General features: G+C 51.1%; 1 protein-coding gene across 1 annotated transcript; it reads right to left on the reverse strand.

Annotated features, from left to right (window-relative positions):
- Positions 1-4,253: 4,253 nt before the first annotated feature.
- NKD1 (NKD inhibitor of WNT signaling pathway 1) lies at positions 4,254-90,428 on the reverse strand. Its single transcript, XM_029213552.1, has 10 exons — positions 90,170-90,428; positions 90,015-90,047; positions 89,200-89,333; positions 33,785-33,851; positions 18,940-19,046; positions 15,069-15,164; positions 8,896-9,043; positions 8,297-8,381; positions 6,838-6,965; positions 4,254-5,810 (listed from the first exon to the last, which is right to left on the reverse strand). The coding sequence occupies exons 1-10, from the start codon at positions 90,192-90,194 to the stop codon at positions 5,218-5,220; spliced, it is 1,416 nt and encodes a 471-aa protein (XP_029069385.1). The 5' UTR covers positions 90,195-90,428; the 3' UTR covers positions 4,254-5,217.
- Positions 90,429-143,656: the final 53,228 nt, after the last annotated feature.

Below are 143,656 nucleotides of genomic sequence, written 5' to 3' on the forward strand. Positions count from 1 at the left end.
GGGGGCAGGGGTGTGCTCGGTGGGAGACGGGGAGTCTAGGCCAGCCTCCGCTACTTCCTCCCCTTCTGAGGTCACCTTCTGCTACTAGGAGATGGACCTCACTCCCATCCCCCCTTCTCATGCTAAAGGAAGATGCTGGGTGCAGAAAACCCTTGGCAGGGACATGCATTAACCAGTAAAGTTATTCAAGGGTGTGAGCCCCCGAGAAGAGGGGTCAGGTTCAGAGGTCTGCTGGTTTGGGAGAGGGTGACAAGGCCAAGAGCCAGATCAGAGCCCCCAAATAAGAGGCGTGACTGTAGGAAGTGATGCAGCCTTAATGACTGGAGAGGGTGCCCTTGTACAGCATTTAGGAGTCAATACACAGCTTTTAGGGGCTATAAGGCATTTGGCTGAACCGCCTGTATTGGTTCTGCAAAACACATAGGGAGCAGGGCTGAGGCTGGGGCTACACTCACGGGCCTTGGGGAGCAAAGGCAGGGGCTGGGAGGGAGGATTCTGGGGCTGGCTGGACCAGGGGCGAGGCCGCCTTGGGGTCTTTGGGGCCTGCAGTCTCCTGTACGTGCTGGTGAAGCCCTACCTTCAGTGAGGAGGTGAGGACGGTGGTGGTGGGATGCCACAGCCCACCGGCACCGAGCACAGCTCCGGGGCACCCTTCCATTCCCAGGAGCGCTGACAGGTCTCACAGAAGCCGGGTTATTAGGGCAGGCAGGCTTCCCCTCCTCCTGTCACCTGCAAGGCTGCCTTCCTTCTGGCCCAGTAATGATCTGACATCTAAACCCTGAGAATAAAGTGGGGCGGGGTGGGGGAGAGTAAAAGAAACTGCTCCCAGCTGTTTCCTTTGCCAAAAAGTGTAATTGGCATGGCTGGGTGTGAAGCGCACAGGCCCCCGGGGCTCCCCGATCCCCAGCGCGCCCTGGGTGATGAGAGCCTCGGCCCAGCTGGCTGCCTTAACCAGACGTCCACAGTGCCAGTGACAGATCGGCGGAACTGGGCATCCTAGCGACCAGCCAGTGCTTTGTGCAAGCGTGCGTGTGGCTGGCAGAGCCGCAAGTGAGGGAGCCCCGGTGCTCAGAGCTCAGGTCCTGGGGAAGCAGGGGCAGCTCCTGCGCAGTGGGTGTCAGATGTGCACACAAGACAAAACTCACCCCCACCAGCCTGCAGGAAAATGTGCTCAAAACCTCACCAAGAAGCATGGTTGACCGTTCATTCGTTCCATCCTCCCTCCCTCCCTCCCTTCCTTCCCTCCCTCCCTCCTTCCCTCTTTCCCCCCCTCTCTCCTTCCTTCTCTTCCTTTTCTCTCTTTTTCCTTCAACTTCCAATTACTCGGTACAACTTCTTTTAGAGCAGCTCATTTACAACCGATCAACATTGAAATCACACATGCTCTTGAACTCAGCTGTTCCGCATTGGCAGTCTGTTGTCAGTGCTCCGGCTTGTGGGCACTGAGACAACCCGGGCACAAGGATGTGCCATGGCCTAGGATGAGACCCACCTGCCTGCAGGAGGGGATGGGCAAGCCCGCGACAGCGCCTTGGACCAAGAGGGGGTTGAGCAGTTGTTAGAGAGGAGGGGGCAGAGCTCTGTGATGGATGCGGGGAGCTCTTCAAATACATTAGGTCACAGAGAAAAAGGGCCTAAGTATGAATACTATGCTACTCCTTGGGTAAAAATAAAAGGGTGTGTTGGGAAGAGGATTAAGCAGTAACTGCAGTGTTTTCTTTCTTAAAAATAGATCTGAAATAAATACTGCAAAATGTCAGCATTTGTAAAATCTGGGTGGTGAGTTTCACGGTTACACTGTTTTCTGTTTCAAACTTTGAAATATTTTTTGAAATAAAACTAGGGGTGGGGGAGAGGTGAATAAGCAGAACATGGAGCATTTTTAGGGCAGTGAAAATACTCTGTGCGATACTATAGCTATGGATACACATCATTATACATTTGTCCAAACCCATTGAACGTATGACAGCAAGTGTGAGCCCCAAGGTAAACTGTGGACTTTGGGTGATTATGACGTGTTGATATAGGTCCTTCCTTGGTAAAAAATGTACTATCTGTTGAGTGATGTTGACGATGGGGTAGGCAATGCATGCAGAGGTCAGAGGGTACATGGGAAATCTCAGCACCTTCCTCTCAATTCTGCTGTAAATCTAAACCTGCTCTGAAAAAAAAAAGTCTTTAAAAAAAAAATGAACAGAATTTAAATAGGGAGATATCTCATTTAAATGTATTTATTCTTATTTAAAAAATGGCAGTGACACTTCCATAGTGCTCCTGTGGGCCAGGCACCCTTTTAACTCACTGAATTCTCACAACAACCCTGTGGGGTAGGTCTCTTCTGACCCCCCGGGCCCCCCGCCCCCCCCCCGCTTATAAAGGGGAAGCTGAGGCGTGAGAAGTACACAGGGCTACTAAGGGAAGGAGTCAGGATTTGCACTGGGCAGCTAGACACCGACATCTGTGCTCACACCACCACGCCACATCCAAAGGGCCCCGGGAAGCTGGGGTCAGGGAGGTCAGAGGGCTGTGTACTTCCTCCTGTACACCTCTGTGTACTAATTGAATATTCTACATGTGCACGTTACTACTTTTTAAAGTTAGGTAAATTCCAGGTACCAAGAAATAACAGAACCCTGACAGGTGTGGGGCTGGGAGAGATGACAGGGACCTCCTCTCAGAGGCTCCGGAAACGCTCTCAGCCCACCAGGCCACAGAGAGGCTCCCTGCGTGGACCCAATGCCTGGCTTGTCTCCATGGTTGCAGCAGTTCTCCTGGGGTGCCATCTGCTCTGGTCTGCTCAGCACCCCTCCTCTTCCTTCTTCTGGCACAGGCCCCTCCCCCACTCCACAGGCTGGACGTGTGACTCCAGAGGAGCCACAGTGATTGGTCCAGGGATGGGTACCAGATCCAAGCCCAGCCAATTAGAATCCTTCCTTGGGCTTGCCCTAGTGGAAAATCCTTTTCCATCTGGTTGTGCGGGCCAAAGTGCCAGCAGTCCCCACACCACGGCAAAGCATGCCGGGGCAGAAGTAGAAATCCAGAAAGGGAGCCATAAGAACCAGCGAGCCTCAGCTTCATTCACATCCTGTCCTCTCAAAGCCAGCTTCCTCCCTGCCTTCCCTGGGTTGGTTACAGTCCCGTCAGTTTGAGTTGGTTCCTGACTTACAGAAGCCCATAGCCCTAAACAAGGGAAGCCCAAATCCACTGGTTCAGGGATCCTGGGAAAGACTAGAATCCCACTTCTGCCACCTGCTGTGTGGTCTCAAGAGAGTTACTCAACCTCCCTGAGCCTGCTGTGCTCCCTGAGCTTCCACCGGCTGCCTCAGGGTTGTCATAAGGATTAACTGCACTAATCCAGTCCCAGGCACACCAGTAACTAATAAAATTAATACAGTGACAACAACTCAGCACACTATCTTCAAAAAAAACCTCCTTACCAACCATGGTAAACCAACACCAGAGGCTCTGGAAAAGGGGGTGCCAGCTGGGAGACCAAGTAGCAGAAAGGCAGACAGCTGGAGCCACTTTTTCTTCCTGTGTCCCTCCAGATTCACCCTCCACTCTCCTCTTCCCCGGCAGAGTGCCTGTGTGACCCCCATGAATAGCTCCCTCACTTGCCGGCTCCTGGTGGCTTCAGCCAACGGTGCCTCGGCAGGATACAGGCGGGCAGGAGAGTGAGGTCAGGAAGTCATTTCCCTGTAGGGTCCTCACATGCTGGCTGCATCCTTCCAGTGAAGGTCACGGCTCCTTCAGGTGTCCCCACCCCTCTGTGTCTGCTGAGGGTGACTCTCTCCCACGCCCTCCACTCCAGGGGCAGGAGGGGCACCACAGTGCCAGCGCAGGATCTTTTAGGAGGCTTTGCCCACACTATGTAAATATTCCCTTTATTAAGCTCACCCCATTACCCAATTAGAGTGTGTCTGTCATCAGTTTTTCCCGGGGTCCCTGACTAGTTGACAGGTGTCCTTTTCCTGGCCTCCCCGGGTCTCAATCAAACAAAATTCTGCTCTACAGAGGACACTGCTCCAGGGTCCCAGCTCTGGCCACTGTCCCCGTTTCCCCCCACGCTTCTGTACTCCAACAGTCCTCTCCAAAACCAGCCAGATCCCGAACCTCGAGGAAGGATCCCTGATGAGAGGCAGGTGGCCACTGGCATCTAATGAACAGCGCCCCAACAGGAGGCACACAGGGTCACGTCTGGGCTCTCTCTGGATGTGTCTTGAGAAGCAAAGCATGGACTTCTGCACACCAGAAAAGGTACCTGAGAGTGTATATTTATAGAAAGATACATAGAAATGGACAGATGGCATCTATCTACAGATACAGAAAGCTCTTTCAGAGAACCACGTAGGTATGTATATATTTGCCAATGGTAGGACACCAGGTTTCCACATCTTCGGTCACAACCAACAACACACAATTGCCCGATCTGGGAAAACCACACTTGTCTGTGTGGTTGGTTCCCTCTCCGGAGGTTTCCAAAATGAGAAGGCTGGTTTCAGGGGCAGTCTTTAAATATGGGTGTGTATCTTTCTAAAGAAGAGAGGAGGAGGAGAGAAAAAAGAGAAATGTATTTTCATGTTGCGCACGACAGAAAAGATGGGACTGGTTTGGGGCAGAGGCGTGATCCCACTGGAAAGGTGTGAAAGATAACTCCAGCAAGGACAGCTAAGCTTTCTAGGTTGGGACATAAAAACACAACAGCTGGGAAGGTCGCGCAGTCCGCTGAAATCCCTTGTAGCACATTACAATCAGTTAAGGGCAAAATAAAATCAGATACTAAGAGGTAGCAGCTGTTCATCTTCTCGGAGATTTCAAGGGTCTCTGGAAGCCGGGCCAGGGAAGGGTGTTCTCCTGGAAGAGACTGGGATGGGGCAGAGCTCTGGCCGAGGGCTTGCCCGGGGCTGGGAAGCGTGTGGAATGGCCTGCGTGGACACCGCAGCTCCGGAGCCCCAGGGAGCCTCTGCCACTACAGGCCACTTCCAAACCCAGAGTCATTTCTTGGGTAAGTTATGCAGCCCCCACGACATATAAATAAAAGTTTAGTTCTGTGTTTCCATATATCTTCTACATGGAGGCTAGCTGAATATTAGTGGAGTAACAATAATTATTAATAAACAATAATCGTCATAATAACAATAATTAATAGAATAATAATGCCTTGGGGGCAGGGGGAGGGGGTCCTTCATATGGTGGGGCAAGGGCGGGGGCGGGGCTCTAGGTCTGGTAGAAGTGGTGGTAATGGTGGTGGTGTTCGTGGTGGTGGTGATGCTCGTGTCTCTGGACCGCCTGGCCGGCCTGGCTCTCGCACACCACCACCGCGGGCAGCTCCCTGACGTGGCCCCGCCCCACGACGGTGCCGCCCACGGCTAGGGGCGCCTGCAGGCCCCGGCACCCCTGATGGCTCTCCTTGGCACGGTGCTTGTGCTTCTTGTGCCCGAGGGGCGCCAGAGTGGGGAGGAGGGCCGGGCTGGCGGCCAGGTGGGCGGATGGGGACACCGCGGGGACAGCAGGTCCCATGGGGGGTTTGCTTCTTGCCCCTCTGGCCACGTGGCCCACACCCACGCTCTTGCCCTGGGCCTTGGGGGACCTCACAAAGTGCTTGCTCCCGTCCTGGGTACCACCCCGGAGCCGCTGCTGGACCTCCGAGACCTTGGCGAATGGGGCGTCAAGAAAGTGGAAGAAGCCAGGGTCTACGCCTGGGGACTTTCGGTGTGGGACGTGGATGGCTTCTGGCTCGTGGGAGCGAGATCGAGCGGGGTTGGAGGTGCGGGGTGGCAGTTCTGACTTCTGAGCCACTGACGGGGAGCCTAGGAACCAATTCAACAAATGTTTAATGAGCACCTACTGTGTGCTGGTGTCACACGGTGCCCTGGAAACCACTCCGCCCCCAGTTCTCCCAGGCTGATAGAGGCAGCTGCTCCTTATCAAAGCTAACCCATGCCCCGACACCCCGCCCACTGCTCCTCCCTCTGCCTTGGAGGAAACTTTTCTGGAATGGAACTTTGCCGTCTGCTAAGTGGGAAAAACTATTTCTGTGTTAGGTCTTTAAAAATAATTAATTCTCCTTCTGAGAGCTTGGAAAGAGAGGAGACAGGGACATTGTTAAAACTGTCTAAGGTCACTGGAGCACAAAGGAAATCTACAAGCATGTTCCTTAACTTATAGAGGTAACTCAGAGAGGAATTAAACACGGGGCGGGGGCGGGGGGAAGGGGAGAAGGGCGTTGTGGGGAGTGAAATTAAGTGGACTGTGTCTTCATCTATCTTAGCAAGAGCAGAGATGTCAAGGGCTGATAAAGACAGAGCCCTGGGCTTCCCTGGTGGTGCAGTGGTTGAGAGTCCGCCTGCCGATGCAGGGGACAGGGGTTCGTGCCCGGTCCGGGAAGATCCCACATGCCGCGGAGCGGCTGGGTCCGTGAGCCATGGCCACTGAGCCTGCGCGTCCAGAGCCTGTGCTCTGCAACTGGAGAGGCCACGACAGTGAGAGGCCCGCGTACCGCAAAAAAAAAAAAAAAAGACAGAGCACTGTTTTGCTTAACGAAGCCCAGGGTCCTCACTGGAAGAGAGGGGGTGGGTCGGGGTGCAGCACCGAACTGTTGTTTTCATTGAATTATAAACCCTCGGATACTACTTGATTTTGTTCAACTTTGTGCACGTTTTACTTTAATGTTTTAAATGTTTTGAATGCCATCTCCTCCAAGAAGACTCTATACTCTGTCCAGTAAAAGCTAGGCCTTCCCCCAGCCCAAGCGAACACACATTCCCCCACCAGCCCACCTGCCCGCCCCGCCACGCCCTGCCCTGGCCGCCCTTACTGGTGAAGGAGCTCCCTTACCAGGCCCGAACTGGGACGTGTAGTTTTCTATCCCAGCGAGATCTAAGTAGTGGTTTCTCCTCTCAATGTTCTCATCCACGCAATGGTGGTAGCAGCCGGACTGCTCCAGACGGCTGTCACCCTGGAACCTATCAGGGAAGGCAAGCGAGAGGGTGGGCCCTGGCCTCGCAGTGGGAGTGGTCCCACGAGCTCCTGGGAAGCCACCAGGACAAACCCTTCTGGACCCTCTGTTAATTTCTGTCTGGGTCTTGGGAGCAGGGGCGGGAGGGAGTGAGCACGTCGGCACTCTGTCCCTCCTCTTCCTCCCCTGCCTGGCCTCCCTGGGCCTTCCGGGAGGACGGGTTAGGGACCATGCTTTGAACAGGCCCAAAGCAAAGGAGAAGGTAACTGGTCAAAACTTAAGGATGCTCCAGAGCCAGGCTTCAAACCATGTGCTCCTAACATCCACCTGGCTCCCCACGGGGTGGGGAGAACAGAAGCCCCCAAGCCACTGGAGTTGAGGCTGGAACACTCCATAACCTGCCCAAAGCTCAGAATGGGCCTTCCCGGTGTGGTGTGAGGTGCAGGGAGGGGCGGGCGGGGGAGAGAGGTGACCTTTCTCCCACTGCGGGATTCTGGGCTCCCTGCCTCTCCCCTTCAAGGGCCTCTGTGATCTGCCCACACTAGCTTGCCTGCTCCCCCAGGGCAGCCTCCCACATCTGTAGCCAGCCTGGGCACCCCCAATTCCTAGCCCTCTCCCCACGCCATGCTGTGTCCCTGCCTGGACCACCTTCTCTCTTTCCCCTATTTGCTTCTCAAATCCCAGTCATTACCTCTCCATGTTCACAGTAGATACTGTCCCACATTACTGTTACTTTATATTACTGTTTACTCAGCACTTTTCTTTACCCAGTCTCTCTCCTTTCTTCCCTTCCTCTCCTCACTTCCTTCCTTGCAGTTAAATAACAACAGGTGAAAGATGAATTGCAGCTTTACAACCCCTTATCCACAATTCTGAAATCCAAAACACGTGAAAACAAAGATTTTCCATAACCCATTTGGCAGCCAAGCTTGCTCTAAACAGATGTGAAGGTAGCTATAGTCTTTCTCTCACTTAGCATGAATATTTATATGTGTCCCTGCAGAAATATCTATGTGCTAAATCCTGGGGTGCTGTGCAGATCCCAGATAGAAATACACTGGGAGCACCTTTCTAAAACTCAACGAATGCCAAATTCCAAAACAAATCTGGCCCAAAGCATTTTGGATGAAGCAACGTGGACCTCCATTTAGCTCTTTGAACAACTGAGTTTGATTTGCGAACCTGACCTCTGAAATCACTGCCCACCCCCCTACGCCCTGCCCCCGAGGAGAATGTAGACTGTAGCCTCCTGCCTGGAATCCCTTAGAGGCAGGTCCACAGCTGGGGCTCAGTCCGTGCTCAGAGGCACTGGGTCGGCTCTGCCCGCGCTCGCCCTACCTGAGAAGGGCCCGCTGCTTCTTCTCCCAGCTTCGCAGCTCCTCGGCGGGCTTGGTCTCTGCTCTGGGCCTGGTGCTCTGCAGGTCTGAGTCCAACCAGAGAAACAGCCCGGTGAGCAGCCTGTTCCTGCACCCGTGGGCCTCCTGGCCCCACCCAGGCTGCCTAGCACACAGCCCTTGAAACTGGCCCACAGCAGCTTCGCAATGGTTCTGCGGAGAGGGTTCTCCCAGCCAGGACTAAATAGAGGGGTCTCGCAGCTTCCTGCCCTGCCTGATGCCTCCCCCGGACTCACCTCCTCCCCAGACTCCTTAGCTGCCTTCGAGGCTCCGCCCACCTACACTCCCCATCACAGAAGCCTTTACTGCAGCTGCTGGCCACGCCCAGGCCCACCTCCAGCGCTTTACTTATGCAGGGCCTTCCATCTGGAATTCCTTCCCTATCCAACCTTCAAGGACCCACTCAAATCCCACCTGTCCACAGAGCAGCTCGCAGGAAAGGCCCCAGGACTCCCTCCCACTCCTCCCAGGTGGGGCTCTGACCCTCCCTGAGAGCTGGGAGTGGACCGACTCCCGTGGCCAGCGTGGCCCTCCAGCCCTCACCGGGATGATTGAGAAGGACGCTCTTCTTGCTCTGGCTCCCATCGGGGGCCACGGTGAGCTTCACCCGCAGCGTCTTGCTCGACGTCGGGGAGTGGTTGACGGAGGAATCGACCACCTCGTAGATGGTGTGCAGCAGGCTGGTGATGTCCTGAATGGCAAGGGAAGCAGAGACCCACGTGCATTTAAAACAAAGGAATCGGAGGGCCTCCGGAATCTGAAAGGCCGAAACCTCCCTGGTTCCCCCAAAGCCCAGCCTCAGGCAAACACTAGGATGTCAGGGGTTCACAGGAAGGGGAAGCAAGAGTGAGGGAGAGGGAGAGTGAATGACCTGAGTGCACAGGAAGGGCCGTGGGCAGCGGGGTTCAGGGACACCGGGGACCTTGGAGGGACTGTGGAAGCTGCTTCAGAATACTCTCATCCCAGAGGGGAGCCTCCTGCCCTGCTGGCGGGAATGTGAATTGACGCAGCCACTACGGAGAACAGTATGGAGGTGCCTTAAAATAGAGCTACCATATGACCCAGCAATCCCACTACTGGGCATGTACCCTGAGAAAACCATAATCCAAAAAGAGTCATGTACCACAATGTTCACTGCAGCTCTATTTACAATAGCCAGGACACGGAAGCCACCTAAGTGTCCATTGAGAGATGAGTGGCTAAAGAAGATGTGGCACATATACACAATGGAATATTACTCAGCCATAAAGGGAAATGAAATTGAGTTATTTGCAGTGAGGTGGATGAACCTAGAGTCTGTCATACAGAGTGAAGTAAGTCAGAAAGAGAAAAACAAATACCGTATGCTAACACATATATATGGAATCTAAAAAAAAAAAGGGCATGAAGAACCTAGGGGTAGGACAGGAATAAAGACACAGGTGTAGAGAATGGACTTGAGGACACAGGGAGGGGGAAGGGTAAGCTGGAACAAAGTGAGAGAGTTGCACTGACGTATATACAGTACGAAATATAAAATAGCTAGTGGGAAGCAGCTGCATAGCACAGGGAGATCAGCTCGGTGCTTTGCGACCACCTAAGAAAGGTGGGATAAGGAGGGTGGGAGGGAGACGCAAGAGGGAGGGGATATGGGGATATATGTATGCATATAGCTGATTCACTTTGTTATACAGCAGAAACTAACACGACACTGTAAAGCAATTATACTCCAATAAAGATGTCAAAAAAAAATACCATCATCCCTCAGGGGTAGAGAATTGCCCCAGGGATGCTATGGGTGGAGAGTTGCACCAGGGACGCTACATCCCCCAGACTTCCAGGCTGTACTGAAAAGCCTAAGCCATCTCCCAGGCACCAGAGAAAGCTCGTATGCTGGGCACTAACAGGTAAACTTGGAGGAGGGCCTCAGATGCTGTGGGTGTGGGCGTCAACAGCATCTACTTCTGGTCTGATGAGCACCTCCTGCATGAAAAATGGAAAAGTGGATGCGTCCACAAAGATAAACTATTCTGTGAGAACTTGACCAAATCTCATCTTCTCTCTGGGCCTCAGTTACCCCTTAACCAGAACAGCGCTCTCCAATCCTGATTGGGTGACGGAGGGGGAAGCAGGTTCCCCTCACTAGGTCTCCCTTTGTACCGGGCATCTGCTAAGGTCCTTGGTCTGAGGGGAGGCCTCCTGCTTTGAATGATGTTGGAAAACTCTGGAAAAGGTATTTGCCCTCTATAGGTCAGGCTCACAGATGGTCGATTATCTGCCCAGAGACTCTTCATGAACACAGACAGACTCAGCCCCCTTTTGCCCCCTCACCCATAAGCCCTTGGGCAGAGGTGACACCAAGCACTGCCATGGCCATGCAGGTAGGTGGATGGATGACCAGGAATGCTGGGGCCAACTGGGGTACTGTTCCCACCCACAGGAGGTGGCAGCCACCCAGCTCAACTGATTTGTAATGTGGCAGTGCAGGCTGAGGGTCATTCCAGAGAAGCCAGAAACCCAGAATCTCTTGTTAAATCTTCAAAATCTTTGATACTGGCAACTAGGTAATTTTTTTCAACTCATTCCCCTCTGCCCCCAGCCACAGGCAGCCCCCATTTTATTTCTGTCTCTATGAATTTGACTACCTCTAGGAACCTCATAGATAACCTCTAGGAATCATACAGCATTTGTCTTTTTGTAACTGGCTTCTTTCACGTAGCGTAATGCCCTCAAGGTTCATCCATGTTGTAGCGTGTGTCAGAATTTCCTTCCTTTTTAAGGCTAAATAATATTCCATTGTATGGATATGTCACATTTTGCCTATCCATTCACCCATCCGTGGACACTTGGGTTGCTTCCACCTTTTGGCTGTTGTGAATAATGCTGCTATGAACGTGGCTGTATAAGTATCTCTTAAGGAATCTGCCTTCACTTCCTTGGGGTATACTCCCAGAAGTGGAATTTCTGGGTCAGATGGTAATTCTATATTTAATTTTTTGAGGAACCTCCGTACTATTTTCCATAGTGGTTGAACAAATTTATAATCCCATCAACAGTGCACAAGGGTTCTGTTTTCTCCACATCCTCACCAGCACTCGTTATTTTTTTGTCCTTTTGATAACGGCTATTCTGACAGTGTGAGGTACTATCTCACTGTGGTTTTGATCTGCATTTCCCTGATAATTAGTGATGTTGAGCATCTTTTCATGTGCTTATTGCCTATCTGTGTGTCTTCTTTGGAGAAATATCTAGTTAGTCTTTGCCCATTTTTTAATCGAGTTGTTTGTTTTGTTGTTGAGTTGTAGGAGCTCTTTATATATTCTAGACATTAATCCCTTCTCAGACACATGATTTGCAGATATTCTCTCCTATTCCATAGGTTGCCTTTCACTCTGCTGATTGTGTCCTTTGATGCAGAAGTCTTTAATTTTGATGTAGTCCAATTCATCTATTTTTGCTTTTGTTGCCTGTGCTGGGCCAGAACATCTGAGGGCTAGCCTGGGACGGTGGGGCTGCCAGTCTGAGACTTGGGCTCCAGCTACTCACTTGCTGGCTCCCTGGGGATCCCAGCTCTTCTGGCAAGGCCCACGGAGGACCCCTCTTCCCCCTTCTCTTTCCCTTGAGCTGCTCTGCACCACCATGACTGCCCACTCTTTCTCATCATCTTAGGAAGCCTGTGAAGGAGGTGTCATTATTTTACAGGTGAGGAAAGTGAGGTCCACCAACGTCATCACCTAAGCATCATATACCAGGCTTGGGGCCCTGGTGTGTGATCCCCGAGGGTTCCAGCTGATTCGGGGTCTAGGAACATGTGTGCTTTGTCTATCCCAGCTGGAAAATCAGCCCTGTTGACCGCACAGGGTCCGGAATGGAGAGGAGTAGGTGCCTGTAAATACTGTACAAGTGAACACCTGAAGGATGAACAGGTTCTTTCTTCCGAGTTGGGAAGCTGTAGGCTGTGGTTGCAGGGAGGTGGGAGCGCGTCTGCCCCAGCACAGAGGAACATGCATGCTGATGGCCAGAGGGTGTGGAGGGGAACCGTATTTATAGCCAGATTTGAGGAGTGGCTTTGGGGCTAAAAATAGACCCAAAGAAACGCCAGGCTGGGTCTTCCCTGGACTGGAAGCCAACCTCCTTGCTGCTGGGCAGGAGAAAGAAACCAGTGAAGGCTCACCCCAGGGGCCGAGCTGGGGCACCCTCCTTGGAAAGCCTCACTTCCTTTCTATTCATCTTGTTAGCAAGGGGTAAAGGAAAGCAGAATGCAGTGTCTGCCTGCAAGGTTTCTGTAAGGTCTCCGAGGTGGGGGGCAAACCCTTTTACAGTCAGCTCCTGAGGCTCCCTCGGCCTCTTCTGAGCTGGAAAGGAAGAGGATGGCTACCAGAGGCCGAGTCGTCTGGGTCACCTCACGTGTTAGAAGAGGGGAGAGGCCACCACACCTCTGAGAAGCCCAGCCTGGCTGCCCCCTATTGCCACCCCAATTCAGTTCTGTTACGCAGGCTTCAAGCCTGTAATGTGTTTCCCTGTGAAGATAATGACTCCATTCCGTAACAGGTGGGGGCAGGGGGGGTGGGAAACAGGGGCTCCTCGCTATGGAAAAACAATAACCCCCAACAAAAAGCATCACAGCTGGAGGGCACTTGGGGGTCTCACCTAAACCATCCCTCATCTCCCCAGGGTCCCAAACCAGGAAGGGTCTCCACTGCTTCCCAAACACCCAGGTCCCTCTGGGGGCTTTGCCTCCCTAGAATCCATTCTCTCTTCCCCTAATAACAGCACCTTGATTTTATTTTGTAAGCCAAATCCACCCCGCCCCATTTTCAGTCTATGTGACTCACGGGTCAAATAACTTTCCCCTAACTCCAGAATGAGCACATCGACCCAGAGTTGGCCATTAAAAGCATCACAAACTTATGGCAAAAATGACTGGTTCGGGAGCAGACACGTGACTCAATCAAAGCCAGTCAGATTCGGCCCTGGAGCTCCAGTTGACATGCTGAGTTTGGGAGGGCTGCAAAGAGCATGGGACAGGCTGAAACTATCAGCTATTACCTTGCTGCTGCCGGTGGGGGGGGCCTGATAATAAAGGAGCACAGAGGAAAGAGCACCGTGAAGAGCAGCTAGTCCTGAAGACCCTGAGCCTCTGGATCCAGCCAGGCCTGAAGCCAGTGCCCGTGGACTGAAGTTCCAGTTACATGAGCCAATATAGTCCTCTTTTTTTTTTTTTCTTACTGTAGTTTGTGCTGGGATTCTGTCACTGATGCCCCAAAGAGTCCTGAATGATTAAAATTCACTCACAGCTTCTTCCTCCCACCTGTTCTAACAACCCCTAAACCACAGCCTGAGGAAGAGGTGGGCTTTTTTCACCCACGTCTCCCCTCTGGCAGCTTTTCCTGCACTGTCTACAGAGAAGAAAATACTGAGCCCTGAACTGGGACAGGGAGATAAGAGAGCAAAGCTTCAATTCTCCCTGGGAACACCCTGAGGCCCTCACGTGCTGGGCGAGAGGTGGGCGTGGAGCCAGCCATGCTCATCTCAGACCTCTCTCTATGCAGATCTGTTACAGGTAGCGCACCTGAACACCAGGGCCTCCTGGGGAGGGAGAGGATGTCAGAGAGAAACAGGACAGAAGAGGCAATAAGGAGGCAGAAGGGATGATACCAAGACCCAGGCCTAAGAGAGGCAGCAACAGTCAGCAATAATTCAGATCAGATCACCACCAGCTTAAACCAGCCCTCCCCTGGCTTCCCTTAACACCTGGAATCAAAGTCAGGATGCTGGCTGGAGCCTGAGAAGCCCTGCGTGAGCTGTCCTGCCGGCTCCCGGCTGCAGCCCTGTCTCTCTGGATAAGCAGCCACCGCACCAGTCTCCCCTGGTTCCTTAAATGCCCTGAGCGCTCTCACTCTCCCCGGCCCAGGGCTCTGCCCAGCTCAGCGCCCACGTCACCTCCTCCAAGAGGCTTCCCTGGACACTCCTGCCCATCTCGCTCATACCACTCTGTTTATTTCCGTCACTGAACACGTCACAGCTTACGATGACCCTGTGACTGTTCGGGCTCTGCTTCCCTCAGCGGACTGTTGGAGCTACACGGCTAGAAACTGCGTCTGTGCTGTTGCCCACTGTGCAGCCAGTACATAGGAGATGCACACAGCAGGTGCGCCATGCGCAGACTCAGGTATGTAGAGAGGGCGCGAGGAACCGAGGGAGGAAAGAGATGTGGGGAGATTTGAGATTTGAGGGAGAGAGAGACACAGGCATGTAGGCGGAGGGGAGGGGGAGGAGGAACGGGCCTGTGAACTGAGCCGCTGGCCGGGCCCTTGGGGCTGCTCGTTCCTGCATCAGTGGGGGTAGGCACTGCCTGGCCTCTGTCTGTCCAGCCCACCCCAGCTCCTGGGCAGACTGGCCGAGGTGGGAAGTGGCCTGGGGTGATCTCAGAGCTCCAGGACCAGAGAGAGAAGGAGGCAGGACAGGACTCTGTTGGGGCCCAGGGTCCTCCTCTAGGGAGGCCTGGGCTCAGAGCCTGCCTCTTGCCCCTTCTGCAGCAGGAATGGTGCCTCGGCCAAGAGCAGCCTGGCAGCCCTTCCCCTCCCCATTCACAGGCCTCCGTGAAGCTCCCAGCAGCCTCGCTCCTGCCCTCCCCACCCACCCTTAGGAGAAGGGGAAGGGACAGCAGTGGCGGGCTCATCATGGGCCTGCGCCCGAGGGCGTGGCCTGGCGGGAGGCCAGGCGGGTGCACTCACCTCACGGGTGACCTTGCCATTGTTGTCAAAGTCGTACAGAGTGAAGGTCCACTCCTGCCGGCTGTCCTCCTCCACAGACACGTCACACTGCAGCTCCTGGACACAAACAGACAACAGACGAAAGTGGTTGATCACGCGGAGGCTGGAACACCCATAGGCCACGTCATGGGGCTGCCACCTCCCCCTGTCCTCCCCAGACTCTGTGTGAAGAAGAGCGTGATGACTACTGAGCCCACACGCCACAACTACCGAAGCCCGCGAGCCACAACTACTGAAGCCCGCACGCCATAACTACTGAAGCCCACGCGCCTAGAGCCTGTGCTCCGCAACAAGAGAAGCCACCGCAATGAGAAGCCCACGCACCACAACGAAGAGTAGCCCCCGCTTGCCGCAACCAGAGAAAAGCCCGTGCACAGCAACGAAGACCCAATTCAGCCAGAAAAATTTTTTTAAATAATAAATGTATTAAATAAATAAATACATTTATTAAAAAAAAATAATAAGAGCGTGATGACCAAGACGTGACGGGCCCGGGAGAGAGGCCAAGCTGGGCAGGGGAGCGTGGGTCTGGGGAGAGGTGCCTGCCAGGTGCAGACAGTCTCTGGGTCTTCAAAGGCCAAGGACACACAAGGGGGGCTCTGGGAGGAGGCTCTGTGGCCTCTAGAAGAATGCACTTGGACCCAGGGCTAGACGCTACTGGAAGATGCAGGGGTGACTCAGGGAGCCGTGACGGGACTCCCAGGGTGGCCACCTGACCTGGAAGATAGGACAGGAGGGGCATTAAGAGTTAAAGAGTCTGCCCCAGGTGCCAGCCCAGGCTTGGCCCTCCACAGCTGCGTGACCTTGGACACGGCCCTGCTCTTCTCTGTGCCTCAGTTTCCCCTCACATAAATTATGGAAAATGATGGTATCGACCTCAGAAGGTTGTTGGGAGCATTAACTGCTCTGTCCCACGTCCCCTCGGCCCCCTCCACATTCCCCTGTAGCTGCGGTGGGCAGTCCCCGACCTCCCACCTCAGGCGCCCGGCTTCCCTGTCCGAAGGCAGCCCCAAGGAGTCAACCTGAACAAGGGAAGGGCCAGGCCGGGGGACACACCTGAGCGCATTCGGAGTGGCTCTCCGAGGGGCCCCAGCGGACAGAGCCGAGCTGCCCGTGACCCGCCCATCAACTCCCCGTCAAGGGCACCCCTGCTTCCCTGCTACCCCCTGGGATCACCTCCCAAGTCCTGTCTCAGGGTCGGCTTTAGGAGGACTGGAAACCAGTGCGTATGCCTCTTGGCACAGAGAAAAGCCTAATTAATGGTAGTAGCTGCGATTGTGTTTGCTGGAATGGTTAATATAGTGATGATGTCATCGTCACTCCCACAACCCGAGGTGTCCAACCACAGGGACTTGGAGCTGGGAAGCGGGGGCTCCGTCACTGGCGGCACATACGCGGGGGCCGGCAGAACCCCAGACAAAGAGATCCAGAAAGGATGGCCGTTTGGGGGAAGAGAATCCAAAAACGGCCTTTGAGAGCCACAGTTCTATGAAAACAAGCAACGACACCCCCAGACCACCCTGTTCCACGTCTTGCCTCGGCCCACCTCTCCTTCTGCATGAGAACAGTCTCAGCCCCCAGAGAGCGGAGGTGCCCGGCCTCCCAAGGCTGGTGGGAGTGAGCCCCAGCACGGCATCCCTGCCCCTGGCTTCCACAGCTCAAGCCGGCTCCCTCCAGCAGTTCTTGGGCAGCCCACGCTGAGTTCAAAGTCGGCCTTCCCTCAGTTGTGACATGCCTGTCTGATACCTGCCAAGTGCCCACTCTGCTCTCCGAGGCACCGCGTCGTGCAGTACAGCAATCGGCCCACACACATGCCTGGACACGGGTGCGTGCTTGCGAGCACACACACACGGACACATATACGTATGCATATACACTCGCACGCATACATACACATACTCACACATACATACATATACACGTGCATACACACACATTCATACGCACATGCACGCACATACACACACCTACGCGCGCGCGCACTCACACACACACACACACACACACACACACACACACACACGGTGTTTACCTGCTTCCCTCTCCCAGCCCCTCCACTTGGCTCCAAAGACAGCTCGGGTTAGAAGTTCAGAAACACGGGTTAAGTAACTACCCCCACCTCCCGTGACCTCTGTCACGTGCACCTTCCTGTCCCCCCAGCCCCGGACCTCTCAGGTGAGTCTTCCTCTGGGACCATGGATGAGTCACAGGCAACAGCCGGCCCCACTCCGGAAGTGGACCCACTTGGGCTTCCTGGGAAGACGTCTGGGTCTGGGCCTTCCCTCTGCCTCTGGGCTTGGCATTGGCTTTGCCGAGCACCCCCAGAAGACCTGCAGGGACCCGGGGTCGGGGAGCTCAGGAAGAAGCTTAGCACCCACAGCTCCTCAACTAGATGCCACCTGACCCCTCAGCTCCCGCATCCAGGGCCCTCAGCGACCTGTCTTACCCACACTCCTGCATCATCCCCCCGACTCCCTGCGCGATGCAGCTTGCTGTCCCGCACAGCCCGCCGGCCCTGCCAAGCCTCCAGGACTCTGCCGTGCTCTTCCCTCCACCAGAAGTGTCCTCCTGAGCCCAAAGGCTACCCCAGTGCATCACCTCTCCCAACCCGTGCTCCTATGCCCAGAGGCTCAGCACAGGCACTCGCCCCCTCCAACCTCTGCCTGCAGCCATGGCTCCCTCCTCCGGGCACTGCATCGAGTGTCTGGACTGCCAAAATGCCCATCACCCCGCAGCCTTCCGGCCTCACTTAGGTGACCTCCCTGTCCCCCTCCATGCTCCCAGATCCCCATCACGTCACCAACTGTGCAGTTACTGGGCCCAGGTCACTCATCTGTCCCCCTTGCCATGCTGTGCTCCATGAGAGCAGGAACCATGTCCAGTTCACTGCCGGGTTCCCTGGTACCCGCAGTTGTCAATCAACACTGGTTGGAAAGAGGAAAGAAAGTACTCATTCTGAATTGAACACCCTTTTAAGCACTTGAGATGCCTTAACTCAGCATGCTTCCGACATCCCAATAAGATAGATATCGCCATTTCACGGGGTGGGGGGCGCAAGTGAGGCAGCGGCAGAGCTGGGAACTGTCTCCCACCTGCTGGCCCCAGAGCTATGCCCTCGTGATCTCATGAAGGAAACAGAGGAGGAAGGAGGTGAGGGTAAAAGGAGGGCGGGGAGGAGCCGGTAAGCTCCCTGAGGGCAGGTCTAGGTCTTGCTCTCAGCACCCGGCCCTGTGCTTGGTACACAGAAGGAGCTTCATATTCCATTCGCGGAGGCAGGACAGACAGACTGTGGGCTCTGGGTGCGCATGTCCCCTTTGGTGTTGACCACCTGAGTCCCAGACAGAGTCAGGGACCTGCCCCAGGTCTCCTGGTCGTCCACACCCCACCTGAGAGTCCCCACATGCTCCCCAGAACAGCCTTGGGAGCTAGAAGCAAAGATTTCTTTCACCAATGAGGAAACCGAGGCCCAGAGAAGAGGGTGGTCACCCAGGCAGTAACAGCAGCACCGGGGCCAGGGTGCCATCTCCCCTGTTCACTCTCCTGTCCTTCCCCCAGGCCACCAGGCCACAGCCCAGGGGCATCCTCTGGCCACCACTCCATGTTGAGAGGGGCCCCAAGCTGAGAAGGGAGGGCAGAGGTGAGTCCCCAGGGCCTGAGCTGAGCTGGGGCGGCCCCAGAGGTAGCAGTAGAAACCTCTCCCAGAGGGCGGCTATTCACCCAGGAGGGGAGGGGCCTTCAAATCTGGATGGGCCTCGGCTTCCCTCCTCGAAAAGCAGCACCGAGAAGAGAAAACACCTCCATCCAGGGCCCAGCACCAGGAAAGGAAACTTACTTCGAATTTCAGCTGCTTCTTGGAGCCCGGGCAGGATTCACCTGTCTTGTCCATCCTCTTCTCATCTCCACTGGCCAGCCCGTCCGTCTTCTCGGGAGGCAGGGCCACTGCAGGGAGAGGCGAGGGAGAAAGCGTGAGGAGGTGGGTCCCAAGCCTCCCAAGCCCAGGTGCCGGGCTGCGGGGCCACCAGCTCCCTGTGGCTTTGTCCCGAGGATGTCCTCACCATGGCGTGGGGCCCATTCTGCCCTGCCGGTTTGCTGGAGTCCAACTGCTCTGTCCTCTGGCCCCGTTAATGCCCAGGGCTGCCCCAGGGGAGACCCTCTTCCCAGGGTGCCTCTCTGCCCGCTGCTCAGGTCACCCCAGTGGGCCTCTCAGGCCTTGTTCTCTGCAGCCCAGGTAAGCATCCTGAGGCCACCCAGGGCAGTGCTGGGCCAAAGGGCAAGTGAATGAAGGCAGACAGGTGCTTTTGGAGCCCCCAGGGGGAGCTCTGGACCACAGCCACTTTCTGCAGTCTCTGCCTTCCAGGAGGACATTGTGGTGTCCTCGAAGATGCCACCTGCCTGGGCACACTGGTGGGTGGTCAGGAAGAGGGATAGAAATGGGGAGTGATAGAAATGGAGTTCACTGGGGTAGGTGAAGGGCATATACACGAGCACACACGCACACACAGACACGCAGGCAGGCACACCATGGTATCTTCAGGAGCCGGCTCGCCCCGGGCCTTTCATTCTGCCTCTGCTCACCAAGAGGGTCCTCCCTCTGCCAAAGGTATTGAGCAGAGGGTTCTATGGTCCTTGTGCGTCCTCCCAGGAGCAGTGGGAAGGTGGGCATGAAAGCCCGGGGCCTGTGGACACCATTTTCCCTTGAATACCCCTAACAGGTGCCAGAACAGTGCAGGGGAGCGGCCATCATGTCTGAGCTAGGACCCAGCCCACGAGGTTCCCTCAGATCTTGAAAGTCCCGCAAGACCCCTTCAGCCCCTTCTGTCTCTGCCTGATAAAGGGGACTCAGGTTTGCTCAAAAATGTGCTTTCCAAAACAGCCTCACAGCTCCTCTCTTTAGATTCCCTCAGCTGCCCTGGGGCAGCGATTCTGTTGTCCTGTTTTACAGGGGAGCAAATGGAGCCTGGCTCCCACCTGAGGAACTGTCCCCTTATGCCTGACTCAGGGTGGCCCAGGAGGGCCATGTAAGGAGCTGAGATGACTGGGCAGTGGCCCCAACCATGCGTGGACTTTCTTGGGAAGTCAGGAGCCTGGAGAAATGCAGCCACCAGGCCAGGAAACTAGGTGGGGGGCTTTGCCTCCCCCCCCACCCCTGTCCTTACACTGCACTCACACACCCTTGCATACCAGGACCCAGCTCTCCCGCTCCACTTCCGCCCTGTGGGCCCAGCAGTCATCCAAAGCACTTCCCGTGGGGCCCCGCACAGCTTGGTGGCCTCCCTGCATGAAGATGAGGCCGTGACCTCACACAGAGCTGACTACACCGTTCAGCGGCTCCCTCGGTCCTCACAGCAGCCCTGTGAGGCAGCTACAGAGATCAGCTCCACTTTCCAGATGGGGAAACTGAGGCACAGAGACGTTAAGTGCTTTGCTACTAATTGACGGGGCTGGGATTTGAACCCAAGCGACCTGGCTCATGCCCTCGACCACTCCATGCCATTCCTGGCTTGGTTCAGGAGACTTGGTGCCAGCCCAGGGACAGGTTAGTCTCTGCTTGGGTTCTGACCCTCCCGACACTGTGTGTGGCCCTGGGCAGGTCACATAACTTCTCTAGACGTCTCAGTTTCCTCAACTGTAGAATGGGGATGATAACAGTCCCCTCCCCAGAGGATTCCTGTGTGGATTCAAGGAGCTATGACTGAAAGGGCTAAGATCCAGCCAGGGCCAGCACACAGGGTCCAGCCATTAGTAGTCATAGTCTGGGGAATGATGTCCCGACACATTTAATCTTTTAGGAATCATGAAGTGGGCAGCTAAGTTTTTTTTAAACTGAGGCTTTGGGATACAAACAGACACAAAGCGTCATATCAGCCTGGGTGGGGAGCAGGGCAGGGAGGAAGGAGATAAAGATAAGGATGCTCCAGTCACAGGCCAGACAGGCGGGGACAGGAAGGCTATGGCAGCCAGTGACTGACCCGGCTCCATCACAGCTCCCCTCGTGGCTGGGCCTGGGGGCTGAGGCAGCCACTGCCGGGTGTCCCTGTCCTTCTCTTCACACCCAGCGGGATGCAGGGAGCCCCCGGCTCTGCATTTCCCCGCGGCAAGGCAACAACTCCCTAGAGCTGTCAGGGGCTCTGGCTAGAGATACCATCTCAGTCACAGACCCTGGCTCCTCCCTGGTCGTTTCACAGAATGAGGCCAATGAGAATAAACCTAAAAGATCTGGCTCCTCCGGGGTGGGGGCACTTGGCATCCTCATCACTGGGGTGGTTGCAAGGGGAAGGTCACTGGTGCTGACCGCTCCTGGGGTAGTGGATGAAACCAAGTCCAGCCCTCCCTGCTCCTCCAAAGCAAACACCTCCAGGGCCAGGAGGTGTCCCGCTCTGGTGTGACGCCGAGCCCCAGGGAAGTCAGGTGGGAGACTGGCCAGTAACCCAAGGACAGCCAAGCATACGGCCTGCGCCACCCTGATCCCTCCATCTCAAATCTATCAGTGCACTGCTGGGCCAGAGCTGCCACCATCATGGGAAGAAGAAAAAGAAAAAGAAGAAAGAAAAACAAAGGCCAGCTCCATCTTCAAAGCTGCTGCCTCCCTCTGCCGAAGTCCTGGCTGGAGATGCAAGCCAGCCAGGCTTATCGAAACCAAACTTCAAGTTCAAAGGGAAGTTATCAGAAAACCACCTTCAGGTTCAATGTTGCTTTTCAAGTTCCACTTGATAAAACGCAAAGAAAAGAAACCTCTGTCCCTGCTCTCTCCTTCTCCGGACCACCCCTCCCCTTGACACCCAAACAGCCCGGTCCTTCCTCAGGTCCTCCCCTCCTGCCTTCCTTTCTCCTCTCCCAGGTAGGAGAGGGACATCCCCCTCCATCCCTTATCCTCATCGTATGTCCTCTCCAAAGACCAGGGCTTTGTCATTTCTTCACCAGGGGGGTCTGATCCCTCATCCCACCCTAGCTCAGAAAACCACCTGGACACCCAGCCGGGGCCGATTCTCAGCACGGGGACAGGTACAGCCGGGTAGTAGGACTGCAAGCCATCTGCCCTGGGGCCTGGGGGCCAGGAACAGTCAGCGCCCCTTTGTCCCCACCAAAGAAAGTCTTTCTCTCTTTCACTCTCCCCTGCCCAGCGGCCAGAAGAGGTGGCAGATAACCAGTCAGCAAGCCATGCAGACCCCAATGCCAGAGGCCTGGGCTGGGACTCAGGGACCCTGCTTCTCCATCCACATAACCCACTGAAACCAAACAACGAAAACCCGTCACCTGCCCCAGCCACCACTGTGCAGAACAAATCGCCCTCCCTCCGTGCATCTGTCCTCGGGCACATGGGCAGGTGGGAGAAGGGTGAGTGGGGCTCGCCACAGGCTGCCTGGGTCCAATCAACTGGAGATATTTTTGTCAAGATGGGTCTTAGCACCAGAGTCCAAGCGCATTCCCTGTCTCCTATTCCTGTTCAGCCCAGCAGGTTTCCCACGCCCCGCCCCCAGAGGTGATCTTTTGCGGGGCATAGTTTCAGGGGGACTCTGATCACTCTTCAGTTGCAACAGTAACAACGCTGCTAATCTGAAAGGAAAGCCGTGCAAGGGGTAGGAGAAAAAGGAAGGGAAGGGACAGAGAGAGGAGGAACCAAAGCCTTTCACTTGCCTATGAAGAACCCTTGGTGACCTAGAGCAGGGGTTGGCAAACTACAGCCCGAGAGGCAAGCCAACCCACCGCCTGTTTTTGTAAATAAAGTTTTACTGGGACACAGAGACACTCACATCCATTGTCTATGGTGAAGCAGAGTTGAGTAGCTGCAACATAGACTCTAATGCCCACAAAGCCTAAAACATGTACTTTCCCAGCCCTTTACAGTAAAGCACGTGGACTGTGCCTTAGGTTAAGTGCAGCTCTGCACACCTACGAGGATACATCCTTGATAGGCAGGGTGCAGGCTTCACCTGCTGCTCACCTGCTTGACTGGAAATCCTTGTGCAGTCCACAACCTGCCCAACCATACACAGTAGCCATGGAAGAAAGAAAACGTCAACTCTGCTTTCTTAAAACCAGGTCTCAGCTCAAACAAGTCTGGGGCAGCGTGTGGAGCTCCTTCTCTTTGGAAGCTGTTCCCTATCCCTCCTCTCACCACGGCCACAGCCACGAGGAGCCAGCCGGCCGTCTGTGTTTACCAGATGATGGCTCTGTCCCACATTAGCTCCCAGCCTGGCATCTCTCCACCCCTAGCAACTGCCAGATTAAATGCATTACTTGACCATCTTCACCCGGCTCCCTTTGATGTTCCCTTCTCAAGCTTCAAAATACCTTTTGGAGGGAGATCAGACAGCATTAAACAGAATTACTAATTAATTAAGCAAAGTTAAATTTTAAACACTGTTTGTTGTGTTAGCCAAAAGCCTGAACAGAACAGACTTTTTTCCTCCGCTGAGATCAAAGACAGTCTCTTCCCTCTCCCCTCCCCCAGTTTAAAAAAAGGGGGTGGGGGTGGGGCGGAAGAGAGAGAGAAACAGGAGAGTGCTTGAGCACCGCGGAGAGTAGGAAATGCCGGAATGGGCGCAACTCTGATCGTGGGTCCCTGACACCCACCCAGGGACCTAATGGGAGGCATCTGAGTCTTATTTGGGACTTCACGCTGGGAGAGCCACGGCCACTTTCTCGGGACTGTTTAGCAGTGACCCAGGGAGCAGGATGGCATAGCCCACCCAGCCTGAGCTGTTGACAGCTGGCGCCGCCCAAGCATGAGAAGAAGAAGGGCTGTGAAATGAAACAGATCCAGCCTCCTGAGGCCCCACCCTCCTGAGCAGGACGAGCGCCCCAGGGTTCTTCCCCCCCTGGCCTTGGGGTCAGGGTCATTTGGGGTCATTGGGAGACCGGCTCTAAGAAGCCGGCTGTGCACGGTACAACTCTAGGGGGCGCTGTTCACATGCCGGACATCCTAGATCTGTGTATTGCTTGTGACCGTTTTCGGACAGATGGCAGAAAGATGTCTGGAGGAGGGGCCCCTTTTTCCAATTTGTACAAATGCATTTGTTGCTAGCAGAGGGCTGTCTAAACCCATTCAGTCTGCAGTCCTATCTGGGATCTCCTGATGGCTTCATGGGAGCCGGTCACATCCACGCAGGCAGAATGCAAGTTTCTCGAGAGAGCTGGCTCTGCTAGCTGCTGCCTCCTGGACTGCCCACAGTGCCTAGCACGTACCGTACGTGCACAGAGCAGATATTCCATCCCAGCGAGGTCCACTGCAGCAAACCCCACCCACAGGTGGACGGAAGGCAGGCTGCATAACAAACACCATGAATTCTGGTGTGATTGAGACTGCGAACCGGCATGGGAAAGGGGGTGGTTTAAAAGGGGTAGGTCTGTTCCTGAATCCCAGACGTCGGCTAAAACCCAAACCCTGGATGATATCAGCCAATGCCAGCTTATTTTAACACAACCCAGAAAGGCCTGGTTGATATTAAACTTTGGAAGAAGAGACAAATTTGAAACATGTATGATTAAATCAACCCCACCAAAGACCAGAAATTACTAACGCTGAAATGCCAGGTGCACACCTCTCTTAGCCTGGTTACCTGGCAAGTTCTTCTCGGTTCATACAATGTAAGTAAGATTTAACACAAGCCAGAGCTTCTGGCGGGAGTTTGGACCCTGGCCTTAATGTAGCCACAGGCCTTTCTCAATTGTCCACATGCAGATTATCTGCCACAAATATTTTAGGCTCAGGGTGGCTTGCCAGGATGTTTCTGACTCCCCAACCCTCTGAAAGCAGCTGTTAGAGGGAATGCAGATGAATTTTAATATTAGCCTATGCCAAATATAATTAGGAGGGTAAATCTACTGCCAGTAAAAAGAGAAAGATATCATATGTGCATTCCAGGCCAAATGGTTTCTTGCATTATCTGCATGAGGCTCTCCTCGGGGAACGAGGGTCTAGAGATACACAAATCTATCTGTCCCTGCACACAGCAGCGGGCTGTACGTGGAAGCTGGTAAAGTTAGTGGGTGCACACGTTATTCCACTAAGTCCTCTTAATAGCACCATGCGGGGTGTGTTACCGTTTGCATTTTACAAGAGGGAACGAAGTGTAAAAAGCAAACTTGATTGAGCCACTTCCCCGCTGCTGTCTCTCAGCCCCATCTCTCCACCGAGCTGCTTTTCCCCCACCAAGAGCACACTCTTTCTGTCTCTCCAACTCCCGTCCACCTTTCAGGTCTTCACTGTAAACGTCCCTACCTCTGAGAAGAAATGCCCTCATGCCCTCAGGGGCTAGGTTAGATTTCGCTGCTCAGTGATCCCCGATTATACTGTTATGATCATTATTCATTTGACTGAATGCTCCTGCTGCAGCTCCAACATACATTACAGTGCCTGTCACCCTACGTAGAAGTGTCTCACCATCATCATCACCAAAATGAAACAACAGGAAGCAGCACAATCAGGATGTGAAGGCAGACAGTGTAGGAACAGAAAACTAAAATCCCAGTTTCCTGCCTCCCCAGCCACTGTTCTCTCCACTCTGTCATACAACGATAGTTAACACCTGTTCCTGCCTGTCCCACAACCATTCTCCCCTTCTGATGATAGCATCTGGGTTTTCTCTAGGGGGCCACCCCTCCCCCATCTCAATCCATCTGGTTTACCGGGGGCTGATCCCACTCCGAGCTTCCGGGGTGCGCCCAGCACCCAGACCCGACCAGCTTATTTCATCCTGATGGCCCTGTGACTTAGCTCAGTGGCAAAGGACAGTTCATCGTGGAGCTAACGAAGCTAGAGCTTCTGGGCCTCTCGCTTGCACGGGCCTCTTCCAAGTTGGAATGTGTTGACCTTGGTTGTTTGGTTGTTTTTGTGGCACTTTCAAAATTAGATATTTTATCCTCAATCGTTTAAGAACGCTGTCTCTTCCCATTCTGACTTCCCACACGTCCCCTTGTGCCACATGGTATTGGAGTGAACACGAGCATTTCTGGAATCACGCTAAGGGGAGGGTGAGTTGGGGATATATCTATTTAGGTTTAGTGGGAAAGATATTGTAAACAGTAATATATAAATACATATATTTGTATATAACTGGTTCATAGTTATGAAAGAGAAGCATGTCTAAGAAGACCCCACCAAACTGGATAAGCTTGGGTCCCACAAAATCTATACCTACTTTGTCCAGTAAAGTAAGAATCAAACTTCTGCAAGAAATAATGGACTTGGGAGCTCTCTTTCACCTGCGATAGCTCAGCTTGTAGGATGTGAGCACCCAGATCAGGGTAGTCATCTTGGCTACCTTAGTGGGAGAGACTAACAGAGGGCAGAGGGAGAGATGATGGAGGGAGAGAGGATGAACTATGTGTGTGTATGTGTGTGTGTTTCGATGACGTGGTTTGAGCTCCTGGATCCAACCAGCCCTTCTTAGGCAAGATCTACCCCAGAGTTTTTCAATTTCATGAGCCAGATCTTAAGCGAGTTTGGGTTGCATATCCAAAAGAACCCAAAGAATCCTGACTTAACTATCCATCACTTGGAGCCCTTGCTTTTCAGGAAAAACAAAACCAACAACAACATATAATTGACCCAGTGCAATACTCTCGAAGCTGGTTTCTGGCACCACCAGCAGGTGTCTACCCCTTCCTGGGTTTTTTTCTCCTCACTCCTGCTTCCCCAGGTTACATTTTTCTGTAAGTAGATTTTATTTAAGGGCCAGTTGTGACTGAGGGGAAAGAAGAAAGGAGAAAAAAAAAAAAAACCCTTCCCAACAAATAGCATTCTGGCCTTTTTTTCTCATCAGAGCATAAGGTTGATGGCCACTCTGCTTTGAGGTTTGAATAGGATTGAGACGAAACATCTGTTGGGGGAAGGAGGGGGAAACGCCGGGAGAGGGAGAGGGAAAGGGAAAAAAGCCTTCTTTGGGCTAAAAATATCATGTCCCTTCCACTCTCCCCCATCCCCGCCCAAGTTAAAACATGTGATGAAATTCAACTTTTAAAATCTAACCCCGAGCTACTTGAAACTATGAAAGCCTCCTCGGTATCTGACACCAGTCAGAATTTCCACTGTTCAAGCTGAGCTTTTATGAAGAACAGACTTGAGAGAAACTGCTGTCACGGCTGAAGCCCGGGCTTCTGGGGGGACTGCACTGGAGTGGAGTCTGGGCGACTGACACTCACCGGCAGGACAGGCTCTGAACTGAGGGAGAGAAGCCAGCGGGGTGTGGCCTGCCTGCCCCCTCTGTCTGGGGGTCCCTGCTGCTCTGCAGTGAACTCCCCTTCCTCCCAGACTTATGGGAACCACCGGCCAGCCCCACCAATTGACAAGCCTCACCCAGGACTCCCATGGAGCTATCTGTGGCCACTTCCTGAGAAGTCCTCACTCTCTCCCTCTCTCTCTCTGTCTCTCTGTCTCTCTCTCTCTTTTCCCCAAATGATCCCTGAACCCTAGACTCGGTGTCCAACTGTCTACTCAGCATCCCTACCTGCATGTCAAACAGGCATCTTGAAACTGACATATCCAGAAACAAAAGCCTTGACTGTCACCTGCCAATACCTCCACCGCAGAAGTGCCAGCAACATTTCCTTAGTTCCTTAAGCCAAAACTCTAAGGTGTGCCCGGGATCCCTTTCTTTCCCTCCCCCCCGACCATCCACCTCCTGTCTCCCAGGCCTCCCCCCTCTCCCCCAGACCCATCCACTTCTCTCCAGCCCCTCAGCCCCAGGCTAGGCCAAGGCCATCACCTCTCCCCTGCACTATCGCAATCACCTCCTGTTTTCATTGCTTCCTTCCTTCCTCGGAATGACCCAACCTTCCCAGGAGCCACAATTAACTGGTGAATGTGGAAGTCAGAATCTGGCACTCTCCTGCCTCCAACTTTCCCACAGTTTCTCTCCAAAAGCAGCGTGAAACCCAAGCCCGTGGCCCCATGCTCATCCCCCAGGTCTCCTGCTGCCACATGGGCCTCCCCTCTGTGCTCCCCTAAACCCCACGTTCCTCCCATCTGGGGTTCGGCTCACCCTTCACATCCTCCCGTGGCGGCTCGTTCCTGGTACCTGCATGTCTGCTGAAATGTCACCTCCTCAGAGAGGCCTGTCACACTCCACCCTTCCCTGGGTGTCACCTCTTCACAGAGCGCCACTCCCAGAGCCTTGTGTGCTCGCTCACTCCCTGGCTTATTTATCCACTACCCTGCCTCCTCCATGTCGACACCCTGACAGCAAGGTCTGCCGACCTCGTGGGTGGCTCGAACCCAGAGCCCAGCAAGGCCCCACACCTGCAGCAGGTACTCAGTAAATACTTGCTGAGTGAGGAAGAGACTGTCCTCAGTCTGCTGTGTGACCTTGGACAGGTCACATCCCCTCTCTGGGCCTCAGATTTCTTACCGCAAAGGAAGGGGACTAACGGCCTCCCAAGGGCTCCTCTGCTCTGTGAATGGTTGACATCTCATACCTGGGAGCCTGGATGGACTGGAGTGGGGGCACATGGGGCCTGCCTGGGGGCCTGACTCCAGTGACTTCATGGTGTTGGCTTCATTCTTCTTGTGAGCACAGTCATGACGTCCTCCACTGACAATTTTTCAACTTTACAATGGTGCAAAAATGATACACAATCAGTAGAAACTTACTCCGAATTTCAAAGCTGGATCTTTTCCCGCGCCGGCAATACACGCAGTACAACCCCTCTTGTGATGCTGGGCAGCAGCAGTGGGTCCCAGGTCCCAGTCAGCCACACGATCACGAGGGTCAGTAATCCATACACTTACAACCATTCTGTACCCAGACAGCCATTCTGTCTTTCACTTCCAGTACAGCATTCAATAAAGGACAGGAGCTATTCAAGACTTGATTATAAATAGGTCTTGCGTTAGATGATTTTGCCCAAGTGTAGGCTAATGTAAAGTGGGCAAGGCTAAGCTATGACGTTCGGTAGGTTAGCTGTACGCAATGCACTTTCGACTAACGATATTTTCAACTTACAATGGGTTTATTGGGGCGTAACCCCATCATAAGTCAAGGAAGGTCTGTATTTATTGAGCACTTATGGCATGCCAGGCTATGTTGCGCACTGAGAGTGATAGGAGACACTCAGAGAGTCTAATAGGATTAAAGAAGCTTTGAAAATAGGCCTTCTTTGATCTGGACTAGTAAATAATTACAAACACCAGTTGGCTCCCCCTCAAGAAAGAGGAACCCACGAGACAAGAGTCAGGACAGCTCACAGACACGGGCATACTCTGAACCAGGGCTGTTCTCGGGGCTTATATAACCTCGCCATCTGCACAGGAACTCTGAGGAAGGAATACTATGACTGCCCCCAACAAGAAACTGAAGCACAGAGAAGTTAAGTGACTCTCCCAAGGTCACACAGTGAGTGGTGGTAAAGCCAGGCTGGATCTGGGGTCTGACTTCAGAATAAAGGGAGAAGGGTGCCTCTCATGCACTCCGATGGGGTTGCAGGAAGACAAAGTTCGAGCCATGCAGACTGGGACAGGCGCTGGACTCACAGTGGGGCTGCTCAGCCGTCCGGGTCTCAGTCCCAACACCACTGCTCTGCTCGGCAGGACCACGGCCAGGGAAGCAGAGACCCCCACGGACTCTGCCAGGAGAAAGCCGGCTTGGGCCAAATGGAGGCCTGCCTGGCAGCAGCCCTGGGAGCCTGGAGGGACGGCCTGGTCCCCGTGGGAAGGGCCGCCTGACTCAGCGGCTTTTGGTCCTTAATGAAGGCAGGACTGGGTTCTGTGGAGTCAACTTTCTATGGAAGATGCCAAGCTGGTTGCACTCTGCCCGCTGTCCCCTCCAAGCAAAGAGGTCAACAGACAAGAAACAGCCACGATACTGAGACTCAGAGGGCAGAGGCTGAGGGTGAGAGGTGGGAGAGAGCTAAGACGCTGGAGAGAAGGGGCCTGCGACCATTTACAGGTCTCTCCCTCCTGACGGGAACAGTACTTCAGCCTTTGCTGGGTCGGGAGGACACCCCCAGACACAGTGCTTCCCGGAGGCCTGATACCAATGTCCACCTCGGGCCACAAGCCACAGGCTGCCACCACCTGTCATCCTGCCCAACTGGGGAGGTGGGGACATCGGTGGGCACTGGAGTGAAGTGTGGGATGACCCTCCCCAGTCCTCAGCGCCCTGCTGGATCAGCAGAAGAAGGTCCTCTGGCCACCCCGCCCCCCCCCCCCCAGCCCCCAAGCCGCGGGTCCCGCCCTCCACACCCGGCCAGCTCTGGAGTGCGGGACTTTTCATGCTTACTTTGTTCTCTGCACAGTTCAAAAGGAGCTCACAGCCCCAGCCCTAGCTCCAAGCCCAGCCTTAATCTCCCATCCCGTGAGCTCCCAGCTGGCCAGTTAAGGCAGTTAAGACGCTGGATTAGGGCCGGCTTTACATAACAACGCAGGAGCTAAAGCCATCCTCTCCTGGGATGGCTAAAAGACTTCTTTTTATCTTCACGCCTCAGATGGCCTTTCTTTCCCTTAACAGCCCTCCAGCCAGCCAAGAGGCAATGAACTTGGTCGACAGGAAGACAAAGAAGAGATTCAGGATTCAGCTTGCTCTCCCTTGGCCCGAGGCACAGAGGGATGCCCGCAGCCCCAGCTCCAGGCCAGGTGGACACTTCTCCGTGGCCAGACTCGGCAGAGCTACTCTCACCAGGCCTAGCCATGGGGTGGCCTGCCGTCCACAGCCATGTCCTTCATCCTGGGGCAGGAGGGGGCGCCTCGGACCTGGCGCCAACGGTGGCCGGAGAACCACAGACGGTCACTGGGGCCAGCATCACCTCCAAGGAGTCTCAGGGGCCACACAGGCAGGCCCAGAGCAGTCCCACCCTACTGCTATATTTACACTATTTTCACTTTTTAATTCTGTTATTAGTCTTTCATTTCAAAGGAATATATGATCACATTCTTCTTGTAAAACGTAAAACGTGAATTACAGTTAATACTACAATCCTCTGACCACGCTTTCCAATTTTAGTCTCTTCCTCCCCGTCCAGAAGGAACTACTGTTTCTGTCCGTCTAGACCTCTAGCTACACAATAGTATACATACATATGTGGTGTACATTCATATATACAAGGAAATACAGAGTACTGCCTGGTACCCTTTTTTACGTAAAAGATAACATACTGAATATAACACACCACATCTCTCGGCAACCTGGTCTGTCTTACCTTTTGTGCTTCTGTGTAAGCTTTTGTTTGAAGAAAAGGGCTGGAAACTTGACCACCAGCAACCTGATCTAACCCCTCAGTTGGGAAACTGAGTCAGGCTAGTGGCTCCCAACCCCTCCCCTCGTCAGTGGCGGCACTGATGTGCCTGGACACCATGAGTGATTGGCAAGGTGCCCAGGCTGCCCTCAAAGCTCGACCTGCAGCTGGTGGGCCGTAGGGACAGACCAAGTGCCACCAATCTCCACACTTTTCCCCGACAGGAGCTGGGACCCTCGGGCACCTCCTATTTATCCCCCATCCATCAACCAATGTTTGTAAGTACCACCCCACAGCAGTTCATCCTCCCTACAAGGCACCCACGTCCTCTGAGCAGCCACAGAGTCCACATCCCCACGCATCATGTCACAGAGGGCGAAGGGGCCCCAAGAGGGAGGGGCCTGGCCAAGAGCCACAGCAAGTCACTGCAGGAGCTGGCAGGGGAGCCAGGTCTATGGGTTCCTAGGCCAAGTGCTCTTCCTACTTCATTACAACAGGGCTCATGCTCTGCCGAGAGAGATCAAACAAAGCAGAGAGAGGCGGATTCTGTGGGCAGGCCATTTCATGTCTGCAGGGAAAGATGCCTCATGTGAAATCAATTACATGATTTCAGACTGAGCCTCAATGGCCAGAGAAGTGCCTCATTTGGGGTAGTGACCAGGGACCCAATAAATGATGAAGAGATAGACAGATGGTGAGATAGATGGATGGTAACTGGAGGATGGTTAAATGGGTTAAGGAATGAGTGATGGATGATGAAGAGATGGGCAGAGGATGGATTATGGGTGGCTAGGTGATAGATAAAGGCAGGCCAGCTGATGGATGGGTGTAGATGAATGAATAGGCAGTGATGGCTGGGTGATAGGGGGAGCAACAAACGGATGGATGAGTGCTGGATGGGGTAGGTCATGGATTATTGGGTGGGTGGTGAGTGAGTGATGGGTAGATGAATGGATAGACAGATGAGTGGACAGGTGGGTGCTTGGATGGATAGTGAATAAATGGTGGACGGAATAGATGCAAGGATGAATGAACAAGAGGATGAACTTGCTAAGTTACCAGGTGAATGAGCAAATGAATAGAAAATGGAATGAGTGCTGAAGCCCATGTAATCAATGTCTGGGGTCACCTCAGCCTCCAGACCCTACATCCTGCAGACCTTTACCTGACTCCCCAGATCTACTCTAGGTACCAAGCCCCAGCGTCTTTCCATGGAGCTGAGGATAATAGCTGAGGCTCCGGGGAGCCCAGGGCACAACGAGAATCAAAGCCACTGAATCCCTGAGTGTAGCCACCAGATCCACAGGCAAACATGCTCAAGGGAAACACCCCAGAGCCTGGACAGAGCTGTCTGTTCCCCTTCTACTCAGGACCTGCTCGAATTTAAGCAAAGTCTGAGAGATATCTGGGTCTCCAGCCAGCCTCCAGCTCCCGGGCTACTGAATGAATCTCTCAAAATAGCGCTTCTCAAAGTACAATGAGCATACAAGTTATCTGGGGAGCCTATTGCAGGGCAGACTGGATTCAGTAGCCTGGGTGGAGCCAGGGATTCTACATTTATCACAGCTCTCAGGCCCCACGTGGCCACAGTCCTCGGGTCTGGCCCAGGCTCCGCTCCAGAACCTCCCGGCACAGTCTCCTCTCCTGTCAAGGCCCTACAAGCCCTCCAAGGCCTAGATTCCCCCCCAGAGACCCCTGGGCACCCAGCTATCCTAACAGCTGCCTGTCCTGGTCCCAGCAGAGAGGGCTTTACTGTCATAAGGCTGCCCCAGTTCAGTGATGCTCTCCTCTGATTCAGAGTAAAAAAGGGAAACGCTATCCCTTTCAGCAAATGCTTTCCGATCCCATCCGGTCCTTTCACCAGCTCAGGGAATCAGGCAGGAAAAGGCCCTCGTTCCCATTCTACAAACATGGAAGCTTGGGCTCCAAAAGGGTACATGGCTTCCCAAAGTCAAATCAGCATGCCAGTGGCTGGCCGGCCCTCTGCTCGAGTGTCCTAATTCTTTCTACAATGCAGTGCTTCTCCTTGAAGAAAGAAAGGAGTGAGAGCTACAGAGGACAGCGGGGAGGGGCTGGGGGTGTTCGTGCGTGTGCGCATACCCGTGCTCCAGGTGAGTGACACAAGCAGAGAAACACAAGGGCTACTTCATGCAGTGCTCACTACATACCTAACTCTGCTTGAGGGGCCTATGAGTGGTCACTATGCTCACTCCCAACGGGGAAGCTGAGGTCAAACAACCTGTTCAAGACCCCACGGCTAACACGGAGCAGGGCCAGGATGTGAGCCTGGGTGGTCTGAATCCACTCCCGGAGTGGACCTACGAGATGCCACACTTCCCTCTTGCTTCTCACCCCACCTACTCCCAGCCCACCCCCACCGAGAGTCAGAGTCCTGTCCTCCTCCACCTGGTCTGCCAGTTTTCTGGAGGGTACTTGGGGCATGAGGTAGACCAGATGGCCCTTCCCCACCTCACTGCCTTTGGGAAGAAAGCAATGGATTCCAATACCTTCTAACCGAAAGTCTTCCTCTTCCTCCTCGCTGAGCGTTTCTCTGAAAACTTCGCCCACGAGCTCCTATAGGAAGAAAAAGCAGGGATATTAAAGGAGTATTGGGGTCAGGTAGGGACCTGGCATCATTATGGTCAAGGTGGCATTGCGAACGTGTGTGTGGCTGGTTGCAAAGAAGCAGCGACCCTGTTCTGATTGGAATTTAGGTCAACTATGTAGATCCTATCACACTTGAAAAGTTAATTACTGCACTACTTTTTAGGAACTAAGTTATTCTCAGCTTATAGCCCGCCACAAAACATTACACAGGACCACACTTCTCCCCCGGAAAGGGAGCTCCACCCTCCACCCTGGAAAAAGACAAAGATGAGATCAGAAAATGTCCCTCCTCTATCCCTCTGAGCCAACTTGATGGACTCGGGACCACAGTCACCCCTGTGGGTCCCAAGAAGAGACCTCAGTTTGGATCCTTCCTCTACCAGAGGGTCCCAGGTGGGCTGTCTTGGTGGGTTTATAAAGAGGACCTGGTGTGCTATAGAGCGGGCTCCCTAACACAAACCCAAACTCTTCAGCACAATATCTAGAAAGCTATAGGCTCCGCCTTCAACTGACCTTCAATCACGCCTCCCGCATCTCCCCCAACACACACACCTTCCAGCTACTGGCCTGCACACGCCTTGCCTTGGTCCCCAAGCATGAGTTAAAAATGTCCGGTATCTCATCCCACGTAGCAGAGCTGCTCCCAATCAGTGGTGAGGCTGCCACTCAGGTGTTGTCAGGCTGGCAAGGGAAGTTTGTTTGGTCCACAGGCTGGGAGGCTGGGAAATTTCTGGGATGGCAATAAAGGTCCCATCTATCTGACCCCACCCCAGTAGGACAACTCTAGGTACAGAGGAGAACAGGCTAGCGCTTGTCAAACCGTCTTCTGTATTTATTGGTATTCTGCCAGGAGGAGTAAAGTGATCAAAAAAGACTCTCTTAAACAAAGGTAAACGGGACCCCTTAGTGCAGGACTTACTATGGTAACGGATGCTGCGGGTATCTAAGCAGTAGCTTATGCTGCACCCCTCAAGCCTATTGAGACCATGAAGTTTTGTTTTTCAAAAGCATCACACGGGATTTGTGTTCTGAGGAACCCGCGTTGGGAAATGCTCCTCTTTGGGGGAGGAGAGATGAGGTTGTGGGGGGGCGGGGTGTCACACTGCTTTATCTTTTTTAATGCCCACAGGATGCTATGGCAGTGCTACTTGACCCACAAAAAGGCAAGCAATAAAAAAGCCCAAACTCAGCAGCTCTCACCAACTTCTCCTTTTGAAAAAGAAAGAAAAAAAGTATAAAGAAAAAGAAAAAACACCCTCTTCTTGAAAAATCAGAAGAAAAAAAAATCCTGCACTGGAGATGCTTGAAAGAAAAACCAGAGCTCGCCTTGATTAACAAAAGAAAAACAATGCTTTGTATAGCTGATCTTATCAATTGGACACAGCTGGAGATAAGTCTCTTGCATGTATGTTTTTTAAAGATGAACAGCTAACGTTTTATGGATTAGAGATGGTTTTCTCTGTTCTCTTTCTTCTTTCAAATCGTTCTGGGGCATTACACACTCTTCCTTAGAGGTTGTTCAAATGTGGTCATTCAGACTCCTGGTGTCCCATGGACTTCAAAACCAGGCTGCTTTATTCCTCGAGTCAGGATGTCTTCTCTCTCCTCCTCTGCCAATTATTATAATCACCGAACACTTCCTGGGCTTGTAAACTGGCTGTTTGTGTTAACAGAGCTGGAGTTGACAGGGGAACTGGGAGACGGTGACAGGAAAGGGCCGCACTCGGTTGGCATCATTAGATGGCTGGGATGCCCCAGCAGCCAATTAGAGTCGATCTTTCATGCCAGAGGAAGACGGGTGCCGCTTCCCTGGAAAGGCTGGCAGGCAGCGCTTCCTCACAGGAGCGGGCGACCATCTTCAAGGGAAACGACACACCTGATTGTGCTGGGGCCTTGTGGAGGCTGGGAGCCGGCGCTGACCTCTGTGCCACCCTGACCACTCCTGGCAAGGCCGACAGGACCCGTGAGGTGGAAACTTTCGGGCACCTGCATCTTTTTACTGGCACACTCAGAGGAGTTTAAAGACTCCAAATGTCACCAGCAGCAAAGCAGCCGTCTGGAAGCCCTGTAACGATGCCTCGCGGTGTGTATAACACACCCACAGTCATCACTCTGATGACGGCTTCAATGCTCTCTGAGAAGAACTGTCAGCTGAGAGGACCCAGCTCTCTGACATATTAAAGATATGTCTCTGCATATTAAAGCAGAGTTCTGGCAAGTTCTGGGGTCGGTCTCTTCCCGGTAAACCTTACCCTGCTCTGTATAACAGATCGAAGGCTCCTCAGCACCGTGGTCTGCTGACACACAATGCAGTGCAGGTGCCCAACTCTGGCAAAAATTCATTTCCTCCACTGACCCAGACAGCCCGGGGCCTGAGGAGTGCCGTGTCTGTGGTCCTCAAGCTTTGAATCACTGCGCCAGAGGCAACGTAAAATGTTGAGCCAGACACAGGATCGCATCCTGGTTCCATGGCCGCCCTCGCCCTGGACGTGGCGCCAGCCACTGCCTTCTGCGAACCTCAATCTACTTACCTGTAAAATGGGCATGGTGATAAACCACAACAATAAGAAGAGAGCTGACACTTATTGTGCCTTTCCTATGTGCCGAGCACTTTATATTGTCTCCCTTTATCATCATAGCAGCCCTGCTCTTTCCATCTCTCAAGGAACAGATGCTCAAAAAACTGATTTGCAACTTGTAAAGTGAGAGGTATAATTGCTATTGTGTTTTTTTTACAAAGAAAGTGCCCCAACCCTCAAGGAATGAGACAGGAATATGATGCCAATGACAGTCACTTACATCACCAAGCACTCATGATGTATGAGGCACCGACCAACTGGAATCTTCACCAGAACCTCTGGAGGACAGGGTTCCCAATAGCCCTGGCTTTAAACAAGGAGGAGCCTGCAAGAGACCAGGCGACTGGCTCTGGATCATCAGCAGAGCCAAGACTTGAGCCACCTCCTTCCGGTGCCTGGCCTGAGCTTGTACAGTGGAATCGGGGCTCCTGTGGGCATGGGGACAGAGGTGGCCAAGAGTCCTGGCACTTGCCAGGGACCAAGAATCATGCTTAAAGAAGTGCAAGAAAACAGCCCAGCCAGCAGCTCCAGTGGGTCAGGGGCCAAGTACTCCCATCTGTCCTGCAGGACTCAAAAGCCCCACGGCTCCTCCCCAGTAGATTTGGCACAGGGCCAAGAGTCAGCCGGGAGCCCTGCATGCAGGGTTTGGGGCCAGGCCCTCAGGACCATCCTGCAGGAAGGCACTTGTACCCCTCGACAGCCACGAGCCCTAGTGGGAACCCTAGCATGGAGGGTGCAGGGCATGGAACTGGCGTTGCTCAGACCTTGGTTCAAATTCCAGCTCTGCATCACACAAGCCGGTCATCTGGGGGAAGGAGCTTTATCTCCAGTGTGCCTCAGTCTCCCCAGCTGTGCACAGGGATGAGAGCAGTCACACTGTCTCAGGGTGGGTGTGAAGACCGAGCAAGCCATTGCACGAAAAGTACTTAGCATTACAGCTGATACCACGATGGGGGCTCGACAGGCAGTATTTACTGTTTATTACTCCGACTCTTATTGTCAAATGGCTACCAGAACGTTGCTGGGCAAAGCTCACCAGACCCAAAGTGCCCCTGCAGACACCGAGAAACACGCTCTTCTCCTGCCTGGTGCACATTTCTAGCGCTTTGCATTTAATCCCCAGGGCAGTCCTTTGAGGTAGAACCACTATTATCCCCACTTTACAGATGATGAAACTGAGGCACATAGAGGTTAAGTGACTTGCCCAAGGTCACACAGCTAGTAAGTGTCAGAGCCAAGATTGAAGGCAGGCTGCCTGGCTCCAAAACCCTTACCCTTCACCACTGCCCTATAGGAAGCCCACACTCGGGGCATGGTATGCAGTGAGCTCCCTTTGTCCACTCAACCATCACTCTGGCCCCCTGGTGCCAGGCCCCCTCTGCTCTGGCCTCCAGGACAGTCAGACTCAGCCTCTGCTCCAAATTCTCATCAAAGACTTTCCTGGATCCCCAGACCTTCTGCCCCACCCAGCCTGGTGCCAGGCTGCCTCCTGCCTAGTGGCCGGGCTTGGTGGCCTCTCAGGCCACAGGATCCGGACCTGCCTCCCTCCCAAGTCCCAGCACTGCCCTCCTCTGCCCCATGCTGGGCCCCAGGAAGAGAGGGCAGCTCCCCCGGGTGCCGAGACTGCAGCCGGCACCAGCCCAGAGCCCAGAACTGCAGGCACAAAGCCTTATAAGGCCTCCGGAGACGGGAACCCACATCAAAACAGGGCCTTGGGGAGCGGGCTGGAGTTCGGTTGGGGTTTTTCCTCTTTGTCTTTGAGACTTCATAACCCTGAGCTTAATATCTCTCCCCATTGCCTGCCCCAGCAGTTCTTTGTCAATCTTTCTGTTCTCTAAGAGCTAACAGATGTTAGTGCCACGGGGTTTCAAAGGAAACTCCTGGTGCCCACAGAACACGGCACAACTTATAGATTCCAAGAATGCACAGGGCTGGGACATGCCGGGGGAAGAGAAGAGTGGGAGGCAGGACCCAGCCACCCTGTAACCCTTAGATCCAAGCAGTCTGCCCTGGACCTGATCCAGGAAATTCCTGGCGAGCTCCCTCTTCTCAGCACACTGCACAGAGGCAGCGTTCCTGGGGAACTGCCGCTGCTGTGGGCAGGGCCCTTGGAGAGCAAGCTCTGGCCGGTCAGGGCAGGGATGCTCCGTTCCCAGAACCCAGCCGGACCTGGGAGGCAGGCGCCTGCCTGCCCGCCCTTGGGAGCTGAGTGATAGCAGACGCTTTACTTAACCCCTCTGGGCCCCATTTTACTCTTCTGTAAAACGGGGATTTCGATGTCAAAGAGAACTCCGTAAGAAAGCGCAGACAAAATACCTAGGACGGTGTCTGATGCAAAGGTGGGAACACAAGCATGAACTTTTCTCCTCCTTCTGTAGCACCCTACTCCTGCCACGTGCTCAGAAGAGCCTAACCCTAATACCCAGTGATTCAATGCCTCAGTGTCTACCCTGGGACAACACTCACGCGTGGGCACCAGGGAGGCATGTTCAAGTTCAGTGATGTTGAGGGCAACGTTGTTCCTATCAACCCACAGTCAGAAACACGCTGAACACCCATCAAAGGAAAGTATGCTAGATCTACACAGTGGAAAACCACATAGTGGCTCCAAAGAGTCAGGCAGACCTGTACACACTGACACACAGAGCCCACGCCACACGGAAGACACGCAGGGTATGATGCTATGTGCATACCCAAGAAAACACCAAACACACACATGTACCATGAGATCACCCACATCCCAATATCCCGTGGTACCCAACATCCATGGCTACCCCCAAGGAGGGGAAGGAGACGAGATGGAGGGAAATAGGAGTCACAAACTTCAACTTCATCAGAATTGTTCTAATTTTTAAGATAAGTATATTCATGTGTCACCTGGGTCATTAAAACCTGCTTTAACAAAACCACACACAATAACCCACTTGACCAAAAAGGGGACTGAGGATCAGCCAGGAGATTAAGTGGCTGGTCCAAGGTCACTTAAGGAGAGAAAAGTGGCAGGGCTGGGCTAGGGTCCCCAGGCCCCAGGCTCCTTGTCTTGAGAATGGGGCAGCAGGCCACGACGATTCTCGTGGTCCCCTCAAGCACAGACCTTCTGGGGCTCCAGCCCCCTCCCCCAGCAGGGGGCCGGCTCCTTCTCTTGGGCTACACTCAGGAATCAAGAGTGAGAGGAAAACCAGGGCCGTCCACTTTCTGGGCTTCAATGTCCCCAGCTCCAACATATGCCTCTAACTTGTGGACCTTTTATACTTCTGCCCCTGAGAGCCTTCTCTGGCCTCCCAAGTCTGCTCTACCCACAAGGGCGGGAGGAAGGGATAGAGGGTGCTGGCAGCAGCACTGGGGGGGCTTCTGGGGGCCCTGGCTCCAGGGCTGGGGATTCCCTCCTCCCCAGGGATGGAAGGGAAACAGACTCACTCTTCCGGGACCTGATTTCAGCAGAACCCAGATCTCAAGGGGCAGCTTCCAAAGAGAAATGGCACCTCCTCTCAAATGAGCAAAATGGGGCAGAGCCCTCAGCCACTCCCCTGAGGACACCGCAGCCTCCCGTGGTCGCAGGTCACCCGTGGGCACTACAGGCCCGGCACCTGTCCCCCAGCATCCGCTAAGCCAAGTGAAGTCATCCCCGGGATCTTTCTCACGGGAGCTGGTGGGAAAGACGTCTTCTCTGGTGCCAAGGCTGCATCTCCTCTCCTCTCCAGCTGTTGGAGAAGGCCCACCCCAGGAGAGAGCTCCCACAGGGACAGAGAGAGGCCAAGGCTGGGAGAGGGCGCTCGCTCACGCCTCAGGCCCAGCCTTCTGTAACAAGTAGGCTCCCCAAGGGCAGGGATCCGGGTCTGTTTTGCTCTGGGACAGTGGCTGATACATAGCAGACAGTAAGTATCTTTTGGATGAAACCTGAGTCAGGCCCACCCTCACCGGCCTTTCCTGGGGAAGGACAGTTACAGAAGCCACTAAATTGCCCTCCTTGTTTACACCAATTCAGGTTACTTACAGCCGGAAGCTCCAACCCCCAAAACCCCCAGCACGAAGCCACAGTCTCCTAAAACCCGAGCCCAAGGTTCCCAGCCAAGCTTGGAAGCCAGAGGGAGGAAGCTGCCACCACCTGCTTTGCTGCAGCACCTCCACGAGTGTCCCCAAGCCCAGCCCCACTGCGGGAGCCCAGGGAGCTGGGTGGAGGAGGGGAAGGCAGGCCCGCAGAGTTGGCCGGCGTGTTTGGCCCGCGAGGACCAGGTCTGCAGGACTCCAGGGATGTGCGGCAGTAATTAAAATTCCTCAGATTTCTCCCTGGCTGCTTTTAATCTGCTCGAGGTGTAATCCCTGGGCCCACATCCCAGGGACTCCAGCCTGAGCTTCCTTCCTGGACTTGAAGGATTGCTTCTCAGGAAGGTGGACCGTGGGCAGGGAGTGGGATGGCGGGGAGGGCTTCTGACCCTTGGTGCCAGACTCTGGAGCCACCACATCCCCTTCCTCTGAGGCCCAGGTCCTAGACCCTACAGGGTACAAATAATCCCCAGAGATGGGTTTGTCCCGTCCTGGAGACACAGCCGGCCCCAGGCAGCAAAGAGCCAGCAAAGTCCACTCCCTGGGCTATCACCCCAGCAAGCTGTCAGCATCCATAAGCCATCGTCCCAACTTCCCCCGGAACTGGGTCCCACATGGGCTACCACGAGTACTGCATACGTTTCTTTAAATTGGCTCTCTCTCTCTTTTTTTTAAAAACTAGTCTTGCCGTAAGCAAGAAGATCATTAAAATCTTGGGTGTGATGTCCTAGTTAGAGTTGGGGTTTTAAAAAATATCATGCAGGGGCTTCCCTGGTGGCACAGCCGTTGCAGGGGACACAGGTTCGTGCCCCAGTCTGGGAAGATCTCACTGGGCCCATGAGCCATGGCCACTGAGCCTGCGCATCCGGAGCCTGTGCTCCGCAACGGGAGAGGCCACAGCAGTGAGAGGCCCGTGTACCGCACAAAAAAAAAAAAAAAATCATGCATATGAAACAAATACAGGACCATTGAAATACAAGATGTCCACCACTGACCTCAAGGGCCATCCCCCCAGCAGAATGTGGAACGTGCTCCGGGAACCACAAGGTTTAAGGAGCCCAAAGCTGAAGTGTGTGCCCACCTCCACTCTGAGCCATCAGTCTCTTTCTGACAGGTGGGAAGAGGGGAGGCACCGGGCGGGTGAGGCAAGCAGCTGGTGAGGTTGGATGAAAGAAGGTTCTCACGGCCCAACAGATGCTCCTCCCCCCGCCCCCCCAACCACAGGCCCTCCTTCTAGAGCTCATGCTTTTGGAATGTGATTTCTGGACATGGAGAAAATGGCTGATGCCAGCAGAAAATGGCAAAGTTTAGCATGACCCAGAAGGCGCCCTAGCCTCCAGTCCCCGGGATTTCAGCGCTCTTCGGAGGAGATGACCCAATGCAAGGCAGATTGTCCAGGCTGGGCGGAGAACAGGGCTTGCGGCTGCGTGAGTGGAATTTTCCTACAAGTCAGTGTTCAAAGGAGTTTCTACATTGGAAATCAGGATCCAACGGGCTTGTCGGGGCGTGGGAGTAACTGAGGTCACGAATATAAAGGACTCAGTGATAATCATAACCAGCGTTTCTTTGGTTAGGGCCCAGCACGTGCCAGCGCTCCGCTCAGCACGTTACGTGCGCTGCTAAATGCTCCAGACAGCCCTACGAGCTGGGTGCCACTGTCGCCCGGCTTCAGCCACCAGGAAACTGAGGCTTAGAGAGGTTAAGTGGCTCACTGGACGGTCTGATTTTGACCCTGGCTCCTCTGCTGTGTACTGAGTGACTCTGTACAAATGATTTCACCTGTCTGTGCCTCGGTTTCCCCATCTGAACATGGAAACGACGCCCCCCCCCGGGCGGGGCAGCTGCAGAGGGGAAATGGGAGCACTGATGGAAGCGTGCAGTACACACCAGGCAGTCAGCATGTCGTCAGCACAGCTGTTCCTTCTCTCTCTGGGCCCCGTTTCATTCTCTGCCCCCCCATCCTCTTCCACCCCCGCTGTCTTCGGGACGCCGTACAGCTGATCAAAGCCGGACCCGGCAGGGCCTCAGTCACCCTACGAGGCCTCAAGCAGCATCCCCGGCAGGCTGCCTGCACTCAGCACCTCTCAGAGTCTCTGCCTCCTGCCTGGCCACTGGCCAGCCGTGCCACCGCCAGCTGACCCTGCCACGCGACCGGTCTGCCGTGCCACTGGTCATCACACCACTGGCCTGCCACGCCGCCAGCCTGCCGTGCCCCACAGCCGAGTGCTGATAACGGGAGAGGCCAAAGGGGCTGGGGTGCGCCTCTGATGGAGCAGCTGGGCCTGCCTCTGCCAGCAGCTCCTGGCCTTGGGACAGGCCCCAGGTCTGCTGCCAGGGTCCAGCGCGTGTGCCCTGCCGAGCAGGGTGGCCGTGAGCCAGGCTGCTTATGACAGACGGCGCTGTCGTCTGTTGAGCAGAAAACGGGGCCTCCCCAGACCACAGGCCACTCGTTGTGGGGAAAGGTTGTGTGCCCTTCCCCGGGGCCAAGGCCAGCCCAGCTGGGGGCCCCGTGCGGCCAGGGTACCCAGGGAAGTGTGGTATTTGTCTCAGCCTCGAGAGTGAGACGCTTAGGCTCTTGCTTCTGCTAATTTAAATGAATAGATGAATAAGATCCTCTTGTTTCGAATATCCCGAGTCCTCGTCATTTTCATGAGAGAACCAGAGAACAATGGTGTGGGCCAGACTCTGGGACCGTCCTGCTACACACACACAGACTCTCTCTCTCTCTCTCTCTCTCTCTCACACACACACACACACACACACAGAGCCCACCCCATCTGGCCCTGAAGTTCTTGCAGGAGTCATCTTCCTGCCCCTCTGACCCTAGCTGACACCAGGCATGCCTTCCTCTCTCCTGGTCCCTCACCTCACCCCCATACCCCAGCTTTGACGACCTCTCACCATCACTCGCACCGGCTGGACCGCCTGCCTCAGGGCCTCCAAACCTTGCCTATGCTCTTTCCTCTGCAGGAAGAGCCCTCTCTCCTTGACTGCCGGGTGAAGTCTTACCCCTGCCCCTGCTCTGGCGTGACTGCTTCTTCCCAACATCCCCACTCCACCGAACTGGGGCAGAATCAAGGGTCACCCCTCTGGACTCCCAGAGGACTCAGTTCATTCAGGATCTTAGTTGATGATGTGTCGCCCAATCTGTGCCTCAGTGTCCACATCTGTAAAATGGGCCTGTGACCCAGGAGTGCCCTGAGGGTCACACAAGAGGTCGCCATGAAAGAACAGAAGAGTTAAAGACACTGGGAGTGAGGGGTCCCAGGGTCCATACTGCTGTCAGGTGGGTGGGCAGGTGAGGAACAGCCTAGAGTCTGATCCCACTGTCTTTATAAAGAAAAGAGGCATATTCTCCGGAATGTTTCTGGAAGGACACTCAATAGTAGTGGCTACTCTTGGGGAGCTGAGGAGCTGTCCCTCCAGCAGTCCAGCTTTCTAGACTGTTTGGATTTTGTATTGTCTCTCTTCTTTCTCTTTCTTAAACCGAGAACAGGCAATGGTTTTTTGCTGTTGCTTTTGTTTTGGGGTTTTTTCCCTTTTTTTGGCCACGCTACACAGCTTGCGGGATCTTAGTTCCCTGACGAGGGATCAAACCCGTGCCCCCTACAGAGGAAGCGCAGAGTCCTAACCACTGAACTGCCAGGGAATTCCCTACATGCGACGTTTTTCTATTAGAAAGAAATTACATTTTTACATTAAACTTGATCCATGAAGAAGAATGACGCGGCTCCCCTGCCTACCTGACAGCTCCATCAAGCTGCTGGGCCGGCATCTCAGACCTCACGTGTCCCAGCCCTGCTCCCGATTTCTTCCCTGTGTCCAACTGGGGCAGCTTCCTCCTTCCTGTTGCTCAGGCCAGAAACCCGGGAGTCATCCTGCCACGTCTATTCCAACCCTTCTGTTCAATCCACCACACATCCTGTTGGCTCTGCCTTTAAAAGGTACCCTGGGGCTTCCCTGGTGGTGCAGTGGTTGAGAGTCTGCCTGCCGATGCAGGGGACAGGGGTTTGTGCCCCGGTCCGGGAAGATCCCACATGCCACGTAGCGGCTAGGCCCGTGAGCCATGGCCACTGGGCCTGCGCGTCCGGAGCCTGTGCTCCGCAACGGGAGAGGCCACAGCAGTGAGAGGCCCGCGTACCGCGAGAAAAAAAAAAAAGGTACCCTGACACCAGGTCCTCACCTCCTCCACATCCACCCTGTGTTCCAGGCCATGCAGAGAGGCCATCCTCCCTCGCCAGGATGATGACAATCATTTTCTATTCTCTGCACCCACCTCCCACCCCATTCTCCAAGTCCTCCTAACGCCCCGCAAAGCCCCACCTAATCTGTTGCATCACCTCCCTACCCTCATCTGTTACTTCTGTCACTCTTCCCCAGCCACCCAGGCCCCCTTGCTGTTGCTCAAACATGCTTGGCACTACCTCAGGGCCTTTGTACTTGCTGTTCCCTCTGCCTGGAATTCTTTTGCCAAATATCCCCTCCTCCCACCCCTCCTTCACGTTTTCGTCACCATCACCTCATCACCTGGGTGAGGGCTTCCAAATCCCCCATTTGTTTATTTATTTATTTGTTTGTTTGTTTGTTTGTTTTTGGCTGCATTGGGTCTTTGTTGCTGCGCGTGGGCTTTCTCTAATTGTGGCGAGCAGGGGCTACTCTTCATTGCAGTATGCAGGCTTCCCATTGCCGTGGCTTCTCTTTGTTGCAGAGCACTGGCTCTAGGCACACGGGCTTCAGTAGTTGTGGCACGCAGGCTCAGTCGCTGTGGCACATGGGCTTAGTTGCTCCGCGGCATGAGGGATCTTCCTGGACCAGGGCTCGAACCCGTGTCCCCTGCATTGGCAGGCAGATTCTTAATCGCTGCGCCACCAGGGAAGTCCCAAACCCCCCTATTTAAAATTGCAGCGTCCCCTCCACCCCCTCACCCTCTTCCCTGCCTCGGTTTTCTCTGGGGCACTTACCGCCATGTGACACACACATCAGTGCCTGACAGAGGAGGCATGCAACGAATACATGTTGACGACTAAACGCGGCTCTGTGTTTACTGACTCAGAAAGACATTCCCCGCATTTTCTTGAAAGAGAAAAGCAGTTGCCAAAGAGTAGAGAGAATCCGACTGCATCTGCTCAAATTATCTGCATGTGTTTCCATGCAATGTGGTCAGAGAGACCCATCTGGAGAGACCGGCACCAGAACGTTCCCAGAGGTTTGTTCCTGGGCGCCGGATTCAAGGTCGTCAGTTGTTTGCCATCAACGTGCATGAGGACTTCTACGATCAGAAGTAATAGCAAGGCATTTGGAAGAAAGCACATGAAAGCAAGCAAAAATGGGCCCACGAGCCAGTTCTAGAAGGACTGGCACACGGAAGTGTGCCAGCGGCGTCCTGGCCCCAGCAGATGGTGAGGTTTGCAACTCTCCAGTGAACTGGGTGGTTTCCTGGTCCTAGCTGGGAGAGAAGGTGGAGGCGCTGGGCTTCTCTGCACCCCAGACCCCACTGCTCCCTCCCCCAGCCACGCCATGCTCACCGACCATGAAGAGACCATTGCCAGAAAGCCGCCACTTCCCAGTGCCTTAGGCTGCACACGCATAGGAAGCCGAGGGGCTGGCAAGACCCCTCTTTGTGGTCATGTAATGCAGACAAGGCCTTGATTCCAGAAATGGCATGAGGCCAGCTGAGCATGTCAAACTGGGCTGTCACCGGGAGTGGGGGAGGGTGGCAGCTCCCTCCTCCCAACTCAACCATTGCACACCAAATTTTGCGTTTCCATTCTCAGGCAAGGAAGGGAAGGAGGGAGGGAAGGAGGGAAAAATGTAGGTTTGGGGGATGAGGAAGGCAGCCCCTGCTGGTCTGGTCAGCAACCCACGTCTAGGACTTCTGTCGCTACAGAGTGGTCCTCTGGGAAGTCCATGGAGGTCTGGAAGATGCTGTGTGGCCAGCATCCAAGGTCTGAGGATGCTTTTGGGTCTGGGGGCAAGAAGGCATCCATGGCAGTGACTTCATCCATCACACCTGTACCTCGTTCCTCTGCAGCCTTTGGGTCATCCGACTCACCCAACAACCCTGGGAGGTCAGTAAGGGAGCTATCGCCCCCTTTTACAGATGAGGAGACCGAGGCTCTGAGAGAGGAGGTGAGAATGTGAGCAGCTGGGAGGTACAGGACCTCCTGGGGGGAAGGCTCTCGGGACAGGACACCTGGTGTGTGCCTGTGTGTAGCGGGAGAGAAGCCTGCAACACACGCACACACACAGCCTCCTGGACCACAGGTGTTGGAGCCAGACTGGAACCCTCATTCAGAAAGGTCCAAACCCCTCTAAGAATGTCCCCCCAGAAAAACTCCATACAGATAAAATTGCACATTGAACCTTTTTGCGAACTTTAGGTTAAGGACTCTCAAGAATACAGATGGAGAAACTGAGGCCTCAAAAAGTGACAGCATTTGCCCAGAGTCACAAAGCTGAAGAGTGGCAGATCCATGATCAGATCCAGAGCATCCAAAACCAGCAGCAAAAGATCAGCCCCCACAGGGGCCGGAAATAAAGACCAGAGTCCCTCAACTCCACCGGAGGCCGGGGAGTGAGCATTTCTGTGAGCCGGGTTCCATGGTCCATGTAGTTTGGGGAAGATCCTGGGATCTGCTGGGGAACTTCTCAAGCCTTTATAGACTATTTGCATTAGGAAACCCCTCAAGGTGTCCACCACATGCGGGATTTCCCCGACTCCTCTAGATCCTTTGATGTAGGCTCACCTCTCAGTCTCTTTTACCCCCCCAACCCTCTCCTCCAGTGTGCAGTCCCCGCCATCAGCCCACATCTGGGAGGTTTCTTCAGAGAACAGCCCTAGGGCTTTGTCTGTGGGGTCAAAGAACCCCAAACCCCACAGCCCGCCCCCACCAGGTAGCCCTGTGCCAGTGACCGCCTGGAGCAGAATGAAAGCCCAGCTTCCACACCTCCAGTGGGGATTGACTCTGCGCCACAGTTTATAGTCCAGAGCTCCCCACAGGGTCAGGCTAAAACCAAGACTTTGCCTGCAATTGCACCTTGCTTGCCTTCTTCCCCTTCTCTGTCCTGTCTCCTCCCCTCCCATACTGGCCTGTCCTGGGAGAGACGGAGAACAGACCTCCATGAATCGCTGGCACACAATCCTCGTCTCAGGCTCTGCCTCCATGGTACCTGTGGACCTAAGCCATCTCTCCACTGAACTACCTGGGTAGTTGGAGGAATCCTGACACATTTAGTGAATTCCTCAGAGCAGACAGGCCCATTAGTCTCGGACAAAGGCATCACCCCATGGCCAGGCCAGCAAGGTCAAGTACCAGGGGCCGTAATGTCAGGGTTCAGGCTTGAGTGGCAGGCAGGTGAGGACAGACATTTTTTCCCACACACCACCCACCCCACCCCCACTTCAAGAAAGCCTCCCCTTCTTTGAGGCCTAATTCAAGTACAGGAAGCCCTCTCTGAACACCTCACCCCCCCCCCAGGACTTCTCTTGCTGACTACCCACAGCTCTCAGGGCGGCCTTCACAGATGGTGCCTTCAGGGGGAGTCCAAGGCTGAAGGAAAGCTCTTCGTCCCTTTCAACACCTCTGCACTGGGCACCTGTGACTTGAACCACCTCCCCCCACTCCCCTCAGCATCCACTCCTCTTTCTTCTGGCAACACTCTGATTTTCCTTGGAGAGGCACACCTCCATAGGCTCACCAGATTTCACAAATAAAAACACATGACACTCAGTGAAACTCGAATCTCAGATTCAATAATTGTTTTGTATAAGTATGTACCATGCAGTATTTGGGATATATTTATATTTTTTAAAATGTGTTATTTATCTGAAATTCAAATTGAACTGGGCACCCCGTATGTTATCTGGAAACCCTAGCCCTCCACCATTTGCATCCAAGAAGTGTGGACAGGGCTGATTTTTCCCCCTAACCCAACAAGGATGGACATATGTCCCAGGCCTGACCAATGAGAACTCTGCACATCCCGGGCCACAGGGATTGGCCAAGGCTGGGCACATGACCCAAGAAGGCCAGAGAGATGTTCTGTGATTGCCCAGAACATCTGCTCTCTTTCTGGTGACATTAATGAGATGTGAGGTTAGGGATCTGACACTGAGGAAAACATTTTACCTCCTCACAGGGAGAGTCTGTCTAAGAAAAAAGCCATCACAGAGGAAAAGAGAACCAGGAGGTGAAACAAAAGAAAACGTGTCCTGACAATGTTGTCTGAGCACCTGGATCAAACTATGCCTGAAGCTAGTGCTTCCCCTAGTCTTTCAGTTACATGAGCCACTAAATGTCCCCTTTTTGCTTAAGCCAGTTTGAGCTTGTTTTCTGTCATGAATGAGTCATGCTCAATTCAGCCTCCTCTCACCCTACCCACCCCTGGCACAACGCTGGGCACAGAGCCCATGATCAGAGAGTATTTCAGTTGCATATGTCTGTAACGTTACACCTTACTGTGCAAGGTCGTGTGGGATTATGGGAAAGCCTGGGCTTTCAAGTCAGGCAGGCTCACTTCCCATCCCAGCTCTGTCCCATCCTCATTCCAGGACCTTGCACAAATAACTCAAGTCTCGTGAACCTCAGTTTCCTCATCTGTAAAGCAAAGATACTAGTACATATACCTGCCATGCCCATATAATTTCACTGCCCAAACCAGGACACTTTTGAGAGTGAAAAGGGGGCAATTTTAAGAACCAGGCCAGGACAATAGGAGTGGTTGGAACTGTCTTGGGTAAACAGGCTAGTGGTAGCCTGACCTACAGCTGACCTTACCCACCTCCACCTAACCCACGGTCAATGCCTTCCATCCTGTCCACCCTCCCCTCTGCCCAGGACACTCCCCCCACTCTCTCCTTCTAGCTACTTCTGCCTCATCTTTAATGTCCCCTCTTGGAGAAGCCACCCTGAGGCCTCCAGACTCAGTATGGTCCCCCACTCTGTGTCCCCCGGCCGCCTGTGACACCCTCGTTGCCCTTAGTGGTCTGTATGACTACTACTTGTGGATGGCCAGTCTCCCCTCGTGGCTAAACCCATCAAGGACAGGGACTGTACATTTCCTCCTCATTACTGAAGGCCCTACAGACCTGGCACAGTGCCTGGAACGCATAAAACGACAGCCAGAAAAGTAAACAGCTAACCCTCCTTTTTCTCCTCTCTGCAGATCCTGTATTTTCTCCGCGTTGATAAAACCATCCTGGGTGAGATGTCAAGCAGGGCCCAATGGGACTAGGATGACGGAGTAGGGAGGGTGTGGGGCAGGGGCACGGCCTGCCCCCAACCGGCCAGGACATGCTAATAATGATCTCAGAGCCAGTGACTCTGGGGACAGCAGTCCCAGAAGGCCCCACCCAGCTCGGCAGCCCCTAGGCGGTGGCGGCGGCAGCTCACTGGCCCTGCGACAGCTTTCACTGATCTGGGGCCAGCGTGGACTGGACCTAGGCCGGTTGCCTATTCCAGAAATCCAGCCCTGGCTCCTGTTCAAAACACAGGCCCGGCGTCTCCCCGCAGCCCCAGCCAGCTCTGTCCTCAGCAGCGGCAGCCAAGTCACTGCCCAGAATGCAAACTGGGCAGGTGCAAAGGGCCTCTCCAACCGGAGACCAAGGCCGTGACATCCCACACACAGCCCGCCCTGTTCCACTCATGAGCAGACAGCGTCCCCTTGGGTTGCTCAGCCCCTTCCCACGCAGCAATCCTGACCTACCTCGGGGCAGCCTCCTCACTTGATTTCTTGGTCCAGCCAGGCTCCCAGCCTGAGGTCAGCTACCTGGAGAACACTGCCACACTAGCTCCTTGACTCACAGCCCGTTCAGATGGCACACCACTGCTTTAGTTTCACAGGCTCCCTCTCCCCGCTCTACAGCCCTCAACGTCTCCCTATTCCTGACCAACTCAAATCCTGCTGTAGTCTTGCCCTACCTCCTCAGTCCTGCTCACTGGGAGACAAGTGGTTATGGGCGTGGGGGGATACTAGCCTGGGAGCTGCACATTCTGCCTCAGTTTCCCCATTTGTACACAGGGGGCTCCAACAGTCCATGATTCCATGGGCTCACGATAGGGCCCATCCAGCCAGGCCCTGACCTCCGTCCTTCCTCTGCTCTTCAGGCCACCATGAAGGGCTACTGTCCACTTGCAAAGCCACTGGTCAGCTCTCAGGACCGCCTCTCTCAGGAGCGAAAGTGCCTTGAGGAGAAGGAAGGAGATCTGTGGGATCTGAATGCTTCCCTCCATCAGATTCTGGATCAGCCCAGCATGTAGCTCCCCCAGCCCCACATATCCTGCCCCGGGAGTGAGAAACGGACAGCTCACAGACTGAGAAACAGCAAACACATGAAACACCCAAGGCAGGACCCCAGCAGCTCAGCCTACGTGCACCTCAAAAAATAATACTTATCAAGGTTAATCTCACAATAGGTTGAGTCCTAACGGCCATGAGCTCGGACGGTGCCACAGGTACCAGCAGCATCGCCGAGTGGGCTGGGGCCCAGATTCTGGCCCAGTCTTCCCCAGGTTTGGGTCTTGGCTCTGTCACCTACCAGCTGTGTGATGCTGGGCAACTTGTTACCTTCTCTGTGCCTAAGTTACCACTTTTGAATTACAGGGAAATAATAATACCTACCTCATGCAGTCATTGTGGTGATTAAATTCAGTAATATTTGTAAAGTACTTAAAACCGTGCCTGGCTCATCGGAAGCTCTTATATAAAGGTTTGTTCAATAAATAAAACCAAAGATTACAATAAAATACATAAAGAGGTACTCGTCATAGAAAAGAAGGATGATTCCCCTCCCCACCAAAAAGGACGACTGTTTGTGAATATCTTTAGCATTGGTCGGCTTTGACGTATAGGAAGGTATAAATGTCCGTGGATAATTTTGCTTCTTCCGTTGGGTGTATGCCAGTCTTACATGAGGTACTGATATGTTCTTGTATTATCTGTACGAGCACAAGAGGATCGATATGGGGAGATGAGGTTGGGCCCAACAGTCCTGGAAAAGGTTGGGCCTCTTCCAGAAACAGGAAGGCTAGACTGGCAGGAGAGGTTACTTATAATGCCAGGGTCAAAAGAGGGATCCCACGTGAGCCACCTGCGCAATCCCTTTACAGGGGAGCAGGAATGGCCCAGACTGTAGCCACCACCTCCCAGATGAACCCTCAAGGTAGCTCCACTAATTACAGGATGGTGCTAGCAAGGCAGAGCCCTGCCTTCATAGCGCCCCTGACTAGGGGAGGGGCCCGCAAGCCCCGGTCACAAGGGGCTTCTGCCACACAGCACTACTGGGCACACTGGACTGCAGAAACGCAAAATCAAACAAAACCCCAGGAGTTTTTTGTAGACAGTACATAGTTTTTGTTTGTTTGTTTGTTTGTTTTTTTAATCCATTCAGCTACTCTGTGTCTTTCAACTGAGGAGTTTAATCCATTTACATTTAAAGTAACTATCAAAAGGGAAGGATTCAGTATTGCCATTTTGTTCCCTGTTTTCTGTTAGTCTTACAGTTCTTTTGCCCATCTTTTCCCCTCTTGCTGTCCTCTTTCCCGTTTTGGTGAATTTTGGTGTGAAGTTTTGTATTGTTATGCTTGTACTCCTTTGTCTTTTTCTTTTGTGTAGCTCCTCTGGGTATTTTCTTCATGGTTACCAGAGGGCTTACACAGAATATCTCAGTTATAACAGTCTATTTTAAGCTGCTGAAAACTTAAGCATACAAAAACTCAACACTTCCCCCCCCCCACCACCCTTAACACTGTGGTTGTCACAATTTACATCTATTTATATTGTGTATCTATTCATATGTTTTCTAGTGATAGGTATTTTTAATATTTTGTCTTATAACTTCTGTACTGGAATTTAAAGTGACTTACCCACTGTCATTACAGTATTCTGTATTTGGCTATGTATTTATCTTTCCCAACGACTTTTATACTTTCTTATGCTATGGTGTTGAAGGACTCCTTTTAGCATTTCTTATAAGGTAAGTCTACTGGCCTCCCTCAGCTACTGTTTGTCTGGGAAGGACTTTATCTCTCCATCATTTCTGATGAACAGTTTGGCTGGATATAGCATTCTTGGTTGACATGTTTTTTTTTCCTTCAGCACTTTAAAAATATCAAGATCTCAAAGATATATTAGCAAACCCATGTTCATTGCAGGACTATTCACAGTAGTCAAGATGCAGAAACAACCTAAATTTCCTTCAGTAGATGACTGGATAAAGAAAGTGTAGTATATACACATACAACCGAATATCATTCAACCTTTAAAAAGAAGGAAATTCTGCAATATGCAACAACACAGATGAGCCGCACATATGAACATTATGCTAAGTGAAATGTCAGTCACAGAGGGACAAATACTGCATGCTTCCACTTATATGAGGTACTTAAAATAGGCAAATTCATAGAATCAAAGAGTGGAATGGTATTGCCAGCGGCTGGGGCAGGGGGAAAGGGGGAGCTGCTAATCGACGGCCATAAGGTTTCGGTAAAGCAAGATGAATAAGCTCTAGAGATCTGCTGTACAACACTGTACCTACAGTCAACAGAAATGTATGATTGGACACTTGAAGGTGTGTTAAGAGGGTAGATCTCATGTTGTGTTCTTACCACAATAAAATAAAAATTTAAAAGTTTGTCTAAGGTGTAAATAAATAAGAAAACCTCTTAAAAAGCCCTATTAAGCCACAGGTAAAGTTTAATATTTAAAAAGGAAGTCAATAAAGTTAACTGTTTGGTATACCTGGGTGACTGGTTCAAGGAGACTCATTTCCATATTCTCTCTACTTTGTGTATTGAAATCTTCTGTAGTGAATACTTTTTTTTTTTTTTTTTTGCAGTATGCGGGCCTCTCACTGTTGTGACCTCTCCCGTTGCGGAGCACAGGCTCCGGACGCGCAGGCTCAGCGGCCATGGCTCACGGGCCCAGCCGCTCCGCAGCATGTGGGATCTTCCCGGACCAGGGCACAAACCCGCGTCTCCTGCATCGGCAGGCGGACTCTCAACCACTGCGCCACCAGGGAAGCCCATGAATACTTTTTGAGAGGTTGGGAGGAAGGGCAGCTTAGCCTGAAGACTAAGAGCATGACTTTGAATCCTCTTGGGAGAAGAAGCCAGGCCCAAGGCTCACCAGGCAACAGTGAGTCAACAACCAAGGTCCTGTGATGCTGGGTTCCGAGAAGATGCTAGATTTCTTTTAGGCACAGTGAGATCACAGCAAAACAGGAGGGGCTAGATGCTGTGTGGCACTGACTGTGAGCCAGCCACCATCCTAAGAGCTTCACACTGACTAACTCATTTAACCATCACAACAACCGTGAGGTAGACATTGCTACTTCCCCCTTTCTACTGGTGAGGAAACTGAGGCCTGAAGTGGTTAAGAAACTTGAGCAAGTGGCTAAGAAGTGTCAGCCCAGGCCACGTGGTGCACGAGGCTGTGCTCTAACCACCATACTGAACTGCTGTTCCATGCCAGCCCAGAGCAGATCGTGGTCCAGCAAGGTCAGATATAGAAACAACAATGGGTTAAAGCTGTAGTGTCACCATAGCTTTGGAACGGATTTCGTTTTAAGTGCAGAGAAAATTTGGTAACTATGATATCCACTATTAGGGTATCTGATCTGTCATTCTACTGTCTACTCTCAGCCCCACTTGTTTATGGCAATTCAACTTGAAATTAGCATTTAAATCTTTAAGAAAACTTGGCTCTTCGCTTAGACATGTAAGTTGAATGAACTGAGCAGTAAAAGTATGAATGGGCGTAGGTGCCGCCCCTCCATGCACGCAAGTCATGGGGACATTAGGGAATCCCGTCAGCACCAGGGTGCTGCCCCGTCACCCACACCGGGCCTGCTTCACTCACTACCCGCCTGAGTTGGCCACCCCTGCCCTGAGGAAATCTGCTCTATTGGACCCTCTGGGACTCCCTCTACTGATTTAGCTTTGGGCTTAGTCACATGACACATCCCAGGAGCAGAAGGATGTCCAGAAGCAAGTCATGTCTCTCAGAGATCCTCAGGTTCTTTCAGATCCATCAAGATACATGCAAACTGCAGGACAATTTTTCTATAAATCACTAGTTCAGGTTCAGAAGCCAGAGGACTAAAGCTATCTTGATATTCAAGATAATGCTTTTTCCCCCCTACATAATACAATGTTAGGTTGCATTAATAGAAGTATTACCTCTGGATCATTGGAGGTGATTATTCTACTGTCACTAGAATAGGATAGGCCCTGCCTGGAAAATGAAATTTCATATGTGAAGAAATGGGTACACTAGCCTTGCTGGTCAAAGGGTGGCCTGAGGACCAGCAGTCTCCACATAGTTTGGGAAGTTGTTAGACATGCAGAGTCTCAGGCCCCACCTCACCTACTAAATCAGAATCTGCATTTTTTTCATGATCCTTATGCAATTCATATGCACCTTCAAGTTCAGGAAGCCCTAGTCTAATGATAACCAGAAAGATGACTGCATAGTTAGAGCTGATATTTATTTACTTAGCAGGTACCAAGCCCTGTTTTAAGTATTTTACAATATTAACTCAAGTAATCCTCACAAGCAACTGACGTAGGAACTATCGCAATCCCCATTTTATAGATAAAGAAACTAAGATTCAGAGAGGCTAAGTAACCTACTCCAGAGCACACAGCTTCAGAGTGATAGAGCTGACAGCACAATGGTGAAGAGGTGGAAACTCAAGCTGACCTGCAGGAGAGGGTGGGAGAGTCTGGCTTCCTCCCTTCGGTAGAGGGAGAAGGTCAATTCTGGGTGCCTCTTAAAGGCAGAGCAGAACTCATGGCAGAAAGGACTCAAACATTCTATCCCTCTAGGAGCTGGAGCCATCCAACAAAGAAAGAGGCCACTTGAGGTGGTGAGCTCCCCATCACAGGGGGGCATTCAAGCAGAGGCTGGGTGGCCTTCTGTCCAAAGTGTACTGGAGAGGATTCCTACTTCATGAAGAAATCAAGTTTGTTGGCTTGGACTTTCCTCTTTAATCCCAAGGCCAGGAAGATGTTTCCTAAATTTGCTGGAGGACTGGAAGGTGAGAATGCCCTCCTTCCCCACTAACAGCTGGCTGTGGATAATGATCCATGGGAACCTAGGAAGTCTCTGTGGCCTTAGGAGTCCAAACAGATGATGGGACCTATTGTTACCCCTCTGGCCCAAGCACCTTCCTCATCCTGGATCCCAGACATGTGGCAATGGTTGTCCTCAGAGAGCAGGTAGAGCTAACCGACCCCTGGCTGGGGATGGCAGGGGGCGTGGGGATACACCCTACCCCTACTCTGAAGCAAGGCGATACCTCTGTGGCTCAGTGATTCGAGCTTTCACCCTGGGAAAGAAGACCCCATTCCCTCACCCATGAGCCAAGGCCATAGGTAAGCAGACCCCACTCGCTGGCGTCTTCAAGTAACTGCAATTTGGACTTGGCTCACAGAACATGGTGAAAATGTTAAACCCTGAGGGGAACTTATCTCCTAAAAATGTCAGACCATGGAAATCTTTCAGAGGAACACAGCCCTGGTCTGGAGGCAGCACGGCCGAGGCTCAGAGCCTGACTGCTGGAGCTGAAGTCACAGCTCCCCGCGTGAATGGACCACTCTGGGCCTCAGATTCTTGTCTGGGACATGAGGACAGTAACAGCATCTATCACATGAAACACACTTAGAACTGTGCCAGGCACACAGTAAGCACTGCGCTGAAACACAAACACAGAAAAGTAGACCAAGGCTTCCCTGGTGGCGCAGTGGTTGAGAGTCCGCCTGCCGATGCAGGGGACACAGGTTCGTGGCCCGGCCTGGGAGGATCCCACATGCCGCGGAGCGGCTGGGCCCATGAGCCATGGCCGCTGAGCCTGCGCGTCCGGAGCCTGTGCTCCGCAACGGGAGAGGCCACAGCAGTTGAGAGGCCCGCGTACCGCAAAAAAAAAAAAAAAAAAGAAAGTGGACCAAAACATCCTTGTAATGCAAAGGAAGGGTGAGCTTTACTGGGTATGTTCATGAAATAGCGTACTCAGTGAAATAACGAACAAAAACACTTGGCATGTCAGGGCATAGAGAAGTCTCTGCGTAAACGGTGGCTGTTATCACCGTAGATCCTGCTGCTGTCATTTTTATTACTATTACCAGATTCGAAGGACAGAAGAGAAAAAAATCGACACAGATCGCAGTGTCCAGCCCAGGGGGCTGGGTTACAGAGAGGAAGGATGGGAGGCCCTGACAGCTGAGGAGGGCAGCACAGGGAGGAGGGGAAGGCCCTGCCTGGGTAAGAGCTGAGCGGTTGCATCTTGGAGGCAGTGAGGCCTCCACAGAGCCAGCTCCCCAGGCCTTAGAAGTCAGGCCAGCTTTCAGTTCCCGGCACTCCGGCCCTAAGTCCCCAGTCAGGCCCACTGCCCAGGGCGCTCAGATTCTTCCAGGGCCCGGGATGTGCTTCCAAAGCAGCCTCATCTCAGACTTAGGCCCAGAATTCTTTGGCCGGCAGGGACCTCGTCTCCACGAGGCTGACATAGCCCAGCTGCTAGGGCGCCTTCTCCTGCACTCCCACCAAGGTCCCGCCAGCTGCTGAGTGGACGAACTGGAACCGCCAGTGTCCCCAGGCCCTGCTTCAGCCACATGTTTGGTACAAGTGCCAGCGAGGGGCTTTGGCCACCCCTCCTGAGCCCTCAGTGCCTTTACAGTGGCAGACACCATGTGGTCAAAATCAGTATCTAAAGACAGGTATCCCCACCCTGGAACAAAATCCCATGAAAGGCCAAGTTTTAAGGAAAAAGAAACGAAAAAGAACCCTCTCTGTTATCCAGAGCAGGAGCCTGAATCTACCACTGTCCGTGATTCTTCAAGGGAGCCAAAGAAACTGCCGCCACCTGGTCCCACCGCAGGTCCATTCATCAGGAGGCTGTGTGCAGCCAGCCCGTGTGCACCCAGGCCCATGTCTGGGGGCTCAGTCTGGGTGTCTGGGACTTGTTACCATCTACAGATGACAATCCAGAGCCCTCAGGGATACAGGTGCTGCAGGATGGGGGCTAGGGTGTCACAAGTTCCCTGCCATCCACAGTCAGGGACAGATGGGCTCAGCGGGGGCCACCCTAGGTGGAACAGACCACTCGTTCATTCATGGAGGTCAAAGATGAGAAACCAACCAGCCCCAGTCGCTACCAATTACAATGTGCCTGTGACCTAGGGTTACTTCTAAGTTGCCCGATAATTATAATTGCTGACACTCGCTAAGTGCTTACTCTGCGTGCCAGGCATTGTGCTACATGCTTTCTACTTACCTTCTTTTTAAACCCTTGCAACATCCCTTCTGTTATTATGCCCATTTTATAGATGAAAAAACTGAGACACAGGCTGAATGATGACGAAAGTTACACATACATTTAGAAAGTGGCAACTCCGGGGCCTGTAGGCAGGGAAAAGACGCCTCAGCCCAGCTGTGGCAGGCTGATTGCATTAATGGCCCGATTTGTTCACAGCCCCCTGCATGCACCCCCTCTGGCAGTATCCTCCACACTGACTCTAAGTTTAGCCATGTGACTTGCTCTGGCCAAGCGGACTGTGGCAAACATGATGTAAGCAAAGACTTGATCAGGCCCTTGGGGTTTCCACTTCCTTTCTTAGATGCCAGTCACTATAATGAGAAATGTCTGGGCTTGCCCGCTGGAGGAATGTGACATGCACCTGAAGGGGAGTCAACTTGTCCCATACAGTTCTTTTCTAGACCAGGCAGCTGCCAGTTAACCGGCCAACTGCCCTCAGAAGCACAAGTAAGCCCAATCCAGATCAGCCCAGCCCAGCCCAGATCAATAAAACTGCTCCAACCAATCCATAGATGCGTCAGGAATAACTAATGGTTGTGTTAAGTCACGAAGCCTTAGGGTGATTTGTTACACAGCAATAGCTCACTGTATATATATATATATATATATATATATATATATACGCACACATACATATTCTCTCTTACTGCCTATTCTCTTTGACAAAGGGAAAAAGCCTCCTGAGATTAACAAAGTGAACAGTGATGCTCCTGTGAATGAGAAACCCATTTAAATCAAGGGGTTGATGCTAAATGAGGGACTGTCAATGAGTTTCTGTTTTTAGATGAGTCTAGAACTCTGGACAACACCCATGAAGGGATCAGGCCACATCTGCAGCCGTGACCCTCGTCACTCCATCACACCTGTGCACCGCGTCCCCTAGGTGGAACCGTTTACTGCCCCACCCCCGCTCTCTTCCACACTCATGAGGCAGTGCTCTAGCACGTGCTGGGGGACACATCGGCTTTCTCCCATGCAAGCTGATGTTAAGCTACAGCTCTGCTTTGGTTCTCTGTTGTGTAACAAACTGCAGAAAACGTAGTAGCTTAAAACTGCCGGTTCCTTATCTCTCATGATGCTGTAGGTTGACAGCCCTCAGCCAGGCGGCTCTGCTGATCGTATCTACGTCTCTCACGTGGCTCCTGGCAGATGGAGGCTGCGGCTGCCGTCACTGGGAGATCCACTGGGCTGGAGCACGTAAAAGGGTTCAGTCCGTGAGTCCGTGTCTGGCCCCTTGGCAGGCATGGCTGCAGGGCCAGGCTCAGCTGAGACACTGGCAGAGCCGGCCTTCTCTCTCGCTCCATTCTGCCTCCGAGCCTCACTCTCTCTGTGTGACCTCTGCACGTGCTTTCTCCAGCCAGGCTGCTGGACGTCTCACAGGGCAGCCTGGAGCTCTCTAAAGCACGATAGCAGAAGCTGCCAGGCCTTCTTAGGTGTTCCTTCCAGTGCTTTCTACAGAGTAAAGCAGTTACAGGGCCTGTGCAGATTCAGGGTAGGAGAATAAACTGTCGGGGCGCGGGGGGCAGGTGACAAAGAAGTTGCAGCCACTTTCATCCATCACAACCTCCTACACGCGGCCCACTCAACCCAACACCCAGGTCAGCAGCAGTCCACATCCTGAAGTGCAGCGGCCACACATCTTATACCTTCATCCACACTAGGCAGCAGGCCTGGGATGGGTCTGCAGCATATACACTGAATACGCAAATGGGCATTCCCACCAGAACCACAGGCAGGTCTGGAAAGAACACCAAGGTGAAGGCAGCGGGCTTTGGACCCCAGAACCCCTGCTGCGTCACCGGAGGCCCCTGAGGTCCTGTCAAGAATGAATGAGTGAGATGACCCGTGAACAGGGCTGTTCCCATCCCTGCATACACACAGGGACATCTGGAAGGTATGAGGCCACCACGTTCTTCGCAAAGACCTCAGTCTGGAAATGGGTACCTGCAAGACCTAGCCTCCCTCGAGCCCTGGGACAGAAAAGAATCTCATCTTGGCAAGAGCTCTAGGCAGAGGCCTGAGGGACTGCTGTAGGGAGGGCCGCCCCGGGAGAGTCCTTAATCGTTTAACTAAAATCACATTTGAGGCATAATTAGCAGACAGCTCCAAATTCATGATCTGAGGCGCATCGGCGCAAATGGACTAATTAGCTGAGACATCCTTGGGCGGGCAACGCACTCTGGCCTTCTCGGAAACATCCCAGGGAACTCAGCAGATCAAGGCTGGCATCTGGTCCACGAGCTGCCTTACTATGGCTGGGCAAAGAGACAAATGCATTACTGGGTAAGAAATACACCTTACAGCATGCATAGCTCAGGGAGGTCAACCAGGCAATCTCCCTACCCCCACGATTCCACCCTCCCCAGAATGCACTCCTCCAGCCCTGTAGGCTCACAGAGACAGAGAGCTGTTGCAAAATTGCCCAACATCATCGTGGATCAGAAAAACAAGTCACCAGCTCTGTGGAAGCCCACAAAGTACACAGAGCCACAGACCCACCACAGAGAGTGGGCCCTGGCTGTTCAGCCAGCTTTGCTCAATCCAAGTTGCTTCTGAGCAAGTGGCTGGGGACGCACATAGAAAGGAGGACTCGAAATCTCAGCGGGGAGCTTGGGAAACTGGTCCCCAAATTGAAGGAACACTGAGTTATACTAAAACCCCATATTCCAGATTCACAATGCACCTTAGCACAACAAAGGCTCTGAAAAGTCCCGCAGTAAAGAAACTTGTTTAATTGGTTGTTGTATCGATTGTTTCCCAAACCTATTTTAGCACAGGATCTTTTTACCCCCAGAAACCCTAGTGGGATACTGGATTTGGGAAATACTGTCCTACAGGAAACATAGGGCATCAGCATAGGGCAGATGTCTTAGCCACAATCCTAAAGGAATTCAGTTATCCAAATAAGTGAAGTGCACCATGTTTAATATTTGCCTGGGAGACATATAGAAACTTTCATCTCCATGAAAAGGTGAAATATGTTCTCGCTCATTTTTCTTAAAACAAAGAACCATCTTTTCCTCCCATCTCCGATAGAAATGTGTTTTCTATGAGAGAAATAGAAATATTTATTGAAAAGAAATATATCTCTACAGGAAAACATATGCAAGAGCAGCGACAAAGGGCAAGAGAGAGAGAAACAGGATTGGTGGGCACTACTGGTCTCTGGCGTGCGGCCCCCAGAGCCCCGGCCACTCTCGGCTCCAGCCGAATGTTGCCAGGCTAAGAAGTTGATGCTAGTGTCACCACATCACAATGTTGTACACCTGTAACTCACGTAATACTGTCCATCAACTATACTTCAATTTTTAAAAAGTGAAAAAAATAACAAGAAGTCAGAAATCTGGACTTCTAAGTGAAATCCCCCATTTTTAGATGTTGGTTCTATTTTTTCCTTCTTTAGTTGAGTGGGTCAAATACAACATTCCTGGAGGCTACATTTGGGCCACCAATTTGCAATCTCTGCCAAAAGGAAGAGAGCAAAATGTTCACTAACCTGGTGCTATCACCTGTTTCCCAAGCTTCTCTGGCTAAGGCACCCTTGGGAAGCAGAGCTGTAGGGTTTGAGTGTCCTTGCCATCTTGGGTGCTGTCCCTTGCGTTTACGCAGCACGTGTACTGCATTCCCTATGTGTACCTGCTCTTATGCCAGATGCAATGAAGGCCTCCCAAAGATGTGGGCTTTGCCTTTGTGAAGGCTCCACCCCAAGCCCCGGGCCCTCTCCTCTGCCTGGGCTCACCCTGACATATGCGGCAAGGGTGAGCTATGAGCCCAGCACACAGTGGGAGCCCAGAGTGGCTGGGCCATCAAGAGGACCCTTCATGGGATCCATTCTCAAACCAAAAATAAAAACAAAAAGCCCACCTGGAAATACTTAACAAAGGAAGGCTTAGCTCAGGGGACAGACAGAAAACCTGGGTGTAGCAGGTCAGACTACAGGAGTACGTGCACAGCCACGAGCTTGCTGGATCCTCAGAACGGCCCATGCGATAACACAGCCAGGGCTTTCTTTGAATGCTTATTTACTTATTTTCACAGATGAGGCCCGTGGATGCAAAATGACTTTTCCCTAGGGACATGGCAACTCTTGCGTTCCCAACGGGTGGAGGCGTCACGAAAGCAGTGACCAGACACAGCCTGTGCTGCAATCAGGCTGGTTCTCCAAGTTGCCCAGGAGGACCCAGGCCTGCAGGAGGCCTCCTGGGCATTTTCTGAGCCATGAGGGAAGGTATATTCATCTCATACATTTCTCAGAATCAGACAGACAACCACAGCAGTGCAAGAAATGCATACAGAGTGGGCATCCAATTGGAACCTGAGTATGAGTCTCTCTGCAAAGCGCTAGCAGCCCCCCAGGGGCAACACCACTCCACATGGGAAAAGAGGCAGAAAATTCTGGAGCACAGAGCTAGACACAGCCAGGTGAGGAAATCGGCAGAAAAGGAGGCCCAGGCACCAACAGCCCCAGCAAAGGGCACAGGACTCAAGCTGGGGTGGTGGCAGAGATGGACACCTGTGCCCAAAGAGTCATGCTCCCCCTTCCACAGTGTGGGGTTGTCAGTGGGAGGTGGCTGCCCAGACAGGACTACATTTCCCAGCACCCCTTGCATCATGGGACCACGTGATGACACGCCATCTTAGAGCCAGGGATCTTAAGTAGTGCGTACAGTTTTCCACTTTCTCATTCCCTGTCACTAGCTGGAAGCAGAGGACCAGAGAAGCAGATGAATGAGCCACAAGATGGAAGGCGCCTGGGACACTGAATCACCACATGGATGACAGTCAACTTCTAATTAAGATACGTGTTTTTGACTGGTACATGAGTGTTAAATAAAATTCTTATGTGTTAAGCCACTGTAATATCAAGGTTTACATTTTTGCTACAACAACTTAGGTTACCCCATCTAAACCAGGAGGAAGAAAGAAAGGAAAATGCCATGGATTGAGAAAAGAGATCCTCGCCAGGGTGAGCAGCTCAAGGCCAAAGCAATACAGAAAAAACTCACCTTGCTAAGTCAGATCAGCCACCTCCTCCTACATGCAGCCCTCCTGAAAGCCCCCAAATAGAGGTCAACTTTAAAACCCCTGGGTGCTTAATTACACCTACTACCTTGATCAAAATGCCTTATGAAAACTTATTTTGGAAAAAAACAATAGCTATTTTCCGAGTATATTCAGCCCACCCACCCAGTGACCTGCTGGAAGGGTATTCCCACCATCTCCATCGACAAGTGAGGACCATGGGGTCAAGAGATGCAATGATAGGTCCAAGGTCAAGCAGCTGGGAGAGGTAGAGCTGGGCTTTGACCTAAGCCACTGTTCCTTCCATCAAGCCCTCCTGTATTTCACACCTTTTCCCACAAACCACTTTGTGCACCTCCCACCACACTTGGTACCTCCTAAAGGGGATGCTGAGGCCGTGCCTCATGCAGCCTCACTGTGCTCAGGGGGGCCCTCAACAGTCACTGCTGGGAGTCATGTGTCAACCCACAGTCTCTCGGGCCAAATTCTGGTGTCTCCTGAGCCTACCTGGGAGGCTCACATCCAAATCTAGCTCTCTAACCCAGCTCTGCCGACAATCTTATTAGTCACTAGTTGTCAATATTTAAGCCAGGCATTATTATCACTGGGGTGGGGGGTCTGCATCTTCTCTGCAGCCTGGGGGAGGGGAGGAGGGGTGAGTGGCCAGCTGTCTTCAAGTGAGCTGACGTGGGGGCTAGGGAAAGCTGCTTCTCCCACCAGCTCTGGGGCATGTTTTAGCAGTACACACATCTGCCAGCCACCAAGCAGCCATTTATCTAGGGCCGGAGCAGGGCCCTGGGCGGGAGTGAGGGCAAATTACCACATAGTTCCAACTCTGAACAAAAGGCAGGAATAAGCCCACAAGCTAGTGACCAATCTCAGGAACTCAGAATTGTCTAGAAGCCAGAGGTGGGTTTGGTGGGAACTCTGCAGCCAAGTGGAGCCCACATGCCCCCTACAGCACGATGGCACTATGGAGGCTAGATCATTCTTTGCTGTGGGACCGTCCTGCACACCGTAGGAGGTCTAGCAGTACCCCTGGCCTCTACGTACCAGATGCCAGTAGCAACACCCACCCAAGCTGTGACAATCAAGAACGCCTCCACACATTGCCAAATGTCCGCGATCCCATTGAGAAACGCTGCTCTAAATTAGGCTGTGACCAGTGGTGGCCAGGCCAAAATTTAAGCCTCGTGCTTTCAGATCTTCCATCTTCTCATACCTGGATTCGTACGTGAAATGTCCCAGTGTTTAAATTTTGGCAACTAACTAATTAAAAAGAATCTGCTTATGCTGTGAGAGCCAAAAAACGTGTGTGCAGGTCACCGGTCGAGCCTCTGCTAAATCTAGAAGGACAGCGAGAAAGGACATAACCCACTTCCCAACACTGGAGGCCCTGAGTTCCCGACAAGCCAAGCTCAGACCCCACAGCCTGGAAGAGCCCTCTCCTCCTCCAAAGGCGGAGACGGACAAGGAATCGAGTTATTTCCGGGGGAATAATGTCACCACCTCACCCGCTTTGCAAACACCCTCTCCCAGGAACACAGACTGACAAACCATCCCCAGAAGAACAGTTTCCCTTTGCAGAAAAACTGAGAGAATTTCCTCACTCACGTCCCTACCCCGACTTAGCCCCCTCTCCCCAAAACACAATCACCCTCCTGCCGATGTTTCTAGAGCCCAGGCCCTGTGTGGTTCTGGTCTATGAAGCAGATACTTGTGAAACACCCACCTATAACAACAACCAGCCTCTGGGCACTGGTGAATCTTTTAGTGCCAACATTCCCCCAGAGGACTGGGCTCTGTAGCCCCTAGTTAAAGAACTTGTTCTAAGCAAGTTTCCTTTACTTCGAGTGAAAATCTGGGTTACTAGGGGGAGGGACATGGAGAATCTAATAAATCTTAGAATATACTTTTTGGCTAAAAGAAAAAAAAAAAAACCCTACTTACTGGTGTCATGAAACAACTTTCCAGCGCTCTCTGAAGAGAGCGGGTTCAGAAGTTACTATTGTATTCAAGCTGTATTAAATCAAGCTGTGAGCAGCACAGGGGTTATGCTTTTAAAGAATGCCCTGAGCCAATTCTGATGTTTAAAGGGAAAAGGAAAAGTTTCCAAGGCTTCCAAGGCTTCCATAAATTCCGACGAGAGGAAGTTTCAAACTTGGGTGTTCACAGTCTGTGGCCCCCACGTGGAAACAGCTTGGTTTCATGTATTTGGTTTTCCTGTTCAAACTTGAGGGTCTTTTAACTTTTTATTTTTACAGGGCTCCAAAGAAAAGGGAGAGGGAGCCACTAGCTCCCTGAGTGCCAAAGAAAACCCCGGAGCCTCCCTCAGAGGGCCTCTGCCTGAGGCGGCTGCGAGGCAGGGGTGTGGGGAGGGGACCCCCTGGTCCTGGCACACCCCTGCCGCCTCCTCCTGCCCACTGGAGGCCAGGCCTGCGGGGCCAGCTGCTAATTAACTCCAACGAGATCAATGCAGGCCAGAGCGTGTGAGTGGAGACCAGGCAGGACAGTCATTTGGCCATGGCTGGGCTTCGGCCGCCGGCAGCAGAAGGAACAAAATGGAGTCTTTCCAAAAACAAGAGGAGACCCAGCCAAGAGCCGAGGAATCCTAATTTTAGTCCCTGGAGGGAGACGGCTCTGTCTGCTCAGCCAGAGCACCAGTGAGGCCCAGCATCCCTCAGAAATGTCAACCAAACCAAACAGGCCCTCCCTGGACACCTCAGCCCCAAGCCCTGACTTCAAGAGGCTCACCCTCAGCCGGGAGGGCTGACTCACACACGCCAGTTTCCAATCCCCAGCCCCACTCTCCAAGCGCTGCCTGCCCAGGAGGTGGTCAAGGTCAGTGTAGGATACCCATTTGACAGGCAGGAACACTGAGTCCCAAGAGGGGCCGTGGTGAGGCAGAATGAACATGGGCAGTCCTGAGGCTGGATCCAATACAGAGTCCCAGCACGCTGTACCCATGTGACCTGGAAGAAGGCACCTTGTCACTCAGAGCCTCAGTTTTACCATCTGTAAAATGGGAGTGAGAATGCTTCCCTCAAAAAGTTGTGATAAGGCACAAATAAAATGTGGAGAGGTATATGTATATACATACACATTTATGTGCGTATGTGTTAAAAAGTGACTCCTGGGCCGCACCCCAGATATAGAGGATGTCTATATAGATATAGAAGACAGCTGTCCTTCCCATGGCCAGATACCGCTCCCCCATCTGGGGTAACAGCACCCTGACATGCCTTGGGCTGCTGCCTCCTCTCTCTCAATCCCTGTGGCTATGGGCCTGACCCGTTTCCAGAAGGGTTCTCAGACACCTACTGAATCAGGATTGCCAGGGGTTGAACCCAGAAGTGACTTATTTGTTTCATTTCCCCAGGTGCACAAGAGGCAGTCTTAGGAACAGCTGCCAGAAAAACTCAAGACGGCCCAGAGGCTGTGCTCATAGAGGGTGTTAATCCCCCCAGGAAGCCGCACATCTGCAAAGGGTCTCAGATTCCAAAGGGCTGTCAGGATGGGACCCTCTCCCAGACCTGAGCCAAGATGAGAGTCCCCGAGGGGAGCTCCGGCGGGGCAGAGACCAGGCAGAGTTCTGATCTGACCCAAGAAAGTACTCGCTGGCTCTTCCCCCCATGATCCGCCTTCACCCTGCAGAACAGATCAAGGGGAGGATGGATGTCCAGAGTCTCCAAACTGAGCCTTCCCTTGTCCCCTTAACCTTTGACCATAGCCCCTAGGCCTGAGAGGGGAAACTGGGGACATCCACCCTGGCACAGGGCAATTTCAGCATAAGGAGGTCTCCATAGCAACCCTCCAGCTGGAGAAACTGAGTTACCTGGTGACCAGACAGGGTGCAGGGGGACAGCGGCGGGACAGGGATAGGGTGGTACTGAAGGATAGGGCTGGGGCTTTTCCAGAAAGGAGGGAAATAACAAACATTTGTCCAGAGGGGAAAAAAACTTCCAGAAAGACTTTTCCTTCTTCTATCTCCTTCTCCCTCATAAGAAATCTTGAAGGGAATAGTTAGTAGTTGTAATAAGAGCAGCTTTACTGAGCACCATCTATGCCAGACCACGGGGGTTCACGACCTTGCTGAATTCACACACCAACCACAAGAGGGAGGGTGAACTGGTAGTCCCATTTTACAGGTGGGGAAACTGAAGATTAGGAAAGCTGCCTAAGGTCACACAACTAGTAGGTAACAGGTCCCAGATTCAAACTCATGCAATTCCAGAGCCCACTCTCCTACCCTCTTCTGCATGGGCACGTCAGCACCCCTTCTAACCTCCACAACCTCTGGGCTCAGCAGAGACTGGCTTTGGATCCAGCTCTGCCTGACTCAGAGGCACACTTGGGCCCCAACACCATGCTGCCGCTAAGCTGGTTAAGAGGAACTGGGGTTGGGGGGCGGGGCTGAGCACCCATTTTTAGGGATGGGCTAGCTGTGCACAGAGGATTTCTTTGTTTCCACGGTCCCACTGCAGACTCCCTGAGCCCCTGCCCTGCTAGAGCACTAAGGAAAGGGGTGGGGCACATGACCCTGCAACACCCAACCTCCAGCCCCCAAATAACATGTAGGGTGGAAGAAAAAGCACTGGTTAATTGACAAAAGTTGTCCACCTGTTGGCTATTCAGTTGAGGGAGGGGGGGAAGAGTTGGGAATGACCTCCAGGTTCTGACCTGAACAACAGGTGAACAGAGGGCCAGTGACTGGGCCAAGGAGGTCCCTAGGAACCTTCACAGGTTCCCTAGGAAAATGAAGAGGGTAGTTTCAGACAGCTTATGTCTGGAGGCGTGAGTGACATTGAGAGGAGGTACCAAGCAGTGGTACCCAGGTCTCAGTCCACCTGAATCTCCCAAGGCCCCCGTGCAACCCCCAAAGCCTCCATGTACATACAGCCTGGGTCCACCCAGCCGTGCAGCCGGCTGGTCATCCTCATCCTAGCTGCCTTGCTGACCGGCCTCTCTCCATCACCTCCTCCCACAGAAGGCAGAGCCTCAGCAGCTGTGTCTCTCAAAATCATGATCTCAGAAGAGGGAACTTGGTTTAGTTATTGGAAGGCTGCCATCTGCAGTCCCCAAGCCAGGGCCCGTGTCACTGACAATTTCCAAGGCCTTGAAAGGGAACTTTAATCCAATTGTCTGTGTCAGGCAGTCAATGGGCAGCCCCTCCTTCCCCCTCCACCTTCCTTCCAGCTCTCCCTTTGAAGGCAGCCCCAGGGAGGAGCTGCCCAGCATAGCCGTGGCCCAGCCCTGACAGCTGCACACCCGCACGGCCAGAAGGGTCTGCCGGGAGCCCGGAGAAGACCACCGGTGACCAGCCCTCGGTGTGAAATCCCTCAGTGCCTGGCACGGTGCTGGTACGGTTGGGAGTAGGGGGAACACATCATTCAAATACTCCGCAGCCATGTTCCTCGCTCAGCATGAAGTGCTGCACAGATGTTACAGTCCCCCCAGCAGCGACACGTTTTCCAGATGGAAAAACCGAGGCTAACAAACATTACGGTCACTACAAATTCTGGAAGTGGAAGTCCTACTGCGTTCTGCCTCCAGAGGGCTCGCTTACTACATATCAATATGAACCACGGTAATAATGCCCTGTTGATTGCCTGCTCTGTGTGTGTCAGGTCCTAAGTGTTTCACGGGCATTCTCAATCTACACAACAGCCCTGTGGGGTACGTATCATTTCTCCTCCCATTTTACGGATGAGGAAACAGAGGCACAGAGAGGTTAAGGAACTTGCTCAAGGTCACACAGCTAGTAAGTGGTAAAGCCAGCAACTGCATCAGGTCTGGCCATCTCTGGAACACTTCTCATTCTTTATTATCTGCCTCTACCCCACACTGAGCCTATTTACACTTTTTTTTCCTAATCACCCCAACATGAAATTTGGGTATACCATAGATATACTGTTTGTCCATTTGTGTGTATGTATGTGTGTGTGCATACACACACACACACACACACACACACACACACACACACACATATTGGGGGCAATATCATCACCATTGAGAATGGGCTAGAATCTAGACCAGCGCAGCCCAGTAGGAATAGCATGCAAGCCATATGTGTAATTTTAAATTTCCTAGTAGCCCCATTAAAAAAAAGAGAGAAACAGGTGAAATTAATTTTAATAATGTTATTTAAGCCAAAATATCAAAAATCTTGCCATTTCAAAATATCATCATTCTTTGTTACCAATGTAAAAATGATTAAGGGGAAATTTATGTTCTCTGATTTAACACGAAGCCTTTGAAATCTGCTGGGTATTTACAACCCAGCCCGGCCCTATTTCAAATGCTCAACAGCCATGTGAGGCTAGTGGCCACATAGTGGACAGTGACCCCCATGCCCTAACCCCTCAGCTAAAGCAATATTGTTCATCTTCCCCAAAGCCTTGAAAATGTTGCTCTGAGAGACTTTCTCAACCAAGGAACCCTTTGGAGAGTCACCACCACTCCTAACCAGTGGGTCCTACTTACTGTGTTCTTAGGCCTACTATGAACAAGACACCAGGCTAAGATGCTCTCAAGGAGATATGAAGATGACTAAGAACTGGCATTTGCCCTCGAGCAGCTTATAATTTAAGACGGGGAGCGAAATAGTTACCAAACCCTACTGCACACCAGGCCCTGAGTCTTCCCACTCATTATCTTTTCATCCTTCCACTCTTCCAGGGCAACGGGGGAATCGATATTACCATCCCATTTTATTGATGAGGAAACAGATTGAAAGAACATGGATCTTGTCCAGAGCCATCCTATCTGACTTTGCCAACCCAGGGCAGAACACAGGAGGTATCAGCAAAGCAATGGAAAGGCTTTTAGCAACAAGGAGGGCAGCCTTGAGGGAAGGCTTTGGGGGGGTTATGATGAACGATGGCTACATGAGAAGGAAGAAGGACGCCAGGTTCTGAGGATAAAGAAGGGGCATGTGCATTTGCAAGGAATGAAGAAGCAATGCATGGATTCCTGGCGGAAGGCACAGCACAAGAGAACCCCTAAGAGGCAGGAATTCTGGGCGCTGAGATGCCTTAGCAAGTAGCCCCAAGTAGCCCATGTGCAGGGCTTTGTATGAGAAGAGGTCAAGTTCGATCTTCGAGTCATGGAAAAGCACACATTGCCCAACTCACGGGCTATAATGCCAGAGGAATCCCACTTCCCAAAATATTTACCAGAAGGCTCTGGGCACCAGACTCCATTCTATAAACTTGGGTACCATTCCAAAGCTGAAACGATAGATCTCCTGGAAAACAAGATAAACTCTCCCTCACATTCTAAATAACGACAGGGAGGTGAGGAAGAGAACAAAATAAATCAACCCTCTCCAACTGCCCAACTTAAAAGGGATTATGCTCAGAAGCAAAAAGAGGGCAAGGATGCCGTCTCCTTATCAGACACATGGCTGCTCCAGACACAAACAAAACTCTTGGCAGGCATCCTTCTTCCACATCATGGGGGGAGGGGGGAACAAAGTCTTAATCCGCAAAGGTCAAACCCATCCTCCTTGAATACAATCAAGCCCATATTGTTTCCCCCTAATTTCCAGGAGAAAACAGTCCCTTCCTCGAGCTGAAGTACACACTAGAGCTCAAGGAATGAGGCTCATAGATCTCCAGTTTGCTGGAGGGACCCAGATCTCCAATCCCCACCACAGTATCCAACCGGAAGTCACATTTGGGACCGGGAAATATGCCCACTGCACTCCAAGGCACCAGCAAAGGATGAGTTGCAGGACGAGTTGGTTCCGGAATGTGGAGGAGGAAGGTCCATCTCCCTCCCTCTGACCAGTCACCACTGGATATCACAGATTGAGTAAATGAGAAAGTGCTTGACATAGATGACCTCATTTAACACTCACACAAGCCCATGTGGTGGATAACTTCGTTATCCCCAATTTACATGTGGAAATGGAGGCTCAGAGGGGTGAAGACCCAGAGTCACACAGCCGGTAAATGGCAGAGCCAGCTGACCCCAGGCTTGCTCTCCAGCTGGGGGGCTCCCACACTGGCGTACAACCCTGTTTCTTCCGTTCTCTGCCATGCACTCCCAGGTGAAAGCCCAGGTCTGATCACCTCCCTTCCCTGCTCTATAGCTTAGGCTCCCTTATGCCCATATAACGAGCCCCAAATCCCCAGGGAGGCACACCCAGCAGCCCCCCCAGGCACCCACACCATCTCATGTCACCCACTCCCAACTCCAGAAATGCAGCCCGGCCTCTCAAACAGCCCGTCCAAGAAGCGGGCTTCCTAGCATAATATTTTCCTCCCACAGAACGTGAGAATAAAGGGCTCTTTGCTTGTCTCCTGAAATAGCTGGCTCTCACCAGAAAGCAATCTTCTGCCCAGTAAAAATATTTCTGTAAAACTTGGTAACTCTATCTGTGGTTCCTTTTCTGAAAGTCAAAAATCTTGGAGAGTGAAACATGGCAGGGACAGACTTTATGACAAGCTCATGAAGTCACGTCTACCCAGACATTCCCTCCTTAACGCTGTGATTAATTTGCTGTTAACCACAGGGACTGTGTGTCTTAATACTCTCAAAGCACCAGTTTGCATTTCTACAGAACAATACCCACCACCCGAGACCTGGTGTCCAGCCAGGCGGGCAGAGGAGCCACTGGCTGGGGCTCAGGGGCCGGAAAGGACGCTGCTGAGATCAGGGAACTCCTGCAGGCAGACATCATGCACAGGTGAGCTGTCACCTGTGGCCTGTCCATGGCCATGCAGGAGGCACTGTTTATAAAATCAGTGAGGGGTGTCCTAAGACCAGGATGTAAAAGTGCTCACAACTAACCCAAACTAACCCCAAGATGCCTGGATAAGTCACTGAAACCTCCTTGGCCTTAGTTTGCCCACCTGGAAATGGCAAACAATCACTCCAGGGAACTCTTGAGTGAACAAAGATGTTCTCTCTGAACCTCTTCATCCATCAAACAGCAACCAAGCCCCTTCCAGAGACTGTCATGGGCCCCAGAGAGATGGCGTGGGTTCACTGGGAATCTTCCAGAACATATCAGCAGCTCCAGAGGCCTTATCGGACTACTGAGTATGTTTACTGAGTGATTACTGCATGCTAAGCCTTAAATCACAACATAAGTTATTTCACTTAATCCTTGAAATGACTCCAAGAGATGGATACTTTTTTCCTTCATTTTACAGGTAAAATAATTAAAGCCCACAGTGAATACAGTTCAGTACAAACCCAGATCTGAAGACCAGGTCCAAAGCTCTGTGCCCCCTGGAGTAGATAAGACCCATACAGGAAAAAAAAAAAAAGTTAAATAATGAGGTTTTTAAAATATCCTTACAAACTGAGGCAGAGGTTCTTAACCTGGGGGCCCTGAAATTCGAGGTAAAGGTGTAAGAGCACTTATTTGAGGAGACAGACACCATCCAATACAGCAGATTCCCAAAAGGGTCTTATTACCTACCCCCTAAGGGTTAAGAATCACCTATGATCATAATGGAGAGGCTAGGAGCTTGAAAGGAAAGCTGTGACCCATGTGGGCTGCACGGAGGAGGCAGCAAATCACCCAGGCTCTTCCAAGATCCAACGGCAAGGAGTGGTTCTCCCCGGACAGTCAGCTAATTGTCAGACTGCCTTGTTCCCACCCACGCTTGCCAGCTGCTGACTGGAGCTGCGGTCGGTGAGTCTTATACAACGCACAGATGTTGGTTCTGTCCACCCAGTGTGCATTCTGCAGCCTTTCGTTCACAGGTGGTTTTTCTTTAGGGAACCACCCCCTCACTCCCAGCCCTTGAGGTTTGGGGGAGCTGATCCCAGCCCCCACTCGAGGGTAGCCACATGACCCAGAACCGGCAGAGGCAGAGGGTTTGGTTCTGGGATGGACATGTGACTCAAGTCAAAACAATGGGAGCCAGACTGAGCTTTGACTGAAACTCTCTCTTCTAGTTGGAGATGGAAGCCCAGACCGCTGGGAGCCGAACTGCCACTACCTGGGGAGAGTCTGCCCAAGAATGAAGCCGACCCAAAAGAAACCAGAGCTGAGGGCAGAGTTGGAGCTGGGACCCAGATGTCCCTGAATTCAATTCACCCTCCCAACTTCCCCATTACACAGGCCAATAATGTGCTTCTGTACGAAACAGCTGAGATGGGCTTAAAAACCAAAGGATTCTGACTCATCCACACAGAGAAAGGTCGCACTTACTTAACCACAGACCCCCCTGAAGCTGCTGCCCTCCTGGATTTTGAAGACCCTGGCTTGCGGGAGAAACTCTGGCTTTGCCAGAAAAGAAGTAGAACAATGCCTGGAGCTCACATCAGGTGTGCAGTGTGTGTGCAGAAGCACAGCTACAGAAATGCACCACATTGATCTAACAGTCTACTTTAGACTATAGGCACAAGCCCATAAACAACCTAGATGCCCAACAACAGGGAATCAGTGCAATGAAGGATGGTCCATCCCTACAATGGAAGGCCTTAAGAGCCATGAAGAGCAATAAGATTGAAGGGCAATTAGATTATATGCACTGATATGGAATGATTTCCAAGATACACTGTTAAGTTAAAAAGGCAAAGTGCAGAACGAGATTATAACATGCAACTTAGGTTAAAAGAAAATAAAGTCTCTATCACTTTTTTATGCATCCCCACCTTAAATGAATTTTTCAATTAACCTACAAATACCAATGCTTCCCAGTCTTATTGGCCAAGAGGACTGCTTACTGTCTGTGCAGCGATAAGGGCCCATACTCACAGAGCACGGCTAGAAGCACCTCCAGGGACCAGAAAAAGCAGATGCCTTGGGGGAGGGGTGCTAGGAGGCCAATGGTATTGGCAGAGGTGGGAAGAAGGCTTCCTTTTTATTACATACCCTTTAGTACTGTTTTGAATTTTTTTCCTTTTGTTTTTCACCGTGTGCATGATTTCATTTACCGAAAGAAAACTGGCGAGGCCCCTTTCTGAAAGGCAGGGGAGATGCAAGTGGAGGCTCTCATCAAAGGCCCAAAGGAGGTGGAATTTGGAGGGACAGGACCTCCAGAGGCTATGTGCCCTCTGGCCAAGCTGCTAGGCCTCTCTGAGCCACATCCACCAGGCAAATGTTCCTTGAGCACCCACCACGTGCCAAGCAGTGCAAAAGGCCCTGAGGACGCAGCAGTGAGACACACAGAGGCTGCCCCATGGACTCTGCAGTCTGGTCTCAGTTTCCCCATAGTATTAATACTGACCCTAGCCAGGTTTCTGCAAATAGTAAATGCCTGACAAATCACTGCGAGTAAGTCTTTGCCAACCATAAAGCTCGAGATGAATGCTGCCTCTGACTCCTGGGGAAAAGCTGGTCCCACTCAGTGCTGAGCTCCAGCCCCACGAACGGGTTCTGCCTTCCAGCTCCTCAGACCAGAGCCAAGGGGACAAGTCCTCACCCACGAACCCCAGAAGCAGATGCCAAGCAGGCCCTCCAAGGTTGAGAAGGCTAAGAAGGCCCCAATTTATGACACCAGGAGAAGGTGTACCAATCCACCTACCTGGGAGACCCACCATCCTTCCCATCACTGACCACAGCAGTGGCCAGCCTGGGCCTCCTCCCTCCAAGCTCAAGGGAAGCTGTGCCTCCCAGGAGCAGGGTCTGGAGAGGCCCCAGGGAGGGTTTCACCAGTGCCTCCTGCGGGTAGAGCTCACCTTCCACTATCACCTGCTGCAAATAGCCCCTCCCACCCGCCTCGGGATGGGGGTTAGCCTGATACACCGCAGTGCTGCATCTCCTCCACTGGTCCAGAGCTGTGCTATCCAGGCAGAAGCCACTAGCCCCACGTGGCTATTTAAATTTACATTTAAATTAACTCAAATACAATATACTTAAAATTCAACTCCTCAGTCCCAGTAGCTACATTCAAAGCACTCAGTAGCCACAGGTGGTTAATGGTTCCCATACCGGACAGTGCAGACATAGAGCATTTCCATCATCACAGAAAGTTCTATCACTAGGCTACATATCCCTTTAACATCTCCCTCCTTCCAGTTATAAAAGGAGGGGCCTGGCCGGTCTTGAAAAAGAGGCCAGCTATCAATAACCGTCAGCGAAGTTCTAAATCCACTTATAGGGGGTAAGGATCCACAGCCATAGGGAACTGCACAGGAGACAGAATCACTGACTGAGAGCGTGTCATGAGTCAGGAACTGTGCCGGCTTCTCCTCTGGGCCGCACACTCGATCCCCACCCTTCTACAGATGGGGAACACCATCCCTCCCTCCGCCCTAACCCCTCCAGCTCCCTCCCATCATCACCTTTCCTACAGGGTCCAGTCGCCCAACACAGAGAGGCTCTGATTCAGAGGGCTTGCGGTGGGAGGGGCCCCTAGGTCTCAGCATTTTAAATAGCACTCGGAACTTCAAATGTAGGTGGTCCTCGGGCCATACCCTGAGTCCATCGCAGCCCCACGTCCCCTTCCAGCTACCGGCTTCTCTCTCCACCCCTTCCAGAAAAGCTTGTCCCGAGAAGGATAGCTGATACACTTTGTTACACAGCAGCAACTAATACAACAATGTAAAGCAATTACACTCCAGTAAAGATGTTAAAAAATAAAAATAAAATGTATTGGCTCTTTGAAAAATACAAAAGTAGTACATGCTCATTGAGAAAAAAAACAGTCAAACAATGTAGAAATATATAATGTGAAAAGTGAAATTCCTTCTCTCCTCACCACCTCCCACCACTTCACTCCTCAGGGAAACAGACTTTGACAGTGTATTATTCCAGATCTTTCCATGTGCACCTGCAAATATATAGAGACACAGGCCTGAACAGACCTTTGTATAGTGCAGAAAACGGGGCCACATTATAGTGATGTTTTGCTCTTGCTTTGCTCATTCAACAGCATCTCAGGGCCTCCTTCCTATCAGCCTGTGGCCCTCACTCAACCTGGTTCTACCAGTTGCAGAGAGATCCATGGAATGGCTACACCACTGTTTATTAGCCTGTCTCCTGGTGATGAATATTTGAGTTGTTACAAATTTTCCTTCTTCCAAATAATGTAGCCGTGGATGTTCTTACAAGTATGTGCATCCGCTCCCGTGTAAGTGCTCCCCTGTCCCTTCAGGACCCATGCCAGTCTCACCTCGGCTGCCATTCCACCACGACAGCTCCTGTCAAACCGGACAGTGACCACCAGGACCCTAAATCCAATGGACACCTTTCAGTCCTTTTCCTTACTCAGTCTCTCAGCCGTTTCTCTCCGGAAGACCACATCCTCTCTGGTACACTACTTTGATGGCCCCCAATCAATCACACCTCCCAGTATGTATGCCCCTGTGTAATCCCTTCCCCTAAACCTGGGCTGGACCTGTGACTTGCTTTAACAAAGAGAATGTGGCACTGCCAATTCCAGGCCTAAACCTAAAGAACCTGGCAGTTTTCACTTTTGCACTCTTGGGAAGCCAGCCACAGTGTAAGAAGTCTGATTACCCTGAGATCGCCATACTACGAGGAAGCCCAAGCTAACCAGTGGTGAGGACACCTGGAAGAGAACTGAGGCCCCAGACATATAAGCCAAGTGGATCTGTGGCAGGTGGCCCCTCGCTGTTTGAGCCAACCCAACTATGCACATGGAGCTGGAGATACGTTGCCCCTGCCAAGCCCTGCTCAAATTGCATGATCTTAAGCAGATCATAAAATATCAAGTCAGTGAGTTTTGGAATAATTTGTCACACAGCAAAAGATAACCTAGACAGCCACCTTTTCTTTACTACATTCTGAGAGGAGGAAGCAAAGGCCAGGAGAGATCACAATAGATACCTAATAGCTAAGCTGCAGCCACCCCCAGGCTCAGGATTCCCAAAACAATGTTCTGTCCAGAAAGATTTAGTTGCCAGGATGCAACTGCTGCTTGTCATGTTCAGAGGCTGGTTTCTAAGGTGAGAGGACATCAAGGTCCCCAAGAGCCCTCTTCATGCCCTAAGCAAATGGAGTTGATGAACAAGACAGCAACCATGGCAATCCTGGGACAATCTGTTCTGGCCAAAAAGTCAACAAACCAAAAGGCTCTGAAGCTAAGAAAGAAAACTTTGGCACAGAGAGGTTAGGGAACTTACCCAAGGTCACACAGCTAGTGAGAAGCAGAGCTAGATCCTGAAACCAGGTGTTCAGACTCAGAGTCTAGACCAGTGACCAAACACCAGTGTTTTCTAACACTTTGATAGTGACCCACAATAAGAATTATGTTTTATAATGGGCCTCTGTATATATGGGTTTGGGTATAGATGTGCGTTTAGATATACACATATCTATCTATAAATAGATAGATCTATTTATCAGTATGGATACCCATGTCTACATGTCCATATCTATCTATCGATCATCTATAGACATGGCTATCCACACCTATAAACTAAACAGAAAGTTACACAAAGCAATATTTACTATTACTATATAGGATATTCTCTTATATTTTTATTTTTGTCTATTTCATTTTTTTTTAATGCTGGTCACTACATGGATTTCATGAGCCATTGAATGGGGTTATAACATACAGTTTAAGGAAAAAAAAAAACTCACCTATAATGATTTAAGATAGCTCTAAAATCAGACTGATCTGAATTTGAATCTTCCTAGAGCAAGATTCCACTTCCAAGTCAAGTGACTTTGGGCAAGACGGTAGATTTCTTTAAAGCCTCAGTTTCCGGGACTTCCCTGGTGGCACAGTGGTTAAGAATCCGTCTGCCAATGCAGGGGACATGGGTTCGATCCCTGGTCTGGGAAGATCCCACATGCTGCAGAGCAACTAAGCCCATGTGCCACAACTACTGAGCCTGCGCTCTAGAGCCCACAAGCCATAACTACTGAGCCCGCGAGCCACAACTACTGAAGTCCACGCGCCTAGAGCCCACGCTCTGCAACGAGGAGCCACCGCAACGAAAAGCCCAGGCACCTCAATGAAGAGTAGCCCCTGCTCACCACAACTAGAGAAAGCCCGTGCACCACAATGAAGACCCAACGCAGCCAAAAATAAATAAATAATTTTTTAAAGCCTCAGTTTCCCCAGCAGTAAAATGGGGATAATAATAGTACCTGCCTCATAATGGTGTTGTGAGAACTGAGTGGTAGGGACAGCTCTTGGCCCAGGGCCTGACATATAGCAGATACTCAATGCTGCACCTATGGTTCAGCACAGGGCTCAGCATACACAGGCACTTAACAGTCACACTGAGGCTGCCACCAGAGAACACTGAGAAAGGAGGCACACACCCAAGACTGACCGGGGCAGTGGGCTCCTTGGGATTTCCAGGGCAGGGGAGCAAGATAAGTGCTCCCACCATGCACTGAAAAGGCAACCTCATTCCTGGTTTGTAGCAGTTTTCTGACATCATCTTTTTGTTTTTGAAGTCTATCTAGATCCGTAGGGGAAAGAAGGGTAAAACAAAGTCGAGGTCAAAAACTGCCCTGTAACAAGGTTACCTCTGGAAGCCAGGCCTGGAGTGGCCTCAGTACCCCAAGGTAGCACCCCCAAACCTACACAGTGGAGCCGCCGTCAGCCAAAGCCTCTGTGAGAGGGGCCCACCAGCCTGCGCAGACTTCTGCAGTTAGAGATACACCCTGGGCCTGAGCCCATTTGGGAGGTTCCGGTCTTCCCCAGCCTCACCTGTAGCCTGACGGTGGCCAGGCCCATCCTGCTGACAGGGACTTTTATGCTCTGCCCTATCCTCTCCAGGGCCCCAGCTCTGTACTCAAGCTCAAGGCCAGGGGCTTGGGCAGCACGTGGCAGACCAGCCAATCAGCTCCTGGCTGACACTACTTCATGGGACCAGGAGGTTCTCCCCAACCTCCCACCCAGCCAGAAAGGAGAGAAGCTGGAGTGATCGGACATCGATAAAAATAAAACTGTGGAAGAAGATTTGCAGCAGGTGGACGAAGAACCAAAACAGGTTGCAACATAGAGCATCGCGTCCCGCAACCCCCAAGAGCTACCCACCCCCGGTGCCGGACCGCGTATGTCTGCCTGAACATCTCAGAGACTGGATTCTGTCCTAAGCCAGACACCCAGAAGTGGGTTGAAGACTCTCTATTGCCAGTCGTGCCTCCTAGCCTTTGCACTTCCCAAACCCTTTGAGATGTTTTTACTAAACCTTTCATCACCTGGCTATTTATCCTTTGGGTCTCAACACCTTAACTCCCCAGTGCAAAGTAGAACCCTCCTCATTCTCTCTCACCACGCCCTGCTCTTCCCCTTCATCACATTTAGCGCACATCTGGGTGATCGTTAGCTAACCACATGAGAAAGCTGCAAGATGAGGGGTGACGTCTGCTTTATCCTCCCTGATTTGCCAGTGAACTCACTTCAATCCTTGAACAACTACATCAGGTAGCCACCATGACTACCCATTCCACCAGCTGTGAAAGTTGAGGATCAGCAATGAGCCGTCACGTGGCCCAAGGCCACTTGGCTGGGGAGAGGTGCGGCTGGAACGTGGACCCAGGAAGTCTGATTCTGAAAGCTCTAAACACACTCCTGACACCTACTACATGCACACGCTGGGCCTCAGTATAAAGTGGCCCAAACCACATCTATACTGTACTTACCCCACCTGCCCTCCCATCCTGTTCCCCGGAAACTGAAACATACTATCCACGACTCCCCAGCGCCCAGCCTTGGCTTGGTCTGTACCCTCTGCCTCGGAGGCAGCCTGAATCCGCTCTCCCTTGGCTGGGCTCAGGACTTAACTTGCTGAGCTCGTCTCCTCGTCTGTACATGGGGTGAATAATACATGTAAAGAATACATGTAAAGCATTAGGCACTTTTAATATTCCCTTGTATGTACTATTATCACTAACATATTCATACCCCACCAAAATCTTGTAGGTCTAAATCAACAATCACAAGCCAGGCCAAATCCAGCTGTCTGGGTCCACCTAAAAAACTGTTTTTGAAAAATTTTATGTAGTTGATGATAATTTTTTAAATTAGAAAAATTTCACATAAAAATCCAGGTAGCTGGATTCTCTTAACGAGAGAATGGCAATACCAGGGCCACATTCCCACGTGACAACAATTGGCTGGGGCTGAGGGACGCTGTTCTCTTGACTCAGGACATGTGCTCCCCAGGGCACCCTAGTCCCCCCACCTCCCAGGTGTCTCCTTCCCAGCCTGCTGCGTTCACGAATATGACTTCTCTGGCCTTTAGATTCTGACCCCTGGTCCCAGTCTTACCGTCCTTAGAGCCATACTGACATGCCACCTCCTTCAGAAACACCTCCCTGAATCTCCATAACCCTGTGTCTCTTCCTGGTCTTATAACTGCAAGAGCGAACTTGTACTGAGCACTTACGGTGCGCCTGACATTACAACTGTCTTACAGTTTGAGTCCTCACAACTGCCCTATGATGCAGGTACTATTATCATCCCTGCTTTACAGATGAGGAAACACAAGCAGAGTTGATTATTCTATTGCCATCCCCACCCCCATCCATTCCCCACCCTCTCTGTACTGCCCCGTGCCTCCAGGAAGCTGACCCTGTGGACCAATTCACTGGAGCTTTCTGGCCTCTGGCTTCTGAATTCAGCCAATGCGAAGCCCTGGCAGGAAACGGGAGGATACGAGGAGATGGGAGTTAGGGTATTTCTTCTCCACTCCCTCACTACTTCTGTACCATGTCTCTGACTGTGGTTAATCCTCCATCTTTAGAGCTTCTGCCTGGTCTCCACCCATCGTCAGCTGTGGTTCCTACAGGGATCCAATCTAAAATATCCAACATTTCCTCCCCTGGCCCTTTCTGCCCTAGGGGTGGTAACAGCTTCCCACTGTTGCCAGGGACCATCAGTCCCTGGGTACCTCAACGCCCCATAAAGTATCCCTGAACCCTGCCCATACCTCTGGAAGCTAGTTTCATTTAAACTCTCTGGAGTGCATCTGTTTCCCACTAGACCCCTGGCTGTCAGAGGTTCGACACTATGCCCAAGGTCACACAGTTAGAAAATGGTGCAGCAGGATCTGAACCCAAGACATCGGGCTCCAAAGTTCTCGCTCTTTAAGCACCACCCTACACCGCCTGATGTCCTAATCTACTTCTCCTGGTCCTTCACCTGCTTATGGCCTCCTCAAGAGTCCCCTGGGTGACACTCGAGAACCAAGCACTGTGCCTGGACCAATGCAGACCTTCCAGAATCTCTCACTGAGCCCACAGAATACAGTCACTTGATTCCTCTTTATCCTCCAAAGTATTTTTACAAGGGAGAGCCCATCGCCACATTCCTTCTCCCCCCAGATCACAGGGCTCACCTCTTTCCTGCTGGCCCCTCACACAGGCCATTCACACACTTGTCTCCCCTCTGGACAAAGACCACGCTCCATAACATGGCTGAGAAGGGCCCCAGGCCCAGGCTGTGACCTCTCTTCAGCCAACTGAACTTCAACCAGCATCTCAAATGAACCACCCTCTTCTCTACAGGACTTTCTCACACGTGGCCGGTCGGTCCGGCAAACACTCATGGCTGTTACATGTCCTCTCCCCTTGCCCTGCTCACCACCACCCCTCCCCCCATGCACCTTTGGCCTTAAATCACAGCTCCTCTGAGACTACCTCTGACCCTGGACCAGTTGGTACTTCCTGCTCTAGAGCCCCCAGAGCATCCTCTAACATTCCCTGAACATTGTCCTCATTATTCGAGAGCTACCTTCCCACACCATGAGCCAATCAAACACGAATATCAATGCAAAGTAAAATATTAGCAAATCAAATACAGCAGCATTTTAAAGCAGCAGCCTATCATGGCAAAGAGGGATTTAACTTAGGAGTGCAAAGAAAGTTGAACACTAGGAAATCTAGTTATGTAAATCATGCATACAAATCATACATTATATTAGCAAAGAATCACCAGCTCCATCAACACCCCAACAGCATTTGATAAAATTCAATAATTATTCCTGGTTTTAAAAATCCTAGCAATCCAGGAGATGAAGAAAGCTTTCTTAACTAGATAAACAATGAACATCATACTTAATAGTTATTAATCTGTTGAGGAGGTTCTAACCAATGCAATAAGATAAGAAAAATAGATGAGAGGCAAAGATGAAAGTTTAGTTCCACTAAACTCCGAGTTCTATAAGGCAGGCACTATGTTCTATTCCTCAAAGTTTCTACAACATCCTACCCATGCTCAAATATCTGTAGAATGAACAGCCACCCAGATTAGGTCTGATTCCTATTAAATGTTCTCAAAGCACCCAGCACTTCTCCTTTGAGGCATAAATCACAGCTTAGGTTGTGTAATTTGTTTTTAAAAATACTTACCTTTTCCTACTAGAGTGTAAGGTCCATGAAAACCAGGACCATGCTCTACTGACAGAGCAAATGTATAGCTGGCCTAAAGTAAGTGCTCAATTTCTATTGCACAGATGCATGAATGACTTGAATAGAATGCATTTACTACATAGTTTCTAAATTATAATAAATGATTCTATCCTACTTCTCAGCCAGAAGATCCGAGGCCCAGAGAAGGGGGGGGTCCTTCAGCTGATGCCACACCACTGTGAAGCCCACCCACTACCCTGGGATCCTCTGAAAGGCGTCAGCCACACACAAACTGCAGCCCACATGGCTCAACAAGTAAGGAAAGTGAAGCCCAGAGCAATTCCTCAGAGCCCTCTAAACAAACACACATCCAGGACGCACCCCGGAGGGCAGAGCTGTCTGGTGAGAGCTCCTGTGTGCTGCCCTTCTGGGGCTAAGGATGACTTCAGTGGAGGGACCTGAGGCTTCCCTCGCGAAGCCCCGTGACGGATACCCACATGGATAAAGAGCCTCCTCTGCTTTCCCGGGGAAGTTATCAAAGAATTACTTATGTCTCTGGAAATGCTTGTTTGGAAAAGGTTCTCCAGCCCACCTGGGCTTGGCAGGAGCGGCAGCGTCACCAGGCCTGCCCTCTGGGGAGGGATCAGGCTTTCCCTCCAGCTCCTGAAGGGACTCGGCCATTTTTCATGCACAGAGTCTGAAGCCAGCCATAAAGAAGCAGGCAGCTTCCCAGGATAAACGGAGCACGGTGACATCAAAGACTGCCTTCCAGATTAAACAACTGAGGCCTTCAGCTCTCTCTGGCGTTTCTTCCAGGATATTCTGGGCTTCTGCCTCAGTTCTCCCTCGGATGGAATGGCAGATATTTTGTTTGTGAGAGTCTGAATTTTTTCCTTCCTCTGGGAGGGGGTGGGGAAGGGGGGGGAGAGAGAGCGAGGGGAAGAGAAAGAATGTCTGTGAGAGACAAGAGCCACAAAAAGAACATCCGTGAGTGGAAAAGAGAGCGGTAAGTCAGGGAGGCAGCCGGAAGTGCCTGCTTTGGAATCCAACGAGCGACCTAAAAATTCCAAAGTTGTGAACCTACAGCCAGTGAGTGAGGCTGCGAGAACCCCCCGAGCAAGGAGGACTGAGGGGTCCCTGACTCCCCAGCGCCTGCAGATCTCTTCGTGGGCCCCTGCCTCTTGCCCAGAGAGTCAGGCTGCATGCCCCTTCCTCAGACACATCTGGTAAACTGAGGCAGGAGACCCTCCTCCCTCAGGCACAGGCTCACAGCAGTTCTGGGGCAGGATGGGCTCTCTCTGGGATTGGCTTGTCACTGCCTCTTGCCCCCTGGTTCTTGGGGTGCCTCCCTCTGCCAATCCCACCGCTCAGGCTACCACATCCTACCATGGCTGGGCTTCTGACCCTCCTCCCCCGCAGGGCAGCAGGGGCCACCCCTCCACCCAAACAGCTGGAGTAATGCCCCAAGTCCCTGTGCATGATGCTGCATGCGAATCAGCCCTACAGAGCGCGCTGGTGGCTGCCCGCCTGGCTCCGCTCCACCCACCTGTCCAGAGGGGAAGGTAGCTCACACGTGCCAAGAGCCACTAACATGGGGGGCTTTGCAGAAAGAATGAGCACCAGAGAGAGTTCCAGACCCCAGAGGCTGCAGAGCCACTTGGAGCCCACAGTCCCTTCTCAAGGGCCCAACCCAAGCACCACGCATTGTCCATGGACACTAGCGAGTGAGGGGTCTCCCCCAGCTCCCACTGCACAAACCCATCCCCTCTTCCCACACTTTCTCCCTCACTGCCTCAGCTTCTCCTGAGTGTTAATGTCTGCCAGTGTGCCGTGACCACGCTTATTCTTTGTCTCCTTTATCAGACCGGAAGCTACAGGAGGACAGGCACCACAGCTCTGTGATTTGCCACTGTAGCCTCAACGCCCAGCACAGCTAGGGAATCCATAATTAATAACAATTCATTATTGATCATAATTAATTAATAGCTGAGTGTCTGAAAGAAAAGGCCTAATTCCACTCTTCCCTTTATTCCTACTTCCAGCTCCATCTGGCTGGGGAAGAGAACCTGGGGGAGGAAGAGGCAGGGATGGTGACTTACTCTATCTCCATTCATTCATTCAGCAAATATATCATGAGAGCCCACCATGTGCCCCAGGGCTGTCACAAGGAAGATGGACTCCTCAGAAAGTGATTCTTCCATTGCTGACAGATCAGCCTTGCTGTTTTAAGCCCTCCAAGGGACAGTCTGGCCCCTGAGCCCAGGGGCCCAAGCTTCCTGTTATGAGGAGGAATTCACTCTGTCTGTCTATCACCCACCTCCTCTCCTCACTTCTGACACTCCCACTGGGTGAGGGGATGGAACCCTCCCCAAGGCTAGGAGCTTGTGGGACATGCCGAGGTTGTCTCCTGGGTTAGCTTCCCCCTGAGTTTGTGACAGTTTGTACAAGATATGAATGTAGAGGGTCTGTTCCTGAGTTCGAGGGACACAACACACACACAGCCTGACTCGGGGAACCAGTGTCCTTCTCAAAGAAGAAAAGTTTCGAAGGGAGGATAAGGCACTCCTCGAACCTCTACCAGAGACCCCATCACAGAGATGCATTAAAGCACCCAGAATGACACCCTTGCCCACCTCCCACCTTCCTGAGGGATCCAGACCTACCAGAAACAAGAAGCCCCACCTGGCACTCTGCCCAGCTCCAGCTTGCCCCAGCTCTCCTCCCCATTCCCCAGGGGTCCAGAAAGCTGCCAGGTGGGGCTATGAAGCTGGCCTGGGTGCCAGGGGCAGAGGGCACCCTCCGTGGAGAACTCAAAGAAGCCAGTGAGTGGAGGTCCAAACGCCTCCACTGGCCTCAAAGCAAATCATCTTTTAATTCTGAAACACCAAATATTTAATTTATGCTTTACCTCAAATGTCAAGTCCACCTCCCGGCACATAGCTTTGAAACCACGTAAGGAGGCCTAACACTTTCCATATGGTGAAGACATGGGGCCTTTTAATTGTGCCAACTGGTATCATTCAAGGGTAATTCCCCTGGAATCCGGCACCCAGGCAGCAGCTGGGCCAGCCTCCAATCTCATCACCCAGCTCCATACATCCCCACGGGCTCCAACAGGGCCTGCACCCTCCCAATCTTCCCTAAACATCAAAATGCACTAGGTGCCCCCTAATCAAATTACCAAACCGCCTGGCAGCCACCTTTGATCCAGAGGCAGACTTGCCTGCACCGAAGCTCTCAGCCTGTTTCTTCAGGCGGCTCTGCCATAAAAGAACAAAAGGACCAAACTGGGGGGTGGGGGAGGGGAGGGTCTTAAATCCAGTTGTACACATTCATATATGCGCACGTGTGCACACGCTGCAGGAGCGTACACAGACACGCAGCTTCTGCTTCTCCGAGTGTTCTCCTATCAACATCTCTGCGTCCATTACGCTCCTCCATCCGTCTACTAAACTTGTTAACTTCACCCATTATATTTTCCAGAGCCAACATTTCCAGTTGGTTTTCTTTTGTAACTGCCTGTTGCTGCTTCGTGTTTCTAATATTGTCCTTTATCTCTGAGATTATTATGCTTATTTTAATTTCTAATTGTTTAGCATATTGTTGTCTGGCATACAAATTGTTCACGTATCAGTCATCTTTTGCAGTACTTGTACAGGTCACATTTCTCATTATTTTTCTCTGCCAAGCTCATATTCCCTTGAGGTTCAGCGTGTACCCACTGAAAGGGCAGAAGCCCTAGCCTGTGTCCCTCCAAGTGAGGCTACAGAGTATGGGGGAGGGGAAGCCTCTGGTTTCATAATATGGGCCCCCATCTCCACCTCTCCCAGGGCCTCAAGAACCTGCCAGTACTTTTCTCCCCACGTTCTACTTTCAGTGAAGAGTTATCTGCCAGAACCCTGCCAGGGATGAGCATGTTATTACACCCATTTTGCAGATGAGCTAAGTAAGGTAGACAAAGGTAAAATGGCTTATACAAGGTGACAAGCTATTGTGGCCGAGACTGACCTCCTTTAGTTTTGTATTTGGGAGGGCAGGCATGGGTTAAATTGCCGGTGAGGTCACCCTCTCATATCCCAGGATCTTGCATGAAACTCAGACCCAATTTAAACATTTACTAAGCTACTCAGTCTCCCTCAGAGAGGAAGAGGGCAAGCAGGGGCCCCTCATGCTTCTGCCTGCCCCACAGCCTGCCTCATCCCAAAGTACTCGGCAGCCGGCCAGGGTGCCACCTCTCAGGAATGAATAAGTGCGACCCCCTCCAGGCAGATGTTCTCGTGTGGAACTTTACCACACATGGTTTCCACTGTCCTAGAAAGTACTCCAGAATGGGAGAAAACCAGAGTCCACACCAGCCGGCTGGCAACTTTACAGGGTTATGAGGAGGATTAAGATAATGTAAGCAAAGTGCTTGACACACACAGGCACTTAATAAATAGTAGTTATTGTTGCAGTAAAAATGCTGGTTGGATGAGCCATGAATGTGCCCCCCGCCACTTTGGTGAAAGGCCGGGTGACCGAGTGGACACAGAGGCCAACCCCAGGACGGGTCTGGGGCTGGTGAGGGGACCTCTGCCAGTTCTTGGAACTCAGCACACTTTGGAGCCCACGTCCTCCTACATCCTGATGAGATAATGGAGGAACCTGGAGCCACCCTTTCCGTGCCACTGGAAATCACAGAAATTAAACAGACCGGGGGTTGCCTACTGCAATCCTGTTCAGTATCTCAACATTTCCCAAACGTGGTGCATTCTGTTCTCATCCACAATTTTGACCAGTTGTACTTAATATTTTTCTCAGAATTGACTTTAGACTATCTCTTTCCACTTAGCTCCCTCCTAAGCAATAATATCTGTGAATTCAAGGGTTTTATGTCCCAGTTATTTATTTTTTTCTGGTTAAAAAAAAATGTAACTCTTAAGATAAGAAATATTCCTCCAGGTACCACTTGAAATCACCTCACAGGCCTCCACGGTGCAGCCCCACACCCTGGGCTCACCCTGACTTCTCCCTGGGCCATCCCCACCTCTGCGGGCTCAGGAGTGAGGCCAGCAGTGGTGGGAACCCAGGCATCCAGGTCCCAGTCACCAAGCACAACTCTCAAGGCAGCAGGGATTCCCTCCCCTTAATATGTTGGATGGCAGGTCCCACGCTCCACCACCCAACATATGTCATGCTGATGGCTCTGTGTCTCACATCTTCAAAAGTGCTTTGAACAAACACTAATGACCCCTCAGCATTTCTCCGAGAGAGGGGGCTGGGAAAGGAGGGGGCAAGCACCATCCCATGCTGTCCTCAGATGGGGGAAGAAACCAGGCAACAAAATTCCGTGACTTTACCAAAGCCACAGTCCTAAGCTGGGGCCCCCTCCCTCCCCTCCCTCATTTCCCCCAATGGCAACTTTTACTGGCTCACATTCCTCTTGCTGGGAACACTACTATTTAATTAAAAACGACAGACTTTTGTTTTCCTCTCCTTCCTTCCTCCTCCCTCCCATCCTCCAGGACTGGATGCCAAGGAGACCTACCAAAAACATGCGGGTAACATTTGTTATGGCTTTGAAGATAAAAGTCAATTGAAGTAAGCCCTCGCTGTATTTCAAGTTTCCCCTAAAGCATGGAGCAAGCTCCCTGGCAGTTTAGGAAAGAAAAAAAAAGCAGGGGGGACTGCAAATAAATGTCATTCTGCAGGAATACTTTGTAAAAATAAACAGGCTGAAAAAACCCAAAACTTGATTAATGGAAATCCACTCAGTTGGCCTCTGTCTTCAGCTGCAAATGCATTTGTTCATATGGCTAAATCGGATCATTTTCATTGGGCTTTAAATAAATAAGGAGATCAAAAACTAGAAATGGTGGGGGAAGAAAGGGAAGTTTGTAGTTCTGTTTTTAAAGGGCCCCAACTGCAGTGCCCCCGCCCACCAAGTTTTGGCCTTTCCCGGGGGACAGCAGTTCCAATTCTAACCCAGCCAACAGATGAAGAGAAATGGAGAAGAGAAGGCCCCCAGCTCAGCAGTGGCAGTGGAGGAGGAGATGGGAGCTTCTTCCAGATGCAGGGGTTATTTCATACGTGCACAAGAGTCGACTTTATCCACAGGCTCACCTCCTCCAACTGGCTGCACCCAGTCTAGGTCCCACCACCAAATACACACACACACACACACACACACACACACACACACACACACATCTGAAAAGTCCACTGGCCCCTCCCCAGCCCATGGACAAGACCAAAGAACTAACCAGACCTGAGACTCAGTCTGTTCTCCTCTAAGTTAAAAAAAAAAAAAATTAAATGTCACATCAAAAAGTTGATTCATCCTTTGATCCTTGGCTTGCTCGAGTTCCACGCAGACCATCTGAAAGCCCTGTGCAGAGCTCTGGAGCCCACAGGACATCTGTGAGCGCCAGCGCCAGGCCAGGAGCTGAGGCTGGGCTCACTCACTCCCCCGCCGCATCTACTGCTCCCCTAGGAACAGCTCCAGCCTCAGGGACCCACTGCGGGAGGGCTAGGGCAGGCCCAGGCTACAGCAGAATGAGGCCCTCTCTCCTTGTGGGCCAAGCCACGGGGTCTCCCAGATCTCAGTACCCCCCAAGTTCTGCCCGCCACCAGATCACAGCCGGCTCTACTGGGGCTGCAGGACAGATAGAACTGACGAATGTCACACACTTGGAACACATTCAGAGGCCGGCACAGTCCTGCCTTCCACCCAGACACCCCCAGATGCCTTCCCACTTCCCTAGCCCCAACTCCAAATCCACCTTTGAGCGCTGGCCACAGAAACAAGGTAGAAGTCAGAGCAGGCCCCCAGATCCCTCCAGCGCAGACAAGCTTCCCCATCAACTGGACCTGCACCACCACATCACCTAGGACATTCCCACCCCCCACGGCAGCCCTCTGCCCCCAACTGAACAGGAGACTGCCACCTGTGTCACCAATAAGGTTCCCCAAGGCAGGGGGTGTACAGGGTCATATTGGTGGGTCAGGGGCAGCTGAGAAGGGATTTCTGAACTTAGAAGCTGCGCCTAGAGGGTGCTAAAAGTTGGGGTTCGGGGGGTAGGTATGGAGAAGCATCTCTGAGGTTGAAAGGGACGTAGGTGGGGATCGTACCCGCGTTCCTCTGCCAACGGTGCCAGCCGCCCGCAGCTGTCGGGATCCGGAGCTGCCACCCGGGCAGCGCTGCCTCCCGATCCACTCCTCAATGCCTTTCCGAGCCCAGGCGGCGCTCGCAGCGAAGCTGTCACCTGAGGCGGGGACGACACGAAGCCCCTGAGTCTGGCCCCTAGGCTGAAAGTTACCCGAGAGAGGAGAGAAAGAGTGGGCGAGGCAGAGGCAGCAGGGACCCGGAGGGTGTTGGGAGCCGCGCACAATCCGAGAGAAGGACGCAGGTAATCAGGAGAAGGGAGTTCAGCGAAGCCCCAAGAGCGGGGATCCAGAGCGGAGCCAAGGGGGAAGCAGGACCCCAGGAAGACGCGTCTGGGGATCAGAAGAGCGAACGCCAGAGGCCAGGACTGAGGAGGGGAGGGATGAACACGGGGTGAGGGGAAGAGGGGAACTGAGCGTCGGGAGAGGGGGCGCAGAAGCCAAGATCTCGGGAGAGGGGGCTGAGGGCCAGAAAGAGAGGGCGCAGGCTCTTGGAGAAGGGGCTTAGGAGCCTGAAAAGGGGGTGCAGTGAGTGCGGGGTCGGGGTACCGCAACAGGAGGGGTTGAGAGTCAGGAGAGAGAGCACAGGATAGCGGGGAGGGGGTAGGATGGACAGAGGAGGGGACACAAAGTCTGCTCCAAGGAGAGGGTTTGTGGGACTGGTGACTGGAGTAGCGGGTGGGGGTGGCCCTGGTAATAAGATCCGCGGGCTAGGCCATTCCGCCGCCGTCCGCGGTGCTTCCCAGTCTATCCCCCCCGGTCCGTGCCCCGCGCGCCCCTACCTTCCGGGCTCTCCCTGCGCTTGCACACGGCGGCTGCAGGCACATCGCGCGCGGCGGCGGCGGGAGCCGGAAAGAAAGGAGAGGCAGAGAGTTAGCAATCGCGGGGACGAGGGCGGCGGGGACCAGGGGGCCGGCACGCGGGCGGGGACACTGACCCGGCTTGGAGTGAAGTTTCCCCATGCTGGGGGCGCTGCGGGAGGGGGCGTCCCTAAGCCATGCGCCCGGCCCGCGGGCCCTGCGGCTCGCCGCGCCGCGCCTCGCTCTCCTCCTCCTGGAGCAGCCCCGAAGCCGAGCGGATCCTGAAAGGTCGCCGCGACACGATCCTGCCGCCGTCGCCGCGGCCGGACTGACGCCCGGGCGCGCCTAACCCCTAGCCCGCCGCCGCAGCCTGCGCCTCCCCGCGCGCCCATTGGCCGGGCGCGGCACATCAAAGGCGAGGCGGGCCGCGGAGGGAGAAGCCTGGGGGCGGGGCCGGCGGGCTGGGGGCGGGGCGTGGAGAGGCGCTGCAGGGCTGGACACAGCGCCCCCCTCCAGGCTGCGGTCTCTGACCCGGGCCTGGGGCTGGGGACCCGGGACTGGGGACCGGGGGTGGGGGGGTGATGGGAGGCGGAGGAGCTCTGGCCAGGAGGAGTATTGGAACAGACACCCTCTTGGGTCCTGCCCGCTCTGCAATAACCGCTCCTCTGGCTCACGGGGCTGTGCGTTCCCTCCGCTCTATTTTTTCTGGCAGCGGACAGGAGGACTCAGCGGCTCCACTTTACAGGTGATGAAACTGAGGTCGGAGAAGAGACGCTGCTTGGAGCGCCCGCAGCGTTGCCCCTTTCGTTGCACGATCGGACTTCTGCAGAAAGTGTTCGCTCATTACCCGCCCCGTGCCCGCCCACCTTCTCCTCCGACTCTCTACGTTTTGATTTGGTTGTGCAGGAGAAGCCCCCACTGCGCCTCCGGCCAGCTGTGGACCCAGCCAACTCCCGGCGGCTACAAGTGTCCGAAAGCCACGAGCTGCCAGCCAATCGCTGTCCCCGCATCCCGGGGCCCGTGGGTGCCCGCCGGGGGTCGGGGCGCGCTGCCAGCTGTGCAGCCCGGAAGGGGGTAACCGCTGGGTCTTTGATCTTCCTTGGTTTCCGCTCCCCGCTGCAGTTCGCCAGACCAAGGGCTTGTTTGTTTTGTCTGGGGAGGTCTCTGCGGAGGGGAGGGCGACATCAAGGGGTTCCACTCCACCTTTGTGGTTCTCAGAGAGAACGCCTGCTCTTCTAGGGACGCTGTGAGCCTGTTAAGTTCGTCCTGGTACTCGGTAGCCTAGGCGTGGGAAAAGAAAACTCTGTGCTAGGACTGAATTCTCTGTGTGAGCCTCAGTTTTATGGTCTGTAAAATGGAGGCTCAATTCTGCCCTTCTTGCCAACTCCTTAGAGGGGCACTGCCGAAAAGGAAGATAATGTGAGCAACAGATGTAATTTCCAAATTTCCTAGTAGCCACATTTTTTAAAAGAAGTCAAAAAGAAACATTAAACTTATTTTAATATATTTTCTTTAACTTGATATATCAAAAATGCTTTAATTTCAACTTATAATGAGATGTTGTACATTCTTTGTTTTGCACTGTTTAAAACCTGGTGTGTATTTTACATTTAGAGCACATCTCAACACAGACGAGCCACATTGCAAGTGACCAATAGCCATGGGTGATTGGTGGCTACTGTATTGGACATCATAACTCTGGAGCATCTACATGTCTCAAAAGGATATTGGGAACTGCGTGGCCCTCCAGAGTCATAAATCCCTTCACCTAACAGTGTCTTACTTCCATTCTCCAAACTTGCTTTCTACACACCCATTTGTGTGGAAATGAAGGCTAATCTTATAAGCAGGTACATTAACGCTCATAGCAGGCTGGTTTCATTTGAGGAGTGCTGGGACCCCCCAAAACATTATTATTGTCCATTTTATATTGCAGTTCTCTATTCAGTACCTACTGTGTGTCAGCCATCGTCCTAAGTCATGTATAACTCTTACAACCACTGTTTGATGCAGGCTCATACTTATTCTACAAAGGAGGGAACTACTAGGCTCAGAGAGGTGAAGTCACGTGCCCAAGGTCACACAGCTAGGCAATGACCTGCTTAGGAACTGAACGCAAGCCTCTTGATTCCATTGCCCATGTTGTTTTTACTACACCAGGCTGTCCCAACACTGTCCAAACTTAACATTCCACCATTAGAGAGAGAGTCACCCATCTGGAAACAAATACTGATTCAGTGCCAGCTGTGTGCCAAGCACTGTTTTAGGCACTTAAGATATATCAGTGAACAAAACAAACAATCCCCACTCTCATGGATCTTGCACCCTACTGGGAGGAAGACAGAGAAGAAACAAGAAACATAATTGAACGGGCAAACAGTATGGTAAGTTAGAAGGCATCACCAGCTATAGCAGTGGTTCTCAACTGTGGGCAGTTTTGCACTTTGGTGGACATTTGGCAATGTCTGAAGGCATCTAGCAAGTAGAGGCTAGGGTTGCTGCTAAACATCCTACAATGCACAGGACAGCCACCCAAAACAAAGAGTGATCCAGCCCCAGGTGTCAATAGTGCCAAAGGGAGAACCCCTGAGCTGCAGGGCAGGATGATAGGGACCAGAAGTAGGAGGGAGGTGGGGGGCTCTGTGTGTCTGAGTTCCAGTAGGAGCTTTCCTGCAGACCCCTCCAAAGGAAATGGAATTCGGTTGGGGGTGCTCTCTGTCTCTCTCACCCCCGCCCTCCGCCAGCGCCAGGGTGCATCTAAATCAAAGCAAAACTCTGAGCGGTCTTTCTCACAGTGCTCAGAAAGTTGGTTACTTCCTTAAACCGGTCATGGCTTTCTTCTTGCATGAGAAAAAAGTATCCCCTCTTCCCCTTGGGAATTTCTTTTTACAGTTCAAAAAGAGATAAAAGCAAGAACTAAAACTGCAGTTACCATTTTAAGTCTTGGGGGAAGTAAATCCCAAATGTCCAGCCCAGACGCAAAGCCCCCCTCCACCTTCAGCCTGGCCCTTCCCAGCCCAGCAGGCGCCTAGGACTTCGCTGCTATTGGAATCGTGACACGCCCACCCCCACCAACCTGGCCCTGGGGGGAGACACAGGAGAGGTGGGCCTGGTGGTAAAACCTCAGCCTGTCCAGGCCTCTGAGGAGGGGCTCCCCAGGGGCCACCAACCCACTGTCCACCTGGGGTGGCTATTCGGCCTTTGCCGTTTTCCTGCCGCGCCACTCACTGTCTTTTTATGTGTTTTAATAATTTATCTGGCCCACTTCTTGGGCTGTATACTTACGGTGACACATCTTTTTCTTTGAAGATTTCCCATCCTGTAGGGGAGGAGAATGGGGAAGGAAGGCAAGGAAGAGATAAGAGAGAGATTATAACAGAAACGGGTTTCATGGGGCTTGAGATTTAGCAAGGCTGGTTTAGGTGAAATCTGTTAGACGTGGAGTTGGGAGGTTTAAAAAAAAAAAAATCACCCTGGTTGGCTGCCCCACGCTTGCCCCCAAGATAAGCCATCTGCTCTGGCCCCCTTTGAATGCCACTTCCTAGAGGAAGCCCTCCTTGACCTTCCCATCTGAAGAATTCTGACCACTCTGAAAGAGCCAAGGTCCCCTCCCCTCTCTCTCCACTTGGCACTCCTTATTTTTTAAGGAGGGAGCTAAATTTCCCTCCTAGAGTTTGGGCTCCTTGAGGTGGGGTCTTGTCTGACTCACATCTCTAGATGCAGTACCCAGCATTGCCCATAGGAGGTGCTCTATATAAAACGAGAGGAACCGGCCCAGTCCCATCTCTACCCTGTGACGCGTTGTGATCAGTAAGAGGGTGGGAGGGCTTCCAAGAATATGATCTGGGGTATACTGAAGAAATAATGAATGCCCACATTTTGCTGGTTTCCCCCTAGGTCCCGGGCGTTGCTTCATTCCACAGGTCCCTGGTGAGTTTCGGCATTGCTAAGTGCCAAACCTGGTTTGGGTGAGAAGAGGAGAGTTAAACTATCCTGCATGAAAAAGTCACAGGAACTTTCAAGATGGCAACCAGGAAAGGGAAGGGAAGAGTGGCAAGGGAAAGCGTATGAGTAGAGAGTGACGAATATAAGTGCCTAAGAAGGGGCAATCCAGTGAGGTAGGGGCAGCCAATTCATTTTCAGGACAGTGAAGTCTAAAATGTGATTGGCAGTTGTCACTTGCCCTGCTTTGTTCTGTAAGCGCCCTTCATCCCTCCAAATCTTGGCAAAATCCTAACCACGTCTTTGGGGTAGTGGCAGAGGACAGAATGAAGGAACCAGAAAGACAGCCCAACATTGATCCTTCGTAGGGCAACAGGTCACAGTCTTCCGAGTGGACATGTTCATCAGCAGGAAAAGATGGGAGCAAGAGGCAGCCGGGAGGAACGCCAGCCCCAGCATCAGTCCTTGGAGATGAGGTGGGGGGGGGGGGCCGGGCTTCCCCCCGGACAAGGGGTAGGGTCCTCAAGCCACTCTGTTCAGGTGTTAGAGGAAAGACTCCCCAAAGACAGCTACTTGAGCCTAAATGAATTGAATTTTTGTGCCACCGACACATGCCAGGTCAAGGGTGTCTCAGCAAGTTCAGAATGCAGGCTTCCCAGGTGACCTCTGAGGAGGGAGACAGCCGGCCCGGCCTTATGCTGCCCCTGCTCTCCTCCAGTCCCTGCCTCTCTGCTGCTCTCCAGGCTCCTCTGAGAAGCCCTTCCAGTCACAGCACCACTCTGTCTACTTCCCAACTTCTTTCACAAAAGGGAGAAAGAAACTCCCATCTCGTTAAGGCTTTGTTTTTCAGTTACCATCTGGGCCTAATCACCCAGATGCACACAGTCTGCACATCCACAAAATAGAAGGAAGTGTCCAGCACTATTCACTATTTGCTGAAATGGGTTCCAGTGAACACCATAATTCCAGTGAGATGCTCTTATTGTGTGAAAGAAAGGGCTCCGTAGGAAACTTTGGGCAGCCCTGGCCTAGAAAAGGGAGACAGGTTCCTTTTCTGCAGGACTTGTCAGAACCTTCAGTGAGTAGCGAAGCTTTGTGATTCTCCAAGAGGAGGGCATCCTAAGGAGTGTTTTACAAACTCACTGGACCGGGGAATCCTTTATAAGAGGTGCAAGTGAAAACAGATGTTCATGGAACATACTTTGGAAAATGCTGGACTAGGTGGCTTCTAAGTTTCCTTCTAACCTGAAATTCCAAGTACTAAATCCAGGGACCTAGCTGAGGAGGGTGACAGGAAGGAAAGTTCACTGGGAACAAAGCCAGTGCGGGGAGGCTCCCTGAAGGAGTACACCCGCGTGTTTATGATGTGCATTTAACATGTCTCAGAACGCGTACGTCTACCTCCAGGCCTCTGAGCAATCAGACACCTCCCATGCATGAGGCTCCACGTGGGGCTTCTTAAGGCCAAAGCGCAAGGCAAGAAGGAAAAGCATCACTGTTACAAAGCTCATGGTCAGTTTGCCTGCCTCACCTGCTTTCCCTTCAAGCTTAGCCTCCCCTTCCCCCTCCTCCTCCTCGGTCCCCACCACCACCACCACCTTCTCCTTCCATCCCACAGAGCACAGCTTCATGGTGGCCCTGCTGCCACGTTGGTACCACATGACCTCTTCATTCCCTGGCCACAGCTGATTGGATGCCTGACCCATGAGCCTGACCAATCAGGATCTTTTTGCAGAATTTGAAGAGCAAGGCCCAGGGCCTGGGGTCTGTTTGCTGGTGGTCTTTGAAGCTGAAGGGCTCCATAATCCCAGAGGCTGGAGCAGCTGCCGGGGAGTCCATGTGGGCTGATGAACAAGCAGAAAGAAGCAGGAGTAGAAGCAGTCAGAGACGGGCAGAGACAGTAAACCAGGTGGAGAGAGATGCACAGACAGACAGACACACAGACTGTCTTGGTCCCTGATACTACCTGTTCCCAGCTCCTAGCCTTGTTAGTTCTGCCTTGTATGTTCTGTTCTGATCTTGGGTCCCTGAGAGACCCTTGGTCGCTCTGTTTTAGGCTGGGGTCAAAGAACCAAGATGAAAGTTCCCTGGAATTTAATATGCATATGAATCCCCTGGGATCGTGTTAAAATGCAGTCTGGGGCGGGACCTGAGAATCTGCATGTCTAACAACCTCCCAGATTAGACTGATGCTCCTGGTCTGTAGACTGCACTCGAGGCTCTAGAAAGTGAAGGCTTCTCAGCAGCTACTAGGGTTATAGAACTTGCTTCTTCATTGAGTAGGTAGCAGTACTGGGCAGGAGAAGGAGAGACAGACGTCAGGGAGGAGGGACCTGAGAAATAAAGGTGTTCTCTTTTATTAATTAAGTCGTTCAACAAAGATTTGTTGAAGGCCTAATTTACACTACGCTGTTATGTTAACAAAACAGACAAAAATAAGTTAGTGAAATATACAGCGTGTCTATGGGAAAAATCACGTAAGAAAGAGGGAGATGAAACACCAGGGGAGGGGTTGCAATTTTAGGTAGAGGGGTCAGAGGGTAGCCTCTGAGCAAAAATGTGAAAATGAGGAAAGGAACCATAAGGACACCAGGGGAAAGCAGGTCCAGGTAGGGGGAGCAGCAAGTGCAAAGGTCCTGAGGTGGGGACATGCCAGGAATATTTTGGGAACAAGGAGGCCAGTGGCTCTGAAGCAGAGAAAGTGAGGGGGGCGGGGAAGATGAGGTTGGGAAGTGACAAGGTAGATCATAAGAACCCTGTGGGCCTTCGCAAGGGCTTCAGCTTTACTGGAGGGAGATAGGCGCCATTAGAGGATTGTGACCAGGAGTGAAGGGGCTGCTGGGTTGAGAGCAGAGTGTGGATGTGGGGCTGGTGGCAGGAGACCAGGCAGAGGCAAGAAGACCAGCCAAGAGGAGATGGCAGCAGCCCTGGCAAGACGTGATGGTGGCTTAGACCAGGGTGATGGCAGTGGAGGAGGTGAGAGGTCGGAGGCTGAATGCATTTGGAAGTTAGTGGCAACAAGTAGCTAATACACTGGCATGGGGTGGGAGAGAAAGAGCAGAGTTAAGGAAATTGCCAAAATCATTGGCCTGAGCCACTGGGAGAAAGAAGCTGCCATTAACTGAGATGATGAAGCCTGTGCGGGGAGCTGTCTGCAGGGCAGGGAAGCTCAGGGCTCAGTTGGAACACGTTATTTTGAGAGGCCTTTTGGGTATCCGAGCAGCCAGGTCAAGTAGGCAGTTGGATCCATGCGCCTGGAGTTCAGAAGCTGCAGGCCGGAGAGCTGCACCTGGGTGTCCTAAACCTCGAGAGGGAATTTAAAGCCTGACATTGGATGAGATCCCGTGAGGAGAATGAGTGCAGACAGAGAACAGAAGAGGGCCAAGGATAGAGCAAATTCAGGGACTGGCAAGTATCTGCCCATCTCCTCGGAATCTCAGTGGCTCCGCAACTTCTTGACCCCATCCAGTTTACATGGGCTGCCCTCCTAGAAAACCCCTTGCTCGGTAAATCCTTCTCACACCTGCTCACCCCACCCCTGAAGCCCTAACCCATCCCCCCCACCCTACCCCCACCCCCGCTCCCCAGAGCAGGCAGGATTCCTGGCTCAGCATCTCAAGTCTCAAAGCAGTTCTTTGTTCAAACCAGCCCTAGAGATAAACCAGACAATGTGCGTGAAGCGCTCTGGGCGTCCAGCTCGGGACGGTGGATGCCAGCTGTCTCTGATGAGGTGCTTAGAGCAGGGCACCCTGCCCTCCCCAAGTCAGCCATGCCTACGACTGCCTCACACCACCGCGGGCCTGGCCCACAGTTGGGGCTTTAGAAATGTTCACCGTAGGCAAGAGTGACTGAGCAAATGGGCCCGTCTGACCAGGGATGACACTGTCTCCCACGGCATCTCCTGGAGTTCTCCAAAATCCCCTCCCACATCACTTTTGTTTCTTCTGACTCGGTGCCCAAGAGAAGGTCGCTGGCTCTCTGTTGCTCCAAGCAGCTTTTACCCGCATCACAGCAACCCCCAGCCAAGGCAGGAAGGCCCACGGAGGTGCTCAGACACCCCACCACCATCATCCCATCTCTCTGAAACCACTGGGATGAGGGTTTTCTTCTCCACAGAACGGAGAATTCTCCATTTGCATCTTCCAACAGAGAGCTGGGGTACATCCTCCACCTGGCGCCTCTTTTAACATCATTGTCTGCGGACTTCTCTGGGTGACAAGTATCTTTGTACTGAGCCCCGCTCCTCGGCCCCTCCCTCTCTCCCTGGGTTCTGATTCTTTCTCACAGGCTTCCGTCTGCACAAAGGGACCATTGAGAGGCAGGCCATGGGACGCCGCCTTTGATCTGGGGTTCTAATAACGTGTGTATGTTTGTGTCCCAAAACAATGCAGCAGCCTCGCTGGATGGATGGAGCCGGGGGTGGGGGGGGGGCGGGGGCGCGGGGAGCAGAGGAAGGGAAAATCAGCAGGATGGTTACAGTGGAGGCTTGGCCGTGAGCATCAGCACGTTGGCTGGCACATTCGGAGAGAACCTCTGCTGAGTCTGTCTGGTGAGGTACACTTGTTACACGGACAAAAGCCCTGGCACGGCCATGATTTGCCAGACCCAGACCTGAGAGGTCACCGGGACTGCCCAGGAGCTCCACAGAGCTAGCGGCCACAGGTACACCAGGGGAAGGTCAGGAAACACAAAGGAGGGGTTTGGACAGGTAGAGCTGGTGGCATCTGCCTAGTCTAAAGGGCCAGCTGCAGCTCAACGCCAGCCCAAGGGCCCATAGTTGCTGGAGCTTTTGATTTTTCAGGAGTAGCTGCAAATCCAGGTTTCTAAGTGAAATCTCCAAATTTTAAAATATTGGCAGCTAACTTAAAATTTTTTAAGTCATAGTGTAGGCCAAATGAAACATGTGTTCCTCCTAGGATCCAGCCCCTGGGCACCAGCTTCACCCTCTGCTTAGGTAGATTCATCCAGAGAAAATGTACATTGGAGACAGGCAAGGTGGGGGGAAGGCAATAATTCAGACCAGGCCCAGGCTCTCTCCAAAAGGGGAAAAGAGGGGAGATGAAGGCAGAGTGGTGCCTCCTGCCCCAGTGTCCCCCAAACCCCCTCTCTGTCATCAGCATTATTCCTCCAATCTCTCGTCAAATGGGTACCAAGTCCCTCCAATGTGCCAGGACTGGGCTGGGTGCAGGGAATACAGGAACGAATCAGAAAGGACTCTATAAGTCCAGGCAAGCAGGCAGAAGTATGGCAAGCTAGGCTGTGCTGAGGGCTCACTATTGCCAGGCTCTGTGTGAAGGGTTATATGCATTTTGTTACCTCACAGAATCCCTACGACCCCCTGGGGAGGAGGGACCGATGATTACCATCTCCGCTTTATAGGTGAGGAAATGAGCTCAAGAAGAATAACAGAACTTCTCAACAAAGTGACAGAGACTAGGTTCCCCACTGCCTGCCAGCTGAGCCCTTGCCTGTGGCCACTACTATACACTGACCTGCAAGATGGATCACCCAGGTTTATGCCATATAACTCTTGGTGTTGTGCAGTGTGTAACCTGTGCAACTGTACATGCCAACCCTGTAGTAGAACAGACAAATTACAACAAATTAAGTGTTCATCAAAGTATATATAAAGCCCAAGAATGCTGAGGCTGGGGCCTCCCCCTGAGAACCTCTTCCCAGCACAAATCTTGCTCCTTGAGAAGAAAAAATTTCCTCCTTTGCCCAGACTTTCCACCTTCCATGGGTACCTGAAAGAAGCAAAGCAGAACATTAGCACTTCCTGGCTCCAATATTTGCCCTCAGTTTTCTCATCTGTAAATGGAGATTATAGCTAGGAAGTAATTCTAACATCCCTGAAACAACTGGAGATGGATTCTAGGCTAAACAAGGTAGCTCTGCCTTCTTCACCTGCCAGGTGGGTAACCTTGACCTGCTACTTACCCTTACTTCGTCCATCTATAAAATGGCAGACAGCACCCGGCTCAGGGCGGGCTCTCGGTAAGCATCAGCCATCGTTAATGTTGCCTAACTTGTCATCATCACCTCTGTGACCTTCCACCACCGGGACCATGCTCCGGAGGCGCCGTGCCCCCCTCCCGCATAAAAGCATCCCATGGTTCCCGCTCCCATCAGGCATCAGACCAACTCTTTCCAAGGACTCACTGGGCTGCACAGCACAGCTGACCTTTCACGTCTGCAACATAGGAGTAAGGTGACGGAGCTCCCACACAGGGTGAAGTGGGATCGGGCCCACCGTGTCAGCTGCCCTCCAACCTGGGGTGCTCTTCCCCTGAGCAGGGGGGCTGGGGCCAGGGCTGAGGCTCCTCCATCCATTGCCTTGGATTTCTCCAGGGAGGACGCTGGGGAGGAGGGCTGGTCAAAACCCTTTATCCAAGGTTGGCAGGTCAGGCCACTGGCCTCAGAAAGAAAAGGAAAGAGGAGGGAAAGGCTGAAAATTGGGCCCAGAAACCCCTCTCCCTCTGCTCCCTGCTCCTCCTCTAAACCCTTAACCTCCCTCTTTGTAGGAGGATGCTCTCAGGGGCCCAAATGGTTCAGGCAACATGCAGAGGACTAGTAAACCTTTAAAAAGCTCCTCAGCCTCACTAAAATCCTGGAGAATGGGAGCTAAACAGCAATCAAATATCTTGAAAGAGATTTGAACAGAGGAGAGCTGTCATCCTTCTCAAACCCGGTGCCCCCTTTACACAAGTCAACATTTTAATGCACATGTAATATTCTGAATATCTCTAACTTCAGATGAAAATCATTCAGCTTTCAAAAACTTTTAAATGCCAAGAAAAATGCCAGCTTTCCTGTTCTTAAAAATTAGCAGTATGTGCCGGCATGCCAGAGGCAAGTGTTGGGATGCCCACTCTCCCTCTCATCTGCCCAGGCCTCCCTGAGCTCCAGCCTCTGGCCAGCTCCTCAGACACCCAGGTGGCCTCCTGACTCTGTCCTCTCGCTGCTGCCCCACTCACTGCTGTCCCCACTCCGGCCACCTGCTCATCCTTCAGCCCCAGCCTGGATGTCACCTCTTCCTCTATAAACCAGCAGTCCTTCTCCTGTCTTAGTCCCCAGCTGGAGCCCTGGGGGGTTCGTTCCTTCGAGCCAAGAGGCTTAATAACACACTTACTCATCCCCAACTCTCACAGCCCCCAGAGGGAATTCTGGGGCCAGCTGTTAACATACTAATCAGAAAGGAAGTGCCGAGGCTGGGGCTCGCAGGATGAGCAAAGAATGCGGATCCATCCCACGTTTAAGTGGCTACCCTCTGAAGATGAGTCCCAAACCAACTCCTGGCCACAGGACCAACTCCATGTAGCCTGTGGAACCCGTGTGGTGACAGGGTGTCTGCACTGACCACCCCACCCACCATACACTGGATGCTAAGTTCAAGGTGATCCACTGAGGGGGCTGTCATCAGGCTGCCCTACACCCAGTGCAGGACAGGCACCATGCTGGGTGCTCTAGGCAGTGCTGAGACAAACCCAACCTTGAGAGATGAGCACACAAGAGCATGGATGGAGGTGAATCGTGAGCTAAGGTATGGGAAGGCTTAGCACAGAGCCTGGCAAATAGCAGACATGCGGTACAAGGGATCTCATCATTATTATTATAAGGACACCAAAAAATAATGTTTTCTTTAGGACTCTTTGGTTGTAAGTGACAGGGACAGAAACCCACTAAAACTAATCCAAGCAAAAAGGAACTTTATGGGCTCACATAACCCAGGTTCTGGGAGGACAGATCATGGGCAGCTTCAATTTATAACCTGACAACCTTGGGTTGAGAGTAAAAAAAGAATTATTCTACCCCCGCTCAGATGAGAAAAATCCTGGGGAAGGACCCTGATTGGTCTAGCTTGGGTCATGTACACATTCCTGGACCAATCACTAGAGGAGTTTGGTGGGTCCAACTGGCATCCGATGGCCAGCTTCTTGGCCAGATGGAGTTGATTGGCAGCTCCGTCTCCATGACAATAGTGGATGAGAAGGAGCAAGTTCCCTAAAGGAAGGGGGAAAAGGGGACATTATCTTACCTGAGGAAGTCAGAATGTCCTCAGAACTCCACCCTTCCAATACATGAACTCAGGGCCTGTCAAAGAGGTATTATCCTCACTTTATGGATGGGGAAGGTGAGTCTCAAATCTATGAAATAACTTGCCCAAGGTCACATGATCTGTAAGTGGTGGCCCAGGGACTCAGTCTAGGAACGTCTGCCTCCATAGTTTTCCTCACATCTAATCCCTTTCTTTCTTCAGGAAGAAGAGAAAGATTGACCACGCACAGGCGCTCACGTTTCCGCAGTGTAGTTGGCTGCCTGCCTGGGCTAGCCCAGCTGTGTCCAGAGCCAAGCTCGATCTTTGGAAAAGTTTTTAAATGGGTGAACTCGACCTCTTGAAATTGACCCCTGGGAAAGCAAGAGGGAAGATAGTAGAGACACAGGGATGAGAGAGCGAGCAAATTGAAGAGCAGGTTAGCAGCTCTCCTTGACCTTGAAACAGGTGACTTGGAGACCAGAATCCTCAGGTCTAAAGGAAAGCTGGTTCGGTGAGGGAACCAGAGGGGGAAAAAATACTTTAGTGAAAAAAGGATAGAAATATATATATCATACCTGACCCAGGGCTGCCCTCCGAGGCCTGTTCTCGATGTTGAGAAAGAGGATTTTTGGATTCTCTCCTGTTGAGTAGGACCATGAGCCCTCCCTCTCCAGATGAGCATGGGCCTCCAAAGATGGAGGAAAATGATGAAGTGGACGTTGCCATCAAGACTGATCACCTGGGTCGACTGACACCACCGGGAGGAAGCCAGGTGCCACCCTTGAGGGCAAATAATTCAGTCTCTCATGATATAGGCAAGAAATTTACTTTTCAGAACAATCAGAGGCCAGTCTCTGTCCCTCTTCCTGAACTGCTCACACTACATCTTAGTCTGGTTTCTGCAACCCTCTTCTCCCAGGAGCATCCAGTACTTTTCCTTTTCTACGTTTTTGCTATCCAAACTTACCTCTCCTGTGGCCTCTTCATTTAGTGCTCTACCAGGGGCCCGGCTAATCTATCTGATGCCGCTGGAATGATTGTAGTTGTCCTGGGTAAAAGTGCCAATCACCTTTCCTCCCCAGGGGACACACTTAATACACGACAGAGGGATTGTTCCCTAGGCTGGCCCTAGGGTTTGAAGTGGCCACCCCAATAAATCCTCATTGCCAGGATTTCTGGGCATCCCAAGTCTTCCTTCCATGCCCAATGAGGTGCTAGCTCCTGTCCATTCTTTTGAAATCTCCCTTAGATCTGCATCCCCTCCCTCCACACTGCCACTGTCCGGGTGTGACTGATTAAAGATGGCCACACATGATTTGTCACTCTCCCTATGGAGCACAGGTGTTTATTTTCCTCCTTGAGTCTGGGCTGGCCCTGTGACTGTTGAACCAACGGAGTGTGGGAGAAGTGAGCCTTGCAAGTGTTGGGCCTAGACTTTAAGAGGACAGGCAGCTTTTGTTTTCTCCCACTTGGAATGCTCACTTCTGGAACATTCCCTCCCAGAACCCATTTGCAATGCTGGAAGCCCAAGCCATATGGAGGGGTCATGTATCTCTGCAAGTCAGCAGCACCAGCTCAGCTTCGAGCGGACAGCCGGCAACAACTACCAGCCATGGGAATGCGCCATCTTGGACGTCTAGCATGAAAGAGTCCCCAGGTGACAGCAGTCCCAGTCGATATCACATGAGCAGAAGAGCTACCCCACTGAGCCCATTCAACCCTCAAAATCACAAGAGATAATAAAATGGTCGTTTTAAGTCGCTGAGTTTTCTGGTGGTTTGTTTCACAGCAATAAGTACCTGAACACCAGGATCAAGATTTCATCTTTCCTGTTGGAATTATTTGCTAACTAACTGATCTCGAAGCCTCCACACCCATCTATTTCCCAAGGCTATTTTCCAGACCCAGGACTGAGGGTGTCATTCTTCTGCTCAGAAGCCTTCAACGGCTTCTCACCGGCCATAACAATAGCACTTAGCCCTAGGGAGTGCATGTCAGAATTACCAGGGCATCTTTATCAAAATACAGATATTTCATTCAAAGGCTTGGAATCAGGGTATCAGATGGTGAAAAAAACACCCCTGGTGTGGTAGATTAAATTATTTGCCAATGATTCTTCCTTGCCTACCTGTACCATGGGTCCCAGTGAGCAGAGGGAATGCTCCCACACCAGTGGACTTGGCCATGTTTTTTATTTTGCCCAATTGAATATGGACAGAAGCAACACCATGCCAGTTCCAAGACAAGGCCTTGAGAGGCACTGCATATTTCCACTCCTCCCTCTTGCACTCCTGCCATTCCCCATGAAAGAGTATGCCCCAGATAGCTGCTACCCTGGGCCCCCAAATGAGAGACATACGGAACAGACCTGAATCCAACCCCCAGTGTGGACTCAAGCTCAGCGAATTCCAGTCAAGTTCATCAGAGTCACCCCAGCTGATTTGCAGACCTGTAGTGAGAAAAATAAATCTTTGTTGTTGTATGCCTCAGGGGTCACTTGTTACACAGCATTATTGCAGTAATAGCTAACTAATACATCAGGTGATTCCGAAGTACACCCCTGGTTAAGAACCACTGGCCAGAAGGATAAAGCCACAAATGTTTAGCCTGGTATTCAAGACCTTCCTTGGTCTGACTCCCAATTATCTCTCTGGCCTCATCTCCCAGCTTCCTCTTCTGAACCAGTCAAGTCTCTGGGTGCTAAAACAGAATCCAATCCTGATGAACCCTAACAGTAAAGGGACTCAGAGGTACCTGTAAAATCAGATTGAGAAAATGGGCAGAAAGCAAGAAAATCAGGCAGCTTGGGCCAAGGTCAGAAGAGGCATAGTTAAAATGGGAGCACCACCGGTTACCTGGACTCTGGGCACTAGATCTTTAAGCCACTGCTTGCAGAGGGGGAATCTTTGGTTCTCCTGCTTCTTTAAAGAGGGAAGCACCCTGCTGGTGCAGCCACACCCTAGCTGATACTAGAGAAAGAACAGGTGGGACTCCTAAAGAAGACAAGGTCAGATTCTAGGCATCCAAATCCCCACAGACATCCCCTGAACCTCCACGCTCCCTGTGAATAAGATATGAGTTCACGTTTGCAAAGCTCTTGAATTTTTCTAGCATATAGTAAGTGCCATATGAATGTTTCTCAAATAAATATTGAAAGATATAATTTCTAGGCCATGGGCTAAATCAGGCCTTTTTGATTGCCTTCTCCCAGTTCAGTAAGTTCAGATACTTTCAAGCCTATCTCAGAAGCCATCCTTGCCTGAGGCCTTCCCTAAGCCCCAGGTGGGAAGTGGCATCTCTTTCCTCAGCATCCCAACCTGCTTGATCTGCCCTTCTGTTCTGATGTTGGGCAGGACCTGAAGTCATCTGTGACCTTGTGAGGCCTGAGGTCTTCCCGGGCACTGAGGCCGGTGCCTGGTGGGTGCTGAGGAAGTACTGGGAGAATGGCTGAGCAAGGGAGCCTTTTGCCAACTGTGAGAGCCCCAACTGCCTCTAAACCCTCAACATGTGAGCAAGCAGGAACACCATTTGAGCTTGGGCTAATATATGTATGCAGCTTGGCCCAGCCCAGGGCTTGCTAGTGAAATGCCACAGTGCAATAGACCTCTGGGTCTAAATCCTTAATTTCTCAGGCTGGGATTTCAAACGAGTACTGCTAGCTTTTGAGCTGAGCACAGGGAGCCTCCTACTTGGAAGGGCTTTGCAAATCGGCAGCTCCAAGAGGAGAGTCCTGGAGCCACAGGGTGGGCAAGCTCTGACCCAGAGGCAACCAGAGACCTCAGCCAAAGTCCGTCAGTCTGGGAGTATCACTACCCCAGCTCACGCAGCTCATATGACTACAGATCTCCTCTGTGGGAGTGGGCCCAAATTACCCTCTGGAGGACTTTGTTTGATATCACATCTTTGCTAGATAATACGTCCTGGCTTGGGTATCTGTGCCCTGATACCTTCCCTTCCTGGCCTCACCTACCTAACCCCCTACACATTTCCTTCTTTTGAAATCTGCTTCTGGGAACCCGACCTAAGAGAGAAGAGAGGGAGGGAAATTAAAACAATGAAAAGCAGCTGTCCTTTATCGAATGCTCACTCTACTTCAAGATCTTCTCGTGAATTATCTTTTAACTCTCTCAACTACCTTGCAAGGAATCTTTGTCCCCATTTTAAAGATGAAGAAATTGAGTCTCAGAGAAGTTAAGTAACTTGCCCAAGGTTATATAGTTAATAAGTGTTGAGCAAGCTTTCTAACTGCTATATGTACTGCCTTCCATTAGAAAGATGCCATCAGTAGGGTCTAGACACATATCTATAAGTTAAACTTGAGGGAAAAAAGCCATAACCAATCCATTAAACAAACATGGATAATAGGGCACATCTATGGGAGATGGAAGTTGTGATAGTGATTGCTTTTGTCTGTCAGGCATAGCTCCCCCTCTTCACCCCATCTTTTTCTGGTATCAGATAGAGGTGGGCATACAATCAGAATTCCTATCCGCCCACCTGGCCCTTGAACTCAGGGGTGGAAGGTGGCTGCAGAAGAAACATCAGGTGACAGACACTCCTGTTGCTGACATCCTCTGAGATAGAACTTCCAGATCCAGCTGTTCAGCCCCATCTTCAATCCTCTGAGAATACCCCAAGATTATTCCGATAAAAGTCCCCAAAAGGCTCAGGTTAGCCAGAGCCCATTGCTCCATTTTATCAACAAGACACCTGGAGTGACATAGAAGTTGGTACCAGGAGTGGGGTGTTGAAAGTGACCTAATTTAATTTCCATTAAAATATGGAATTGGGGGCTTCCCTGGTGGCGCAGTGGTTGAGAGTCCGCCTGCCGATGCAGGGGACACGGGTTCGTGCCCCGGCCCGGGAGGATCCCACATGCCACGGAGTGGCTGGACCTGTGAGCCATGGCCGCTGAGCCTGCGCGTCCGGAGCCTATGCTCCGCAACGGGAGAGGCCACAGTAGTGAGAGGCCCGCGTACCGCAAAAAATATATATATATATATGGAATTGGTAAGTATACAAGCCAATAAATGCCCCTTCGTTATGTAAGCAAGTATGAGTGAAATTTTTGCACTTGCAGCCAAGCAGATCTTGAGAGATGTGAGAAACAGGATGGGAAAACCCCTTCCGTGGATGACCTTTCTTCAGCTACATCTCTCTGCTTGTTCTTTTTGATTGTGTGCTTCATTCCTTTCCTATTTAAAGTATGTCAGTCCTTTGCAAGGTAACACAGAACAAGGAATCAGGTGGTCAGCTCAGGTAGGGGGTCACCTGATGTGTCCAGGAGGGAGCAGAGAGAACTGAGTGGCTCAGCAGGAAAGCCATAGGCCAGGAGGAGGACAGTTGGTTCTAGTGACACCCTTGACTTGCTGTGAGTCACTGGGCAAGAGTCTTCCCCCTCTGGGGCTCAGCTCCCCTTTTATAGAATGGGGGTTATCTCTGAGGTCTCTTCTAAATCCAACAGGTTCAGATGTTTGGGGCAAACATGAATGCACCTGGCCTAGATCACGTGAAGAGCCTGACCAGGTAAGGAGAGTTAGTAATGCCCGTGTGCTGAGTACATAGGCCCCTCTGGGCTTTCACCTGAGAATCTCTTCGTGTCCGAGAGCCTATACGTGCCACATTCTTGCTTTTCCCACATTCTTCTCTCCTGATCCTACACCATTCCCACTGTAGCAGAAAGAGTTATCTCTACTCCAGTATCCACTCTCCCTTACTTGCTTTAGAAAGAGAATGGCCGCACAGCTCCAGACACCATTTTCCCACCTCCCTTGCAGCTAAGCATGGCCCTGTGTGAGCAGCACGTGAGCAGAGGGGATGTGTGTTTGCCCTTCACCTTGTCCTTCCCTCTTTTTGCAGGTTGGAACATAGACACGGGGTAGAGATCCAGCTTCAGCCATGGGGATGGGCAGAGAACAAGATGGAAGTTGCTTAGGCCCCTGACCCACTTCATGGAGAGCAATTGTCCTCCACTCCCAGACCACCTCCTAACTTGAGTTTTACCTGAGAGAAATAACCTTCTACCTAGTTTAAGTTGCCATATATGGGGGTGCTGTTCTTACAGCCGCGTACCTGTGCCCTAACTGACAGCTCCTCCAGTTCATACCAAATCCTCAGACACTTTGCCAGCCATGGCCCGGGAGCTAATCCCCACCAAAAAGAGAGGAAAAGAAGGAGAGAACTGGGGGCAGGGAAGAGGGAAGGCTAGCATGTATTGCATACCCACTCTGGTCCAGGCATCCATTATCTTGAAAGCTTGAATTACATCACTGACAACAAATACTGTCCATTTTTTTTCCTTGAAGTGACAGGCACGCTTCCTTCCTTTTTGGGAAAATGTCTCCAATACTCAAGTCTGAATAACCATAATTTCTCTCTTAGTCGTTTTTTCCCAAGTAAAAATGGAGTTCAGTTAGATCAGCTCACAATTCAAACCATTGCCCCAGTACTTCTTTTCAAGACAACTACTGTACTTCAGCAGGAGAAATGCTTTATGCATTTGGTCACACAGAACATGAAAACGGCTTGTACTCAAGGGTCAAGAAATTAACAAATCAATCAAGTTTCCTGCTTCAAGGACATTCTTACATGACGACTGTCTCTTTTTCTGGTTTTTTTCTGTTTGTTTGTTTGTTTTACCATGAGTGTATCACAGCCTGATTCATGCTCCAGCGCCAGGAGGTTTACCCACCCTTGCTCTTGCACAACCGGTGCAAATGTCCACCCAGCTAAAAGGGCAAATAGCATCTCAGTATTCTTATGAAAATGGTTCTGACCTTGTAGACTCCCTGACAGGGACCCAGGCATTCTCAGACCACACTTTGATACGCACTGCCTTTCACTATTCACTTTCACTGGCTTTTTCCATAAGCATACAAATGTGCACACGTGCGCTCACACACACACACACACACACTCACAGCTTCTATCATTTGATTTTTAAAAGGGCATTTGAATATCAAAAAGAAGAAGGACGTCATCTCAGAAGAAAGGATAGCCCATTAAACTCCATGCATTTAGATTTATGAACAGCTCACTGCGCTGTCCTTTTCTGGTTTTGCCAAGGCCAGGGGGCAGATGTTGGCATAGAAGACGGGTGTTTAGAAACCGCCTCCGGCCTGACACACCCCTTCTCGTACAGATGAGAGAAATTACTCCCCAGAGGACTGAGTGCTAGCAGGGGCACAGCTAAGCATGGTTCAATGGGGCTGGACCCTGGGTTGGCCTCCAGACAGGCACCAACTGGCAGGAGGACCCCAGGTAAGATTTTACACCCGCCCCATCCCTCCTGGGAGATCTGGGAGCAGAATAGCCCTCCTGGAAGCCCCCAGTGAGGCATGTGTGGAAGTGGGTTGTGTCTGAAGGGGGTGAAGATCTCCCATCACGAGCCTCCTAGAGAATCGGTTTGAGTTATTAATTAGCTGACACTGCTTGGCCCTTGCCCATCTCCCTTCCCCACCCCTACCCCCGCCATCCAGCATCCACTGTCACTTTGTATTAGTTGCACGGACTCACATACCGACTCGTGCACACGGCACATGTATGTGTCACGTACCTCCACCTCACACTCACATACTCCCCACTCCACCCCTAATCACGTTACTTACATCCTCTCTCCGCATCAGGCCCACAGCCCTCTCCTCACTACTCCCCCATTTGCCTCCTGGGAACACACAGGAAGACCATGGCCCGGGGATCAGGGCAGCCACCCTAAGCAAGTCCCTTCCCCTCCCCGGGCCTCAGCTTCCCAGCTGTAAGGAAGGAGAGGAGGATTGGAGAAGATACACCATCCCTAAAGACCCTGCCAGTTCCAATATCCACACTGGTCTACGAATGGAAGAAGGGCATTTTGAAAGCCACCCAAGCAGCCCAGGGAGGTTTAGGGAGAAGGAGGCCTCTGGGAGGCAAGAGGGGAGGGGGGGTGTCAACCGGGAGGTATGGGCGGCTGGGACCACCCAGGATCGAGGCTCTGGGATTGGATGTGAGGGTAAGGGGGAGCACTTGCAGGCCTGAGGGGTGGGATGGGGAAAGCACAACAACCAGGGGGGCGGGGGTACAGTTTAGGGGGTGCTAAGGTCTCATATGAGTGGATGGTGAAATTGGATTGACCCTCAAAAGTCCCCACAGTGGCACACAGAGTGGCTCAAGTCTCTCCCTGTGCACAAACCTTTCCGTCAGCAATGCCAAGCCAGCGAGCACAGGGATAAATGTCCATCTCTTTTTTAAAGAGTTGGCTTCTGTGGGCAGTGGTGATGGTGAACTGCATGTGTCAACTTGACGGGGCTCCAGGGTGTGCAGACATTTGGTCACACACTAGCTTGGGTGTGTCTGTGTGGAACTTTCTGGATGAGATTAACATCTGAATCAGGGCGGGGGGTGGGGACTGAGTAAAGCAGATTGCCCTGACTAATGTGGGTGGGAATGCCAGGTGGAATTTGCCAGCAAAGGAGCCTTATGCACCCAGAATCCTGGAAAGGGCAGAGACCCTCTTCACTGTGCTTTGAGTCTGCTTGGATTTACGCTCAGCAACGTGGCCGCCGTGTGAGTGGGCAGAGGTATGACTTTGTGAACGTAACTCAAAAGTTTGATGGATTTAAAAAAATCTGTGACCCACGTGAAGAAAAACACACATATGTGTCTTTTGGAAGCTGCCTCCAGAGTGACCTCCTGGATTTGCTTATGCTTGCTCAGAGAGAAACTGGCTTGACCACACAGGCTCAAAAATCCCCTCTGCTTCAAGAGCTAGATCAGAGTCACAACTCCAGAACTGCCTCCCTGGAGCCCTCTCCCTCCTCCACCACCAGGAGGATGGGAGACAGCTGCCTTAAACTCTTAAAGACTTGCTTTTCATGTCACGAAGGAAACAGGAACAAGGTTAATATCCCCATTACATCTACTCACCGGTAATGGAGTGGATATCAAGTCATACCAAATTAGTTGAAGTTAATAATTAGAAACTGAAAAAGGAAAATAAAAGCTAAAGGAATTCCGTGTCAAGGAAAGGATTGCCTTCATTTTATATACTGTAGATAAATCCAGACTGTCCTTGGGCATTTTCCCCAGAAGTAGGACCTTCTTTCAGGGAGGGAGGAGGAGAGGGACAGAGCAGGGAGAGGCACGTTTCATGGCTTGGGTGCCAAGGAGGAGGAAGACCCCTCACCCCAGGTAGTTCCTGCCTAGGGGTCCCTGCCCACATGGAAGGGAGAAACCTGGTCTAGGAAAGAAGAAATATTCTCCCCAAGGCTTTCTCAGGTGAATGGAATCACCAATTTAAAAGGGGGAAAAAACCAAGACCAGAAAATCAGACCAAGTAGCCAGACGCAAGGTAGTAATTATGACAAGATGGTGGAGTGGGTAACATCAAAGAATTTGAGGGTCCAGCTCCTTGAGTTCAAATACCTGCAACTCTGTTTGCTAAATGTCCAAGTTACTTGAAGTCCACCCCCTGCCTCAGCTTCCTCATTTATATATAAAATGAAGATGATAATCATAGTAACCACGTCGTCAGGATGTGTAAGGATTGAGTGGGTTCATATGCATAGAGCCCTAGAATAGTGTCTACTAAATAAATACCTATTCCAGGCTGTCATCTTCAGTGTCGTATCCTGATGTGGTAACATAAGGACTTCAAGGGTCTGGAGGACCCACATTCCCAGCTCAGTCATCTTGCTTGGGGGATACCATTCAACCCCTCTGAGCCGCAGCTCCCTCATTTGAGAATCAAAATGACTGCTTTGCAGCATTATCATGAAGAAAAATGGAATGATGGGAACAGGCAATCGCTAGACTGTAAATGGCATCCCTAGGATTGTGCAGTGCACAGTCTGAACAACCGTCTGCGGCAGCCCTGATGATGAACGTAAAACAGTTGGCACGTTGGAGATACCACCCATGTGCCTCCGTCTGGGTAAGCTTACCTACCAAACCATCAGCCTGAACTCAAAGTCGTTCCTGTGCACCTTCCTCCGTAATGAGTACGGCGGATGCCAACGCTGAGGAAGAACGGCCATCTCCAGTCTGTGAGGGTTCCTGCCCTCAAGGAACAAACGTTTCTAGCAGGAAATAGCCCAAGTCCTGCTGTAACGCAGAACCAAACTCCATGGGTCAGGCCCCACAGAGCGAAGCAACCCACAGCAGGTGAGGGGGACAAGGCTGGGACAGCAGAGGTGTCTTCTCTACAGGAAGGTCACCAGGGAAGGTCTGGACTCCCACACTTTGACAGAAGGAAGGCGGTCACTTGGGTGGAAGGGGCAGTGTCTGCAAAGGTGAGGAGGGGCATGCTTCAGAAAATAGACTCCTCTGGGTGCCCTTCCGTATGCACCCAGGAGGGTCCACCCCACCCCGACTGGGGGTGAGGCGGAGTCCCGGGATGGGCTCTGGGCACTGGCCCCTCGTCCTGTCCTGTACCAGTCAGTTAATCCACTTCAAATGGGACAGCTCAGGGAGAATCCCGAGTGACACCATTGTTCTATTACCCTTCATTACCGCCACTTAGATCTTTTATTTTATTACAAACATTCTTTAGCCCAGTCACGGGCTGATCTCCTAATTGGAGCTGCTGCCTCCACCCCTGCCCAGATCAAAGCCGCCCTGTTTGTTTGTGGAGGACGGAGGATGAACCGTCTTGCCGGCCTTTGAACATGAAGGCCCCTTTGTCTTCCAGCTGAAGTCATCCCTGGCACCAGGAGGGGAGGGGGTCTGGGGAGGGGTTGCTGTAGCCTGGCCAGAGGCTTGGACCAGAGCTTGAGTGGGGGACGGCCTTCAGAATAAGACCCCAAACCTCCCTGCCTGACTCCGAGGAGGGCTTTCAAACTAGCAGCCCCCCGGGAAGGTCTTATTTGACCCCCATGGTGACTTTTTATTTAAATATTTAATTCAAATATTTTTAAAATTTTTAATATAGCAGATGCTTAAGTATTTCTTAAACAAATAGAGTAGCTCCCTTCTATTTCCTTTCTTTTAAAGATCAGAATACCTGGCAATACTGGGCCTCTGCAGAGGGAGTGAGCTAACCAGCTTTCTAAAGGTTTTTCCCTCATCCTATCGGCATCCATGGGGCATTTCAGGTGACTTTTTTTTTTTTTTTAACTGTTGCTTTAAACTACTGTTTCCCCTGAAGTTCCTGCTTTTGTATCCCTGGGCCCACCAGAATCTAAGCCCTGTCTGTGGAGATGTTAGGGTGTAGTGGGGAAACGGTTGTGCCCATTTTACAGGTGGGAAAACTGAGGCCCTGTGACATTCAGATAACTGGCCTGAGGTCACACAATGGGTAATGATAGGCTTGAGAAGTAGAAATTACAAGACAAAGGGAATTAACACTTATTTGTCCTCTCTTATTTTGATATTATGGCCAATATAACTATTTTGGAAAAGAAAAGCACAATGAAAGTGTCTTCCTGTAACGTAGGGAAGCTTGAGGTTAACACTTGGGGTGTATTATTGTGCAAGGAGCTGAGTAGACATCATCTACTCTTCACGACAATCGCATGAGCTGAGTTATAGTTTCTACATTTCACAACTGAGAAAACTAAGTATTTGGAGGCTCAAGGACTTGCCCAAGGTTACCCAGTGGGTACAATGGTTAGACCCAGGTCTGCCTGTCTGAGTGGTTCTGTTCTGGGTTCACCATGAGCTGCGTGGTTACTTCTCAGAGCCTCTGGTTCTCCTATAAAATATGGGGGCTGCCTGCACAGAGGACAGCCCTTCCACCCAGGACTGGACCTCCCTACCCCCAAGGCACCCGCAGCCTTGCTTATCTCCCCCCCCCCACTATGCCCTCCCTCGCAACAGCCAGTTGGGCCAGAAGTGGACACCTGACCCACGCTGGGCCAATCAGTTCCTTCCTCCTGGGGAGAGGAGATTGGAGTCCAGTTGTGAAAAGCTGTGCTGAGGTGACCAAAACTGGACCACAGACAAGCAAGATGATGAAATGTCTGAAAGGAAAGAAGGATGAAGCTGATGTGCAGAAAGAAACAGATGCTGAGCCCCAGAGAGCGCAGGGAGGAGCCTCTACTCTCTGTGTGCAGGTCTTGCAGCCTCACCGGCCCCTTGCCCTTTGACATCGCCCTGTATCCTTCCTGTGGAGCATCATTTTATATTTAAGGTGATTTGAGAGATTATCTGTCCTTACAGCCATATAATCCCCCAGGTAAACAGAGTAAGACAGAGCTGGGTTTTAATCCTGCCTTTGCCCCGGCCGTGTGCTTTTAGACAGGTTATTAACCTTAGTTTCTCCTATTTATAAGGCGGGAGAAATAAATTCCTACCTCGTGGGGCTTTTCGGAGATTCAAAATAAATAATGTAATTGGAGATCCTTGTACATAGGACCTAATGCAGCAGAGCCCCAGCACCTGGCCAGAGCTTTTATCATCATTGTTACATTACATTAGAAATCTTTAGTGATGAGGAGGACACGCAGTAATTTCAACCAGCTATTGACTGTCCCACTTTGCAGAGTATCCACAAATTAATTTTTATTGTCCGCTGATGTCTTTCCATCATCAGTTTCTGCATATGCTCAGGAAAGACGGAATTATTTATCAGTAGCAAAACCCTACAATCGTGGAGACAGAGGTGCTTACAACTAAATCATCTAGAGCAGGTGTGAATTTTACTCCATGATCTTAGATGTGTAAAAAAAAATTCTTATTTTATTCTTCTAAAATCAGATTAAACATGATTCCAAGCACCCTCCCAGCAGCCTGACTAGAAATTTGTCCCTGGTCACTGTTGATCAGTTGATCCCCATCCCAAGGCAGAGCTGGACAACCCCAAAGACTCCCTCAGAGGCTGCAGCTCGGATGCCTCCAGCCACACCTGGGCATGGGATCTTGGCCAAGGTCTGGAGTCTCTCAGTCCAGCAGCCCAAGCTGTGGCCATTTCCTTCGGAGGGGCTACCATACCCCTGTCCCCAGGTTCTGTCCTGTTACTTTAAGGATCTGAGAATTCCACACAGCCCTTTCCTCCCTCAGGGAATTTAATTTTCCTCTTATCACCTCCTCTCCCCGAATCAACCTCCCCCACTCAGAATCACTGTCCTCCCACTCCTTCACTCTGGAATGATCTAGGACAATTGTTCTCAAACTGTGGTCCTAGGCCAGCAGCATCTACATCACCTGCGAATTTGATAGAAATGCAAATTCTTGGGCCCCTCCAAGTCCTGCTGAATCAGACTCTCTGGGAGTGGAGATCAGCAATTTGCGATTCAGCAAGGCTTCCAAGTGATGCTAATGGATGCTAAAGTTTGAGAACCACTGGTCCAGTATAATCATTACAGTGAATTAATAAGTTTAAAACCAAAACCCAAGAAAGTGGGACTGTCTTGAGACAACGTCAGGCTCTAGTCTCAGCTGCATAGCATCCTCCCACCTGGAGAGCAAACAATAAACACCTGAGTCTTGGGCTAGGTGGGCACAAAGTACTTGCCTATCATGTATGGCAGTGTGGGTCGTGCACTGCACAACTCCAGAGGGCGCCATGCACATAAACTACCACCTGAACGGCAAAACGTGGTGACCAAGTGGGGAACATCAAGGAACCAGGGGGCATGAGGAGGGGTCTTGTGGTCACCTGAATAAGTGGGTTTTGGGGATTCCGTCCCAGGCAAGAGGTGATTGGGAAGATGAGAAGAAAAACAGTGCAAAACCTGAACTCAGCCCTAGGGGGCGCTGTCTATGTGGCCAACACATCACAGGTCAAACAAAAGACCATGTTATTCAGAGGGCCTCAAACTCAAATACCTAGAGGAACCAGGCTGGCAAGTAAAAGAGGCAGGAGACTGAAGGATGCAGCCCATGTAAAGATGCAGGCACTACCCAGCCTCAGCCACTATTGCCTCATGGAATACAGGGCTCAAACTTGCCAGATCTTCCAATTTTTTATTAAACCGGAAATCCAACTTTTACATGAAATCTTTTTAAATATTATAAACAAATTTTGATTTTTCAAAACACTTTATATCGTACCCAAATATATAAATTACTCTCAAAACCTGATTAAAAACAAATTAAACAAAAGATCTGAACACTTCACCAAAGAAGATATACAGATGGTAAATAAGCATGTGAAAAGATGTTCTACATCATTAGTCATTTGGGAAATGCAAATTAAAACCACAATAAGATAACTCTATGCACCCACTAGAATGGCTAAATAAAAAACTGACAATATCAAGTGCTGACAAATATGTGGAGCAGCTAGAAATCTTAACACTGCTGATGGGAATGCAAAGTGGTGCCACTACACTGGAAACAATTTGGCAGTTTTCATAAAGTTAAACATATTCTTACTATGCAACCCAGACATCCCACTCCTAGGTATTGCCCAGGAGAAATAAAAATTTATGTTCACACAAAACTCTGTAAGTGTATGCTTATAACAGCTTTATCTGTAATCACCCAAACTGGAAACAATCCAAATGTTCCCTCAACTGGGTAATGGATAAACAAACTGTGGTATACTGATCAGTGATAAAAGGAATGACCCACCTACACATGCGACAAAATCGCGGAATCTCATACGCATTCTGCCAAGCGAAAGAGCTCTGACTCAACAGATTCCTAATGTAGGATTCCATTTCCATGACATTTTGGAAAAGACAAAACTGTATAGGGACAGAAAACATATCAGTGGTTGCCAGGGGTTGGGGATGGGGGCAGGAATAGACTAAAATGGGCATGCGGGGGATTTTGGGGAGTGATGGAGATGATCTATGCATTGCTTATGGCGGTAGTCTGTCAAAATTCACAGAACTATATACCATATGAATTTTACTCTATGTAAATTGTATAATAAAATTATACCTTATAAAACAATAATACCTTAATAAAACATGGCAAATAAAATAAAAATCACTCTGTGGGCCAAACGAAGCAGCAGCACCACGCGTCACATCCAGCCCCATGGCCTGTCCTGGGCGTCATGGAGAACAGAAGGGGGGCCATGGAAGACCCAGCCCCTACCCTCAAGGAGCAGAGTGACAGAGAGGCAACACTTTAAACCATGCTCCCCAGTGACAGCCCTTTCCTCTGGTTTTCACTTAGGGTTACACGTAAGATGTCAAAAAAGAATTCCTTCCTTACGTAAAAATTTTCGGAAACTATCAGTGTCCTGAAAACAGAGGTGGACCTAAGTGTGAAGACGCTGGTGTGAACCCACCTCTGCCTCTTATCCCCTGTGTGACCTTTGGTCCTTCCTGGGATTTTATGTCCACTTCTCTAAAATGAGAAATGGACCCACACCCCTTGCTGCCTGTCCCTCGGGGACCCCAGGAGACCCAGTGAGACAGGAATATGGAAGGGCTCTGGCTCTGGGAGGGATGAGATGGGCAAGGGTGTGGGGAGAAAATCATGGGGTGGGGGAGACACCAGGATGCCCATCCTCAGAAGTAGCCAGAGAAATGCCCATTAAAACAGCAGGGAGGTACTGTTTTTCATCCACCCCATTGGCAAAGGGGAAAATAATACTGAGTGTTGGCTGTCGTAGTCGTGGGGATGTGAACCAGCCCAGGTGTCTTATGTTCTATCCTCAACCCAGCTGCATGTTGGAATCCCCTGGGCAGCTGCTAATCGTCCTGAAGCCCAGGTGAGACCCAGCCAATTAAGTAGAATCTCGGGGGTGGCACCAGAATCAGAATCTTTAAAGTAATTTTTAAATAGGTGCTTTAAAAATGAATCAAACAAACAAATGTGTGTGTGTGTGTGTGTATGTGTCTGAGATAGATAGATATATATATAAGGGAGACACATTTGATTGCTTGTTACTAGAATTCCCTCCTCTTCCTCAGGGTAGAGGTCTAAGGTAATGGATCTTAGAGAGTGTCTGGACTTCATCTTCAGGACGAATCTTGACCAGTCTAAATCCATCATGCCAATTCTGTTTCTCTCACCAATAACTGGTGTTGAACCGGCCTAGTGTCAGTTCTGGCCAGTAAGAGGGCACTCAGGCCCTGCCGAGTCAAGGTGAGAAACAGGACAGAGTGCCAGCACAAGGCCTGGAGGACTCAGGCTAAATAGATACAAACATCCAAAGGAAAGTGATTCTGGCAAATCAGACCTCAGTTTCCTCATCTGTAAAACGGGGATACATACCATGAACATCACAGGGCTTCTGTGAGGCTTAAATGACCCTATTGTGGCAGGCACATGGTTGGTGCACAGAGATGCTGATTCCCTTGCGGAGACTCCCCCATGCTCAGCAGCCATTAACCCAGGTGACAAGTCACCTCGGTCCCTGGGAAGTCGCTCTGCTTCTCACCCTAGCTGATCAGCCCTGCCCAGAACTGGAAGAAAGGCTTCTGTCCCAGCCATACATTTTGAAAGGGCAACCACAAAGACTGGAGGTGAGTAGGGAGGTGAGAAAAGCCAGTCCTCCACTAAGAACAGGGGAAGAACCATTGTCCCCAAGAAAAGCTGAACGGAGGAGACGGGAGGAGGAAAGAGCGTTTGTGAGGGGCCGTTAAGGACAAAGCAGGAGTGTGGAGACTAGGTTTCGGAGTCAGTTATAAAGAGCATGCAAGGAAGTTCTCTTGCACACCTTAGCCCTGCGTCCTGCATCGGCTCCTTGGGGGACTGTAATTATCTCCATTTTGCAGAAAGAGAAGTTGAGGCCCCATGGTTCACACACACACCTCATAAGCCACCAACCTGGGATTCAAACCCAGATCTCCAGCATCTCCAGGCTTAACGTCCCAGCTCTGCCACTAACTCATAAGGGAGATGAGGAGAGTCCTTGTTCCTCCCTGGGGCTCAGCTTCCCCACCCTGTTGACCACTACAAGGCCTCCCAGGTCCCAGAGCAACATGGGGTGCCAGCACCAGCTCCCCCTCCACTCCGGAACCGGCCGCTCCAGCAGGACACCCCCAGCCATGCTTTGGTACTGACCCCCAGCCTGCCCTGCCCGGTGCAAATGGTGGCCGGGACCCCCCACCCCTGGGAGTTACCCCAGCTCTGAGCACTCAACTTTCTGGAAGAATGACCCCATTCTTCTGGCTCATCGCTGTTCCCAGATACCCCAGGCCACTTCCTCCTGCCTGCCCCTGCAGACAATGCCCTGGGCCCAGGCTGGAGCCCCTGCTCCCCGCCTAGCCCTTCCCCACACCAAGGAGCACACACTCTCACTCCCCCAGCCCTTCGGCACCAGGCGTCTGCTGCCCTTCTGGAATCTGTGTCAGGCCGAGCAGGGGCGGGCAGGCCTCCAGCCCCAGAGGCCCAGGGCCCCTGAATGCCCTCTGGACCCCCCAGGGTCTGCCCAGGTTGCTTGGGAAACCATTTCAGGTCATTTGAGACGATTAGGATTCTTAGCTCTGTTTTGAGCTAAACAACGTGAAGAAACAAACCCCTGTCTGTCAAAGTCCTTCAGAGTCCTGGGGGCCGGGAGTGGCGGCACACCTCGAGGGCTAGCTCTTCTCTGCTGCTTCTTTATTCAGCTCCACAAATATTCAGCAGGAGAGCTCCCTGCCGCGCTGGCATCGGTGTCTGGGGAGGTCGGTGGAGGACGGGTGGGCGAGCAGAAGAGAGAGGGGAGCCCCCAGAGGAAGCAAACTTAATCTCAGCACCAGGGTCCTCCCAGAGCAAAGGTGTTTGCTACCTGCCCTGCACGACCATCCACAGAACAGCCAATTGTGTCCTCCATTTCTAAGTGGTCCTAAGGATGGAAAGGTCCAAAATCCTGGCCATTCTCTCCTGTGGGAGCAGGGTGGGGGGAGTCGTTCTCATCATCCTTCCCTGGATGTTCCAGTTCAGTGCCACGAGCAATTATTACTTTTAAAATTGGAGAGCAAAGGTTTACGGGCTTAAGTTTTTTCAATTTAGAGATGATTTATCAGAGGTGGCTGTAAAAGTTATTCTGCTCCTTGTAAAATTCAGACAATAGTAAAACACAGCAAAGAAAGTGAAACATCATTCATGATCACTGAATGAGTTGGAAAAATCTGGTCCTTCTTTTTCTGACCCACAGTGATGTAAGGCCTTGGGAATCAGAGTGACTGGGGCTCAGCTGTGAAGTCCCTCCTGCAGTGGGGCTCTGGGTACCCCCGCAGGCCCGGGTCTGGGCCAGTGAGAGCTGTGAGCCTTGGCTTCCCTAAGCCTGTGCTCCTTGGAACCACATTGCAGGGGAGGTAGGGAGCTCCCCGTCAGGAGAGGAATTCAGCAAATGCTGGTCTGCGTTTTCTCAGAGTGCTGGGAGGCATACGTTCGCAGACATTGGCTGTTGGGCAACAGTCAGATCTCCCCCAAACTTGGCTTATCAATTTGATGTTGCCAATTTTTTCATTTAAATCTTATGCCAAGCAAGTCCATTGAAAAGGCAACTCGGCAATTATTCATTATCACCAAGATTTCATAAAAGAACGGACATTGAAACACCAAAAATATGAAGGACAGACTCAGAATAAAAAGCTTTATGAAGAATTCAGTATACTGCCCTCACTGGCCTTATTTGGCTGTGGGGAATTCAAACCCTAGATGAAGGCCTGCAGTTCAGAGCCAGACTAGGAGACATGGGTTCTGTCCTCTCTGTGGACCTCAGTTTTCCCATTTGTCTAGCATTCTTCTTGCTCAAAGATTCTGAGTTCCCTTAACCCCACCCCATCCCCATCATTTCTCTTTCTTTCTCTCTCTCTCTCTCTCTTTTTTTTTTTTTTTTTTGCGGTACGCGGGCCTCTCACTGATGTGGCCTCTCCCGTTGCGGAGCACAGGCTCCGGACGCGCAGGCTCAGTGGCCATGGCTCACGGGCCCAGCCGCTCCGCGGCATGTTGGATCTTCCCGGACCGGGGCATGAACCCGCGTCCCCTGCATCGGCAGGCAGACTCTCAACCACTGCGCCACCAGGGAAGCCCCCAGTGGTCATCTTCTAACATCCCATACATAGCAGGTTGTTTAAAAATGCCAAAACCAAAGGCAGACCAGCAGAGTGACAACCTGGGAGCAGCAGAAGGGCGATGAGGCTGGGCGAGAAAGGGCAGGGAGGCAAAGCCACAGAGGCATCCGAGCTAGGCAGGGAGGCGGCAGGGAGTAAGAGAGAAGGTGACAAGCAAGGAAAAGGTGGAACCACTGGGGGTGAGGGTCTCTGCGGTGTTCCAGAAAGGGGCGTGATGTAGACGGGACCATGAGAACGTTTCCAGAGGTAGAGTCGTTTCCTAGATGGTCTTTCTGAGCATAAAAGCCATGTTCTGGCAGTCAGTGGGGTTAGTTCACAGCAGGAGTCCCCCTAGGAACCCCGGATGGAGGGATAGAAGAAGGGAACAGACCCTCCAGCTTGCCCTGCCTTCCCAGCACCACTGCTTCTTCCACAATTCCTTGGGACATATGCTCTGAAAGTCCCCAGCTGAGGGGGGTGCTCCTCCAGGGCTGGGGTCCCGTTAGGAGAGCATGATGGGAAGAAGGAAGGCTCCAGCACCTGCTTGTCCCTCCAGCACCCTCCTCCTCTCCTTCAGCACCCTAGCACCCTCTCCTCGGGGTCTCCCCGTCTGAAAAATCCAGCCACACAAATAAGAGGTGGCAATGGGTGGTGAATTCAGGGCTGAGGTAGGTTTGGGTCATCTCATTCAAGCATTCGTCACTGCAGAGGGGAAACTGAGGCCAGAGGCATGAAGCCATCCCATGTCAACCAGTGAGTGGTGAGCTGAAACAATAACCATAATTCTATCAATAATAATCATAACAATAAAAAATGTTTGTTGAATTCCAGTCTCCTATGGCTCCTATTGGAGCCGATGGATTTTCAGACCCTGTGGCCTGAGGCGGTGAAGGAGCCTTCCAGGTGCCTCCTGGGTCACCTCACGTGAGACCATCACAGACATACGAAGCCTGCTGCGAGCAGACAGTCTGCATGTCTCCCGATGTGGTCATTTTTAAGCAGATTTTCTCTTCTTCCCAGCCCTTCAACCCCACCCCCATCCCTCCCAGCAAATGGATAACAGGAAACAGCCAAAGCTTCTTAACTTTTCTTTAATCTTCTCCTCTCTGGCAAACTGAAAAATCAAACGATAATTGTCTGGGTGATCTCATTATTGTCAACAAAATCCAAGCCTTGAAGTCCGAATCCACTGAAACGCTGACACATTAAACACAAAAGGAAACTGAGCTTGCATGTTGTTCAATAAATAAATAAGGCTGGCGGGAGCCCGGCACAGACCTGGCACGAGGAGGGGCCGGGCTGGTGGAAATGTGGGCAGGCAAGGCGACCGTGGGACCTGTGAACCTCGGCCTCTGGGAAAGACTAGGTCCAGGGGGTCGACGTCCCATCCTTCCTCTTTGTATCAGTCTGATCCCTGCAGGAAACAGATGGCATCCTCCAAAGGGAAAGTAGGGGGAGTTTATGACGGGGCTATTTACAGGGGAAGGGGAACCAGAAAGGTCCTGGAGACAGTGAGTACCCGTGGGGAGTGGGTACTACCACTAGGACTGAAAGAACAAGGGGATGATGGAGCAGGTACCAGAACCCAGAGAGGGTGGCATCTGGAGAGCCACCCGGTACGCACTGTGGCCAGGCAGGGAGAGAAGCAGGGAATGAACAGCATGACTGCTCTCTCCTGCCGCCTTCTCATCCCCTGATGGTGCCTCCCATTGGCCAAACCCAAGCAAAAGCCAGAGGGAGGCGCCGATGGAGAGATGAAGCTGCCCGAGCACAGAGCGGGATCTGGAGGGGCATATGGGCATGCCATCCACCACGGGACACCCCTGCAGAGCGCCACACTGGGCCCCGCTCAGCTTGTGCACGCCCAGGGGTGGGAAGTTCCCCCCACCTCCGCCTGCAAGCAGCCTATATACGTGTGAACGTTCCAAATCTCAGCTCCCGGCAAAACCAAGTTCTGGGATCTGGGAGCAGGTCACATACAGAATAGGGAACATAAGCCTGGCGAGGGCCAAAGCAGAGCTAGTGGGGGGACCTGCTTCGTTGGTGAATTGGTTGGTAAACACAGAAACAAAGGGATCCCCCATCTGATCTCCTTCTCTTTATGCCTCTTGGCCTTGAGTTTTCTTCCATCTTATCAGAATCCTAACAAATGCCATGACAACCCCATCACTCTTATAGAAAATGGGGTACTTTGGGGGAAAGAAGTGAGTGGAGGTGCCTTTTCCCCTGCTCCCTCCTATCTGTAATGTTGTGGGCTTGCAGGGACAGACCAGGCTGGAGGGGGTGTCTGGGCGAGCACTGCCTGCATACAGGGCTGGCTGGGAGCTGCTGTGGACTTGGGGCCCTCACACCTCCCTTTCTCTCTGGCCCTGAGGCCGCTATGGAGAGGCCGTGGGAGAGAAAAAGCATCAGGAGACCTGCCTTCTCACCTGCCTCTGCTGCTTCCTGGTTCTGTGGCCCTGAACAAACCCTTCCCCTCTCTGGCGCTCAGTTTCCCCAAATAAGGAAGGGAGACTTTGATTCTGATCTCGGCCCACCCAAGACCCCAACATGGAGAATAGCCCCCTCCCTCACTCTACACAATCCCTCCCTCCTTCCCCAACTCCCTTCTAACCAAAAGGGGCAACTCGTTGCTTCTACACTACAGAAAAGTTAACTCTTATTTTTTATTTGTAAGAAATCCCCGTGAGCACTGTGGATTTTTGCTAAGAGCCTCTCAGGTGTTGTCACATTTGGTGTTTTGCCAAAAACTTCCTCTGTTTTGCTGTTCAGCCATAGCGTGAGTAGACGGGACGAGGGAGGACCCCGGCGTCCCTGTCCCACTCCTCAAGCCAGAGACTGTCCCAGGCCTCTGTCATCCCTCCCTCCTCCTTGTGCCGTTGCTGCCTGGCTCTCTGAGCCTCGGTTTCCTCATCTGTAAACTTGCAGCACTAATTATAACTACATGAGTGACAGCACATATAGCATTTGGCTTGATACCTGGCACTTGGGATGTCCTTTTCTTTTAGCCTCATGTTCTGCCCTCCTTGAGGCTTGGTGCAAGTGGATTTCCTCTGCAAAGCCAGCTGGTCCTGACACCTGCCTGTCCAGTCACTGAGCAGGCCCCCAGCCCTTTATTTCCCAGCTTCCTTCTCCTTATACACTGGAGGAAAAACCCTCCCCAGAAGACTATGGAAAGGAAGCTGGAATAGCCTCCTACAAAATGCAAAGGCCTGCATGCTTCTAAGGAATTAAGAAAATACTTTTATCTTTTCATCTATCTCTGCCTCCTCACCTTGAACAAGTTCTAAACTCCCTGAGGGTAGAAAATAAAGGCAGGACAATATCGTTTATTGAACACTGTGGGAGATGTTACAAATGCTCCCCAACATCGGGTTTGCTTTTCTTTCCTGGACGTATAGAAAACTATATTATCTCAGCATCCTTGTTGCTAGATGGAGCCATGTGACTAGTTCTGGTCAATTAAAATGGAAATCAAAAGTGTTCAGCCTTGTTCTTTAGTTAATCTCTTCCTCTGCTCTAGTGAACCTGAGGGTTTCTTGTTGAAATGGTGGAACCAGAACTTGATCTTCTGGATCATGTGTCACATGTGGGGGAATGCTGCCCTGGGGAGTGGCCTGGACCAACAACAAACTTTATAAGAGTGAAAAATAAACTTCTGCTATGTTAAGCTGCTGACTTTTGGAGGATATTTGTTATTGCAGCATAGCCTTGCCTGGACTGACTGGTACAAGCACTGTCATGTACAAGTATTTTCATATGCATATGATCTCACTTGATCCTCACCACAGCTCTCGAAATTGGTATTATTATTATCGCCATTTTCCAGATGAAGAAGCAGACTGAGACATGTTAGGTAATTGGCCCAAAGTCAACAAGAGGTAGACCCAGAGGTACAGCCAGGTTAATATGCCTCCCAAGCTCTGGGTCTTAACGAGTAGGTAGGTTCCACTCTCCAGAAAGGCAAAATTTGGGAAGCAGGCATGTAAATGGTCAACTCAATGGAGAAATGCTCCCGGTCAGTTTGGGGTAAATCATAATCCTTCAAGTGTGGCCTTCCAGAGTCTGGGAAAAAATGTTCCCAGCTAAAAGTAGCTACACCAGAGGGTCCCAGCCAAAGTCCAACTCTAGGCTGGCAGACTTCTCAAATGGCTTGGAATTCCTCCTGGCCAGTGTTCCACCGGCATGGAAGTGTTTACACTCGCCTCAAATTCGTTCTCCCACGCCTTCCAGAGCCGAGCCCATATTTGGGATGGAAAAGGGAAAATGATTCCCAGTGGGGATTCAGAAGCATCAGAAAAATTCCACAGGGGCCACAGCCTCTCTCCACATGGACCAGGTCTCTGAGCAGTCACATCTCCTGGTCCCTCACACCTGGACCCTGTGCCCAGCAGGGCAGCCAGGCCAGAAGGACATGAACCCCCTCACACACTAATTCAGAAGGAAGGCAATTCTGGAAGGACCCTTATGAGGGCCAGTACACCTCCGCAGCCAAATGAAGGGCAAGAAAGAAGAAAAGACTTAACTTTTGTTTCTTTCTGTTGGAAGTGGGCTTTTCTTTCTCCCTTCAGGAAGGCGCCATGTGACTGGATTGCCTTCAGCTGTGTGGAGCAGAAGCCCCCAAATACACGTGTCTTTGCAGAAAGACTCCCAGAAGACCACGTGGTGTGTATCCTTTTTATAATGCTCAAAAACAGGCAAAACAAAGCAATATGTTGTTTGGATGTACCTTTATATGTGACAAAACTACACATACACACACACGAGAATAATAAATGTAGAATTCAGGAGTGGGAGAGCGGGTAAGGGGTGGGATGGTCAGGGGGCCAGTGGAGGAGCAACAACGACTGGCAATATTCTGGTTCTTGAGCTCTGAGCTGAGCAATGGGTCCACAGATGTATGTTATTCTAATAAATATACCAGCGGCATGTCACGGACCAAGGCTTATGATTAAATCCAATTCTGTCTCCCCTTTAACTTAGATCTACTTTTAAAGGGGGTCTAAATAAAAGTCAATACTTATATGCCATTTCCTGAGTGCCAGGCACTGTTGTAATTCCTTCAGGTATACAAACACATTTACACCTCACAGCAGCCTTATGGGGTGGGTCTTACTTTACGTCCATTTTACAGATGAGGAAACTGAGACAAGAGAGGTTAAGCATCCTGCCCAGGGTCACACAGCTAGTAAATTGTAGGTAGTCAGGCTTCAGAGACCTTGGTCTTGGCTGCTGCACCAGAACTACCTCACAGAACTACAGGCCCAGAACCAGAGCTCTTGTTGGGGGCTGAGTTCTGCGGTTCAGCGACATCATCAAAGATGCCGTCTTTATCACGTCCACCACGTCTCCCCAACCCCGCAGACGGGCACATTGTACTTGCAGCATTTTCAGAAAATCACACGCAGTTCCGCAACTCCTTTTCCAAATCTAACTTTTGAGACTTTGCCTCGGGGCCACCGACCAAGCTGAGTGCCATACCCAGAACCAAACCAAGCATCGGCCGCCATGAGTTTAGAACATTCACAAGTCACCCCCTGAGACTGCAAGCGTAGGTGGGAATGGCTGATGAGGGGGAAGGGGGCAACCAAGAGCGTTTGCCTCCGCCACTGTTTCGGGTTCCCCCCTGAGGGCTCTGAGAAGAAAAGATGGGGGACTCCACTTAGATTGTGAGCACCCTGGACAGAAATCGTGCCTAAGTCCTCCTGTTCTCCCTGCTCCCCTGCCTGGTCAAGTCCATCCAGTAGCAGGCACCCAGCTGTACTGGATGGGTCAGTGCTGGCGCCTGCCATGCCCACAGTCCCCTACTGAGGGAAGAGGGGACAGACTGTCCCTGGGTGGCCAATGTCTGTCCCATCCTGCCTCTGACCAGAGATGATTGGTCAAATCGATCACTTGACCTAAGGGAAGTTATGTCGTAGGTTAGCCGACAGCCTATGATACATCTCGATGCAAAAATCTCCCCAGTAGCAATGGTGGTGGTTTAGTGGATGTCTTACCCCAGATTCCCCAGAAAGCAGAACCTGGGTCAAACTTACCTCCTAATGCTTCTTTGGTAGATATAATCCCAGTGGAGCAAGAAGGAGGGGAAACGGAAGCGAGGCAGGGAAGAAGGGCACAGTGGCTCCCGCTTCAGAAGTGAAGAACTTCTTCCCCCAGCTCCTGGGAGTGCTGTTGGAAGATGGCCCCCAGCTGTCAGTCTTCTTTGGAGTTGTTTTCACTGAAGTCACCTGGCCCCAGGTCATGCCCCCTTCCTGGAGCAGCCCATCAAATGGCTGATAAGCACAGGGGCATTAAAAGCCAGACCTCTCACCCCAACTTTGGACACCTCTGAAGGTCATGCCAGCTTCCAGACTCCCATCAAGGAAACTAAATCACAGCTCACATCTCCCTCTGCCCAGCACTGCTCCCATCTGGCCGGTCCACCAGCAGTGACCCCAGGAGCACCCCCAATAAACCCCCTGAGTGCTGAGCTCCATCTCAGGCACTGTTTCCCAGGGAACCAAGGGCGACAGGGGGAAAGCACAATTCAAACATAAACATGAATTGTTTAAATAAAAAGTAAATAAAAATCAATTTTAAAAAAAAATTTTAAATTTAAAAATAACTAAATAAATAAGTGTAAATAAATAAAAAATAAAAATGTAAGCATGACCTCGCTGACTCCAGCAGCCCAGAAAATCCAGTGGGTTGAGTAGCTCTGCATGATGGGTCCACCTCCACAGAGGACACGGGGAAGCGCTGCCTCTCAGAAGGGTCTGTCAGAGGGAAGACAGGTGAGAAACTTCACCTCCTGACTCTCGCTCATCCAGGTTCGCCTCACCGGGTGGTCGCTCTTCTTCCATGCATCACTCAGCCCCTCCAGGCAGCCGCTGGTGAAGCCAGTGCCTCCCTGGGCCCCGTAAGGCCTCTCCCACCTGGGCAGGTACGGTGGAGGCCATACCAAAGCCGGAGCTTTGCCCCGAGGGAGGCTGAGGTGACCAGCAGTGCTGAGAGATGAGGTGACAGGCATGGCAGACAGGGCTTTCCGATGGCAGGAAGAGCACTGACCATTGTGGGGCCACTCTGGCTGGGGACAGAGCGAGGGACTGAGGGCCGAGAGCAGGTGGGGCCGTATGCATCTGGTCAGGGTCAAATACACTGAGCCGGTCTGATTCTCCTCTCTGGACTGGGAAACACGAGGGGACTAAACGCTGAGAGGCTGTGACAGAGATGGAGCCACAGGGGCCACGAGGGAGTGGAGGCTTTGAGTCGGCAGAAGTTAGGAGAAAGCCGACATGAGGTGGAGAGGCAACAGGAGAGTCACCTTCTGTATGTTTCCTCTGAGCTGAGGACTCTGCCCTCACTGGGGACAGCTGCCGGGCACTCTGAACGCCTTTCCAGTCCCCTACCACTCGGCATAGCAGTGACCATCCCTACTCTTAGAGAGTCTCGGACAATTTTATCGAGATAACTTGAGGGACTCTATTCCTTGTGGCATGAACAGCCTCTCGCAAGGAGCAGGGATGCTCCTGAGGCTCCACCCCTGCTTCTAGATGAGTCCAGTGAGAGCCAAGCCTCAGATTGAGCTTGGGCAGCTGGGGAAAGAGACTTGCTCTGGTGAGTGTGTGTGAGCTCTTCACCTGGCTACTGCTCCCTCTATTTTGGTGACACAAGAGGAGGCCCTGGGATGGTATGCGAAATGGATGTAACACAAAGAGTCAGGAAGGTGGCGGGGAGCTAGATCATGAGGGCTCTGTAGGCTACTGGGCAGACTTTGGCTTATATTTCTAAATAATAAACTTTTAAAATCCAAAAACAAAAAAGAGAAGGCCCTGGAGCAACCAGGGCTGGGGAGGGACAGACACCACTGGAAGCCCAAGGATGAAGCCAACACCGCGCAGAGAGGAATGAAGAGACCGCTCAGACAGAGAGAAATCAGGTCTAGAATATTGTTTCAGCCTTGAGCCTTTTCATCTGTATTTCTTCTTCCATCAAAAATTACCCTTCCGGGCTTCCCTGGTGGTGCAGTGGTTGAGAGTCCGCCTGCCGATGCAGGGGACGTGGGTTCATGCCCCGGTCCGGGAAGATCCAACATGCCGCGGAGCGGCTGGGCCCGTGAGCCATGGCCACTGAGCCTGTGCGTCCCGAGCCTGTGCTCCGCAATGGGAGAGGCCACAGCAGTGAGAGGCCCGCGTACCGGAAAAAAAAAAAAAAATTACCCTTCCTAACACTTTGCCCTGTTGGTGGGGATGTAAATGGGTGTAGCCACTATGCAAAACAGTATGGAGGTTCCTCAAGAAATTAAAAATAGAACTACTTATAATCCAGCAATTCCACTTCTGGGTACATATCCAAAGGGAATGAAATCATTTTTGAAGAGATAGCAGCATTATCGCAATAGCCAAGCCATGGAAACAACCTAAGTGTCCATCAGTGGATGAATGGATGAAGACAATGTGGTACATATATACAATGTAATACTATTCGGCCTTAAACATGAAGGAAATCCTGCCTTTTGTGACAACATGGATGAATCAAGAGGACATTTTGCTAAGTGAAATAAGCTAGACAGAGAAAGACAAATACTGTATGATCTCACTTATATCCGGAACCGTTAAAAACAAAAAGTCAAACTCATAGAAACAGAAAGTACAACGGTGGTCGCAGGGGGTTAGGGGTGGGGGAAATGGAGAGAGGTTGGTGAAAGTGTGCGCATTTTCAGTCATGAGATGAATCGGTTCTGAAAATCTAATGTACAGCACGATGATTATCTTTGACAACACTGTATTATATACCTGAATTTGTTAAGAAAGTAAATCTTAAACATTCTCGCACACACACACACAAGGTAACCATGTGAGGTGATAGATGTGTAAGTAACTTGATTGTGGGACTCTTTTCACAATGTATACATAGATCAGATCATCACATTGTACATTTTAAATACATTACAATTGTATTTGTTAGTCATACCTCAATAAACCTGGAAAACAAAATTACCATTCCTTAGTACCAATCTTTCAGGGCCCTGCTAGAAGATTAAAACCAAGCTAGAAACAAACAATCTGATTTTAAAATGGGCAGAGGACTTGAATAGACATTTTTCCAAAGAAGGTATCCATATGGCCAATAAGCACATGAAAAATGCTCAACGTCACTGATCATGAGGGAAATGTAATTCAAAACCACAATGACATACCACTTAACACCCAGCAGGATGGCTATTATCGAAAAGCAAAAAAGAAAAGTGTGACGAGGATGTGGCAAAATTGGAACCCTGGTACATTGCCGTTGACGATGTAAAATGGTGCAGCTGCAGTGGGAGATGGTATGGCGAGTCCTCAAAAATTAAACACAGAATCACCCTACGATCCAGCGGTTCTCCTTCCGGGCGTATAGATTCACAAAAGAAGTGGACGCAGGACTCAAGCTGATATTTGTACACCCATGTTCACAGCAGCCTTATTTACAGTAGCCAAGATGTGGAAGTGAGCCAAGTATCCTGCAAGAGATGAATGGACGAACAAAATATGGTAGATAGGTATAGCAGAATATCATTCAGCATTTAAAAATGAAACACTAAATTTTTAAAAAATATATTAAATATTATTCAGGCCTTTTTTCTTTAAAAAGAAAGATTCTGACAGATGCTACAACACAGATGGACCTCAAAAATATTATGCTGAGTGAAATAAACCAGTCACAAAAAGGTAAATACTACACGATTCCACTTGTATGAGGGGCCTAAAATGGGCAACTTCAGAGAGACAGAAAATAGAATGGTGGTTTCCAGGGGCCAGGGGCACGTGAAAATCTAGAGTTATTATTTGATGTGTACAGAGTTACAGTTGGGTAAAGATGAAAAAGTTCTGGAGGCGCATGGTTGTACAATAATGTGAATATGCTGAATATCACAGAACTATACACTTAAGGTGGTTGAAATGGTCGATTTTATGAGTATTTTATATAAAAAAAAAAAAAGCTAGATTATTTGGTCAAGTGTGAGAGCTTCTAGGAACCCATAAGACCACTGAGACCTTCATTCACTGTGTAGATGAAGTTCAATGGAGAAAGAGGCTTGTTCCAGGTACAGAGTGGTGATAGCGGAGGCAGGAGAAGAACTTAGGTAGCGAGACACTCGGGCCTTCAGCTCGGGCCTTTCAGCTCTGTATTCTGTGACCAGTATCCCAGATCAATGTCTCCACACAAGACCCAGTTCTTCCAAAGGTCTTGGAATCTACCACCAAGACCACTGACCCATAGCCCCTCAAGGAAAGGGACTAGGGGATTCACAGCTCTGGGGGCCAGGCAACACTCCAGAGACATAGCCCAAGATTCATCATAAGATTCCTTAGAGAGAAAAACCTTGGGAACTCCCATTTTTCAATCCTGACCATCCATCCGTCATGGTAACTAGAAGGTAGTTCATTGAGGAGCTTTGCGGATTTCATGTCTCTCTTAGTAAACCTGTTTTGACTTTCGTCTTCTCGATCCAGCCAAAACCCTCCAAGATGGCTTACTTTCAGGGTCCATCTCAGAGCACCCCTCTGACATCTAGGGAGGGATGGCAGAAACTATGCACATTCACCACCACATTCCCACCAGTGCCCACGACAGACATCATTAATCGATCAAGTGCCTGTCCCCCACTGCACATGAAGGCCTCAGAATCATATCATCATAGCTTCCAGCTGCCCAATCATTCAGCACTGGTACGCAAGGTGAGATCTATTTGCCAACTGTCACCTATACTAATTGAACAAACTCTGGGATCTTGAGAAAATCACTTCTCTTTTGGCCTCTATTTCTTTACCTATTACATGAAATGATTTTTGTGTCCCTGCCAGCTCTGTGGTCCAGTGAATTCTATAACAGCAGCCTGGAAAATTCTACATTGTGGACAGTAGAGGGAAATTCAGTTGGTTTCAAATGAAATTCTATGGACTTTTTCACATATTTTTTTGGCAGTAGATCTGCCCTCCTTGTTTTATTTGTATCAGGGAGGGTCATGAAGCCAGACGTCAGGAGCTGACTGTGCTCCTGGCCAGCCCTCTGGGAGCCATTCCCCACTTCCTGGAGGGCCCCAGAGCCAAGAGAGTCCTAACACTTGCCTTCAACGTGGGACACTTCTGCCCAGTCACCGCCTACCAGCAGGAGACAGCCAGGATTGACATTTCTGCCCCTCACATTGCCTCCCACTTGTCCTGTCCCTTGTTCTGGGAGGGCAGCTATGTCACTCCAATGGGGCCTAGACTGCCTTCTCATTTCCCTGCCAGCCAGCCAGGCCACCGTCTCCACCCAGCTCTCGGCCAGCCAGACGGGGATGCATCAGAGGGAGAGGAGAGGACAGGGCCGCCCTCTTGCCACCAAGCACTATAAAAGAGAGCATTAAATCTTGGCCTCCACCAGGGAACTGCCTTAATTAGGGTGGCGCCGAGCAGGACGCCATAATTAACTGTGTGTCTGTATTTCCATCCCAAACACCCATTTCCAGAGCTTTGTGATCCACTCTTCTAAGAGAAGCTCAGCCAGAAACTTGGCACCAGCAGCCCCAGAGTGGGGGGATGGCTGGTTTTCCCCTGTTCTTCCCTTTCATTGCCCCACTCAGGGTGAGCCCCTGGAGGTGGGAGCCATGGGTCCTTCCGAAAAAGGGTGTTAATTGTGGGCTCAGAGCTACCGGCTCTGTCTGGTCCCCAACACCAGGAAAGCCCGAAGGTCTGGTGTCAGTGTGGGTGGATGCATGTTAGTTTTGCTTGGATAACATCCATTATTCCAGTACTTTGCTTTTCTTTAAGGAACCAGCCTCAACCACCTGTAGCTTTAGGGATGAGCCCATGTTTTGGGCTGGCCAATCAGAGCATTATCCCCTGGCCAGTGATTGGCTCAGAGTTGGTCCCGTGACCCATGCTGGACAAATAAGTGTCTGTTCCAGGGCTCTGGATGGAATCACTGGGAAATGGGTATTTGCTTTCCATTGGGGTTGCTAAACTGGTAAGATGTCGGCCTGGAGCCACGGGGGACAGTGTTTGCCAACTCACAAGAGTCTGCCTGAGAATGAGGCCAAATTGAAGAAAGCATGGAAAAAAGATGGAGGATGCCAGGAGACAGAGAGAGACCTGATGGCATCTGTTAAGCAGTTGAATCAGCCATACCTGAAGCAAACATACTCCCAAAGACTTTTAATTTCATGAGAGGCAATAAATTCCCCGTGTTTGTTTATGTCGGTTTGAACTGAGTGTTTGTCACTTGCAACTTAAAGAGATTTGGCTAAAACAGAGGTCACTGTATGGACCCTGTGAAATGCAATCCACACAGACCCGTAACGCGCCAGGCAGCACGGCAAAGGCAAGGGTGGTCCAGGACGGCACCCAGCCTTCTTGAGCTCCTGGCTTCATGGGGAAGAGGAGACATAAGGGTAAACTGGACTTCCCGTTCTAGTGCCCCACCACATTGAAAAGCTGTCTTCCTTCTGGGCGGCCTGAATCATTGCCTCCAGAGGAGATTGTCACCCCTTTATTGGCCAACTGCAGTTGTGCCTACCCAGAGGACATGTTGCTCTTCGTCTGATCACAGTTCCTTGTTCCTGAGTGACTTGTGTGAATCACTTGTGTGAACCAGCCCTTGGTTCCAGGAGTGAACGCATGATCAGACCTGATTCCTCAAGACAATATGCCCCCAGCCATAGTGACTGGTGTAGGAATGAGCACATAAACCAAAGCAAACCAGTGAGCGTCAATCCTGGAGTTTTGCTGAAATTACTGGGGGAAAGTTACGATGTCTCCCAGGGCTGCTAAGTAGGATTTGGGCCTGATGCTGCCAGGGAGGTGCACTCTGAGAATAAAATCAAAAGAGAGGAAACTGGACCCAAGATCAAGAGAATCAGAGAGACTCTGTTCTGATAACAAATATAGTTTGAGCACCTGGAACTAGCTCCTGCCTGAAACCCACTCTTCTGGATGGTTCCATCAGAATAAGGGTTCTGCAGCTATAAACCTAGAGAAACTTGATTAATGCCCCTAGGATTGAAGGCTCGTTACAATCAAACCCCAGCCCACATTTTCATTCTTGTCTCTAATGATGGGCCTCTTACTCCAGCCAGCTGAGATGCTCATCATGCCATCCTGCACCCAGCACTGTGTAGAGCTTTGTGCTCCCCCAAGAAACCCTTTTCTCCCCCAATTGCCCATGAAAATCCTGCCCATCATTCAAGGCCCAGCTCAATGGCCTCCTCCTCCAAGAGGCCCTTGGAGGGGTCTCCCTCTTCTGCATTGTACAGCAGCTCTGATTACTTGTTCCTATGGATACACACCCCCTGGTTCTCACCTTCCCTGTTGGCCAATAACTCCAAGAAGGCTGAGAAATGGGGTCCCCATGACCTCATGTGAGCCTGCATCCAGGCCTGAAACCAAATCCATGGCCAAATTTTTCAGTCACAGGTGCCAATTAATTGCATTTTTTCTTTAAATAAGATTGAGTTGGGTTTCTGACTAATACAACCGAAGAGTTGTAATGGTGGCTATGTTTTTCCCTAATTACAAAAGTGATACACACTTGTTGAAGATCAGCAGAAAATATCGATAAACACACAAAGGAAAATAAAAATGACTCTTACTCCCAACACCCAGAAACCATTTTAAATATAATGGAGTAAACGTCCCTTTAGACTTGTTTCTATACATGTATAGGTACATATTTATTTAGATGAGATCATATCCTAATACAGACAGGGTTTTTTTACTCTTTGTTGAAGTAGAACAGAAAAGGGCACAAATCACAAGAATGCAGCCTGATAAATTTCACAAAGTGAACATAGCTGTTACCAGCATCCAGCTCAAGAAACAGTGTCAGTCGAAGACCTTCAGATCTTTCTCTGGTTCATCCTGCAATCACAGAGAGCATTACCCTCGTGGAATCAGCCTCCTTAATTCTTGATGAACAATCAATTTGTTTCCAATTTTTTTTGCTGTTGAAAACAAAGCCACAGGGACAATCCCCTGTATACACATAATTTTGCTTGGGGGGGCTTATGTTCTAGGATAAATTCCTAGTAATAGCTAATATTTCTAGCCCTTTCTGCCAAGCACTGCATTAAATGCTTTTTATGGATTAGCTCACTTGAGCCTCTCAATGATTAACTGAAATAGGGACTTTTATTGTCCCCATTTTACAGAAGTGGGACTGTGGAGTCAAAGGGCAGGTCCATTTTCCATCTTGATTCACATTTTCTAGCTGCCCTCCATCCCACTAGACCAATTAATTCTCCCTCCAACAGCACAAAAGTTCAATTTTCCTTCCATATTTCCCAAAGCTGGATGCTCTCAATTATTTGAATTGCCAGTCTTGGCCACGCTGATATGTGAAAACTCACAGCTTATTATAGATATTTTTTCATTTCTTTCATTTTTTAGTGAGATTGAACAGCTTGTTTCATATTAATTAGCCATCTGTACTTCTTTTCTAAGTTGCCTGTTCATGCCTTTCGCCTATGTTTCTTTCTGCTGAGGATACTGGATTTATTTTCACATATTAGAGGAATTCATCTTTTGCCTTTCAGATATATTGCAGATATTTTCCAATTTTACTTTTTTTCCATTCTAAAGGTGATTTTTGTGCCATAAAAGAGTTCATGGGGTTTGAGGATTTGGGGCATTTGTATGACCAACAATCATTTTCTTTATGATTCCCCCTTTGTAAAATGGGGAGGGATGGACCAAATCTGTGATGTTTAAAATGTGATCCACATGGCTCGGGAGTCCTGAGACCCCCCACAGACCCCTTGGGGAGGTAGGACATGGGAAGAGGTCTGAGCTGTCTTTTTCCTGGGTTCCTGGTTCCACTCATGGTTCAACTAAGTATCTTGGGTATTGGTTGAGGTACCAACCATCCAGGCTGATCTCTCCAGCAGCTCTTGGGGCCTTAGGAATGGGAACACACTCCCCTCTCACAATCTCTGGGGAATCTCTTAGGTTTTTTTCCATCACCCCTGCCCTCAATGTCCTAATCTGAGCTGGTCAGTGATGGGTCAGTCACCATCCTGCCCACCACATCCTGTCCAACTCCTGCCCCAGACAGGAGCCCCAGCCATTTCTCTTGAATACGCTCTCTCTCTTCTAGCATCACTCATACAAAACTCTTTGTGGACATCAGCCTTGATCGGTTTTATGATGATGGAGGGGGTTATATTACAGTACCACCCAGCAAACAACCCCAAACTAGGCATTCCTGTACTTAGAAGCCCTTCACCTGCCATTGTCCCTCCCCCCCAACCCCCAGTCTTCCACCTGGCCTGGGTCCTCTCTCACACACTGGACACTTATCTACTTTTTCTGGAATCCTTCCCCTAGGACTCTCCCTAGAAACTTTATTTTCCCTGGTTTATTAGGCAAAGTGTATTTGGCCCTCCTTCCATTGTTTGCTTGGGCACTACTTAGGCAGTGCATGTGGACACCATTGAACTAGATCTCTGGTTTTCAAAGTGTGATCCAGGGACCCCAGGAATCCCCAAGATCCTTTCAGGGGGTCCACAGGTTAAAAGTATTTTTATAGGGCTTCCCTGGTGGCGCAGTGGTTGAGAGTCCGCCTGCCGATGCAGGGGACACGGGTTCATGCCCCGGTCCGGGAAGATCCCACATGCTGTGGAGCAGCTGGGCCCGTGAGCCATGGCCGCTGAGCCTGCGAGTCCGGAGCCTGTGCTCTGCAATGGGAGAGGCCACAACAGTGAGAGGCCCGTGTACCGCAAAAAAAAAAAAAAAAAAGTATTTTTATAATAATACTGTAGTAGGTTGAATAGTGGTCCCCCAATAGATATTCCCATGTCCTAATCCCTAGAAACTGCAACCGTGATCTTATCTGACAAAAAGTTCTTTTCAGATGTTACTAAGGATATTGAGATGAGGAGGTCGACCTGAATTATCCACGGGGCCCTAAATCCAATGATAAGTGGCCTTCTAAGATAGACACACAGAGGAGAAGCTGGTGTCAAGATGGAGGCAGAGATGGAAGTGACACAGCTGCGAGCCTGGGAATGCAGACGACCACCCGAAGCTGGAAGAGGCAAGGAATGGATGCTCCCCTAGAGTCTGTGGAAGACGCATGGTCCCGCTGACACCTGGATTTCGGACTTCTGGCATCTGGATCTGTGAGAAAATAAATTTCTGTTGTTTCAAGTCACCAAGTTCAAGGCAATTTGTCACAGCAGCCACAGAAAACTAATACAAATGCTGAGACGTCATTTGCCTTTTTCACTCTCATTCCTCCCTGAGCGTACAGCGGAGTTTTCCAGAGACTACAAGACGTGTGATGTTGGAACAAATTGGATGCAGAAGCTGATAGGAGAATCCAGCTGTCTTCTATTAGCCAGACATTTGGAGAGTTGCAAAGGTGAAAAACAATGCCGTTCTTCCTACCAAATTGTTTTCTTGGGGGGAAATCTAGTTCTTTTTCATTAGAAAACATTATGTTAACATGAGAGGACTTTAAAAAAATTAATAAATAAGCATTTTTTAATTTTCTCAGTTTTAATTTCTAATACGGTGAATATTGATAGCTGTAATCCACATAAACAAAATTCTTTGGGGTCCTCAGTACATTTAGGAGTGTAAAGTAGTCCTGAGATTAAAGCACTTGATAATTACCTTAACTAGATAATGTCTCCCTCACCTTCCCACTCTGACTCTGTTCCTACCTCAGCAAAATGTACAAGGACAGGTTGCACATGACGGTAATTAACAGAGCGCCCAATTCAAAGTGGTTTAACTGAGAGAAATGTATCATCTCACAAAACATTTGGTCAATTCATTCCATCATCACTCCCAGCCATCATGTTTCTGTTTGTTCTGCTCTGCTGCCTTTAGAGAGCTGATTCTTCTCCTCATGGTTACAGGATGGCTGCAGCTGTGCCAAGCATCACATCCTCACACAATAATGTCCAAAGGTGGAAAAAGGAAACATCCTTACCTTGAGACTCATTTTAGAAGCTAAGGAGGGCCCCTCCCCTGACTTCTCCTCATACCTCATTGACCAGAATTCCATCACAGGCCCGCCTCTGCCCAGGAGAATGGCATTTCTGTGATTAGCCCAGTATGGTCAAGATCAACCTCATTGACTGGCAGGATGGCCAGTCTTCCCTGAAGACATGGCCATCTAATTAGGGTTTTATCAGCAAGAAAGGGGAGTCAGGCTGTGGGACGTGATCACAGTGCCTGCCATTCCAACACAGGGATTTAGGATCTGTGGAGTGGGCAGCTGCACCTTATACCAACGTGTCTCTCCAGTGCTCAGGTATTTAGGGCACAGCCTGTGTAAGCCCAGCTGAGCCCCGGCCCCCACTCCGACCCCTCAGAGCCACCTCAGCCCCATGAGCCCCAGACCTGTGGTATCTTGGTGCCTCCCACACCAATGCCCCACTCCCCCGGCACAGCGGTCAGCCCCTTGTAGGCCAGAGGTCTCATGCACCCTTCCTGGTCCCAGTCTTGCTTGGACGCCACCCTTTTCCACTTTGGCAGGTTTTAATAACTTCGAAGGTCAGGAGATGGTCCTCCCAGAAAGATGGACCTTTCCTGGTCCTCCCAGGAAACACCCAGAGTGTTTTACAGCATTTCCCATGCTTTTCACGTAACGTTCAAGCTCTATATAATCTCTCTAAAATACTGCAAAGTTCTCCTTAGCAGCCTGTCGCTTGCTCTCTCTCTCTCTCTCTCTCTCTCTCTCTCTCTCTCTCTCTCTCACACACACACACACACACACACACACACACACACACACACACAAACACGGGTAAGGAATAACTCAAATTCTGGAATCTTTGTTTTGCAACTTATCTGCCGTGCAACCTTGGGCTTGTAACTTACCCACTCCGGGCCTATGTTTCTTTACTTCTTAGAAGAGGGTAACAGTACCTTATGACCTGGGATTGCTGAGGATTAAATGAGATGATGCATGTAAAGTCACTCCTTGTCAAGACTCAGAAATTGTCAGGTGTCACATTATTGTTGCATCTCAACCTCTGAACGGCGTTTCAAAGCCTACAGAGTGCCTGAACTTCATTTTATCATCTGAGATTCACAGCAGGGAAAGTGTTATGCCCCATGTTACAGGTGAGACAATTGAGGGCCAGTCAGGCCAAGTGATCCGGCCAAGGTCACGCAGGCAACTCAGAACCAGTTCTGTTATCCAGGCTCTCAGATTCCAAGCCCAGGGCCCCTCCAGGTTCAGATTGCCTCCCTGACCTCCATCTGCGTGACCCAGATTGCTCAGCTACCAAAAACCTGGAAAGTGCTGTAGGAATCAAGTCTGTGCCTTTGGTCCTCACATGGCCAGGAGTAGCAAGGGCGGCTGCAAATATCCAGGAGTGGTGAGGAGGGATGCCTCTTCCAGTTCACAGCCCATGAAGGGAAAGCAGCTTCTTAAAGGACCTGAGTAAGGAGAGACCTTCCAAGAATGCAAATCTAGAATACAGAAATGAAAAAGACAGACGCATTTGACTACATAACAATGTTCATCTTTTGTAAGGCAAAAGATGACATGAGCAAAGTTAACAGACAAATAATAAATTCAAAAAAAATATTTGTGATGCAGAGGACAAGGGGTTACCATCTATAATATACAAAGGGCTCTTACAAAGTGAAGAGAAAAGGGCAAACAACCCAAAAGAAATTATGGCAAAGGACATGAATAGGCAATTCACAAAAGAATGAAGCCAAATGGCCACAAACAAATGAAAAGATGCTCACACTCATTAGTGGTCAGGGACATGCAAATTAAACTGACAATGAGATATCACAGAGGAAAATTTAAAAGAACAAGAATGCAATTGCTGGCAGGGATTTAGGGAAAAGCTACATTCATATGTTGTTGCCGAAGATGTAAATTATTACTGTCTTTTTTAGAAGAAACCTGGCAACACCAATTAAAACTCCAGGAGTTACATGAAAATTTTGCATTTAAAAATATATATCAAGGGATTTCCCTGGTGGCGCAGTGGTTAAGAATCGCCTGCCAATGCAGACACAGGTTCGAGCCCTGGTCCGGGAAGATCCCACAGGCCGCGGAGCAACCAAGCCCGTGTGCCACAACTACTGAGCCTGCGCTCCAGAGCCCTTGAGCCACAACTACTGAGCCCATGTGCCACAACTACTAAAGCCTGCGCGCCTAGAGCCCGTGCTCCGCAACAAGAGAAGCCACCGCAATGAGAAGCCCACGCACCGCAACAAAGAGTAGCCCCTGCTCGCTGCAACTAGAGAAAGCCCATGTGCAGCAACGAAGACCCAACGCAGCCAAAAGTAAATAAATAAATAAATTATATATATACATATATCTTGATTTCCTTTGACCCAATCCTCACCCTGGAAATCTATCTAATAGAAATTAAAGTACCATATCCTAAGGAAAAATGAAAAAAAGATGTTTATTGAGTTATTATTCATAATGACAAAAAAAAAAAAAGCGTGGCAGACTGACACACAGGGAAGACCTGGTTTCCCAGACTTCCTCACACCTCGGTTGGGTCCATGTGACTGGGTTCCAGCTAGTATATCGGAGGAAGAAGTGATGTGTGGCCATAAAGCCCACTGCACGATCTCCCCTCCCTCTCTTCCCCTCTGTGGTGACCGCCCAATTCCTGAGTCCCTGTTTGGAGATCACCATCCAAAAGTTGCCCAACCACACTGCACTGGGACAGGAACAAGAAATAAACTCTTGCTGTGTTAAGGCGCTGTGATTTCACAGCTTCCTTGTGGCCACAGCACAGCCTAACTTTAATGAATACGCAGCCTGAGTGCCCATCAGTGGAAAATGACTGACTGAATGATGGCACAGCATAGCCTAGACTACCCCTCAGCCTGCAAGGAATGAATTAGAGCTAGACCAAGGGATTTCCACACCATTGAAGGAGAAAAGCAAAATGCAGAGAGACACACGTAATATCTTGCTTTGGTCATGTAAACAATGATGGAGAAGACCCTCTAATGGTACATGAGTACGTGTCTATGTGTGTGTGTGATATGTGCATATGTGGCTATATGAGAATGGACAGAGACCTGGAGGGATACTTCTAGCTTGCAGGCATGAATTGGGAGGGAGAGGGAGAAAAGAAAGTGAGGAAGGCCAAGCAATAAAGTAGAAAAATGCATCAACAAACATAGTTTCCATGAGTATATTTTTTGCATTTATGAATGTGCAGAGGTAAACATAAAAATATTTTCATATTAGAGAATAAAGCCTATTGTCTTTAGTGCAAGAGAAAAAAAGCAAACACGTAGCTGGATGATGCAGGGGAGAAGGGGCTGAAGCACCAGGAGTGGATACAGAAAATTTGGTCCTTGCCTCCAATCTGATTAAACCTTTCTGTCTGGCTGAGTCTGTTCAGGACGTATCCGCCATTGAGATGTGACTAAAAACAAGGAGAAAGGCAGGTAGCCATCCTGGTGTGGGAGCTGCAGCCAGAGGGTGGGGGCTGCCTCCCAGTCTTATGAGAAAATGGGGCGCCTTCAGTCCGCAGCTCAACAGCTAAGCCAGCGTGTTGGGGAGAATCTGCGGAACAGGAAAAAGCCTTAGAAGTCACCAGGGACAAAGGTCACACTGTGTGCCCAGGGTTCAAATCCAATCCTAATCAGAGTTTGTTTGGCTTACACAGTGATGTCTAAAGAATTCAAACTGGTTGCCAACATACTCAAATTGGCAGATTTCACACACACACACACACACACACACACACACACACATTTCAGATTTATTATCTCCACCTTATAGTTAAAAAAAAAAAAAAATCAGGTTATCTGGCCATACCGTGCCCACATTTCTGAATGGCTGCAACTGGGTGGAGCTGGAGAATGGCCACCCCCTTTAGACAGGGCATGCATTCTTCAGTTTGCTACAGTCTCCACTGCTCCCTACTGCTGCACCAGGACACTCCACCCACTGACAAGCCTCAAAGTCACATTTGCGGGTGTAACCTCACCTCTCCATCGGCTCCTTTCCCACACACTCTGACAAAGTGAAAATCGTACCCTGTGGGTTTTGGTAGAAGACAGACACACCCGGATTCTGGCTTTACCCCTTAGTGTCTGCAATCCCTTCACACTGCATCAACTCAGCTAAGCTGGAACCACATTGTCCCAGAACTTCCTTGTTGTTCTGAGGTAGTGTTGGCCAAAACAGACCTTATGTGTGAGATCTGGAAGGCAGAAATGAAGCAGCAACCCTATTTTTTATGCTCTGAAGGTCATGCAGGGTCCCAGGCCCTGCGATGGCTTGCCCATGCTGCCAGCGATCTGCTGGCCATCCTCACTGGCAGGGGCAGCCCCTGGCTTCTCCAGCTCCTTCCAGATCTCCCTCGGCATCTTCCAGTCCTGGGCCAGATGTGTGTACAGTTCCATGGTGAAGCACACCAGCTTCTCCTACAGGTCACCCTCAGCACCCAGGTTGGAAAAGGTGAGAGACAGATGCTACTTCTAATTTGTCCTTGCTCTCATCCACATCCACCTTTCCTTCCCAGGCATCAGTCAGACTGACTTTAGGCTCAACTCCAGACACAGAGGTAACAGCCTGAACAATCACATAAAGTATAACGCCCATAATAAATCCATTTTCTGTATTACAGAGGTTCTGTTTCCCTGATCAAACCCTGACACATCTGTGTGATCTTAGATAAGTTACTTAACCTCTCTGAGCCTCACGTCCCTCATCTTAAAATGCTAATGATAACAGTATGATGAACACCCATGATAGCCCTATAATCTCATATGATTATGGTGAGGACAAGATGGGAGATGTATGTACAGTGCTTAGCAAATGCTCCATAAGTGCCATGTATTATAAAACTGCAGTGTTTTTAAGTGGGAGCTGTGCATTTATCTATATAACATCAGGAAAGAAATAAACTAACTGAAGATACCTAGTTTGATCCTTTGTCATCTAAATTAACAATACTTCTTCCTCACTCCGCAATATTTTAAACTCTCCCCAAATGTATGTGTGTGTGTGTGCATGAGTGTATGTGCATGTAGCATGGGAAATTTGAAAATTCTAAAACAGTTCTTTCATTTAAATTTAGTACAGACCACCTCTCTCAGACTGCATCCCAGGCATCAGGTGAAGAAATGAAGGTTTATGCGTGGGAGATCACCAGGAGTCCTCCTGGGGTCCCTACCCCAAGGGTGAGGGAATCTGGGTTGGGCAAAGGGAGAAGTGGGCTGCGATCCAGCTCAAACAGAGGCCTCTGGCAACCCCGCAGAAGGCTTTGGAATCCTTAAGGCCCTTCAGAGTCACCCCCAAACTAAGGCAGGGTCTAGCCTTTGTCCTGCACCCAGGCCACTCATCAAATACGGACCACATTCATCTAGAGAGGTGGCATAAGCATAGACAGGGGTGCTCCTCCTGCCAAGGGGAAGGACTCACCTGAGCCATCAGCCACCAGCATTCCACAGCTGAGGGAATGAACCAACGTCCTATGGGGGCAGCCTGGGTCGCATACCACAACAACCACTACGTCTCCCAAAGTTTTTTTAATCTGCTTACTATCGAGCAAGATTAAGGGCTAGCTGTTTATGAAGTCAGATTCACTCAATATAACATCTATCTTGTTTACTCTGTCTCCTACTGCCTGTCAAAGAGACACCTTGAAAGCTCTGTGTCCTGAACGTGAGGCTCTGGGCTGTGGAGGGAACCTCAGAGAGGCAGGTCCACTGTGAAACATTGTGAATTTTGCATTGATTGCTGGGGTCCAGAATCACCCAGATGGGGTCCCGCGCTTGAGGACCGCAGACAGTGTGGGACACAGATGCCGCCTGACCATCTAAGCTGGGCAG

Source organism: Monodon monoceros, unplaced genomic scaffold, assembly GCF_005190385.1.
Source record: "Monodon monoceros isolate NGI ecotype Baffin Bay Population unplaced genomic scaffold, NGI_Narwhal_1 Super_Scaffold_10, whole genome shotgun sequence".
Classification (NCBI taxonomy): domain Eukaryota; kingdom Metazoa; phylum Chordata; class Mammalia; order Artiodactyla; family Monodontidae; genus Monodon; species Monodon monoceros.

What these genes read in the sequence shown, in the direction of transcription:
- NKD1 (XM_029213552.1), bottom strand. Translation starts at nt 90,194, where the DNA reads ATGGGGAAACTTCACTCCAAGCCGG. An exon ending in CCGTTGGCAGAGGAACGCGG is followed by an intron (nt 33,852 to 89,199) that starts GTACGATCCCCA and finishes TTCTTCCTATAG; the next exon opens with GAGCTCGTGGGCGAAGTTTT. An exon ending in AGAAGCAGCTGAAATTCGAA is followed by an intron (nt 15,165 to 18,939) that starts GTAAGTTTCCTT and finishes GTTTGTGTCCAG; the next exon opens with GAGCTGCAGTGTGACGTGTC.